Genomic DNA, 143,497 nt, shown 5'->3' on the forward strand with positions numbered 1-143,497 from the left:
TGGGGAGTCTTAGCCTATCCTAGTAAGTAATGCGCACAAGGCAGGGTACACACTGTATGGGACACGAGTACATCCCAGGGTGGACACATGGACACACACACACACCAGGGCCAATATTCCCAGAAGCAAGTTAACCTACCAGTTTTTTTAGACTGTGGGAGGAAACTCACACAAATATGGGGAGAATATACAACCTCCATGCAGAGAGCTCACCTGGTCCAGAATTGTACCCCAGCAATGTAAGGCAGCAATACTAACCACTGTGCCATCGTACCACCCCTTCCAGAAAATGTACAGCTGATATTAAATATTAGAGACTAAAGAATTAATTTAATGAGTTAAAGTGGTTGACAGAATATGAGCCTTGTTAGGCTTTATTAACACGGTTGTACGTCTACCACAGGATCGAATTTGAGATATTGACACAACATATGTAAATGTAGAAATGTTCTTATTCCTGTTTGTGGGACAGTTTGTATACTATGATATTTCAAAGCGCAATAACTGCGCAATATTGCCTATAGATTAATGTATAAGCTCTCAAAAAAGTGTTAACTTCATTTTATGAAAAGGAAAATCGAAGGAACTAAGGAGTAAACATTATAAGGACACGTTACTTTGTACAAAAAGCTCAGCACTAGGGAATACAATAAGTTATACAATAAGTTGCCATATTGCATGCTACAGTATATGTTAAATGTCCATGTGATAGCACTGTATAAGTTCAAATTTTACTTTATTTGATGTAATTAATATTTTAAAATTTTTGTGTAATATACAGTAGGTTAGGAGAACACCCAGATAAGAAGTTGTGCAGTTCTTATTTTCTTCTCTTTTATTAGCTTGTTGCTTCTCTCAGCCATTAAAATGTAATGATAGTATTTTAATCAGACCAGAATGCTTCCTTTATATAAAACAGGCATATTATAAAACAGGGCAAGCTAAAGAAAGATGTACTCTCACTTTCCTTTTCATTAATAACGTTAGAGCCACCAGGATACATTTCTAAAAGAAAGTGCAAATGAATTACCCAAAATGTGTCTTCTTCATCTTCTTCACCTCTGTTAATCAATTGGTTGTATTGACTCAAATCAAATCTTTCTTTGTCAAATAACGGTTTTTGTGTTTGCTGTGTTTCCTTTTCTTATATGGGAAGTGCTTTAGTCGGATAAATAAATAGTAATTGGTTCAAAAGATATTCAATTTTTAAAAATTTTAAAAAACTGGAATGCTGGTGAGAAATACAGTGCTCTTGATAAGTATTGAGACGGTGAAGTCAAAATTGCTATGTTTGCTGTATACTCAAGCAATTTGTCTTTGAGATGAAAAGATGAATATGAGGTAGAAGTACAGAATGTGATGCTTTATTTCCAGTTATTTCTGTGCTTATATGTTGTACAGTGGTAGAATAATGGCACTGTTTGTGTTCAATCCCCCTATTTCAGATGAGCATAAGTATTGGGACAGTTGGCTGCCAGGTGTTTCTTATTGGTCAAGTGTTTCCTGTTGCATTGATTATAAATGTGTAGTGTTGGAGTTGGCCTCTGCTCTCCTCTTAAGTGTCGGCCTTTGGAGTCAGGAGGCCTTTACCAACATGAAGACTAGAGAAATGACTATGAAAGAAAAGAAAGTCATTTGGATGCTGAAGGGAAAGAAAAATTCAATCAGAACCATAGCACAGAAACTGGGCATAGCGAAATCACTACTTTGGATGATGCTGAAAGAGAAAAAAACCACTGGTGCACTGAGCAGTTGTTCGAGGAAAACAACTGCAGTTGATGATAGAAAAATTATCAGCTGTGAAGAAAAAGTAACTGTTGCTGATATCACCAACAACCTCTACAGTACAGGGGTGGAGGTATCACAATCTACTCTTCTCAGAAGACTTTGACAGCAGAATTATAAACATGACACCGCAAGATACAAACCTCTCATCAGCACCAAAAATAGAAAGTCCATGTTACTATTTTCTAAAAAGTACTGAGATGAGCCAGTAGAGTCCTGGAACAAAGTGTTATGGATAGATGAGACAGAGTGATGATTAGGTGAAAGTGTGAATAAAGAACTGAACTGCAGATAATCCAAAGCATACCACTGCATCTGTGAAAGGCAGTGTCATAGCCCGCTTCTGGAACTGGCTCTCTCATCTTTAATAATAATAATAATAATAATAATAATTGCTTACACTTATATAGCTCTTTTCTGGACAGTCCACTCAAAGCGCTTTACAATTAATGGGGACTCCCCTCCACCACCACCAATATGCAGCATTCACCTGGATGATGCGACAGCAGCCATAGTGCACCAGTACTCTCACCACACATCAGCTATCAGTGGGGAGGAGAACAGAGTGATGAAGCCAATTCATAGATGGGGATTATTAGGAGGACATGATTGATAGGGGCCAATGGGAAATTTGGCCAGGACACCGGGGTTACACCCCTACACTTTTCAAGAAACGCCCTGGGATTTTTAATGACCACAGAGAGTCAGGACCTCGGTTTTACGTCTCATCCGAAGGACGACATCAGTTTATAGTATAGTGTCCCTGTCACTATACTGGGGCATTAGGACCCACATGGACTGCAGGGTGAGCACCCCCTGCTGGCCCCACTAACACCTCTTCCAGCAGCAACCTTAGTGTTTCCCAAGAGGTCTCCCATCCAGGTACTGACCAGGCTCACACCTGCTGAGCTTCAGTGGGTTGCCAGTTGTGAGTTGCAGAGTAATATAGCTGCTGGCAATAATTTTTTTTTTTTTCACCATCAATTTTTATTGATGGTGTACAATAACTAATGACTATAGCAGCAGAATGACTTCAGAGTTGTATAGATACATATGCAGCAAGACAATGACTCAAAACACACTGCTGACACAAACAAGGAGTTCGGGGGAAAGTGGAAAGTCTTAGACGGCCCAAAGCAGTCTCCTGATTTAAATCCAGTTGAGTATGCATTTTCTGGAAAAGAGATGGAAGTCAGCAACTGAAAATGGTTGCAGCAAAGGCTTTGGAAAGCACTTCAAAAGAACAAACCAAGAGTTAGTGGGTTACAGTTATTTCATTCAAAATGTTTTAAATTACAATTTTTTTTAAAATATAAGAAAAAATATTTAAAGTTAATTTGTCCCAATATTTACACTCACCTAAAATGGGGGTTATAACAGACTAAGTGGTATTAGTCTAAAACATTAAAGCATATATTCACAGAAATACCCCAAAATAAAAGGTGACATTCTGTGTTTTGGCCTCAAATTCATCTTTTCATCTCAAATCTGAATTGCTTGAATATACAGAAAAAATAGCAATTTTGACTTCATTGTCCCAGTAGGGGAAAATATAACAAGAAACATCTTGTTCAAGTGCTGAAGGAGGAATAAATCCTACTTAAACAAGGCTGCTGTTGTGGGCTGTTGTGTTATTAAATATTAATATAATATTAAATCCTAACTTGCTACTTCCTTTTCAGTGGCAGGATAACATTGTTCTAAAATTTCCTAAGTCGACCATCCTATCCCAATTTTAGGTAGAAGATCTTGGCCTCGACTTATGCTAAATAAGTCTGTTAACAACTGATTGATTCTGAATCCAGAGTTTTGCTTTCTAGCTCATACTCAACTGTTCTGTGTATGCTCCTACGTCACAGGTAACCAAGTTTTAACAATGTATCATTTTTGCATATTTCAATTACTGTATGGCATTATTTGCAAAAACAAACTTGAGTGGCAAAGTAGTGAAGGGCTTTGAAGTTTGCATGAGTGATACTATGGTTTTGGAAATGGAAGGAGAAATAAAGGAGGAGGCTGGGGTGGATGTAACCTTGGCTGCTTCACTGTTTGTAGTGGACCATAGTATACTTGAAAAATACTGGGCACTAGTTTCTCACTTTATACTGAAGATACTCTCCAAAGAAGTACATCAAACCCCATTCACCCTAAAGTAATTCTTGTATTTTCTGTATCCATTCATTTTCACAACTGCTGTATCTTAAAAGAGTGACAGTGACCTGGGGCCTCACCGGGCAGGAAGAGGGTACAAGTTTCTCCTTGTGTGGGACCCCTGTGTATTTTGATACATTGTACACCACACCCACTACACCACAATGCTGTGCTATATTTTCAATACCATTTTAAAGATGCAGGTTAGTTAGTGATGTACTCACAGCAATTCCCTATTAATACGTCATTACATGCTGTATAATAAAAACATTAATAATAAAATATACTTCTTGCATGTAGAATGCCATCCAAAAGAGTTTAGACAGTGAAGACACTTTTGACTGTAATCATATCTCATCAAACTTCTCTAAGTATAATATAATACAAATATAGCTCCTTAGTATTTTATTTTTAAACTCAATTCACTTTTACCCTCTTGGATCAAGTAAACAAACGAATAATGCTGAAACTCTTCAAAATTATTGGGACAGTTGGCTGATAGGTGTCTCTTGATTGTCAGGTTTTTGTTGTTGGGTAATTAGGTAAGAGGTTTGGCAGTTAGGCACTCATAAAAGAGAGTGTGAACATCCTGTCAGTCTGTCTTGCTTTTACTTCAGTGTCTGGAAGTCTATAGTTGAAGTCAAAGAAATGAAAAACAATCAGAACCACAGCACAGAGATTGGGTGTACCAAAATCAACAGTTAGGAATGCCCTGAAAACAAAAGAAACTGCAGATTTAATACCAGTCAACAACGAGTGGTAGAAATCTGTAGCTCCCATTGAGAATCCTAACATATTTGTTGTTTTGAAACCACTGCACAGGAGATCTTACATCCATCCATAATATTATGAGAAATGCTTAGAAGTGCGTTCTGTAATACACCCCCAATACAATTATTCCCTACCATTAGACAAGATAATTATTACAATAAATATTATATGTAAAGTTAGTTTTCTTAAATGTATCCGAAGGCAGTCCCATCTTATCTCTAAAGATAAAAGATAAGATGAGACTGACAGTGGGGATCTTTCTATATTATGGCCCCTGGTGACGTGCTGGGAAGGCTGGCTTGTGTAGGTAAGACTGGAGCAGTGCAGAAAATTAGAGAATAAACCAGACTGCAGCTTTAAGGCTCCTGCAGCGAATGTCACACTCCACAGCACACAGCACCAGTCTTGGGTCAGCTGCTTTGATGGGGAGGCCTCCGGAGGGGGAGCAGGGCTTAGCCACAGAGTGTTCTTGAAGGCTCCCAAACAGCTTTCGTCTTTCTCCTCATTATTATTAAGCTCTGTTTTCAGCGCAGACCTCTCGATGACTGGACTGTAAATGCCCACTCACAAATGAAAGCAGGAACAGTAGGTGCTAAAGGTGCCTCGATTTAAAACGCAGAGAAAGGGTTCTCTGTCCTTTGAACTGCAACCCATAGGTACTCTCAGAGGAACGAAACGCCGAGCTCTTTGTGAAAGTAAGGCATCAGCGCCGCACTTTGAGACTGAGCCCTTTCCAGGCTACTTGACTCACATCAAGTAACAGCTTTAAAGCTATTCCTGGTAAAAGCTGCTCTTTTGATTGCTCAGCTGCCACATGTTTTCAAAATCTCCAAATCTGTGATGCGTGCAATCCACAGTTTCAACTGGAATGCACTGCCAGTGTGAAATAAAGATCTTAATCACAACTGAATTGCCGTGCTGGACTATGCAGATATTGTGTACTGAGAAGAAGCAGAGTTTGTTGAAACATTAAATGAGAGAAGGTTTTTAGCTTTTAGCAAGTGCCTGAGAGCAAGGGATTTAAACTTTTTGGGAGGAAGTGTCTGTTTCCTGATGTTGCTGTTCCAGCGGCCTAGGAGTGTGCCTTTCTGTGACCTGAGACTTTGCTCAGTGTGGTGTTCCCACCTGTCTGGTGTTTCTTATCTTCTGGTTACAAAGAAAAGTTGAGCGAGTGTTGAGAACCAACCGATAAAAGGCAGCTGCTATGTGCTGAAGTGTTGAGGGGTTTTCTGTGGAGCCACCACAGGGTTTTGGATTTGGTTACTGTTTGTGCTGAATGGCAGGAGAGGACAGTAGCTCACATGGCAAAGCTGGTTTGGTTTTTTAAATAAATGAACTGGTCATATATACACATGAACAGTTGTCCATACAGAGCTTTGGGAAAGTATTTACCCTCTTCCACTTTTCTGAGTTTTGTTTAATTACAAATGATGTATGTATTTTTTTTCCAAAGTGAATTTTTTCACTTTCTGGGTGAAAGAAGTTACATGCTAGCAAGACCTGCAAAAAAAAAATCAAAAGTTAAATATGTTGATTGTTTATTTTTAGAGTCTTGTGCACGTGAGACTCTACATGGCTTGGCACCTCAGCACCTGTCTGACTTACTATCATTCTACTCCCTAAGTCATAACTTGCGTTCATCTAATTCTGGTCATCTTCTATATGTCCCCCAAGCTCATTTACATTCTATGGGTGATAGGGCCTTCTCTTGCTCTCTAAGCTCTGGAATTGTATCTCCAAGGATATCAGACAGTCGCCTTCCCTGAGCACTTTCAAATCAAGACTGAAAATCTCCTAGAAAATTATGGGGGCTTTTATTTAACTGGTTCTGTGTTTGCCCATTTGTTTTCCTGCTATATACTCTTATGGGGTGCTTTTTTCTTACTGTGAAACACTTTGAGAAGCTACTTTTAAAGTTGCTATATAAAATAAAGTTTATTATTATATTAATATTATGTATTCACCCCCTTTACTGTGGTAAACCTAAATAAATAAGACCAAACTTATTGTGTCAAGTCCTACACAATATGTTGAATGGCTTCTGTGAGTAAAAATAGTGGTTCAAATAATTTCAGAATTAATACACAAGGTATTAAGATCTTGATTAAGATCTGAGTATTAACTCAGGATAGAATATAATGGCATTAAAATCTTCCATGGAAAAGGACATCTGTACAGACTTGATTGATTACATGTAAGTGATATGAGCATCAGCTGTCTTTGCACAAGAATCCACAGAGAAAACCAGAAACATCTAAATTAGAATGGAAAGTGTGGGGGGAGAAACCAAAGATAATCAAAAAGGAAGTTACATGGGGAACAAAGATAAAGGGAGAACAAAAGGACAAAATTAAACAAATGCTCAGGTGATTAAGTGCTTATACCTAAGTGCTAGGACCATCAGAAACAAATATGATGAGATAAAAGCTACTACATTAGCAGGCAATTATGACGTTACTGGAATCACAGAAACCTGGCTAACTAAAAATGATGGCGGGAGTGTAATATGAGTGGATACACTCTGCTCCACAGAGACAGGAAGAATAGAAGAGGGGGAGGTGTAGCATTATATATTAACAGAGAATTCAGATTAAGGAACTAAGTCAGAGGAATCAATTTAGCTCTGAATCTATCTGGGTGAGACACCAGCTCATGATTAGAGCATAAACTACTATTATCAGGTCCCACCCCAAATGTATTGTAATTTAGAACAATTAAAAATATATATTTTAGAAGTAGAAAAAAAACAGTTAACCAGCTTTGAAGACACATGATAAATAACTTTCAAACAAGAACAAGAAACACATATTTTACAAAGATAAGATGTAGTTTAACATTGAAAGTAATAAAGAGAAACGTGAATCTGTCCACTTCTAGTAAGACACTTCAAATAGTGTATGTGTCTAGCTAGAAAATGTGGCTGATTTGGCATACCTCTCTGGAGATCGCTTATCCCGCTCTTCTTTTCTGTGCTTCCTTCTCTCAGTGAAAGATTGTAATCTTTCATTAGATGTAATAAAAGATTAATAAAATTGATCATTTACTAGTTTCTGAAACTAAAAGAGCAGCATTCAGTGTACCAGCAGCTAAAACTGCACGGATACTGTCATTTTACAGCAAAGATAAGAGCCATTTACTATACTGACAGTGAAATAAATACTACACTTACATTAACAAAAATATTATATTTTATAACTAATAAATATTAACAGGTGAGATTAGCACAGCATAAACAGAAAGAGCCAATAGAGCTAATTTTTTACTCACATTTGGACTAAAAAAACATGTTGTGTTGCACATTGAGTCCCCCTGGTGACTTCAAGGCTCTAGGCAGTCCCCTAGTTTGCCTAAACCAAGGCCTAGCCCTGTTTTAGGAGTATGCTTTAGGTGACAAAATGCTAATTAAACACTGTATAATCACATTAAGAATTTATTTGCAAAAGAAGAAGTAGTTTTAATGGGAGACTTGAACTTTCTGCACATAGGCTGGGAGAAACCTATAAAAATGTCACCTGTGGAAAACAAATAGACATGAAAAATGCACAACATTTCTTAGCCAGTTTGACAGAGCACCTACAAGACTGCCTGTCATAGATCTTGTCTTTTCAAGCACTCATGACAAATCAAGTGAGACAAATGAAAGTGAGAGAACCATTGTGATTGTTATGTGCTTTGAGGCATATTATGAAACTACAGGTTGAGTGCAAAGCAAATGTTCACAGTTTCTGTTAAGCACTTTGAAGAAATGAGACAGAGTTTAAGGAAGAAGTCAAAATATACCTCTGGAATGAGAAGGACAGAATTCTGAATTGAACAATGATAGCATAAAAATGGCAGAAGTGCACTCAAGACTAATAAATCCCCAGAGCCTGATTGTCACGATCGCAAACCCCTCCTCTTAAGGGCGCACCAGCCCTTCCTTGTTTTCTCCCATTACCTGCACCTGTTCCCTATTTCCGTTCCCCCTTAAAAGTCAGATGCGGACTTTACTCCTGGCTTCTCATTGAATCCCGTTTCATGAGAACCCGGGGTCCTGCTGCGTCTGGCTCCGTTATGCTTTTAACTGTCTGTTCCTGATTCCCATCGCCGGTTCCGACCCGGTTCCTGTTCCCCCTGGATGGATCGCCTGGCCATGGACTTCTGCCTTTGTTTCTGATTACCCGTTTGGATTTCCTATATGGATTGTTTGCCCCGGACTCACTTCCCCTGGACACCTGCTCACCTTGGACACGCCCCCCTGTCTCCTGACCCACTCCTGCATGATATTTTTCCCTATTGTTTCTTCACCTTCCGGATCGTGTCGTCCGCATAGGGCCCGGAAAGAACTGTTCCTGACACTGATGGTATCTCACCATACATCATTGTATGGTACCAACAATTCACAAGGAAACAAGATATGTTATTCAGAACACATTAACACAGCTCTTCCAACAATCGCTCAAGACAAGGGACTAGAGGATTTGTAATGTAGCGCTGACATAAAAAAAGGTGACAAAACTGATACAAGTGATGATAAACCAATAAGTCTAACTTCTATGACATGCAAAGTTATAGAAACAATTAGAACCAAAATAGAGTACATTCCTTTGAGCTCAGGTATCTGTCTGGTTACTCTTATCTGGACTAATTCCTGAACAGAAGCATCCTTCTTGTATATTCTTATACACAATATTCAAAATGATGACTAGTGTATTGTATAATTTTAACACAACATCCCTTGTTTTAAAATATTTGCTTTTCACTTTATACAGTAAAAATGATGTGTATACAGAATATATAAACACCTGAGTCTTTTTCCCAGTTCTTTTAGCTTGGTATTGCCTATGTACTTAATTACTTTGCACGCTAAATCGTTTATGTAAATTAGGAAGAGCAATAGTCCTCTCAGATCATTGAGGTACTCCACTAGCTACATCACTTAGTTTGAGCATTCCCTAATGAGTCATGTTTCAACATGGCATTATGAAGTATAGTAGAAAAGCTTAAATAATTAATCCTATAGTGTATGTGTTTAAAAAATAATATACAGTGCATGTGAACTAAAACAAAATACGGGACAATATAGCAAAGTACTTAAGTTTGGGTGTCAGACTCAGATTCTTAAAGAATGTTGAGGCATGAGGCATGAGTATTAGGTATATTAGGTAAACTGCAATTCTCCATCCAACATAAAGACTATATGCTAGTGCTGTTTTCATTTCTAGGTTTAGTTTGGTGTTATTGTTTACATTCAACAAACAAGGGTTGTCATGCCTGATCGCTAATGGTAAGCAGTCGAGGTCAATGAGATGTCATGACCTGAATGGACTTGCCAGGGTCATGCTACAGCCTATTCTATGTAAGACAGGACTATGCAGGAGTTCCAGATTGGCCTTATCTAATGCCCGGCTCCCTCAGAGTGTGACATACAGTATGTCTCTGATTCTGACATACAGAAATTAAAAGGAATGTGTAGGATTGTTCTGGAAGGGTAAGTGTAGAATTCTAGCCAGTGTGATTCACAGAGGGGTATATGATTTTTTTTTATTCTGAAAGATACCCGTTCTTTCTATCCTTCAAATACACTCAACAGCTCAACGATTTCCAGGAACGGGAAATGAAAAAAATCATGTTGCCATGGATACTGCAAACAGGAAATGCCTTCTAGGCTAACTTTTCTAACATTCCTGTCTCTCAATGGAGTCAAGCCAGCTACTTAACCCATTGTGAACATTCTCAGTAACTGCTAACTCAACAATAACTCCACTCAGTGGAAAAGGAATATATTGAAGGATCAGCCAAGGATTTGAATATTAAATTTACACTTTGTCCCACCATCTCCTTCAGTATTACACTAAATGCCTTATTCTGCTACACAGCATTCTGCAACCAGATCTAGAAAAACAGAATCGCCAGTTATAATCTATAGTCTACTTTTTGGAAATGATATCCAAAACATAAGATGCTTAACTTAATATAATGTAAAATTGAACAAGTTTAGAATCTTTTTAAAACTTAATTTATAGCAAACAAATTATTGGTGTATTTGCCGTTTCCTAATCTATAATATCTGATTCTACCTCAACCTGAATTCTTAATATTTCGATGTTTCAGTCAAATAAACAAAGTGAACTGTGTAATTTCCAGAGCTCAAAATAAAAGGTATATTTTTTTGAAAAGGTGGAATCTAAAAATTCTCCCACTCACCTATTTTTATTCAAAATTGTGGGAGCATGTCAGCCTGTGTATTATAACAGATTATAAACATATTATATATGCTGTTAATTTTACAATACTTTATTATGTTAATTTTCTTATGTTTTTTATTTGTACATCTTCACTCAGTGACAAACAAGATGATTTCATGTGTAAATTCCTTTAAATTTGTTTATCACAGGAGCCTGATCTGTGGGACGACCAAAGTCTGTGTCCTTTTGGAAAGTGATGACTTTGTTGTTTATGTAGCATCACCTTGTTTACTGGGACTTGTCATTGTTTAATTACCAAGTCAATAAGGGGAATGTTTCCAAAACTTTCTCATTTAAAATGATTTTTAGTGGAAGGCACCAGTACAAGTAACAAGTAACGTATGGCTTGGACAATCCAAGGAGACGTCTAACCAAGCTAATGTTTAAGGAGGACTCAATGTCCTGTCATGCTAATGTCACACCAGGTCTTTGGTTAATATAAAAAGTGAAAGAATTATGAAAGTGCCAAAAATGCAGAATGCTTTCCTTTTATATTCTCCGTTGGGGTTGACTGACTCACCGAAAAAAAAAAGACACTAATTGGGATCTGTATTCAGAATGAATTATCTCATTGATCTTTTTGTAGCTGGGAAGGGTGGAAAATGCAGTTTCACTTCTTCATGTGTCAATCTAACATTTTTCAAGAGCAATTTCCCAGCAACTCCAGCTGTAGCTGTGGCTTTAGTTAAAGGTCATGCCTCCCTTCCTCACGTGAATCAAAGTTATTCTTGAGTCAGGAAAGCTTGATCGTCTTGTGCTGCTGATATTTTTAAAGAACTTCTTCTGTTAAAAAGGTACTTTAACTTTTTAGTTAAAGTAAATGACCTTTTCAGTCGATTTTCTTGTTTTAGGCTCTTCTGTCGGTATGGGTCCTGTCTGAAAGTGCTGTAGCAGCACTTTCTCATCTTAAAACAAGGCAGTGTTTGACATTCCCGATGAAAGTTTTGTTAGCAGCTATCTGAGTAAATATAATACTGAGGGGCCCATGGTTAGGAGCAATTTTAGGCTCTTTTCTGTGTATAGCCTTTCCCTTTTGTAGTTAAGAAATTCTTGTAACGAATCTCAAAGTGAAACTAAAGATGTGAACTGTCTGGCAAGCAGCCTTCTTCAGAATTTAGTGTTAAGATTTAGTCTGTTAGATGATTTTGCTGCTTGTACTACTGATGTCTGTGTTTTGTGGGGGTTGAGACACAAGTAGAAACCGCATTCATTCTCCAGGTGCCCCATGATTCTTAAGGCCTTATCAGGAAAAAGGTTTAATCAAGGCATTGTGCCATCAAGGTGCTCTGGCATTAGTACAGGAATCATTTTACCCTTAACCAGACCTCTCTCTGTGTTTGGATTTGAGGGAGCTATTTGCACACTGGGCTGATCAATCAGTGTCAGACGTCCAACCAGAAGTGGAATCTGAAAGCTCTTGTAGTGGTGGTTGCAGTAGCAAAGTCGAGCGGGCTGTTCAAAAACGTCCATCTTAGGGAGTGTCATGGCACAGTCAGCAAAAAAAGGGAAGACATCCCTTGTACTGAACATTATGGAATACGTTTGGAGAGAAAACACATAAAGCATAAAAATATTGTGAAGCTGTTCATTAGCAGCTCATTCAGAGCCATGTGAAATAAATTTGGCTCTGTGTAGTATGAGGCGCGATGTGCCGATACGGTAAGCCTGTTGACCTTCCTGAAACAGAAATTTTTAGTTTTAGATGATGCACAGTTGATTTAAGGAGTTTTTTTTAAAATTTCTGACTGCTAGGCTCCAAATGGGGCTGTTTTTATGTCTAGAAAGTCCTGTTGTGAAGTTTTTTTCTACTGAGCCTTTCCAAAAATATAATAAGAAATTGGGGTCCACCCAAAACATAGTTTTAAATTATTTTACATTTTAAAGTCGTTTAAATTCTTCTTGTAAATGTTGTGTGTATATCTGGAGGACCAAAATCAGTGCCCCGGTGTTTATTCAAATCTTCTACCACTTCATAAAATTCCAGCAGCCCTTCAAGGGAATCAGAGGATAATCTTTACCGCCACCCTCACTCACAGCTTCCTTTTAAAACTAACCAATCATGATGTCTCCAAACATTTCACAATCAACACTTGAACACAATCACAACACAATCACCTGTTGAAACAGGAGTAATGCCTGTCTTGTCAGTTTGGTAATGTCTGTGTATAAAAAGGGAGATACAACCTAGGGAGATAAGCCTTTATTGATCCTGAAGGGAAATTGATGTGTTACAGCAGTCCAGCCCAAGACAAGCAAAAAAAAAAACAGACATCAGAATAGATGAAAAATTAGAATACATACAGTAATACAAAATAAATATTAAATAAATACATAGGTGTGTGCACAATATGCTCATAGTCACTGTAAAAACAATAAAATATGTGCAAAATGTGCATAGGTATATACAGAGTGAGTGTCCAAAAAAAAGTACAATGGAGCAACATGCTGTCCATAGACAAGCAAATGAAGGGCTATCAGTCCTAGCCTAGGGCAGCGTTATACACCCTGACAGCCGCCGGCAGGAAAGACCTGCGGAAACGTTCCCTTGAACACCGTAGCTGGAGCAGTCTGTTGCTAAAAGTGCTCCGCTGCCCAGTAACAGTCCCATGAAGCGGATGAGAGGCGTTGTTCATGATGGCTGTGAGTTTGGTCAGCATTCTCCTCTCAGCCACCACCTCCAGGGGGTCAAGGCTCAGCCCCAACACAGAGCCAGCCTTCTTGATAAGTTTATTGAGCCTATTTGCATCTCTTGTCGTGATGCTGCTGCCCCAGAACACAACAGCATAGAAGATGGCTGCTGCCACCACTGATTGAAATGGTTGCCCCCCTTGATTAACACAGCATACACCAACCATTTAAACCACTGTCAACCAATTGAACTGACCACAGGTGGACTCCATTCAAGTTTAAGAGTGATCGTACTAGGATGCTAGGTGCTCCTGGGCTCAATTTAATGTATCATAGTAAAGGGAGGGCATACTCCATTTGTGAAAAGGGGGGGCAGATTTAAAGGGGAAAAATATTTTTGTGTAACAAAATTCACGAAAAAGGCAAATATCTTTTTTTATAAAGTATTCACCCTCCTAGGTCAAATACTTTGTAGAAACAGGAATTGGAGCTTCTTCTTCTCTGTCTTCTTTGGTAAGTGTGTATCAACTTTGCACATCTGGATGTGGGGATTTTCGCCCATTGATTTACTCAAGTCTGTCAAGTTGAATGGGGAGCATCGGTGACCCTCAGTCTTCAAGTCTTTCCACTGCATTTCAATGGGATTCAAATCTGGGATTTGCCTGGGCCACTCAGGGACATTCTCCTTGTTCAGAAACAATCCAATGTCTCGGTTTGAAGTCCTGTTACAACATTAATCGTTCAAATATTTTGCTGACTGAAACAGATTCTCCTCAAGAATTTGCCTGTCTTTGGCTCCATTCATTGTTCCCACAATCCTGGAAAGAGCCCCAGTCCCTGAAACTGGAAAGCACCTCCAAAGGTGATGCTGCCACCACCCTGCTTCATGGTAGGGATGGTGCTGGACACGTTATGAGCTGTGTTCTGTTTGCGTCAGGCAGAGCGCTTTGCATTCAGGTGAAAGTGATCAATTTTTGTTTCATTAGACCAGAGGGTTTTTTGCCACATGGTCTCAGGTGTGCCATATGCTTGTTTGAAATCACAAGACACGCTGTTAGCTTCTTCTCCCATAAGTCTGTGTAGAGCTGCAGAGATTGTTGTCCTTGGACAGGTTCTCCCATCACAGCCATGGAGCTTTCTAGTTCTGGGTGGTCATTGAGTTCTTGGTCACTTCCCTGACCAAGGTCTTTTTTCCCTAGTTGCTCTTAGAAGAGTCTGGGTGGTTTTATTTTCTCCCTAAAATATGTAATTGACTGTGCTTCTGGGGACTTTCTACATCCTACACCTCCACAGATCTATACCTTCTCATGACTCCATCACAGAGTTGTACGGACAGTTTCTTCATCTCCATGGTAGAGTTTCTGCTTTGACATGCACTGTCAACTGAGGAGCCCTACAGTATATAGACTAAAATCATATTAACCAATTGAACTGACCTTAGGTGGATTCCATTCAAGTTTTAGATTGATCTCACTAGGAAGTCAGAGGCACCTTGGCTCAATTTAGTGTCATAGCAAAAGGAGTGAATACTTATCATATTAAGATATTTAATTGAAATTACACATAAAAAATCCATCATTTTCATTCCACTTTTAAATTAGAGAATAATTTCTATAATCACATAATCACTGAAGATCAGTGACAAAAAATCCCATACAGTTACATATTCATATATTTCAATTTGAATTTGCAGCATAACAAATTGTGTGAAAAAATCCAAAGGGGGTAAATACTTTCTGCAGGCACTGTATAGACATATAAGTCTCACCTTTTTTACACATAAGGTTATGGGAATGAAAACAAGAACTAATGGATCCCCTTCATAGGAAAAAGATTCTGTCTTCAGCCCAGGAGTGAAGGTTTTATTGGCTGGATGTGTTTAGTAGTGCGGCAGGCTGTTTGTGAATGGCAGCAGGGTGAAGTACAGACCTTGGAGAGATGGTACCGTAAGACACATGGCTGATTGTCCCCCAGTTGTCTCAGTGCTGCCCTCTGGGGGTAAGCTCTGTAAGTAGGTAGGTTAGGTCACCTTTTCAGGCCATAAAGGCCCATGGGGAATGGGGAGCAAGGGCCACCATTTTTCTCAACCATCCGACACTGGAAGTGGAGGTGATGTGGTCAGCATCACGCTCCGGAAGCTCTGTGAGTACTATACTCAATTCAGCTTTGTTTTAACCCACCTACTTTTCAGTTCTTATCATCCTAGAAAAAAAAATGCTCAACTGGGGCAGTTTTAATGAATAAAGCAATGACATTTTTAATTCATGACTATGAAGAGCTGACCAGTGTGACATGTTGTAAAATGGCCCTCACCAGGGACAAGAGGTTTCCTGATTATGGACAATCAAGTAACCAACAAGTTTAAAAAAATGAAGTAAAACATTTTAATTTTTCGGAAATGACATGCTGCAAGTCAGGTATTGCGAACCAGATCCGGATCTTTACCTGTAGGCAGGGTAAGTGCGTCACATTATGAGGTAAAATAATTCACACCTGAAGGTGATACATAAATTACTTTAGTACCTTGCAGTTTGTGTTTGTAATTGCAAGTTGCTGAATGGAATGGAGAGACAGATACTAACTAGATGTTTGGCAAGCAAATTCACAGATTGTATAGTTGTTGCTAAATACCATTTAGGGTTAATAACTGACAAATATTGATTTTGTAAGACAAATGTTGATATGATTCTTACTTTCTGTGTGTATTGTTCATATTGATCAGTTTGTCCCATTACTTAGGAGTTCTTAAAAAAATGTTAGTGGCTGTGGTTTACAGTATGTCATCATAGGTTTGGATTACCAGCGGGGAGGCATGGTGACGCAGTGGCTTAGCATTGCTGGGGCCCTGGGTTCCGTCCACAACTTGTCCGCAAACTTAATGATGGAGTTTGAGTTATGCCTGGCAACACAATCATGGGTAAATAAGGAGTAGAGGACAGGACTAAGCACACAGCCTTGGGGGGCTCCAGTGTTTAGAGTCAGGGTAGAGGATATGTTGGTGCCCACCCTCACCACCTGCGGACGTTCTGTCAAGAAGTACAGGATCCAGTTACAGAGGAAGGTGTTCAGTCCCAGGTCCTGGAGCTTGATGACAAGCTTTGAGGGCACTATGGTATTGAATGCTGAGCTGTATTCAATAAACAGCATTCTCACATATGTTTCTTTCTTATCCAGATGTGAGAGGGCAGTATGGAGGGCAGTGGCAGTAGCATCTTCTGTTGACCTGTTCTGGCGATACGCAAATTGCAGTGGGTCTAGGATGTCAGGCAGTGAGGAGGTGATGTATGCTTTGACCAACAGCTCAAAGCACTTCATGATAACTGATGTGAGTGCAACAGAGCAGTAGTCATTTAGTCATTCATGTGTGCCCTGTGATGGACTGGCATCCTGTCAAGGGTGTACCTACCTTGTGCCCATTGCTTGCTGGGATAGGCTCCAGCTCCCCGCCACCCTGAATTGGATGAAGCGGTTAGAAATTGGATGGATGGATTATCAGCAGCAGCATGGTGTACTGCTCAGGGCTCAAAATTCAGACCCGCCAGCTTGTGGGTTTCAATCCAATTTTAGGGGCACAGGGGCTTTAGGGGCTTCTGTAAGATGCCTGATTGGATAAGTGGATACAGTTGTAAGTAGTATAAAATCATCATCCCAATAATGACTAAATCATTCCTAAAACTGTTTTCGACTGCCCAGTATCCACTCGTATCCTGTACTCTAGGCTTTTTTGCTGGCATTGCTTATTAAACACACAGAGCTCAATGCAAAAGCATACTAAAGGTACCTTAGATTAACAGCTCCTCTGGGAGAATATACTGTACAATACATAAGGATTGAAGTTAACATGTAACTTTTATGTTAAGCAGTCATGTCATATTGAAGATATTGTCCAGAGACCTGAGCATACACACAGTAATAGGGATATTCTTAAAACATAATTCTTTTATTGTACTTATTTTTTCACGTCACATTTTGTCAGTGCCACCCATGAGCTGTGGGGCTCAGTGAGAGTTGTTGCTCTCCTCCCATCCACAATTGCTTCTGTTAGGCACAAGAGGGCGCTCTAATCAATTCTAATGGACTTTGCTCTCCTTCCAGCTTGATTCGCCCACGTTCCATTCCTTGTTATAATGCTCTCATATAATAAATCTACAAAAGTGATTGTAAGGAAACAGAAAACTCAGGCTTACACTATATACAATACATATTTTCATATGACTCTATCTTAAAGAGTACACTGTGGGTTACTGTGGGACTAAGAAGACTCACATGGAATTCCACTGAAAGAACCAGTTTTGGCTGTTTGAATAATTAAACAATTATAAGCACTTTGCTAATTAAGGACTTACATTACAGAAGCTATCCCAGAATAATCAGTTCTTTAACCAGATGAGTCCGTGAGAACAGAGTCTCATTTAAAAAAAATGACCTGGCAAAGAGGGTTAAAGCAGTGTTCTGCTGCAGACCAAGCATAGAAAGAGAGGAAAACCAGGACAGTCAGAAACAAATCACATAAAAAGGCAAAGGAAAATAAGCCATGGCAGTTTTAACATGTGCGAGTGTTAGGCAGAGAAGACCACACAACAGAATACTCCCTGAGATAAAAGGTGAATCAGTTTCAGCTCACACTGCAGTTTGGTCCATGCATTTGTTTGCTTTGCAGAGAAGAATAAAAATCATGCAGATGAGCACAGAAGGGGGCTTGGTGATTAACCTTAGGGCTGAACAGTGTAAGACCTCACGTAGCGTAGCTTTAGAAGTCATTCTGTTAACCACATGAGCACTGTGCAGGATGGGGAGTTCAGACATCCAAAGTAGTGTGTGTCTGGAGGAACACGTAAAACAAGACTTGTCAACGAGATATTGGTCTAGAACAATAGCTCGACTCAGCGTCTTCAAGGAGCCAGAGGAGCTGCAATGGTTTCCTGCCTCATTCAGTGGTCATGATTCTGGATTCCCTTATTTATGAAAACATACGCCATCTTCCTGTTGGTACTGTACGTGAGCAAATATTTAATCTGATGGACATCTTGATGGAATGAAAACTTAGGGGATTCGCCCCCCCCCCCCATCCTCCCCCTGGAGGAAACTGTTTTTCAGCAGGTCTTTTGAGGATCTTTTGTTGTCCAGAGTGGAGCCGTAATATTACTTTCGAAAGGAATATTAATAAAAGTGGAATTAATCAAATAAAAACATTACTTTTTTAAATAATTGAGTGTTCCCTTTCTGCTAATAGGAAGAGGATATGGAAGATCTTAATCATAAAAATGTAATATGCAGATCATAGTTCTTTTGATTCACAGAAGGAATAGTCTCTCATTTCAATTTAAACAGATAAGCACTTATTAAGCTCTCAAAAGCACTGCTCCTCTGATATGATCTAAGAGACATTATTAGGTAGTAGATTTTTGCTTCATCTAAGACCTTAAAGAGAGGCTTCTGTTGCAGGAGAATACAAATAGATCATATCAGTCGTGAATTTGTCGGTCTGCCTCAGGGAGGCCAAGTGCAGTCATTTCAGATAAAGTTTTCTTTGTAATGTGCTGTAATTGTCTTCATCTTAAAGCAACTTCACTTTTGGGCTTCCTAGATCAAAAAGCAGTTTGCTGAACTAATTAAAATTTGTTATATGACGATAACAATGGGAACTTAAAGAGGTAGTAATTGTGATACCGATGGCTTTTTTATGAGCCACTACAGACTGATTTTACTGTCAGGACTTCACCGCGGAAATGACGCTAAGTCTTGACTGTACTCTTGTGGGTGTTTTGTCGTGTCGTTCAGCTGGGAGCTTCTGTCATCAGAAAGGACAAAGTTTCCCACAAGACTGCAATCATGTGAAAAAGTAAAGCTCAATTTCACACTGAAGAGCAGAAAGAAGAAACACCTTGTTTCGGTTGCCACCTGAAGAAAGCTTGAGAGCCGCAATGTTTTGTTTTTTCACTATTTTTAAGTGTGAAATGAACTTTTGCTTGTTCTTTTGTGGCCAACACACTGACGCAACTCTTCACTCTGACCTCAATAAACGTATAATTCACTGTATTGTGACATAACCCTGTCACTAAGTTTTCGTAGGATGTGTTACTGTTTCCTTCACTCACTTTTAGTTTTTCTTATACTTTTCTTATACTGTCTCAGGACAGTGACATGAAATTAAGTTGATACTGGAGCTTTTCACGGTAATTGTTATGATCTAGTAAAACCATATGACACTTTTATCTTTGTCTCACACAGAGAAACATACTGTATGTCTCTGCAGCGTATTATCAGTTTGGCTCTTTAGATTTAGTCTTGAATGGCTTGAAATATCTTCCCAGTAGACATTCAGTTCTCAGAGGGATGGACAGTTTTTATTACCCAGTGATCCATAACAGAAGTAAATCCTCAGCCTGTCAGATTCTGTTACTGACATCCTGACAGTATCCTGTCTTGGCAACATGTGGGTGAATCACAGAGTAGCAAACTGTGATTCTGCCACAGGCAGCCAGGACAGGGTACTGTCAGGATGTCAGGAACTGCCCCAGCTGAGCTGGAGAAAAGGAAATCATTAGGAGTTCTTGCACCCAACAATCTGTTAGTACAATAAAAATACATTATCACTTAAAAATAAACGACTTTATGGGATCATCATATTTATACCTCTGACACCAAATTCCCTTACCACTTTTTAGTTTTTATTACACAGGCGGAGCTAAGCTTTTGTTGTGTTTGTTAGTAGCATGCGTGTGGAGACACAAAGAAGCAACGCCCTTGATTTGGACTGTTTCAGTTTGAATGCCTCTTTATTGTGCCACTGAAGCTGTGGTATGAATGACATCTCTGAGTGTGATCTGTAAAAGGAGACAAGGTACAAATGTACAAGCAAAGCCCATTTCCTTTCACGTGACATGTAGCACAAGAAAAATTGAACAAGAGGCAGAAATGTTAAAACTATTGCAGGTTTTGTCCGCTGAGCTTGGCTATCGGTGAGCATTTGTACTTCTGCGTGTCTGAAGTCATTTCACCTGGGTAATTAATAACTTGTTCCTGTTTTGTCTCATGCTTCTAATAAATAAAGGCCCCAAAGGCAATAAAGAAGGAAGCTAGATATTGTCTAATGATAAGATAAATTTGAAGTAGAAAGTCAGAGAACTCGGCAACACCACTAACTCTCCCACATAAGCAAACCCTCCCATCGTCTCAAACACCCCCAAAATGCAGTGAAACCCAACCAGGACACGACCTTCATCACACTGACCCAAACCTGCTCTTTGCAAACATGCACAGATGAACACAGAGACAAGGAGGGCACTGCATGAAGGATACCCCCAAGGATTTGACCAGTATGCAGACGGTACACACACAAGAGCTAAGTGCTGTGTCCTGCTGGGATGGAATGTGCAGATGAGGACCAGGCTCCTTTCCCCAAGCAGGCCCTAAAGTCGCCAGATAGCTGATTACAGCTGCCTTTGACCGCTAGTCCCTTTGAAGCCTTCCTTTTTTTCTCCCCTCACTGAGTGGGACATTACCATTTGGTGCAGTTGCTTGGTTGAGAGAGGGGTGCCAACAAGGGGGTTTCCGACACACTGCACGTTTGCTCATTCACACCAGCTGTATCTTTTGTCAGAGCTAGACTACAGCAGACTCGTTTGATAAAAGGGAATGCGGTCTGTTTCTAATTATTTGTCTATGGATGGGTATCACTTGTATATTAAATTTGCATTATGAACACTTAGTGCAGGTGGATGTAAAATGTTATCGAAAAGCTACAGTAATAATCCTTAGTTTTTGCATTTTACTTTTGCTTTTTGTTTAGAGACATATGAATGCAAAAAGGATAAAAAAGAGAGAAGCCCATCCCTCCTGTCTGGCTGGTTTGGTAGTAGTTAATTGATCCCAGGATCTTGTCCTACCACTTCTTGTAAGAAATAAAGAAGAATTGACTTCTACAATATGACTGGACAGCTTGTTCCATACTCCCACATCCATTTGTGTAAGAAAATGTGACCTATTGTTGTCAACTAAAGAAATAATTCTAATAATACACCATTTGCATGCCCATGCCCATGCCCGTGGATGGGATGGCCAGACTCATACTGTATCAACGGGTTTCTCTTTTTTAAGATGCACACCATTTCTTTTATTGATCCCAAAATAAAAGGGGCTACCAGAATTTCAAAAGGTGTGCAAAAAGGTTAAAAAGCTTAATGTGAGAGAATGTTCTCAACTTGAAAGCATTCTTACAGTATACAGAGGCCTCTTTTTGAGTGTGATGAGCCTCTTCAAAGAGAAGTGCGAGGTGGAAAAGTACTGTCTTTAGACAAAAGTTCTATGCCTCCAGCTTCTACCCACTTTACTTGATTTTGTCCTGTTTGGATGAATTTTCACTGTGAAATTGTATAAAACAAGCCATCTCCTGTTCCACGCTCTCTCCTGATGTATTTGAGACTTAAAGAATGGGCCATGTACAGTTTTAAAATACACACAGCTGTGCAAATTAATTTACTTTCTAATGTCTGTTGATCATGGACTACAGCCTTAATCCTCAGGAAGAGTGAAGGCCCTGCACATGTTCTTTAGATCTGTTTCCAGCTAGGCTTCTCAAAGCTGTATCTGAGCGCAGATTTGTGCTCTGAGATATGGGCTCATACATTAGTTAGATAAGCACTATATAAAGTAAATTATTTGCTGATGGCACTGATAGGAGTGAATTCCAGCATAAGCATGCATTTCTCAAATGGCTCTTACTTCTGTGAATGCGCGGCAATGCAATGCTTGCCTCCCACTCCTGTATCCTACTTATCATCTCTCTGGAGTGAAACAGAAACGTTGAAGGTTGTCTCTTGTCATGTGCAGCAGGCAGCTGCCCGGCGTGGCTGTAGTTGGTCAGGCAAGGTGAAAAGGAAGTAGTTATTAACCTCAGGAGCAGTCTGTGCCTGCTTCAACTGCTCCTGCAGGCACCTGGAATAAGAAATCATCCTGCTGGGCAACACTGCTGACACTGTAGAACAGTGGAGGATGAAGTCAGTCTGACCTGCGGTTTGTTTGAGTTTCCGTGATAATTTCCAGTAAGGCCTCCAAGTCGTATTTAGGCTTTATTTGTTCTCTGCCTTTTTATTATGACTTCAGTAAAATTACTCAAGAAAAAAAAAGACACAGCATGCGCACAAACATCTTTGTCTTGAGCCGTTCAAGTGCTGAATAGGGAGAGAGGCTTTCTGGAGCTGTCTGGTTCAGATCCAAGACGGTCTTGTTGAGTACCTGTGTCTGTTAGTGCACAGAGCTGATACTAAGGATTTAAAACCTCTGCCCGACACTGGCCCATTCCCCACAGGGCAACACTTCAGCTCCTACTGTCAGAACAGAGGAAATAAAAACTGAGTTCTTGCTCTAATAAACTTTTCTTCACGGTGGTCTGTATATACCCACATTCAAAAAAACCTGTAGAAAGTGTCTGAAGGAAACATGTAGGGTTGGGGAGAATATTATTACACCACAGCCTTTGCTTGCTAGACCACTCATTTAGTATTATTTGGTAATATGGAGGTGTGACAAAGGGAGGCCATTCTGATGATCTAGCTCATTTGGTTTTTAGTAGTTAATTGATATTTGGATCACATCCAGGCGTATCTTGAAGGAAAACAGGGTATTGGCTTTGAAAATAAGTCTGGATAGCTTCTTCCAGACTCCCACAACCCTTTGTGCAAAGTAGTACAGTAGTGCGTTTTGAGGCTATTTATAGTACAAACATTTCAAGACGAAAAAAAATGAGGGGAGGAGGGAAATGCTACCTAACACCTGATGTCTCTGTCAGTACTACTAATTCCTTAGTTAGCTAAGAAGGAAATGTCAGCTCCTAACTGAAGGACCTATGTCTGCATCTAAAAATCCTATGAATACCACACCCAGTGAACTCATGAGCTAATTTCATGGTCTACTGAGCAGACAAAACCCTTGACTAGGCAGAAACTTGCACTTTTTCTGCAACTGGAAAGAGAAAAAGCAGAGGATTCAACAAATGCTGACTTTTGCCATTTGCAAGGGACAGTAGAATTACAGGCCACTGTAAGTGTGGTAAAGCCCTATGGGGAAACAGGAGGAACTTTCTCTGTAAGCTGTCAAACAGCACATATCGTACTTGAGGAATGCAAGGGAAGGTCATTGCCAAGTGCAGAAGAGAACTAGCAGAAAATTAACTTTCTTGGCTTAGCTGGTGAAAATATCAAACACATCAAAAGAGCCAGAACATTCAGAGGAAGAAAAATATACAGAAATCTCCTAATTTAGTTTGTCCCGGTGCTTGGCCAGATGGCAAGGAATTGGACCAGTACCACTAGTCCAGGAGAGCAGTGCTGTCTAATTGTCAAAGAAGAATGATCGAATGTTAAAAAAGACCCCCCAGAAATCAAGTCAAAACGTCATTACTGTAATTCCCAACATTAAAAAATAATAAATTATCAAAGATTTATTCAAACCTTGAAGAAATTATCTTTTTGCGACTTTCCTCCTCTACACAATGTGAAGAATTCATAACAAAGGATAACGGAATGTTAGGAAATACAGATAAAAGTGTATAACTTAAATCAGGGGAATGGTCGTTAAGATTGCACAATGTACTAGTATTCATCTAGAATGCTGTATATAATTTTGGTCTTCATGTAACAAGGAAGAAGATTGCTGATCTGGAACGATTCCAGAGAAGAGCAACCAGGCACATTCCTGGGTTCGAAAGAATGTGCTACTCTGACAGACTTACAGCACTGAAACCTTTCAGTCCTGAGCAGAGACGACTATGAGGGGATCTCTTTCAGATTTTCAAAGTCGTTGACATTGACGTTGTCAAGCTATTGCATGTCTGCCGAATCCACAATGAAACATGAACCAAGACACAACCTCACCCCCTGCCCGAGTGTAGCCCCCCCTGGATGATGCTCCACAGCCCCACTGCACAGCTGTTTAGGCAATGATGTGAAACTCAGGGGGAATTTAGATAGAATGTTGGCTTTTGGAGCAGCTTCCTTTATTGTTAGTAGATAGGACATTTGCTTTGCAGGCAGGTAAAAGACAACACAATACACAATACATTTAACATATGAACCCACAACATGAACCCACTACCAGATAATAAACATACAAGCATATTGTGGTTAACAAGTTCAAGCTGATAGCTCTGTCAGCATGTGTAGGCTGCAAAACACCTGAAGAAGGCTCCACAGCCGAAACGTTGTGTTTCTTTTCCTCTCTTTTCAGCTTGGAATAAACCTTTACTTTCTCCATACTCTGGTTTAGCCTTTGAACTCATGACTAACAGGTTGTGGGTTCAGGTTCCTGCTGAAATTACTGTTGTAACTTGAGTGAGGTACTTTATCCCAGTCCACCCAGCTATATAAGTGAGCACCAGCATTATTGTGGGGTGATTCTTGTGATGGGCTGGTTTTCTTTCCTGGAGGGATAGTGCTCTCTAGACAGAAACCAGGGTGAACTCTGCCCCTGATTTTTTTAAGGTAGCTCAGATGGCAAGGGCGTCTAGCTCCCTACTGGAAGGTCCCGGGTTCAATCCTAGGTAGGGGCAAATGATGTAGCTTTCTCTAATTCCTTCCAGATGGCTCCCAGGTCCACTCCGCCTGCTTTCCAAATGAGTACCGGGGGTTAATCCTTCTGGTGGTAATAGGCTGGCCGGAGTGTGATGCCGACCACCTCACCTCCATTTCCAATTTCAGGTGGTCAAGAAAAATGGTGGCCCTTGCCCAACGTTCCCCATGGGCCTTTACGGCCTGAAAAGGGACCTACCTACCTTAGATTATTGGGGCTCAGAGTGGAATTCAGCCAGGACACCTGGGCTAACACCCCAGTTATTTTAAAAAATGTGACATGCGGTTTTTAACAACCAAGTAGTCAGGACCCGGGTTTTACATGTCATCTAAAGGACAGCAGCTCCTACAGCACAGTGTCACTTTGCACAATACAAGAGCAGGACTGCTGTTTGTTGTTGTAGTGAGGGCCAGGAGCTGTGGCTTTGTCTTGTGGCGCACACAACAGGAAGAGAGAGAGAGTTCACTCTTGAGTTGCTAGAAAGAAGACCTTCATGTGCTTAAACAACAAGAGCAGTGCTTTTGTCACAAGATGCTCTTCAGGCTTTTTGAACTTGAACTTTATTGCCATATTTAACCAATACATGTACTGGTACAATGGAATTCTTACAGAAAGTCTCGAGTGTAAAAACACAAAGTGCAGACAGTGCATCAAGACAATATACAAAAAAACAGTAGACAATGTACAAGTTAACAGTTTGAATGTAAACAATGCAGATGTGTAAACAATGACTGGAGATGTGCAATAAATAAGAAATCATAATGAGGTAGATGGCTATAGGTGTGGTGCGAGGGGCATGGCTAAATGTGTTCGCCAGTCACACTGCTTGTGGATAGAAGCTATTGAAGAATCATAGTGTCCGTATGCTCTTGTATCTCTTGCCTGAGGGCAGTGGGGTAAAGAGCTCATGCCCGGAGTGGTGACTGTCCTCTGTGATGGCCAGAATTCTACCATGGCGGCGGTCCTCATAGAGCTGTTTAATCTCTGTGAGACCACTGCCGATGATCTTCTGGGCCATATTGACCATTCTCTGCAGTGCCTTTCTTTCTCGAGAAGAGGTGTTGCCATACCACATGGTGATCCTGTTGGTGAGGATGCTCTCAATGGGGCAGCGGTAGAAGTTCACCAACACAGGTACTGGCGTTCCCCATCGCTTGAGGCACCTCAAGAATAAAGGCGCTGCTGAGCCTTCGTCAAGATAGAGTCAGTGTTCACAGTCCAGGTTAGATCTTAAGAAATGTGAATTCCCAAAAACCTAAAGCTGGTGACTGTTTCCACTTCTGTTCCATCAATACTGAGTGGGCTGTGAGTGTGTGGCCTGTGTCTCTGAAAGTCCACTATTAGCTCTTCGTTTTATTTACGTTCAAGTCAAGGTTATTGCTATGACACCACCTAAGCAGCTGTACGACTTCATCCCTGTAAGTGGACTCGTCATCATCACTGATCAGGCTATTATAGTGGTGTCATCCGCAAACTTAATGATGCGGTTGTTGCTACAGTATGTCTTGCTGTGCAGTCATGAGTGAACAGGGAGTACAACCTTGGACTCAGACAGCAGCCTTGTGGGGTTCCAGTGCTCAGGGTGAGTGGTGTTGATGTTTTATTACCTATCTGCACCACCTGTGGTCTCGCGATTAGGAAGTCCAGCAGCCAGTTGCAGACAGAGTTCCACAGACCTACTGTAATCCCCTGAGCTTTGTCACCAGTTAACTGGGTATGATGGAATTGAATGCTGAACTGTAGTCCAAAAACAGCATTTTAACATATGAGTTCTTAGTGTCCAGGTGTTCCAAGGCGGTATGTAGAGCCAGGGAGACAGCGTCATCAACTGATCTGTTGTTCTGGTAGGCGAACTGCAAGGGGTCCAGGGACTCCTTGATGGGGGAGTTGATGTGTGACAACACCAGCTTCTCCAGGCATTTCATCACCACAGATGTTAATGCTACTGGGCGGTAATCGTTCACAGATTACAAACAGATTTTGTTTTATCACAGATAAACAAAAGAAAACCATGGAAGGCTGAAAACAGCTGAATAAAATCACCTTTTCCTGAGACTTTATGGAGATCTTGTCTCTCGCACACCCACACCAGCATTTCTCCAGCTCCTCTCTGAAGTGCAGAAAAGATCTAATTTGCACACTAAAGCTTTTATATAGTTACACATTATGTCATTTCCAAGTAGTTAATTTGTAATCTGGGTCCCCAGTGGAATTTCCTGTGCCAGCTGTGACACCTGTTTTTTTCTTTTTTACTTATGGTGAAGTTTGTATTGTGTTATGAGCTTGTAAACCAAAAAATGTATACGGTACAAACTATCGCTGCCATCTGGAGGCCAGATCCTGGTACTGTAGAACGTGAACCTCCTGTCCCAAGGTGACTTGCAGTGACAACCTCCTAATTCCACCCACCAGGGGTCTTCAGTTATTCTCTCTGGATGCTCTTTTTTAAGTCACTGGGAGATCTTCAGGCAATTGCATGGTTCTTGCTGTGTATGCATTATTTCATTTGTCAGGCAATGAATACACTTTATTAGTTTGTGTGGTGGGATTCTGAAAGAATATTGATCTGCTCTAATTAAAAGTAGTCTTAAGTATTTGTTGGATATGAGGACATCAGATGTGATTCTTATGTTCTGACCATCAAGTAACACAGTTGCTTGGGTCTGCCTTCAGAATTATGATTGACTTCACTTAGACATACAGCTCGGCAAGGGGAAGTTTTCTTTTTACACAGACTGGGGAGATTTGTCAGTCTCAAAGCTAGAGAGGAGTTTCTCAGTGTTTGCGTGGAAAACTATCAGTGAACCGACAGTACCGAGTTCCTTTCCCAAGACACGGGGTCACCCGCAGCCCCGAGACTCCTGAGGAGCCTGGGCATGACCATTGTGAGAACAACTGTTGTATGTGAAACAAAGAGACTTCAGATGAGGAAGTGTTCACAGGCATTCCAGCCAGCTGTGGGCTCAACATGCAGTCCACAGGGGACGCAGACTGTGATCATGTGCTCTTTTTTAGTCTGTGTACATCTCTATACGTCTGTGTGCATCTTTGTGCCTCTGGTAGCTGTGTACATTTGTGCTTGTGTGTTTTGTTTGTATACAGTATGTGAATGTCTGTGTGCTCAGTCTTGGTGTGTGTATGTGAAAATAGTAACCTTTTCTTGAATTGGATATTCCTGGAAATGTTCCATGTTGTAATTATCCCATGACAGAAAACTTTCTTTTCCCAGATTGGACACTTGGCAGACATACGGTATGTAGTTACAGTATAGTACCCCTGAGTAGCAGTCTGTCAGCCAACACACTGTGCTACTCTTTTGTCACGAGGAGCTCAATATTATTTTCCATGAAATACTCAGTGTCTGGTGTGCATATATCACTGTATTAATTAAACATGTATTTGATAACATACTACAGTTGGTATAGCCCATTACAGTTCTCATCTGCAAATTGTTTTTCTTGCCTCTCTTATGAAGTAATATGAAAGTAAAGGGAACCTGTGTACAGTTACGTCTTATTTGCAGAATAAGGAGAAAGACAATAAGGAAAGAGCAGTAGACTCTCATGCCAGTCCTGTGTAAAGCCAGCAGACAAACTGAGAGTGGGAAAAAATAGCTTGGGATCAACTGACAGTGAGTACCTGTCACAGAGGAATGTATTATTCCACAAAACTGTGGTGGTTTTAACAGGCTGCTGTCTTCACTGGTGTGAATTAAATTTATTGATAAGGAATGTATTTCCTGATGTCAAGCTCTTTAATGTATTGTAAAGAGTTAGAAAATAATCTACAGAAGAGTTGTACAGTATAACTGTGAGGCTGCCTTTCTAGTAAAATGTCTTACTACAACTGTTTAAGGGGAGACGGATCACAGATGTTAAAGTATTCAGGAAGTCAAGCATCGTGGGACTGAACAAGGAGGAAGAAAATGTGGGAAATATAGACAAACCATAGATTGGGGGTTTGGGGAGGAGGAGAGTCAAACAACCTCTTACTTACAAACCATTTTTAGTACGGGTAGATTACCTGTTTAAAATTTGCTGAAAGGCTTCAGCTCACTCGACCGAAACCTGAATCAGAGTTCTACGCTGCGGGAAGTGTATAGGAGCTTTTCTGAAACCATGCAGGAAAAAATGAGCCTGGCTCCAACACTAAGAACTGCAGTTTAAACAGGGAAGTGACTGTCTGCGAGTGGAGCCTTGGAAATACAGTTGTCAATTTATTCAAGGGGAGATTATCCCCGGAATGAGTGGTAAGACGTCCCTCAGACATCAGCGTGGGCCACAGTTAATGGGTCCTGACAGCTGTTCCCCAGAATTGGAAATAGACAATGAGTTAGAAAATAGGTACTGCCAGTGAAGACAGCATATACTGAAGTAATTGTGGTCAGGCTGTTGCAGGGATTTAAAAGCATCTGTCATAATGTACTCTAATAACTTTAAAGCATATTGTAGCCAAATGTTCAATGTAAATTAAAAAATTCTGTAGATCCACAAATTTTATGTATGTCTGTTGTGCTGGCGATGATTCCTAAGATCTTTGATGTTGGTGTTGTGCCCTCTATTAGGTCTATTAGGTTTCAATTCAGATATGGGATAAGTGTGAGAGAATGCAGGCTTCATGAACATTATACTTAAACCTTAGGCTATTAATGTAACCTGAAATGGTTAAGGGATACATTGTAAACTTAAATTGCTTAATTTGCGATAACCGATTTCTTAACCATAAGAAATCATTGCCTCTGAACAGTTTACTGTGTATAAAGAACAATTTGTTATTCAGCAGCGTCTGGTGAAGTTCAACTGTGTTGCAATCTTCTCGTTTCGCTGAAACTGTATTCGAGGTCTGAAGTTATTAATGCTACAGTATATCCTGTTCTGACCTGCTTGCTCCAGTACATCCCTTGGGGTTTTCTGAAAGGCTCAGCATCACTGTTATTGCCACACTTTAACAACTAAGCACTAGTACTGGACTCTGGCTCATACCAAATGCTGCTTAGTAAATATTTCTGATTGTCATGGTTTTGTAGTATGTTTTTAATGTTCCCTTTCACTTACACTCACCTGTGCTCAGCTGTACCATTTGAGTATGCTCAAATCTTTTTTCTTAAATATTGTTCTTACTATAGTTTACTGCCCTCTCAGCTTGAAGTCACCATTTGGTTACTCAATTGGCTTGCCAGTATGACCCCTGCACCCTCATAGGACTGCGGATGGTCACCTCTAATGCTCACTTGTAAGCCATGTGCCAAGCCAGTGAGTCACAACGCTTCGAGAGGCAGTTGGCACCGGTTGGCTGTCAGCACTGCAAACTCACAGGCAGGTCCCAGAGGCGGCTGCTGTTGACTTATCATTGGCTCAAGACCATCCAGCAGTTGGAGTCTGACCAGTCGTGAGCTGGTGCCGAGAAAATCCCAGTCCCGTTCGGCTGGTTCTGGGCTTAATCCAGTGCTGTCTTGATGACTGGACTCAGACGTCGCATCGAACTCATGGGTGTGAATCTTTCTGCAGGGGAGCATTTGAAGTACAGAAACTGCCAAACAGCCCTAAGGTGGTTCTTCGGCTCCCCTTTTTCCTGTAAGGTCCCAGCAGATCTGACACTTCTGGAAAACTGGAGATGGGTTTTCCAGCAGCATGCAAGTGAAACTGTTCTAATTTAATTTGAAAATAAGACACTGAGAGGTAGCGAACTGTACAGGATTGATTTGTCTATGTGGACATAAGAGCTTTATAAGACCTGGCTTTCTATGTTAAGTTCTTTGGACATGGCCGTACAGGGAATAGGAGTCCACATTTTTGTCCTGTGATAATGAGGTTAAATGAAGTTTTCTTGGTTAAAAGCACATCCCTTGCTAGCAGCTGAAACCCATGCTTAAGGTTTTGTTTCTTTGTTTCAAAATTTTTTAAATAGCTTCACTTCCATGTTTGATTTAAAGCAATCTGCTCCATTTGGTTTGCTTTGTGGTTCAAGACACACAAACTGAACATTTGGAAAGAGCTTTTAAAGCGGTTGAAAAGTCGAGATGCAAAATGAAAGCTGGGCCCTTTAAGCCTTCTTTCTCCTTTTTGAGAATGAAACCTTTCTCTTTGGTCAAGCTGCAGCTCTGCGCATTTGTCATCAGTGATTGGCAAGGGGAATGGGTAACTGTAAAGCAAACTTTTCCAGCTAGTGCATAAACACCAGAGTGCAGCAGCCAGTCACACAGCATGCCCTTATCTACCAATGGAATGCAACAGCTGCGTGGGGGGCCCTGAGGGTGGGCCTGCCGGAACCCCCCTGTCAGACCCCCGCCCTCCCTCCACGGGCTTCTGAAATGCTGCTCAACTAAAAAGTGTGAGAGCCAGAGAGAGGGACTTGGCTTGGCTACACACTTAAAACACAGAGAACAAGAGAGGGAGAGAGGGGGAAAGAGAGAGAGAGGGAGTGGGAGAGAGTGCTCTGAAAGGCAGGAATAAAAAGGAAGAAAGTGAAGTAGGGGGGGTTGAGCTGGAAGGGAAAGAAAGAGAGCAAGAATAAGGAGGAAAACAAAAGAAAAAGGGGGCTACCAAATGGCTACAGAGGAGACTGCCGGGGGAGCCCGCAAAGCTACGAAAAGCAAACTGTTTGAGTTCCTCGTCCACGGTGTGGTGAGTAGGTGCTGGCTGGCTGGGGTAAGAGCTGGGTTGCTCTGTGTGTGCAAAGCTTGGCAGTCTGCATGCGTGAGATAGCTGGGAAAGCCGTGTGAAGGTTATTTCCAGCCTTGAGTCGCGTACCGTTTCTTTTTAAAGAAGAGAGGGGAGGGAGGGAGCTGTGGGGAAGCAGGGGAGGTGGGTTTTGTAGTCATTAAAAAGAGAAAGAGACGCTGCTCCTTGGTCGCTTCCAGAAGAGCATGTGGAGTGCCTACTGCGACTGGCCTCCACAACTTGAGTTCTGCTGCTGCACGCAGCACACCTGGACAACTGGGGACCCCCCCCCACCTTTTAACCAGTTTAGATGAGACCAGTTCAAGCTCCCTTAATGGTTCAGTCTGGGAAGTGTAGAGGAAGGTTTAGTGCCTTGAGAGGCTTATCAGAGCAACAGAAGTGCACACAAAAGCCTTGTGCTTTGTAAAGAGTAGGAAAGTTTAGGAACAATGCAAGTGGAGTGCTGGAACAAATGGACGTCAGCTCTTAAGATCTGGCAGTCTGGCATATTGTCTTTTTGTTTGTTTTTAAGAGAAAAAATAATAAACTGCGTGGGAGAAGGTCAGTATATGGTGTATGCTGTAGTGTGCTACTGTGTACATACTGTGTCAGGATTCAGTAGCCATGTCTTCTAAGAAAACATGCCATGTATGTTTCAGATTGCCTGACTCATTTTGTACAAGATGAAAACTCTTTTGCTACAGTAAGAGGAACCTGCTTAGTGCAAACACTCATCCAGCAAGCCCAGCAAACAATATTGAGAGCACATTGACTTTATGTGTGGGCCACCTTGGTGCTTGTCTTAATTAATAATGATAAACAAAGTCTTGCAAAAATAAACGTTGGTTTCCACCATGCTGGACCTGAAAAGCAGGGCATCCCTGGAGCCAAAAAGATTTAGAGAATCTCTGAGTTTCTTACACCCAGATGTCTCCTGAATAACAAATCTGTTCTGCTGCAATAGAAGCAAATGAAATACAAACCGTCTGGCTGGCTGGTTAGAAGAATTTAGAGACAAATTAGAAATTAGAGGTGTATGTCTACAACTTGCTATTGGTTTCTGATGCAGTTCTTTGTTTGTTCTCCTTAGATTGTTCTGTGCTGTCATAAATATTTCATTACAAACAGGGTAACACCTGAAAGAGAAAATGAGGAGAGGAGGTACAGCATGTTAGGCTTACCCTAGATATAGACCACCTCATAGACTTCTCAGCTTTGTGTGACACTAATCAGCCTCCTCTGTGCATATTCCCTGACACTGTAGTTTGAGAAGTCTCTTCAGAAGCTATTTTTGCTAGAATAAGTAGTCAGTATGACACATGGTGTGTAACTTTTACTTTTTTTATTTTGGAATCTCCAATTATTTTTTTATTTATATTCTCCTATGTGAAATTGACAGAAACCAATATCCATTGCCCTGGTTCAGCAGATCTTGACAGGTACATTGGTTTCACTGAAAATGTCCTTAGGAGAAAGTAAGTGGATGCTTTTGACATCCAAGTGACAAACAGGAGACCCTTGTCAGGATCTTGCCATCCCACTGTTTCAGGTCGTAATGCGTAATCCGAAACGCCACATGTAAATCACACGGGAGATGATTAGTCATCTCTGCGCCAGTCTCAATTTGTGCTCTATCTCATTGATGCTGAGCCTTGGCAATACCAGTTACTCTGAAAAGATCAGGTTAGTTTTTTTCATTTTTGCCTATGTAGGTCGTTTAACTCAGGCGTTGGCCTTCCAATCAATGTCACCCGCTGCTTCTCTGGAAAACCCCCTTTGAGTTTGAGAAAAGCTTTTTTGGGATATAATGTTAACTATTTTCAGTATGCTAGGGAATCAGTTTGCTAGTTCGGCGTAGTTAGCTAAATTGCTTGTTTAGAAATGGTTACACCAATGACACGTCACTAAGGGCAAGGAAGGTCAGTGCCTTTCCTTCAGCTTTCCCCATGGCATGCTTTCAGCCAGTATGCATGAGTAAATATGACCTGTGCACAGAAATGAGTGAAGTCAGGTGAACCACTGAAGGCATTGATGCCCCGTTCTTCTTTCTCACCTTTCACTGAGTGTATATGTTTGGAAAACGCTTGTGCGACTCAATAAAGCGTTGAAGTTCAATGGTAAGGAAAGAGAGAGCACATCGCTGCTCCTTGTCTTTTCATTGTGCTATAAAGATTAGAGAAACAAAGTTTCAGCTGTGGAGCCCTCTTCAGGTTACAGCATTTCTTTTCCTTTCAGCACAGAATAAACCTTTACCTATTCCTTTGCAGCCTACGCATGCTATTCATAGCTGAGCTATCCATATTTTGCTTTGACTGCATTGACACACAGGTTGTTTATTTTAAAGTGTCACAGGGTCAATAGTGGGACTGCGTGTCACAAACGGCATGCAGGCATGCAGACACCGTTGCATTCCCACAAGCACCCGATCACTCACTAATAAACTTCACTCACCTTGTCTATTTAAACTTCCACTCTGCAACTTGTCTTCGCTCACTATTGAGGTTTCCTCATTCTGAGCTACGTATTCCGTGAGCGACTTACTCCGACTTCTCGTTCGTTCTTGTGACCCCCCTGAATTTCTGACCCACCGCTTCTGATTGCCGACCTTTCTCTAGCCTCACGATTTGGATTACGTTCGCCTTATGAATTCAGTTTTCTCTCTCTGACTCAGCACAGAGTCCTTTCCCTACCTTTTCCCTCGGCGTACGTGACATTGTGCCATTTTTTATAATGGCTTCCATCCGCAAAGCCAAATAAAAGAGAAACTCTGACATGACTACAAGATGACCACGGAGCAGTGGGTCAGTGTGGAGTTGGGTACGATCGCCCTGTTATTTGGTGGATGTCCTGGTTCTGACTCGTTCAAAATTTCACAATATCTCTTCCTGTGCAGGGTGTCTACAATCCTGCTACTCTACCCCCTACTGGACACAAAACACACTTAAACAGAAGGGCACAACTGGGGCCTCAGTTACATGCAGCTGTGGCCCCTCCAGTGGGTGTGATAGCGGCAGCCTGCCACATAGTTACAAATATTACGAGTTGGTCATCTTGTGTGTGACACCATGTACATTCAGTTGACCTTGTGAACTTCAAAGATGAAACTTTTGAATCCAGACCCCTGTATTCATAACTTTTATCTTTGTTAAATTAAGCAAATCAAAGAAAAGACCAAAGTTAAAAAAAACAAAAAACAAAATAAAATCCCTTCTCTGTTCTGTACATCATCATTGCCATCTCTGCCAACCACATGAAGACTAACTATCCTAAATGTTTTGGGGAATACAAAGTCAGGATTTCAATAACCAAGTCAGCCTGTGATATAATTATCCCCAACAATGCAAAATCTAGAACTCAGGTTTTATTAACAGTCATAATAACTGTTAGTGGAGTGATGTTTTTATCATATTCTTCTATGTTTACAGTAACTGTAGCATGAAAACCAAAACTTCCATGGAGAACAATCTGGTTGTTCTTAGTTAAAGTGTTCTTCTGCAAGAGTTCATCAGTGGTTCATGAAGAATTAGTTAAGAATTCGAACACAGCTGTGTAAGCCATTAAGTATGGGATTTTCCTCTTGTGGAGGATCTTCTTTGTATTTATGAAAGATCTCTTTGCAGTTGAGGTTTCTTTGGAAAGGTCCAAAATAAACAGCGTTCTGCATTGCTCCCTGTTGATAAACTTGGCCTCTCTCCTGGCTTTTCATACTTGCTCTCATCTCTGAAAACTAAGAAACATAATAGTAGATTGAGGGTGTTCCCCTTGTTGTGGCCTTGGCTAGGTAGTGCTATGTGCTTGTTGTGTGGTCAAGTTGGCGTTGCTCTCTAGATTTTCCTTGTGCCAGACATAGAAGGCATATGTTTTTTGGTCTGGAGTGTTCCTCCAAATCCATGATCCTTTGCTTAGTCTGTGTGAGTTTTTTGATGCATGTCTTTGACAGTTTAGTTATGTGTGTGTTGGAGTTGCTCTTTTTTGGGGGGGTTTCTTTGTCTTCAACTTATTATTGTATTTTCAGCTTATGTCAACCATTTCTGTTTTAATGACCCAACATGTCAGATGTGATGTTGGTCCGGCTGTAGGAAGCAGTAGTTAGTTCAGAGAAGTTATCTTAGTCATAGGTTGTGTGTTACTAAGATGTTCATGCTCATATGAGGAGGGCATAGTGGCACAGTGGTTAGCATTGGTGCCTGACAGTGCTGGGCTGCTATCTGTGTGAGGTTTGTAATATATGTTCTCCCCATGTTCACGTGGGTTTCTTCCTCATGCTCTGGTCTCCTCTCATAGTCTAAAGACATACCGTAGTAGGTTAATTGACTTCTGGGAAAACTGGGTTTAGTTTAAAGTTTAAGTGTGTATGTCTGTGTGTGTTTAGTGTTAGTTTAGTGTTTTCCATCCATCCATTCCCAAAAAGCAGCTTAATTCCTGGTAAGGAATCCTGCATTCGTTATTATTTTTTAATCACAACTACATACAGTAGGATAAGTCATTAGAAGTATAAACTGGAGGGAGGGAGACATTTCCCAGATGTCTTACTTCTGATGTCCGATCAGATGACGTCTTTTTGCTATTGTGCTGTCTCTCTGTCTAAACTCAGGTTTATGTCACATCCATAATGTACACTGTAAGAAGCTGCCACTTTGTTAAGGACATTGTAAAGTGCTGCCATTTTAAGATGCATTGTCTTGACGTGGAGATACTGCAGCCACAAGACCAAGCAGAAACCAGAGCAAACACAAACATCAGTGTCTGGTAGCATGCATATGCAATGGGTTGATAATTGTATCATGAGCTTAGAAGTACTTTAGGAAATTTGTACAATTCCTCTGATTTAGAGGTGAGTTTTTAACGTGACGTTGCCCAGTAAAATCAAATCAGCATCAATGATGTTTAGGCAGATCATAAATTTTTGCCATATTACTGTTTACTGTTTGTCTGTAATGATTCTTTTAAAAATGATACCTTTTTAATCAACATAATGAACTCTTGTGAAATTTTCAGGCTTTTAAATTAGCACAGAACTTTAACTGGTCTTCATTTACTAGCCACTTATTGCTTTGTACTTTTTACAACACACATCTGTACCATAATAAGAAGTGCTGTCATTTCAGCAGCACTTTTTTTTATTGAGAAGGATCCTGATTTTTTCCTCCGTTCTGAATTAGGGCACCCACCTGGGTGATGCTTAACTGTCATTTAGTGCCAACAACTCAGTGCACAACAGTTCAGATGGAGAAGTGAGGCAATTGATTCACTGTTTGAAATAAGAGGCAACTTTGCTTTAAGCAAGCCTGAACTGCAATTTTGCCAATAAAGGGCTTGGGGTATAACATGTAATAAAGACTTCAGTTTAATGGCCCATCTAAGGGAGCTCACATCATACAGCACTGTACTTCCTGGCTTGGGTTTAGTCCAGCAGCACCACTCCAATCTGATTTTCCTTGATTTCCCATCCCAGTCTCATGATTTTCCATCTCATACAAGATATGAGGTTCATAGAGGAGTTATATAATCCACTTTGTTGGTTAGGGGCTGATATATATATATACTGTATATACATGGTGGTCAAAAGTGGCTATCCTTAGACTGTATAATATCTGGATGGCTCTTTATAAGATCTATAGTGCCAAATACAGAGGACAGCACATCTCTGGGGACATGTGTAGGTGTTGGTTTGCGCAAGTGTGTGGGCCTGCAGTTTTCATAGATCAGTGAAGGAACACAGTGGAAAGTCAAGTTGAGCAGCGATTGCCTGTCCTGTAGAATAACAGAGAGGAAACACTGGCCAGACTAAAGTAAGAAATTAAAGCATTTTCTTTTTGCAAAGGGCTATTTCTAAATGTATGATTCACGTAACAATTTGTGATGATGATGTGAGATGTGAGAAATAGTAAATCTTCCAGTTACCCATTTAATAGGATAGAGAGCTGCTGTAGCTAGCATTGAGTTACAGCCTCTGCTCATTACTTTCCATCCCTCTCAAAATGTAGCACGCCGACTAATGCATTTTAAAATTGTAGAAAGACAATATGGAACACCAGGCCAGCAGCTCCAGATGAAGATAGCTGCCGACCCTCTCCGTCACAACAGTGCTCAAAGAGGACCCAGTACTTTCCTACGCATTTTTTTTTGAGTGTCCTGTAATAGGAGGCTTTTGAGCACGCGTGAGTAATGTGCTTTCAAAGGCGAATGGTGAGATTGAGCCACTCAGCCTTTAAATACCCCCGCCCAGTGACGATTCCCAAGTAGCTATCAACCTTCTGGCATCACATATTTTGTGTGCGTGCCTATATACAACCAAAAAAGACTGTTTAACAAAGCTGGATGGAGGCCGGGGTACCCTTAAATTGTGCTTGGTTGCATTTGTTTCTAGAATTTACTCTTCTGGAAAAAAATCAATTTTACTGCTGCAAAAACCATGGTATTTCTTTTTGGATTGTACAAATTGTGTTTTAATATCCCCCTTTTATCTGTTTCTTGTGTGAGTTCCCAAGGTTGTACGCTGTTTTCATTATTTATTAGTTGTGTTTTTGTGGTTTGGTTTGCTTGTGTTTTTCTAAAGTTAATAAAAAATGCCCAAAATCAACATGGTAAGATAAGATGCATTTTTGCGTCATTTCATATCACGATGTAACCAATGCACCTTTGACTATACACTGATAATCCTGTTTACTTGACTTTGAAGGCACAGATTTCCCACCTGTGGAACTCATTCATTATGGGTTTCCAAACTGAGTACCAGTCTGCCCAATCATGGGACCTCCTTTCTCACAAGTGGTTTCGGCCTGCGGCTTCTCCACCACCTCAAGACTCTGGGTTGCGTCTTGCCTCCCTCACACATCTTCCTCAAACACCAGCTCTTCTCCACCCAGCTAGGCAATCCGCATTGTGTTTGTGAGACTACAAAGCTCTCTTACCTGTATTAATTTCTTTTTTTGGTATTTGTGCTATTAAAGTTAAATTACAGTTTATTATATCTATTTCAAACGTTGACTTGTCCATCCATCCATTTTCTAACCGTTTTATCTAATACAGGGTCGCAGTTATGTCATCATTAAAAAGGCACCGTCCTTCGGATGAGACGCTAAACTGAGGTCCTGACTCTCTGTGGTTATTAAAAATCCCAGGGCGTTTCTCGAAAAGAGTAGTGGTGTTACCCCAGCATCCTGGCCAAATTTCCCATTGGCCTTTACCAATCAGGACCTCCCCTTTACCAATCAGGGCCTCCTAATAATCCCCATCTCTGAACTGGTTTCATTATTCTGCTCTCCTCCCCACTGATAGCTGGTGTGTGGTGAGAGTACTGGTTACTGTGGCTGCTGTCGCATCATCCAGGTGGGGCTGCACATTGGTGGTGGTAGTGAAGAGCCCCCATTACCATTAAAGCGCTTTGAGTGTAAAGTGCAGAGAAAGTGCTATTATTATTTTTATTGTTGTTATATCGTTAAAAGGATTTTAAAAATAATTTTAGCATTGAAAAAAGCTCTTACTTAGTGCACTAAAGAACACAACGTTGACTTATTTTTAATCATCGAGTGTCAAGCAGAAGTTTCATGTCTCTGTAAACACTGTAGGTGGTTGGGACATGTTCGGTTGGACAGGCTGGTGGTTGTACACAAGGTGGATCTTAACATTTTCCTTTTTAAATTTATGCGGTGGTTCTCTAAATAGGGGCAGTGATAACTGCAATGCTGTAATAGCTCTGTTCTCAGGAGGGTTGGTCCTGGAGCTGCCCTCATGACTGTAAATTCTCAGACAGTGAGGTTGTGCCCTTGGTGCTTTACTATTGCATGTGTTTCCTTTTATTACACATTACATGATATGCAATCAAAAGAAAATACTTACTAAGGAACTACTTACTGTAAATCATGGCAGACGAAATCCTAATGTTGTCATTATTCACCAAGCAGAGACTAAGATAGGATGCTCTGTACTTTTGTGACAAGAAATCATCTAACCTCATCGAGGAAAAAATGAAGCAGCAGACCCTGTGCAGCCTAAATAATACTGTGAAGGGGTGGTGATGCAGTGAAAGAAAGCACTGTTTTCTTATCAGCCAAATCGAAATTGTTTACCATCTCGTATTTTGTTTTTGATTTTCCTATTCCTTTACCCTCCCTGTCATATGGAATGGCATATCGTAATCATCTCAGAGACTGAATAAAAACACGTGTACTCCCATTTTAATGTTAATACAGATCCTTATTTCACCCTGTGGTATTTGGACAATATAGCTGTGGTTTTAAGGTTTACAGGCTTACTAGGAAGAACTTAGTCTGGTTGATCTCTTGTCCTTGAACCAGACTGCTGCGGAACAGCAAGGAAAATCAACTGTCCAGTATGGTCAATCTTTCATAGTTCCTAAGCTCTCCGTCAATACACACAAATCCTGTATTCTGTTTGTTTTTTTCCTGAGACGTGAGTTTGTACAACTATTCAGAGAAAAAGAAAGGTTTTTGCTGGAAATCTATATAAGGAAATAGCCACCTTGTGACATGCACAGATTGCCAGGTGTGTTGAGCGAGTCGAACGTTATTTTGCTTTGTGAAAAGAAAATAGAAATGTGTCGGAATCTGACCTTGAATGGCCTCATTTTCTCCTAATGAGCTCTTCCAAATGTTACTACTCCAACCTTGTGTGAATGCCCTAGGCTGGGAGATATCTCAGAGACGGATAGCGTCTTATGCTGAGAGCTCAGTGTGTCCACATGTTCCAAGTCAAGGCTCAGTGGCCTGGTGATTGGAACAGAGCTGATCATCCTGGGGGCTGCTCTACTTTTTGGGGGTCAAAGGGGTTGTGAAACTGCAAGTTCCCAGCCAGCTGAAAACAGACACATGTGCAAAAAGTTTGCTGTGGATTGTTAGCTGAGTAAACCTGCAGTTTGCCTTGATTTCTCTGTATGTCCTGTACTTATGCTTGTTTTATAATGACTTTCTTTTCTTTCATCTCGTTCTCCCTGTACTTTACTTGTTTGTCTATGTTATTCCAATGGTTTTGAGCTTTGTCTGTGATTGCCACAGCAGCGTTCTGTGTGGTAGTTCTTTACAGAAAAGTTTGTCCTTACAGAAACATTAAGGGCAGTTTACTTTGCTAGTATCAGTCGCTAAAAGGAACTGCTTTGGGGACTGAAATCTTAGTACTTCAGTGAAACTCTGAAAGATTAATTCTTATGAGCTGCTTCCATATTAAATTGTTTAACATCTGATTCTTTTAGTAGATTGCAGAAATCTAGGGCATCCTGTACAAATAAATCATGCCTTTTGAAGAAGCACTTAAACCTGAAAATGACAATGAGAGAAAGATCAAGGAAACCAGCTGATAAAAAATGTTTCTATTTACTTATAGTTTTCAGCCACCTACTATTACCCTTCCTTCACTCTCTAATGTATCGTGCTAACTTAAGCTGCAAAAATATGCAATTTGGGGAAATATGAGTGTCCTATGCATGGAGGAGTAGACATATCAGGTGACTGTAATTGCCACAACAGGAGTACCAAATTGTACTTTCTCATCACATCCATTTAGTCATGCAAAGATATAATGGGGCTACAGTTAGCTTCAAGAGTTGCTCCAAGGCAGGGAATAACATTGCAGAACACAACATGAAGAACAGTAATAGCAGGTGAATATCATGCAGTAAAGGTACAGAGCTTATTGTAAGCTTTAATGTACTTGCATGTACGACTGTACCAAAGGGAGCTGGTAGACCTAACTGACCCCAGTTTAAAGGTGGGGTGGGAGATGTTTCTAGGGGAGTATGTGCAAGAAATGTGTTAGGATGAGAGGATTACACAGGGTCTTTCTTTCAGGGAGCTCTTGCAAGATGTGTTTTCCTGCAGCTTTTGAGTTCCGCCTGGAAATCCAGACATAGTTCGCATTATTTTTAGTGTTTTACTGGGACATGGTGAGGTACTTCCTGATAATAACGTGTTGAATATGGTCTTAGCACAAGGAGGATGAAGCATTGGCTATTTTAAAGTACACTTATTTCTCAATGGAACACTCTCACTTCAGATCTTTAACTCCACAGTCATCTTGAGTTTTGAGGCTTGCAGTGTGAGAGGTAGACATTGTACAAACATGACAGTTCCTGATATCCTATCAGTTTCTGCACTGTGCTCATGACAGAGAGGGGGAATCACTAAGAAAGTACTACTGAAACTGTGGTCAGGTGGGAACACAATGTTTAGTTCTTACCAAGACCTAGAAAATTTTTAAAAATCTGGAAAAACACCTGGCAAATGACGTTTAATGTAGAGAACATAAGTGTACAGTGTTACCTGTATAGGTAGGGAGCACAAACATGAACCATAACTGTGTAAGATGGGAAACAGTGTGCAAAGGAGATAAAGAAGTTGCCTATGAATAATATTAGGTGTTTGTGTTGCCACAAACATCATTTTCATCTTCTAGCCAATGTGAATAAGCAATAAAAATGGCAAACTTAATATTAGGATATATAGAGAAAAGTATTGAATTAAGTATTAAGTAGTGAATCTTAAAAATGATTGTTTTTAGGGAAGTTATCTTACTTTGTACAATGCACAAGAATAACCACATTTAGAATGTTGTGTACTGTATGTAAAATAAATTACTGCTCTTGAGTCAGAGAAAAGGGATATATTACCAAATGTAGGTTCAAAGAAATGTCCTACAATGACAGGCTAAATTGAATCATTTTCGTTTTCTACCAAGAATACAAGTAGATCTAGCTCAAGTATTGAAATTTCTCAATGGAATTGACAAACTCAATCCAATGGACCTCTTTAAGGTCAACAGTGTAACATATTTAAAACTCAGAACAGGAGATTCACAAAGGTGCACTTCTTTCATGACCGAAGTGCAGCACCCAGCCCATTATGGGTTACACACAGCAACCATTATGTGCCAGCAGTCACAGTTCACAACAGATCAGGTCGAGCAGTGAGAAATTATTTTAGCAATTGAGTTAAGTGGGTGTGTAAAGTTGACTATATTATACAAGCCTAGATAAACTCAACCAGGACACTAAGTGGAGCTAACACCTCTGGTCTTTTGAAAAGTTTCTTGCTGTCTTTAATGATTAAGCACAGGGCCCCAGTTTAACATTGCATCTAAAGGACAGCACCTTTCTACAGCGCAGTGGCCCTAGCCACCATACTGGAGAATTGGTTTGGAAAATTTGGTCCAGAGGGAACAGAGTTACCTGCTGGTCCTCCGGCACTATTTGCTGGAGGTCTCCCATTCCTGTACTGACAAGGCCCAGTCTTGCTCAGCTCCTGAGACCTGATAAGATGAGGCTACAAGATGGCAATGTTGCTGTTTTGTAAAGAGAGAGTATGTGTCACATATACTGTATATATATATTAAACCATTATACAAGGAAAGCCGAAAGTTTACATTTTAAACACATATTATTTTTGCTTGAAACATATATTTTTAATCTAAAGTAATTTTTCTTGCAGATGAGGAATTGTTGTCATATATTTCTCAGAACTGGCAAACAGTAACCTCTGTAGCACTGCCCAGTACTGGTGCTGCGTAAAGCCTTTTGGTCTTGCCTGGTAATGCCTGGTAATTTCTCACACGCAGTACAAGGTAGAGTAAAGTCACCAAGCCACATGTGGTCGACTTCTCACTGTTTGGAAGGAGACTTGTTCTCATGTATCCCTGGTGAAACTGTTCTGTGTCATTCAGGGGCCTGTCTCTCAAGGCTCTGATTTCCACTTGTCAGTCCTGATGACAGGTTGTGACCCTTGGGTATGCACAATGGGGAAACTCAGCCTTGATTCCGGTTTGTTAATGTTTGTTCTCCAGTCCAACGATCACACATTGAAAAGTTGGGCTGCGCTCTCTTGGGCACATCCAGTCTGCAGTGTGCCAATAGCCATCCATCTGCCTCTCTGTGATAAATGCCTCGCAGGTGCTGCATAAAAGCTGTCCAAACGCACTGTGTCTGTCTAGTTGAAATTCTTGCTGTCTGTAAAGTCATTGCACACTTTTCTCTACACAAAAAAAACTGGCATAATCAGCATGTGACATCACCAACGGATTCATGAATGACCTGCTGTTCAGGAGACACACAATACAATGAGTTGATGTGGAACTTTTGGTAAAATTCATATGAAATCAAAATTGCCATCTCCACAAATAAAAAAAGAATGTTCACTAAGACTTCCGTATAGGGGCTACAAATATTTTGTGCTCTCCATTTTTTTTTCTTAGCCACAATAAAACAGGAAGAAAAACATTGTATAATCAAAAAGTTACAGATGCATGTCTTGCTTAATAAAATTCTATGAAACACAAGGGTCACATTTATTTACAACTGTAAGTATTCCTTTAAATAAAAGCATCTGGAACTACACAGTGGCCTCTGAAGGTCTCCTGTTTCCCTTGGTTATAAAAGGAGGTAACACAGGAAGGCATTCTGTAGTAGCATATGTCTTCATGGTTAAGGTCAGAGAGCTTGCTGAAGACTGCAGGCATATGGTTGTTGAAAATGACAAAATAGGGGGTTGGAATTAAAGTAATCTATAAAAACCATAATCTACCACTTTCAATTGCAGTGTTCATTATTAATTTTATTTAATGCCATTTAAGGCTGCTGGTTTAATGACAACCCAGCCTGGAAGAGGGTAAAATTGTATCTTGTCACCACAGGCTGTGAGACAAGTGGTTCAGGAGGAAACCATGAGTGCAAAGGCAACTGCTGGAAATCCCAAACACAAATCTTCAGATTGCAAAGTGTTGAAAACTACCATTCGATAGTGTCTGCAACCCAGGTTGCAAAGAAGAAGCGTCATCTGAGAGAAAACCACAACAAAGAAACTGAGATTTTTCGGACTGCATTTGCATGACAATGAAATTATGTCTTGTGGTCTGATGAAATGAGATTCGCTCTATTTCTATGTTTTGTGAGCTCTAAGTGCTTACTTTATATATGAATTAACAGATGCTAGATTGTGAAACGTCAAAAAGTGGCCGAAAAATTTTGGAACGTTAAAAAGTGCTCTGAAACAAAATCCCACAAGTCTTTGTGAAGCATGTCACGTAAACTGATAGTGATATTTCAGTACAGAAGAGGGCATCTTTACAAGATCATTGTTGATTACTTAATCTGTCCAGCCATTTTATAACAAAGAGGGAGCAAGGGTCTATTCTGGCAGGCCAGATACAACCAGGACAGGATGCTAGTCCATTGCAGGGCACCCAGAGAAACACACATACTCACACTAGGGCCTGAGAACATACAAACTCTAAGCAGATAGCAGTCCAGGATTTGAACTCAGAGTCGCCACACTGTGTGGCTACAACGCTAACCACTGTGCCACCATGCCACCCTCTGATCTTTTCATATGAATATTAACTACAATGAGGAGTAATGTGCTGAATGTAAACTCTTGCTGGAAATTGAAGTCCTGTATCAAATATGCAAAGCAGCACCAACAGAGGCTAAAATACAGGAGCCCCATTAGATAAACTGTCCACTTAACTGCACATATTCGGGCAAACTACTATCAATTAACCACTTCCCCTGAAGATAGCTGAAGAAGATAGCTGTGGTATGTATAAGACAAGCCACATAAGAAAAATGTCCTTTTCCAGCGAGTGTGAGGAAGTAGAATAGTTTCCCAGTGGCACCGGCTCTTTCTGCCTGGCCATTATCTTGAGAAACCAAATTGGAAAATCATGCGTGACCTGTAAAACAGGCTAAACGTTTAATAAATCAAATACTAGGCTTTAAAATCTACCTCACAGGAAGTCCATATGTGTGGTTGAAGTACTGAAGAGTTTCAGACCAGAGACTTGCTCCAAATATATAAAGGTGTTGTTAGAAGAATGAATCTATGGCATCTATTTTCGCTGACTCTGATTGTCTGTCTCATCCTGCCAGAGTAAAGCAGGTCACATTGCTTTCTAAGAGCAAGCAATTAACATAGCTACTAAAACACTTCACAATTATCTATGCACCCAGTTACTCTTTTTGAATTAAACCTGTAGGTGATTATCTACACCCCAGACCCCCTACCAAACAGCAGTACTGCAACAAACTGCATCTCAGCCACGCTGTTGGTCTGGAAGGGTTTCTCACCTGCCATTGCAAGCTACGCTTGCAGTCTTGAGGCCATGGTGTAGAAGATGATGTACCCTGGCAGGTTTCCCAGTCCATATGCATTTCAGACTCGAAACAGACAAAACTGGGGTAAAAGCCAGAACCTTTTCAAGGTAAAAACATCAGGCCAACCCCCCCCCCCCAGCCACTGTGGTTTTATCAAGTTCTTCCTGAGAGCTAAGACTGATATTCAGTTGCGACCCAGCAGCTGCTGTGTAATATAAAGACAAAGATATGACTACGCACACTATATTGCTGATTGGTGGACTTTTTTCCTGCAATTGCATTGTAGCTAGAACTGCTTTCTGTGGTGTGTTACTCGTGCATCACAATGGTCTCTGCCCATTTAAACACTTAATGACACACTCTTAAAGTATTGTAGAACTGGAGTTTTGTCATAATGTTAGAGCTTCCGCCTCTTTGGTATTTCAGTGTACAAGAAACATTCAGCTTAACATTCAAATAATTTCAATGTTGTCCCAGTGTGGGTGAATTGCATGAGTAATTCTAGTGAGAATTTAATCTAGGCGGCATGGTGGGGTATTGGTTAGCATTGCTGCCTGACGGCACTGGAGCCCTGGGTACAATTCTGGACTTGGAGTGCTGTCTGCTTGGAGTTTGCATGGGTTTCCTCTGGGTGCTCTGGTTTCCTCTCTCAGTCCAAAGACATACAGGTCGGTTAATTGGTTTGTGGGAAAATTGGCCCTGGTGCGAGCCATGTACCTGTTGCTTGCCAGGATGGGCTCTGGCTCCCCTGTGATCCTGTACTGGATAAAATGGTTAGAAAATGGATGGATGGATTTAGTTTATCTTTGTCTATCCAATCAAGGAATAAACTGACTAAGCCTGTCAATAATACTGATTAGTTTGGTAGACTGTCCTTTCCTTTTGTGGCTGGTGTGACATTTGTTTGGTATCTTACCAACCCTGTGACTTGAGCTGCTGTGGCCAGGTGCCTGTCCAGTCTGTCCCAGTCACAGCTGTGTAAGGGAATCCCAGTTGTCACTGGGCTCATGCCAAAATCTGTTTTAATGGCTTCTCATTCCCGTTAACCGACTAACTAAAGAGGTTTGAGGGTTTTACTCCAAAAATGGAGCAAATCCATTTTTAAGCCAGTGGAAAAAGTGTTATGAGTGAAGTTTATTTTTAGTTTCAAAACAGGATTGTTCTACGTTTGTAATGGCACTTATTGTCTTTCCAATTTAGTGTTTGTTCACAACCAGATTTCACAAGAGTTTAGAGTCCAGCTGAAGACAGCACTGTTCCTCTATAAATGAGATGACAGGCTTCTGTATTAGAAAGTGAGGATTTTCAGCCCTGTTGCAGTAACATATATTTAAGCAGCCTTTGCCTTCTGACTTTCACAAACAGCTTTCCCCAAGTCAGTATCTGGGTAACTCAGCATACCAGATTTCACCACAGTTTTGAGTATTTTTATAGACTGATTTTTTCTATAGGCTTCTCTAGGCTTGATACTGTGACACTGGATTGTACTGTATGTTTCTGGATTTTAATCATCTTCATGACACATGCTTTAAAAATGATTTCATTTACTTGGAGTCTTACAGCATACCAAATACCTTCTGTAATAATAATAAATAAATGAATAAATGCTATGACTGGTATGAAATGGTGTGCCTGTTATGAATATATTCACTTCCTGCTTGTGTTTTCTATAAACCTCATTTTACTCTATTAATAGATGTTTATGCTGCATGCTGCTATAGAAGACCATGGGCAAGTGTTTCCTGGAGCGTAATGTTCAAGAGTTCTTGTAACAGAGATCTGAGGTTCTTCAGCTTTCAGTCCACTCTGATCTTAATGTTTTTTTATCATAAGAAGTTGGATAAAGGCATGTCCCCTGTGTTCTTTAGGTCAAAATAAAGTTAATTGATATAAGGAATGTTTTTTTATATCATGTCCTCTATTATATTGTATGTTCCTAGCAGTTGGTTACACTCAGGTTATTTTTAAAGCTTTTGAAGCTTCTTTTAGAGAACCTAACCTATTTAGCTATGCGTAACTAATCAAATGTTTTAGTACCTTGTTCTCTCTTTCTTTTTCACCTTTAAATACTTTGAATGACTCCTAAAACTGAACAGTGAAATGCAAAGCCTGGAAAAAGGCTATCTGTGTTTCACAGGGAAGAATGAATTGTTGTAATATCATATTATGTGTGTGGCTAAATAGGAAAAATTGACAGTCTTGCACCCTCATAGTTGCTCTGTTCAAGAAATGTTGCTCGTGACTCTTTTAATCATGTTTTCCTAATAACATGCTCTGTGAAATTAAGTGTAACTTAAATCTTTCTACATGATGCTGTCTTAAGAGTTCCTATAGGTATTTGGACCATTTCTATAGATTTGGAACATTTCTATAGTGTTTTGTGAGCTGTGGTTTTACAGAAGCTTATTAACACTAATCTTTGACTGCTCAGTGTTATTTTAGATCAAAGGGTATAGGCGTACAGTGGATTGTGCTGTCAGTCTAGCCCTGAGAGTTTATTCTTATGGGTGTAGGGCGGAATGTGCTTAAAGAAAGAGACTGGCCCTCTCAAGGCTGGGAGGGGAGTGCAGGAGCCTCTTTCTTCTGCGGGTTAGTGCAGCTGCTTGCGCTGGAGTGGCAGAGGCAGGTGTCAGACAGGCTTCCCAGCAGCTCCCCACTCACCCCCAGCAGACAGGTGGTGGAGGGAGAGCGAGGAGGCTTGGGGCCCAGCACTTGTGACAAAACTGTAAATATCTTGAGCAGTGTTGTAAAGTAAAAAACATAAAGAAGAGTTACGAATGAGAGGACACCATTCAGCCCATCTGGCTCATTTGGTAGTTAGTAGCTACAGTAATTAAACCTAGGACCTCATCCAGCTATTTCTTGAAAGAAGCCAGGGTATGTGCCTCTTCAGCACGGCTGGGCAACTTGTTCCATACTTCCACAACTCTTTGTGCCTCCTGCTTTTGGTTTTAAATGCACTTTCACCTGTGCCCTCTAAGAAGATTCCTGGTCTGCCATTAGTCTGAAGGAGGGCACTTTTATTCAAAGCAACTTACATTTGCACCCATTTTAATAGCTGGGTGTTTGAAATATCTTGCTCAAGAGTTCAACAGCAATGTCTCACCCAGGATTGGAACCCTCTCCCCTCCAGAGTCCAGAACCCTGTTCACTGTATTCACTGTACCACTTTGCTGAAGGAATTCTTATTAAAACCAAATGAATAACTCCAAAGCCAATCAATGCTGCTGCTGGACAGTGCATTTCCTTTCTGTCTGTTTGGAAAAGGTACTTATTGAACTGGGCTTTGAGCAGTAACAAAATCATCTCAGGGATTATTGCCTTATTAGGCTATTGCTAAAAGCAATATACTGTGGAAACAAATGCCCCCCTGCTCTGCCACCACTCATGTTTGTGAAAATACCTACCTCAGGGGTGTGTGTCCAAACTTGGTTCCAGATTGCTGATGTCTCTAAAGGTTTTCAAGGGCTACGTGAAGCAGGTGCACCTGCAGAGTGGGGTGACTCTGTAAACTATCCAGTTAAGCCAGTAACCAGCAGGTTTAGCTCATTAATACCTGTTTAGGAATCAAACCCTGCAGCCATAGCACCCCTCCAGGGTGTTCATTATTGTAAGTGTTAATTATGAGGTATTAAGACAGAGTACATGTACAACAGACATTACATGTGGGGAGATTTGATCAAATGTATTCACATTCTTGAATACACAGGATTTTTCTCTATCATTGATTTTAGACTTCGTTCGGTTTAGCATAACGTGAGGATGAGTACATAGGAAGATCTGAGAAAGCATTTCTCTCACGTGGTGGTTAGAGCTTGGAATGGCTTGACAAATTGAGATAAATCCTCTGTGTTTTTATTTCATGCTGATGAGATTGGTTTCTCTCCTCTACTTCCTGCAGCGTCCAGGAATGCCATCTGGAGCCCGGATGCCCCATCAGGGAGCCCCTATGGGTCCTCCTGGCCCTCCGTATGGGGGCAGCCCCTCAGTCCGTCCCGGAATGCCAAATGCTGTTATGGAGCCCTCCCGAAAACGGCCTGCCGCCTCCCAGCAGGTCCAGCAGCAGCAGCAGGCTGCCCAGAACCGAGCTAGAAAGTGAGTTCAGTCAATTTTTCCCTTCTCTCTTGTCTGCTTGGATGCTTGCATAGGTACCTACAGCTGTTCCAGTCTGGAGCCTGTGTGTTTTACGCCTCCACTCACCTTGTTTGTTGCAGGACTGTTAATGCTTTTCTTTGAATTAAACTGTTCTTACCCATCCTTCGTTTGCTCTACCTGCCTGTCAGCCCGTTCCTCTGCCCGTGTGCTGTTAGCCTGTTCATCATCATCGTCTGCAATTCGGAAGCACATCTGTCCACCTGCATACGGTTGTTTGCCCGCTCTTTTAGTCTCTTTCACCCATACAGACTCACCCACTCTCTGTATGTCTGTTGGTGTCAAGTGTTGATCTAGAGAAGAAGACTGCAGCATGAGGCCCAAAGCTGAATAAGACCCTTCTGATGTAGGCCCACCTACTCCCTTCCCTGTGCACCTATGCACACACGTGCACACACAGTCTGACTGTGTTATTTGGCCCCTGCTTGCCCCCGGCGTGTTGAAGTAATTCTAATCGGAGAACTTCAAATCCCATCAACCCTTAGGAAACCAGTGGGATTCCCTGGAGCCAATGAGATCGCAGCGAGGCAGATGGACATGAGAGAAGCCCAATCAGATCCCACGCTTGGATCAAAGTAGGAGTTTATTGTGATGCATGTTAGTTTTATCACATATTTTTATTTTTAATTCCCCCCCCCCCCCCGTTTACCAGCTAGCCACTACCAACATACCTGAAAAAACCCAGCCACTGAACACTCTGAATAACAACTTTCTAGCTTATTTTCAGCTGGTGGTTTTGTTGTTCTTTTTGGACTGAGTAGGTACAATACTTAAATACATTTTAAAGTTGTCAATTAAAGCACCAAATAATGGCATTTTCTTATAAATAATATAGACACTTAGGATGATTTAAATTTGCAGAAAAAATGTATATTATAAGCCTGACCTAATGCTTTACAATTATGGCACTCCTGAAGGATCTTTCACTCCAATCCTTTCAATTTCTATCCTGCATCAAAAGTCACATGTTAAGTACAGTATATAAAAGTATTTGTTTGATATACAGTATATCATTCAATTCCATGATGCAGTCCTGAGCAGCACATCTATTATGAGGAAGCCATGTGCAGTGTATAGGATCTTTGCTTTACCTTCTCAGCTTTGGTATCAAGATTCAAAACCAATCTTAACAATATTGACAGAGTTAAAACTGGAATTTAAAGAGAGGCATGCATGTCTAGCCCGTTTGATAGTTAGATGTTAATTAATCCAAGGATCTAATACAGCTATTTTTCCAAAGAAGCCAGAGTATTGGTTTCAACAACAAGGCAGGGTAGCTTGTTCCATACTCTCGCAGCCCTTTGAGTAAAGAAGAATCCACTGTTCTCAGCTTTACATGCACTTCCCATGTAGTTTCCACTTGTACCCTATATTGCACTATATTGCAGTGTACATAGTAGTATAAGAGTCCTGATCAGTTGGCCCTCTGTTTCCAGAGAAGAGCTCTGTGCCTTTGCAATCATGTCAGAGATTAGTCCATCCCCATAATTTTATAAAGTTATAAGATTACATTCAAGATTAGAATTTTGTAAGGTGAACAATATGTCATAGGTCATGAAGGTTCAAATAGAAGGGTTTTGTTTCACTTATTTTCTTTTTATACAAGGCTCGTTCTATACAAATGGCTTCTTTTTTTAATACTTTTTTAAATTTTGCCTTGTGGTTTATAATCAAAGACATATGTGCCAGGTTAACTTCAAATGACAAAAGCCATCAGAAAACATGGTTACCATGCATGCCACCCATATAATATCAAGAAGACACTACGTCTAGCTTGCAGCTGTTCTTAATTAACATTGTATCCTCAATGTGCTCACTGCTTTGCTGAGAAAACCTGGGCATGTTTACCAATGTGATTGGAAATGTCTAAAATTAAAAAATGTTTCCTTGGTAACAGGTTTTTGTAGCCTTGGCCAGCAGGTGCCACATTCTTCCTCTTGACCAGGAAGTAAAAAGTTGAAATATAGCACTGGATAATGTATTCTGTCAAATGTCCAGTTAGTCACAGGCACTTAGTGAAACTAGCGAACACCCTGAGGAGCTGAACATGTTGCTGGCAGGAGAGCTGCCTCAGCTTAGTTGGCATTAACAATGCAACTCCTTTCTTTTAAATTGTCCTTGAAGTCTTTACCTAATCTACCTTGGTCTTATTAAGTATTTTAACTTAAACAGTTCTTCCTTCATTATCAATTTTTCATAAACCATGGTATTTTGTATTTTAACAACATCTACAATTATTAGTATTTTTGTTAACTGGCCCAATTTGGAATCACCAGTTGTGTATTTTTTACGTCTTGGTTCACAGCTATGAACACTGTAACCTGGCAGGGGAATAGGAACTTCAGTGATTATTGGAATCGGACTGTTGGGAATCAGATTAATTCTTTTGGATTTGTCAGTGTTTGGACATTATTTTAAGTGCTGACACATCCTCACTTGCAAAAACAGCACCACAAGATCTTTGAAAATCTTATGGGGATCTAGAACAACAGCACATTCTCATCTGAAAAAGATTCTACCGAAAGCAGAGTTCTCATGTCCTGAGCTGGAAGAATTGTTATTTTCTGGTTCTGGAGGAAGAGTGCCACCTTCTGGTGAGCCAATGCCACTTCCAGCTATGACCTAGTCTGTCTGTCCCTGTACTGTCAGGGCTCAGCTTTGCTTAACAAGACAATAACATATTTAAAAAAGAGCAAAACTGTGATATTAAATGACAGTACTTAACCTCGCATATGTTAGACTTTTGGTTGATAAATACTTATTAGCATTTTAACACATAAAAAAGGTTAAATGAATTATTGAGTATTATTATTAGTTTAAATGCATGATTCCTTTATCTTACATGGAATGTGTGGTATGATTTAATAATAAGTGCCTGATGCTGACATTTTAAAGCTGCATGTAAATTTCAGTGTTTTGTGGAAACCTTCTGTCTTCTTCTTTTTTATCCATATGACAAGATGTCTTTCATAACTTGTAGAAAAGCTGAGACTGAAACTTGTTCGGGAGAAAGATATTTTGTTAGTCAGAGGATGTAATGTGGTGTGTTCCTGTGGCATCAGATTCCATTGTTTCTCCAATGTAACTCAGCCACAACATGTTTAATGATACTTTCACAATTCTGAAATTGCCCGAAGTAGGAATGAGCTCCTGTTTATTATACAAGGGCAGCACAAAAAAAAACACATAACAGCCTCAGTTTGGAAGTAAGGAGATTGAGATATCACATCATTTCAAGCGTAGAATTCTCTGACTTCAAAATACTGAGTCAAACCAGAAAAACCTAGACCATCACTGCCAGGTAAAAACATGCTTTTAAGTTGTTAATAAGAACAAGCATTTGTTTGCTTTAAAGAGCCTCATGATACCCCATTAAAAGGTATTACCAAACGTATTTTGGCTGGAAGATTTTCACTATACTGAAAATCTATGCATGAAAGAATGTGACATGATGTAGAAATGATTTATTTCTTTACATAATTGTTCAAGTGGAGTTTCTTCATGAATTTGTAGCATTATTTTACTCATGGTCTCAACTCGCATTCTTGGAAAGACTCTCAAATACATGGTTTTATGACACACATAGATATATGTTCAGTTAGATATATTAACTGTGAGGCTCCATCATCCTTTCCAGTAATGTACTGCTACTGCTAGGAAGAACTGCTAGGTTCTGTTCTTCCTGTTTCCACTCGGGCTTGACCTGTAGAAACTCCTAACTATAAAACTGGAAAATTTGCTGCAACATAAAAGGTATCAAGGACAAGGATTTTATTTGGCATCAAGATTCTTCCTAATGGACACTACAACCATTCAGGAAAGCTCACTTTGCACAAATCAAAATGCCTTGAGATTGTGGGGATTGAGAGAGGCTCCAGAATGGAGAAAACAGGGAGGTAGTCAAGGTTGTACCAGCCCAGAAGAGAAAATGTTGTTTCTGATTCAGTATTCTCCAAAAAATTTCTTGTTAAAAATTGTTTTATGCAATGGCACTGCAATGTGATTGTGAAAGAACGCTGTGCCATCACTATACTGCGATGTTGTAGCCTTAAAAACCTTCGTATGCAAAACACATCACATCAGCCCTCAACAGACATGTCTCACGTATGCTTTCAGCTCTCTCTTTCCCCTCGCTGTTCATGTGCAGGTGATCTGGCTTCAAATACACCTCTGTACCCCAGTCACCTCTTCAGTCTTCTCCTTGTCTCTCATTTTGCTGCTTCCTCTCCCTCGTTCTGCCTCTGGCAGTTTTCCAGACGTTGTCACAGTACAGCGGGGCTGTGTTTAGTCTGGAGGCAGATATCCAGGTTCGCAGTCCAGAGAATCGCAGCAGCCCTTGAAATCCTTGGTGGGATTCACGCACTACAGACATAGCCAGCAAGGACCAGCATTCCCTTCCTACAAGTTAATTAGATATTAATCATATGTGGTTTTACAGGCGTAATAAGTCAGGTAATTGAGATATACAAAGTAAGTGATGATTTGTGCAGATGTGCCAGATATCTCTCCCCACTATATATATATAACTATATAACTCCAATCCCTGTTCTATGTGTCAAGAAAAATAATCCACCAGCAGGTCCCAATTACAGCACTATACAGTGCTGTTGAAATATACAAAGTCTGTTGCAAAGTGGTGATCTACTGAGTCTATGACTCAGTACATCAAATATATATTTCCAGTGATTGTATTCCATCCTGCGATAACAAGTTTCAAAGGAGAGGAGGCCGTTTAGACAGCTTTGACATGATTTAATGTGTAGGTGGCTTTTTGGGGTGTGAATAATGGCTGACTGAGGGCGTGAGGAACTAACCTGTCTTCCTCATCTGACTGTTCACAGTTTATTGACCAAAGAACCACTCTTGAGTTTGCCGCCAGACTTGTGTGCACTCTAGCTTTCAAAACCCCATGGTGTTAAACAATTGCCCCTTCATTTAAAATTTACAAAATGATCCCCAGAACCGAAATGTAAATGATCAAAGGGCTATCTCTTGTAATATTCCCAGCAGCGAAATTAGAATTAAATCTATAAAGTCTAAGAGTAGTTTGATAATTACATCCAATAATATAGCCTAAGTGCATTAACTAATATTGATGCAGTTCCCTTACATTATCAGGACTTTTATAAGACTATAACTATAACTATAAATATGGCCATGACACAATTAATTCCTTATATTATTTTGTTTATTGAAGCAATGAGATTATCATCATAGGCATTGAATTCTGTTTTTTTCTTCCAGCCTTGGTTTAAATAGGGCCAAAACAACTATGGCTCATTACAATCCTCTAAACTGCTTCCCTCGTGAAATAACAAAAAAATAAATAAATTAATAAATTAATTTCATTTTTGTAGATCCTGATGGCTGAAACTGGAGTGCTGTGTGGAGCAGGGAAGCACACAGACACACACACAAAAATCTATCAATTTTAAAAAGCAACATGCTGAAGTGAGAGTAAATTGGCTGTGCTTCAGCCTGTCTCAGACACACAGCACCACAGTGTGACAGCGTGGGTCCACTGCCTCCCTTCCCTCTCTCTTCAAATCCAAAAGCCTCGGCTGCCTTCAGTGGAGTCTTACAAACAGCTGGGAACAATGTCTGGATGTGTCCCAGTAATTTAGCAGATGGCCTGTGTACTCCGCTATCTGTCACCATAGTAACATGCTCTTTTTTTATTTCTTTCTTTCTTTTTTTCCTCCGTAGTGCCAAGAGAAGGAAAATGGCAGACAAGATTCTCCCTCAGAGGGTGAGCTATTTTTTTTTTTTACGAAAAGCACTAATTCTGGGGTTTCTGGTTTTAATTGTAGGGGTTCGAAAGGGGGTGGGAAGTAAGAGGGAGGACGGTGGGGGGGTTAAAGGGGGTGGGAATTGGTGGGTATTTAAATGTAATGGGTTGAGACTGGGGTTGGTGGGTTGGGAGGTTCGGGCGGTGGCGGGAGGGGGGTGCGGCAATGGTTAAGGGTCTGCTAAATGAAATCTTTAGTGGTAGACTGATGACTGCATTTTAGATTCTTAAGAGTCTGTCGTTTCAGATTCCAGGAGATGGCAGAAGGCACAGGGTGTTTTCCAAGGTATAGACATGCCTAATTTGTCCTAGCCGTAGCAAAGCCTCCTCTAAACGCTGTAGGATGTAACGCAACCTCTTTGAAAGTTGTTTGCACTGTTGAATTTCCCTTTCTTCAACGATTTCTGAGGTCGTAATTTGTCCCCGTCGGTTTTTGGCTGTAGTCGTTATAACCCTGTGTTCCTTCACTATGGGCGTTCGTATTTGCTCGCGTCTGGTTGTGCGCTGCGACCTGGAGATGGCAAGGCAAAGCCCAGTGGATTACAAAGCAAGGAGACGGGCTGTCCTGGGCTCCGTCAACAGGCATGCAGGGAGAGATGCGCAAGGGTGTTGTGTGAAAATCCCTGGGTGTGAGCCCAGTTTAGAAACTGACACGCCACAGTAGGCAGCGGTCGGGTCTCATTTATAGATGCGTATATGAATCTGGGCACAATGTCTGGCATTGACGGGCAGCTGCCTTTATTTTAGTGTGCAGAATGTTTTAAACCATGCAGACCACACCAAAAGGGAGGGTTTGAGGTGCTGGTACAGTATGCTGTAGTTATTACTGTGTATGACATAAGTGATGAACAGTGAAGAACAGCATTGCATTATCATCCACATAACATGTGGCAAAGTAGTTAGGGGCAAATTCTAACAATAGATGCGGCTTTGTTTTTGAATCTTCCTTGGCTACCATGCGAATTGATTTGACTGTTGATTCTTCTTCATTTTAATGCCTTAATCTTGGAGTCTGCTGTGTACAAGAATATGGCATTCTTTCTCCTGATCCGCCCTGTCATGTTCTGTCTTTTAAGCAATGCTGAGTTCTTTGGGGGGAAAAAAGTGCGGTTTCACAGTGGCAGGGCTATTTCTGGCTGTTCCCAGCTGCAATTCCATACTCGAAGCTGTTTCCATCAGTGTTGAAGGAAGTCCAGATGTGGAGTTAGCTCTTACTCCTTCTTTGGAAACCTGGGTAGCTCACTAAACAAGAGTATTTCACATTTCCTAATAGTCTTGACTAAAGTGAGAGTGCAAACATTATCCTGGCTTGGCTGTACAATAGGTACAATACCTAGTTCAAGAGTACACACCTGAGTCTTGAACTCGCAACCCTCCAGTGCTTCCACCTCAACTTCATGTTAACTCTGCCTCCTCATAACCAAAAGAGTTCTACCGATCCCAAGTTATTATGCTTAGGATTTTAAAGTACAGAGGTCTGAGCTGGTTTAGATCCATATTCAAGTGCCCCTTTTCCTAGCTCAGAAAGTTCTTTTTGTTTTTCATGCCAGCTCATTAATGACCAATGTCAAACTTGTCAAACTTCACCAGCACACCCCACACATGAAGACAAGAGACTGAAGTCAGTGTGTTATTGTCTGATCCTACTGCCCTGTCATAAAGAGGCACAAACATAGCAGATCGAAGCAGTGTGCAGCCAGAGAACCATTGGACTTTATAGTTTAGCTCATTTAAGTTGACCTAGGTAAATATCTTCCACAAAATTAACCATACAAGCTGATAAACCTGACATCATGTATGCCAACATAAATAAGTTGCTGAATAAAAGAACAATGCTTTTTAAGTGTTATTTTTGTTTAAAAACTGGTTTTTACTGTACATTGTCCTTCAAGTCCAATGGTGTCTAATTACCTGTAAAGCGCTTTGAGTGGAGTGTCCAGAAATGCGCTATATAAGTGTAAGCAATTATTATTATTATTATTATTATTATTATTAATGTCAGTGCAGTGAGGTTAAAGGAACTCTAGTGTTTTTCATTATACCTAATATACTTCAAAGTAAGGGCCTTAGGTTTTAAAATAAAAACAAGAAAATGTGTGTGTGCTACCTGTAAAAGGCATAGTAGTAAAATTAAACCGTAGTTTGCTGGAGAAACTAAGTAATTTCAGTATGAATCACACGGGCACGAGAGTCACTGGGGCTTTGCATTTCTTTATCGCTAACTGGCAGGGTGTTCATTTTCCAATTAGATTTTTCAAACAGGCAAATCAGCACACAGGAATAGTTCTTCACACAGCAGCAGGAAAAGAGAAAACAGACTTGAGACTGAATCCATTTATATGCTTTAATAGCTTTTCTCAGTTTGCTTGCTTTATTCACGCTAGAAGTTTGGGCTGAATGAAAGGAGCCTCTTGCAGGGAGGGACACAAGATGAGACTCTTCCAGGTGTTGCTTGTGACCAAGAAAACCCTAAAGTGGATTCTGCTCCCCTTCTACAGTAGTTATTGCTGAGCCTGTGATTCAACTCTCCAGCTCCTAACTCCATTCCAAGACGCCTCGTTAGCAGTCCAGATTTTTGATACAGCTATTACTTAGTCTTTTATTTCTAAAACCTTCATCAGCTGGCTTCTGAAACCGTCTTGTGTTCTGGGACCTAAACTGAGTGTGGGAATTATTCATTGTGCACCACCAGTCTAACACACACAAAAAGATACAAAATCCTGAGTTGTTAGTGGGACTTAAGGACAAGCATATAGGAACATCACATGGAATCAGAACGCACTGTCCTCTATGCTCTTTTCCAGGTCAATACAAACTTGTGTCCCCAGCTGGGACCAGGTTTCTCATGTAAACAAGAGAAGGCAATTGAGAAGGTGAGGGCAGAGGTACTTTATACAAGAAAATGACATACAATACCCCACAGAAATACTGAGGACAGCAAAGTCAAAACTGTTTTATTTTAGTTTACAGTACAGCAATTTGTATTTTTGATGAGCCAACTTTGTATGCTAAATGATATGATATGCACTTTATTTGGAATGATTCCATGTATACACTTATTAGTCATATTAGAACACAAACATATTTTGTGTTCAACCCAAAAGTGTCAAGTGATCATATGTGTTGGGACACATTCACTTTAAGTAATATCAGTAATGGGCTGCATATCCCTTTTGAGGCAATAATTACAGTACAAGACGTCTCTAACCCGTTAAACTCGCCGTACTGTAGTCTTTGTGTATGAAAACAAATGCTGACTTTTACATTATGAAATGTAAATGCTTCCTTAAACATATACTCACCTGAAAAGCAAAAATAAGTTGTTTTTTGACTTTGCTATCACAATGCTTTTGGAGGGCACTGTGTAACATGGGTAAAACACAACCACATTCCAAAATATTAATGGGTTTCTAATGCAACGGCCTTGGTAGCATAAATATTAGACATCTTGCACAAACATCTACAATCCTGTCTCTTTGCTCTTTGTAACCATGGTGATCTGCAGTACCTGGGCTGGACAGTGGCGGTCTTGTCTTAGTTGTTGATGTGTTGGGAAGCATGATGGAGTGGCATTTAGCACCGCTGCCTCACATTTCCACTTTCAGGACAGGTCTCCATCCTCCATCTCTGTGGAGTCTGCATGTTCCCTTCATATTAGCATGGGCTCTTCTTGGGGTGCTCTGGTTTCTTTCCACTTTCCAAAGACACACTGTCTAGGATCATGTGAATGTTCTAGATGGTCCATTTCTACCCTGTGTTGGCATCCCATCCAGTTGGAGTGCAGTGATACCTACCTTCAGGTCTGCCTTGATCCCTACATTTCTGGGACAGGCCCTGACTTGCTGTAAGCCTCATCAAGATTTATGTTTTGCTGTCTATCCTGGTCTGGCTTAATACATACTGAAAAAAGTACCATATACCTAGGCAGGGTTACATATACTGTTGTATTAACGTCTATTGACATTCGTTGCTTCTGAATCCCAATTATGTATAAAGACCATTTTGCTTTTAAACAGTTCCTATCATACAAAATGCCATTTGACCACCATGAATGTGCTGTTGAGATTCTCTGCTAAAAATCCTTTGCAACACATTTTCAGAATGCTTCTGAAAAAAACAGCACAAGAAGAAGCCTTCCCATGGCTCATTTGAATTTCCACCTCATGTTCTCCCTCCATTTGCCTGCCCTCAGGTGAAAATAGGGTCTTCCAGTGCAGAATAGATTGAGCTCTCGAAACCGCAGATGAAAGAGGAAAATTCTTTCATCCTTCTTTAGCAAAATGACTCAAACAGAATAAAAAAAACATCACATGGAAACTCTGTATGGGTTCCTCCATACAAATACAATAATGGTTTGCTTTTTTACCTTTTACATATTTTAAACTTGGGATTTCTTCACAAAAAAGAAATAGTTTTTTGAGGTGCAGATTTTGTTCTGTTCTTTGTGTGGACAGTACGTTTAGTCGAGGGTTAGCATTACATTATACATTAGCTACCAAAGCTACAGTAGCCTCAGATACAAAAGCAACATCTTCATTGAAGAATATGAAGCTTTCTGAACTCAATTTTCTCAGATTTTTACCACCATTCATAGGCCTCAAAAGATATAATAAAATTAAAATATAATCAGCTTTACAATAACTTAATTAAGCCAGATTGAATAAATAAATGGATTTTTGAATTTACAGAAAGAAATGAAATCTTGGTTGTCTTCTTTTGCAGCATGAGCACATTTAAAACTCGACCTTGAAAGCTTCTTAACACATGTATATTAAATTAAAGCTGAAAACGATTTCAATTCACAAATCTATCCACTCCATGTCATTGCTTTCAAGTAAAAAGTTATTTCCACAGCCAAAGAAAGATGGAATCTCTTTTCAGACTTTCTAAAGGACATTGAACAATGGAGCAACTATTTTGTAAACAAACAAAAGCCAAGTAAGGGTAATTTACCAATAGGGACTTGGATTATAGGGTGTTTATATTGCATACAGCAATATACCATGTTGCTGCTTTGCATTTAATGAGCTTTTCTGCAAAATACAATTTTATTGATATGTCACTAAAGAATTTCAGAATCACAAAAATAACACCATCAATCTTATCATAATCTAAAGTATATTTTTATCATATTGCCTTAGTTCCATAGAATTTTCTGGATGCCTGAATAACTAAAATTAGAATGCTTTGTTATTATTTCAGGGACAGCAGAGAGGAGTAGTGGTAAGGGCTCTAGATACAGAAGTGGAGGGTCATAGATTCATGATTGGGTAGCTCCATTTATAGCCTTACTCAGTGTACTTCACACACAATCACAATAAATGCCATGCTGTATTAATGGCAATCATTTGTAAATGAGAATTTATTCTCAAACAGACTATCCGGTTGAAAAACAAGATGTAAAATAAAAATAACTATTGTGCAGGTAATCATAATTACAAATGCTAGAGCTGTGCATGTGATAAGGCACGTAGAATGGTGGCACTTTAGTCAGGGAGATGAGACCTGTGTTCAAGAATTCCTGTGTTCTGTTCACCACTGGAAGAGTTATCGCAGCGGAATGTTGGACTCACTCAGTGTAGAACCCCTATGTGTATTTGAACCCTGTGCCTTTCCTGGTGTGCATATACAGTGCTGTGAAAAGGTAAGTACACCCCATGAAAAGGTGTGTGTTTTTCAACATATTTGCATGTATGGATATGTGATCTTCATTTCAACAATATTGATAGATAAAGGTGTAACTTAACTTAACAAATAACAATGAAAATTATTCTTTGCAATCATTTATTCAACAAAAAAAATGCAATTGCTTCAGCAGCTGGTGTTTAGCAGAAATCACTTGTGTTTCTTGTAATTGTCTATTAGTCTCCTTCATTGACTTGGAGAAATGTTTGCCCACTCCTCCTTACAGAACTCCTTCAACAGTTTGAAGTTTCGCTTCAAGCCAACCCACAGTATTTCTATGGGGTTAAGATCTGGGCTTTGACTTGGCCATTCCATAACCCTCCATTTCTTCTTTTTGAGCCATTCTTTTGTGGATTTGCTTGAGTGTTTTGGGTCATTGTCTTGTTGCAAGGTCCACTTACAGTTCAGCTTCAGCTTTTTGACAGATGGCCTCACATTCTCCTCAAGTACTCTCTGGTACAATGTGGAATTCCTGGTTGACTCTATGATGGCAAGCTGGCCAGGCCCTGAGGCAACCCCAAACCATAATGCTTCCACCACCATGCTTTACAGGTCGTATGAGGTTCTTTTGTTCAAAGGCAGTTTTTGGTTTTCACCAGACGTGACGTCTGGCCAAACAGCTCTACCTTTGTCTCATCCATCCAGAGCACATTGTTCTAATAGTCCTGATCTTCACCTAGGTGTTGTCTGGCTAACTTCAGTTGTGCATCTTTATTCTTTTTTGAGACCTCTCATTTAGGGCAAACTTGCGCTGTCTCTTTCGGATGGTTGCCTCATGCACTTTGACATTGACTGAGGCAAGACTTGCCTGTGAATCCCTTGATGTTATCCTGGGGTTCTTGGAGACTTCCTCCAGCATCTTTTGTTTGTTCAGCTCTTGGGCTGCATTTGGTGAGACAATTTGGCCTGGATAGATTGCCAGTGGTTTGAAATTTTCTCCATTTGTAGATGATCTTTCGGACAATGGAGTGATTGACTACATATTGCTTCCTCTTAAGGGTGCTCCGACCCTTTCCTATTTTAGTTCATTATGTGCACCTGTCCCTTGTTTTCCTTGTTATTATTTAAAGACTAGCGCTCCCACTATTCCCTGCTCCGCATTGGAAGATGGACGCCCAGAAGCCCACCTGCTAGCGGGTCCTGGGAAGACCCAACGGCATAGGCTTCATCATGGCGTCCTGACCTGCTGAGTCCGGGGCTCGGAGCGCCTGGCCTCGTTACTGTTTTTATCCTCCTGGTTCCCTGTCCCTGTTCCTGTTCCGGATCCCGTTCCAGTTTTAAACTTGTTTGTCTCGGATTGGATCTCCCGGCTCCTGGACCCTGGACTGCGCCCCAGTTTCCCCTTTGGACTAACTTAGGACTTATTCACCTGCGCCACCCCCCGAGCACCCGATCACAGCCGTCACGCCCCCCTGTCTGTCATCCCGTCCTGCTCCTGCTGTGTTTCCCTTGAAGTCTTATTCCAGTCACTTCTGGATTATATCGTCTGCGTAGGGTCCAAAATACGCACTACTCGGTAGTCAGGACCAGCTCCTGTGACAGAAATAGGCATCAACAATCTTTCTGAGGCCCTCAGAGAGCTGTTTGCTGTTTGTGGCATGATGTAGCCACACACCTCAATTGCTAAGACCAAACCAGACCACAGGTTTCTGATGTTTATATAAGGCAGTGCCCTCAAGTTACTCTCTATTGATGTTCTAATCATTTACACCTGTTTTGGTGCACCTGATTCTAATTTTAGGCATTTGATGCAATGATTAAGGAAATTGGATTTCTGTTGATTTAAATAGTACTAATGAGTGCAAAATGGGATTTTTCAATGTTATTTTTTTTAATTAGATCACCTTTATCTATCAGTATTGTTGAAATGACAATCAAATATCCTTTTGTCCAAAAATGTAAAAAGACTATCCTTTTCATGGGGTGTACTTACTTTTTCACACCACTGTATGTCAAGATGTTTCATGTCCGCAGTGACTGATGATTTTTTAAAGCAATTCTTAAGTTAAAGACCACTTGAGAAGTTGTTTGTGAAGGTGGCTTCTGAATGCCTTGACCGGTAAGGACACTTATTTGTAGTCAGGTTCAAGTCTGGATCATGTAATTATCTGACTATGACTGGGAGGCCCCTGACAGCACCAGGTACCTTCAGAGTACCTGCAGCCTGCTCTGAGCTTGCAGTGGTATCAGTGAGAGTGCACCTGTCTTTGTGTTGTTGCTAACTCTGCTATGGGAAGTATGGAACTCACTGTGCGAAGGATGGCAGATGGCTCTGGGAGTGCACCGTTCAGAGGAGAATGTACACAGTCCTCATCTCTGCAGGTGGTACAAAGGTCGTGGCAGCAGAACAGAACTGAGCAACAAATGCCATATTGTATGGGTGTATAAAATGGAAAGTAGTTGGCGAATCCCTTTTTTTTTGTTACATGAACTATGAAATCTTTTTTTATGAAATGAAATGCTGTGTACTCTCTCATCCAAAATCAACCATCACTTACCTCTCTCCACCCCCAGATCCGTGAGTTGGTCCCAGAGTCCCAGGCCTATATGGACCTCCTGGCATTTGAGCGCAAACTGGACCAAACCATCATGCGGAAGCGGGTGGATATTCAGGAAGCTCTGAAGAGACCTATGAAGGTACAGCTCCTGTTTCCCTCCATCTCATCCTCTTCTGGCCAGTCACTGGTAAAAGCAGGTCAGGTCTACTTGACGAGTTCCTCATTAGTTTCCAAGTGAAATGCAGGGAGAGTTATGAAGCCTGGGGACAGCAAATGAGAATGCTGCTTGTCAATGAGGGATGTACTGCTGTGCTCCCTGTGCCAAAGTAATCAAATCAATCATTTCAGGCATGGCAATCAAGTCCACATTAAGCACCACTAATACAGATGCACACTTCAAAAAGGAGAAGCCAGACTCCAGAGCTGTAAACAGACTGGATGGCTAAATATATTTTAAAAATCATTGTATAAAGACAGTTTTTAATTAACTTTGTGTTTTTGTGCTTTACCTACAGTATCACCAGTTTGTACAAGGATGTATTGCTATATTCAGAATTTTGAGAATCTTGGCAGTGTTAAGGGTTCTAAATGTCAGTCAGAGCTAAGGTTTCTTTTTTAGGGAGTTACCAAAGAGTGCTTTCCTGTACCTCCTGTGGTTTTGCAGGCAACAGCAGCTCTAGGTATCATCAGTGAGAGCTGCGTCTAACTACAGGTTGGCACAGACATGTGGTTCAAGGCAGGAAAATGGGAGAGCAGACTTGTATTACACTGTAGATGAAGAAGTCCCTGTCTTTATTCCCAGCAAAAGCGCAAGCTGAGACTGTACATCTCAAACACCTTCAACCCTGCCAAGCCAGATGCTGATGACTCTGATGGCAGCATTGCATCGTGGGAGCTGCGAGTGGAGGGGAAGTTACTTGATGATGTGAGCTGCTTATCCTGTTAGCCTGGCTGTCTTTCCATCTTTCTTTCCTGTTTATCGGTTTTTCTGTCTTTTAATGTGTCTGTGAGTCTTTTTAACATACAGTCTTTCTTCTGCATGCAAATGTACTTTTTTCTTTTCTTTTAAATTCACTCTTTTAGCTATCTTTGTGTATCTTTGTGAATGTTTTTCTTTTTTTAGTCTGTAGCTCTATGAGGTCTTTCGGGTATACTGCTGTTGTATATTGACTTATTCCATAACTATTTACATTTGATTAGAAAGTCATCAGGGAAAGAAGTCCATATGCTTCTTCTATAAATCATTATAGCTGAATCACGTGTGACAAAGTGAGACATCACATAGAAAGCAAACCACTTAGAAAATGCATAACTAAAAATATATGTTCTGTGCTTCTAAAAATGACATGCAGGAGTTGAGTGACTTCATTAGTTATCTACAGTGTTGATTAAAAAAACTTTAACTGTGGTAGAGGTCAGATCTGACAGCTGAGTAAGATGAGAAGAAAATAATTTCTTAACAAGACTGTTGCAACATCTGCTTTAAATATGCTACAATATTATTAGAAGTAATATCCTTTACGTTTAATTGCACAGTGAAGTGCATACTCTCTTAGATATGTCTTTTTGAAATGTAAAGACAGAATGTGTTGAAAAATACCTTAAGCTACCTATTTATGTAAATAGATATTATTCCAGTAAAAAAAATATGTTTTTAATCTTGTGTCAAATTATACGTTTATGGTTTCTAAACTCTTCCATCTGACCACAGAGGTAGCTTCATTTCAGTTTCAGACTGTGCTTCTGTGAAACTCGTTGAAGATATTTTAGATGTGACAAAGACCTCCAAAGTACACACAGCACTGTGAATGTGGTGCTGTTCACAGGTCTGATATAAGCAGTGAAAGAGCCAACAGTAGTGTCTAAGGGAAAGAAAATGAAAGGGCTTTGGTCATTTGCTTGTTCACCACATAGTTTTGGCACCACACCATGTTGGCATGGCGATGATAGATGCGATTCTCCTTGGGGTATTTTGCTGTAGATGTGCGCAACTTGTTTGTCCTACTGAATATTCACTTCTGCCAGCTCTTCTGGCTTCATGTGAAGGCATTTCAAGATATGTTCTTTAAGCAAATGTAAAAGCAAACTAGAATCAACTTAAAAACACACACAAGGTTGATTCTAAAATGTAACAGTTGCGATTCTAACTCATTTTCTCTGTTTGCTTTATGTTACTAATGGCTACTTGAGCATACAGTATTCATTTTATTCCAACTATGACCCAACAGATTTTAAATCAATTTTCCAAACATTGTTTGTAGTCATAAAACTGGGTTGGTTTTTGATGGTTATCTGATTAACTAGCAGTTAGCTATCCTAAGCAAATAAGGTTATTTTATAATTAAAATGTGGGGTTCCCTATTATTGACGTTGTGATTGGCATCACAGTAAGTAAATGGTGTTTCTGAGCCATTTAGTGGTTTAGTGCTTTATTACCTAAAAGATCAATTTAAAAATTTGCCAGTATTTGCCATTGCCAGCATGTGCAGGGAGTGAGGCTGAGCAGCCTGAGGACATGTTTGATAAAAATGTCCTTGAGCTGCATGTCAGACATATAACAGCATTGCTAGAGCTTGTCTTACCAGCTTTTCTTAACCACAGAGTTACATGATCTGCTGCAGATCCAGTTGAGTCTTCACTGAAGATCAAATAAGAGAATGAAACTGAGGATGAGTTGATGTTCTGCAGTGGAATATAACAGAAATGCCTAGACTGTCTAGACCCTGTATAAGATGAGTAAAAGAATCCAAGAAATCATTTTACCAAGTTTCTAACCTGGTTAGATGGGCAGCCCTGTTTAGCCTCCTCTTTCCAACATGAATAACCAAATAGAAGCCTGCTGGGATTAGGCACTGAATACATACATTCAGGTCCCTGCTTCAGGGTTCATTAAAGCAAAATAGCCAGTTCGAAGGAGGCTCTGAATAGACATGATACAGGGCAGTAGGACTGTGACTGGCTGCTTGGTAGGTATGGAGCAGTTTCTGGGGCAGATAGTGTGTTGAGCTGTTTGATGGGCAAAGCGAGTATATGGAGATGTTGGTTGGGTCACAGGTATGTAAGATTATAATCAGGAGAATTAACACTGGGGATATGTGGAGAGGATTTGTAGTTGCATGTGGACTTGTTGGAGTGTGACATTTCACTGTGGTTGCGGTGTGAAGGTCTGTCAATAGCTTCAGTAAAACCAAGGTCTCTGGGGTGTAATAGTAGGTTGCTGGTCTGTGTCAGGGCTATAGGGGATCATAGGGCTTGGTGAGGTGTATTTGGAGTATTTGTTATATGTTAGAGGATGTACAGTTCTATTTGTGTTCTATAGAGAGCACCAGTGTAGTATTCAGCTCACTGTGCCTCTTGTGATTCCCCAGCCTGGTAAACAGAAGAGGAAGTTCTCATCCTTCTTTAAGAGCCTGGTGATTGAGCTCGACAAGGACTTGTATGGACCAGACAACCACCTGGTGGAGGTGAGACTCACAACCATCTTTGGCAGCCTGCCCTTTTCATGTCTCCATCTGTCTTTGTATCCATACGTCTCCATCTGTCTTTGTATCCATTCCTCCAGATGTTTGTCTCAGTGAAAAAGTTCAGTTTCTGTCCACTAAAATTATTTATGTTTACACTTGCATTCTGATATTGTTCCATTAAGAGTCAGATACATGCTTCCCTGTAACAGTACAATTACAGCTGTGAAATGGTAGGTGGTGTATCTGTTGGGAGAAGAGCCTTCTGACACACATTGTGCCATTTAAAGACTCTTTGATGTTTTATGCATCATGGTGTGTGATGCCTCCAACTTGTAGAAAACATAAATCTCACTAGTTATCACAAAAGCATCTAATAGAAAATACTGGTAGAAAACCTAAAAGTTAAACTTAACTCTATGCTACAACATAGAGTAAAAACATATTTTTTAAGTGCTTCAATGAAAGTGAAGGCAGCAATGTGTTGATGTTGCTTCTTGGCCTTCAGTGCCTCTTGGGAATTTTCTCCTCTGGTACCAGAATGTGTCCTGAGCATTTCCATTGCAAATATGCCAGCTGTGCCAGCCACATGTTCTCAAATTTTGAGTAGAGGATGTATTCCAAAATGCATTAGGTTGCTGAATTGTAGTGTAAACTATGAGAATATCAAGATAGACCTCCTTTCTGTCTGTTCTACAATATTTGTGCTTGTGTCAACACACCTATATAAGATCATTTAAATTCTGTTACACCAACATGGATGGTTTCTGGAGTATTAAGGGACACTTGGACCTGGACCACAGATTTGGAAAATTGGCTTCATCACTTCTGCAGTATTAAAAGGGTTGTATCTGACCTGGTTTTAGTATATTTTGTAAGGGAGAACAAGATCTGATGTAAGTTACATAGTACCACTGAATCTTAATATATCAGGGCAGTTAAGGTGATAGACTGAGTTCTTCATAACAATTTTAAACAGATTAGGCATAATTAAGGAAATGAGTTCTGCCTTTCCTATTGGTTGACTTCAGGGTTTATTTACTTGTGCAATATATATTACCACTTATAGCTTGTCCATAAAACATTTTCCTAAATGTTAAATATACTGCACAAGGAATCAATTATAGAAACCAAAGCTACAAGCTGCACTACATGAGGGTTTAATGCAAGAGCTCTATTCTCACATAAGTACATGATTTTCTTCCTCATAAACTTTAAAAAAAATAAAAACAGCAAAATTAGTTTTACCCATGTAGTGAAATATCTCTTAAAAAGAGAGAGGCTTCATACACAGAGCTTCCACACCCAGACCTAGAGCCCAGGGAGAAAGGCAGAGTATCGCTGCTCTGACAAAGGCCCCAGTGGTTGACTGGAGGTAATATCTGTGTGTCTGAGCAGGGCTGAGTGTACTTACCCACACAGACATCATGTCTGTTTGGGGTTTGGTTGGTGCTATTATAGCACACTGGTCTGTAATAATCACTGGTAAACTAATGACCCATCATCCTGAGGCAGTGTTTAAGGATTTCTGTACAAAAGACACAGCACAATTATGTATATTCTCAGTATTCTGAGAAGAAAAAAAAAACACAACAAACTATAGAGAGGCCAGACTTTGCAAAGAAGAGTTTCAGTTTTGCTTCAGTGCAGTAGCAGTGTAATGGTATGATGGGCACAGAATTAAGCTTTACTTAAGCTTTTACTTTCCTTGTTCAGTTTTACTAGACTAACATAATGGTAACCTACAGTATGAGTGAGGATTCAGTATTAAATTTTGTACAGCAGGTGCTGCTAGCATGTAGAAGAAGAGAAAAGAGTACTAATGAAAGACTGTATTCGTATCTCAGACATGCCATGCAGGACATATGAACAGCACCAGCCTTTCTAACCAAAATCATCAGTTGACACCTCATATGTCATCATTTCCTTCATAGAACATTATTAAACTAATAGAGTGCAAAACGGAATTTGAAGTAGGTAGCTGCATCAGCATGCATAGGCTGCAAAGGAGGAGGTAAAGGTTTATTCCGTGCTGAAGGGAATAAAAGAATAAAGTAAAAGAAAAGGAATCTGGAATCCTTTCAGCATGGAATAAACCCTTACCTGTTCCAAATCAGAATTTGTCCAGTCTTAGAATTCTGTACAGGTAGTAAAGCATGTTTTTTTTTTTATTTGACTTGCCTAAAGACAGTAGCTCCATGTTAAACTGAATTTTAAGATCATTAGATAATGTTGCTTTCCAAAAACTGACTTCTGGCTAGCTTGTGACTTTACAGATGTATGGAATGACGATGTTAAAATCAAGTTAAAAGTCTCTGCTGTCTCAGACTTTAAACTAATAAATGACTTAGCAATTTTATAGTTAACCAGAAATGGTGCCAAATTAAACCGTTGATCAAGCTTTCTTTTTTAATCAATAGCATCTTCAGATAAAACACAATCTTCTAAACAAGTGATTTCTTCACTGTTGTAAATGGACAATGTTTTTCATACCACTGTTTTCCTCACCCTACTATCTGTAAAGAATGTACTGTTTGAGGGATATGTTACTGAACACAGTATATATCAACGATGTCTATTGTAATAGGATTTGTGGCTTGTAGATATTAACCCACTGTACAAGGGAATCATTTTTTAATTTATCCTAAAGAACCATTAGTCTCTAGAAAGTCAGTGACAGACATTGCATGATGTTTGCAAGAGAAGCAGCTGTTAAGCTTTTAAGCTTAGGCTTTTTTTTTCTTTTAAAAGTCATGTGTAACCGAGTGAAATCCATTAGAAAGAACTTCGGTTTTTCTTTTCAGTTGCTGAGCCGCAACAAAAAGGTAAGACTCAATCTCACAAACTGTTCACAAGCTGCTTCTTAAAGGTGTGTGTGTGTTGAGGGAGTGTGGGCATTTTCAGGTCTTACGGGCAGCTGGATCCTTTGTAAAAGACTGATAGAGGCTTCGAACAAACAGACTCGGAGCTCGAACATTACATGAAAAATATTATATCAGTTCTACAGTGCCTTTGGTGGCCCTGAGTGGTCCTGGATGGACTATTTCTGGGTTTTGAAAATATGTTACACCTGTAACAGGAAGGAGCAGACTCAGCATTAAAACATACAAAGAATGTGTCACAGTCTGTACTGGTTTCTTTACAGTATGTTGATTCATTTTTAGTACACATGCATTAAAATGCTTTTGCTTAAGACTTTAGAATAATTGGGTATATTTAACTGACTTTACTTTTTTGATTTTCCACATTAATTTATATTCAATTTTTTTGTTATTCTGAGTGCACCATGTTACCAGGGTACATCAACAAGGTCTCTCACAATTGGAAATATGGTATCCTAGTAGGTTCGCTTGGGTAGGACACTGTAACAGCATTACCTGATTCATCATGAGCACACAGGAGTGCTCCACCTGTCTGTAGCAACATGAAGTGTCAGTCTAAAGAAGACAGGCCTTGTACAAACGTAGTCAAACATAGAACTGCTGTCACACAGGATCAGTTGCAGGAGGACATTTATGGAAAAAGTTGCTCCTCTAGACCATCTTGTCTGCTGCATGATAATGACAGGCCTCAAGTGTTGTGGAAACTACTTTGGAAATGCTGCCAGCTAAAGCTACAAGCAAAACCATAAAAAATGCAGTTAGTTACATAGAAAATGTTGTAACTGAAAAAAGTAACTAGCTATACGTAAAGCTATTTTAGAAAACATATTTTAAACATAGCTAATTTTGAATTATGTTAAATTTAAAGAAAATGCAGTATTTATATTCTAAGCATTGTATTTTATATACTTTATAACATACAGTATGTTGATGTGTCCTGAAAGTAAGATTTCAAAATGGGAAATTGAGGACTTATTTCATCTGGTATGAAAGATGCCATCAACACTGAAGAGATTTACAATCTGTACTGGTAGACAGGCTTCATAAAATAAAAACCTGCTTAAGCACTGGTCAGGGCATATTATCTGAAAAAGATTAGAGTCTGTCGGTTTCCTCAAGGCAAAAAATTAAGGTCTTACAGTTAAAACTATTTTGTTGTTCTTTTTGATTTCAGTGTGGCATTCATCCTTCGCAACTCACACACTGATGCAGCTTCCCACTGAAACCACAAATTAAATTGAACTTTTTCTAGGTGCAAAGTGATTCACGCAGGAAGTAGGAACACACATTGAGCATATCACACTGGTGACTTTGAGCTGCAGAAAGCTACAAATGAAAGTAACCTGGGTATTTAATTAGATTTTTCTTTGTCCTCCTCAAGACAATGTGGGAAAAAATTAGAAATGGTAAAAAATAATGTTTAGCAAAAGGTGTGGAATTTAAATCAAGGGAAGTTAAGCTGAAGTTTTAGAATTCACTATTAAGAACACATTTAGAATATTGATTTTAGTTTTGGTCACCACAAAAAGGATATTCTTGACAAGAATGATTCCTGACTTGGAGGGTTGCTGTATGATGAATTAAAGAGATCAATATCTTCAGTCTGGAGCAAAGGAAATTTATTCAAAGGGTATGCAAATTAAGGGTGTCATTTAGAAATTAGTCTAAACTCTAGGCACCCTCAAAAAAAGGATAACATTTTAGAATCATTTATTAAACAACCAACAATACAAATGGCTGCCTCCTCTCATTTGCAAAATGTATGGTCTAAAATGACTTTCCCTGTGGTTTCTCTACAGAAACTTTTCACGCAGTCTCTGCCAACATCAGTATGAACATACTGTATTTTTATACTACAGTTTGTGTTAATATATGTGTGTAAAACACTTGTTCGTTTTAGGAGAAGTTTTACATTTCTGATTTTTTAACTGACCTTTGAAATGTCAGTTTGATCAATTATTTCATTTCAAATGTTTCTGATCTCCAAATTGCTAATTCTACATTAAACAACCCATATAACCTTTTCATTAAAATAGAAAAAAATAAGAGAAACTAGGGCTGTAGCTAGAGCTAAAGCATGCACACTGATCAATATTGCGTTCTTACCCTGATGTCATTAGAAGAGCAGCAGAATACCCTGAGTAGATATGATTTGGAATTTGTGCCCAAATATTACATACTGCACACGTTTCTCAACTTGACCATGAAATGTGCTGCAGGAATATAAGTGTTAGAAAATTTTAAGAAAATAATAAATTCAACCTATACCAAATGTGTCGCAACTCTTCCAGCTCATTATTTGAGCTGTTTCTCCCATAATTGGTATTGTTTCTATCAGTGATTCACACTTTTCATATAGATGGGAGATATCCTACAAAGTTACCAAATTAAAGAATTCAAGATTTCTGATTCTGAAGCAGTACCAGATTATGTGATTGATGTGCAGAAAAAAACACATTTCAGTAAAATGCATTTCTGTCGGAAGTAAAAAGACAAATGGAGACTTCTGGATTTAGATTAAAATGGACTGTAATGGATAAATAATAACATTCCTGCTTATAAATTGCCTTGGCCTAGTAGTATAATAGTAATTCCGTCACTTATAAAACACTTTTCTGGACACTCCACCACCACCAATGTGCAGTACCCACCTAGATGATGGAATGGCTGCCAAAGTACACCAGAACATTCACCACACATCAGCTATTAGTGGGGAGGAAAACAGAGTGATCATCTATGTGGCCATAACTGGTAAAGGCCAGGGGGGAAATTTAACCAGGTTACCAGGGTAACACCCTTTTATATGTACCTTACATTACATATATACTGTATGTGTGCCTTTCTCCCTAAGTATGGAGAAAACCCTAAAACAATGTACAAATAAGACTGGGAGATTTCATTATGAATCTGGTATACTTCGTTTTGGATTGATGTAGCTGTATTGAAGAAGGAGTGGGAGTTCAGTGCACGCTTAATGTGATCTGGGTTGAATGATGAGGTTTGTGCGGAAAATAACACAGTTGAATTGCACTGCAACTACAAAAATATATCTGGTAAAATAGCGGTAGCAGGTGCTAACTCGAAAGTTGTAGTTCTCTACTTTGAAATTAAAATAGTTTGCTAGAGCAAAGCTACTGAAAAAAGCAGCTCACTCTGTTCGTGTCGCTGCGTTTAGCAGGTTACAACCCAGCACTGCAGAGCACACAGTGCCACCTGCACCAATGAGTATTTAAAGTGCTACCGGTGTGGTAGGGATGTGTGAGTCCCCACAGCCCTAAACTGGCAATAAATAATTTCCTTAGAGTCACAGCTGTCTGGCAGCTGATTCAAATGTGGTGTTTCTTTGTCATGGTGAGACAAGTAAGTGAGCAGGTTGGGAGCCAATATAGAGAATTGTACAGTATGTGCCATATCATTGGTAAAAGATTCCATGGCACTTTTTTTAAAAAGAGTAAGAATGCTAATCCCGGTTAATTGTCGTAATTCCGCTCTGAGCTTCTTCAAACCGGCCTTCCTAAAGTTTCCCCTTCATTTAAATTACACTAGTGAAGCAATGTGCCATTAATCATTTCTCCACCTGATCTGCTGTGTAGTAGGGCTGGCTGGCACATGATGGCAGCTGTGTGTCACCCTTATGGCTGTTGTAGCTGAGTGATAGATAAAGTGGGTCCCCTACAATATAAAAGCAAGGAATTATTATTCCTTTATCTATATATAAATAAATGCCTTGCTGTGAGAACCCATTATTACCAAGTTAATTGAGACAATCTTATATTGCTTATGATTAAGTGGTACATTTCCCGATCTCATCCTTAAAACCTGTCTGCGTGGTAAGGGTTGAAAGATCATGAATTCCATCAAAACAAAGATTCAAGGTACAAATCTGAGAGAAGTAAACCATTACAGTACTGTCCAGACACTGACAAAAACAAAGGTCTAATGAATAATAGGAAACACAAACTAAGCAGGAGCTCCTCTGGCCTTACTGTCAGGATACCATCTTTTAAGCAACAAAATGAAGTTGGGCAAGTGGTGGTGAGGATCTTGTCTGTGGGCAAAAAACATATTACTGCAGTATTACTGTCCCAAATTATAATAATATCAATAAGTATGATAGGGTAGGGATGGAATATATTTTAATTGCCTTGGCATTTTCAAATTGCTTAGCTACAGAATAATTTGAAACATCTCATAGTCCTTTTCAAATAAATGAATATAAATAGTTCTATTTAATGGCATATCTTTAAAGTCTCTCAGAACCCTCCCTAATTATCTGATTCATTATTTTGTTTGACTCTTTTGGTTTTCCAAGGTTCTAAAAGGGCAGTTTCAGCCATTGTGCAGCAGTCCCATGGTGCACTAGAGAAAGTCATGAATGTCATGTTAAAATCTGCCCCCAGGTTTACCCTAATCTGAATTTCCCTTTCTCTCACTTAAATACACCGGATTGCTGCTGGTTTCCTGCTGGGATGGTCTATATAACAGTATGGCAAGGTTTGTTGGTGTTATGATTACCTTTCACCTCACTGCCTCGACTGCAAAACTGATCGCTTTCTGAGATCTTCATTTTTAACCAAGATGTAGTTAATTAAGTGTGATAAAGCGACATCATATTAACTGTTGGAAGGAATGTACAGAGGCTGTTACTGATGAAGCTGTCTTTGAATCAAGAACTGATAATGTGCTTTCCTCGAGAGCAATTCAAAGGGCGAAAAAATGGTTTTGAAGGTCTCTGCCTGTTAATGGATATTCATTTCATTACATGGCAAAGCGGTCTGAACAATGTCATCTCTCAGTATGTGAAAAAACGTAGCAGGAGAACATACAGTACCTGTTTCCCCAGCTTATTCCACCAAATCCTTTCCGAATGAGGTTCAGTCTCAGCCTCACCCAGGGCCTGTTCTCAGAGATCATATAGTTCAGTTTCACAAACACAAGAGGGGCTTGAAAGTAAGATGTGTGCTCTGTCTGCAAAAAAAAAGATTTAAGGAGCACACTTTACTAAGACAATTACGGCAGTTACCTTTCCAGTCTGACCTGTGACTGATTGAAGAAGAATGTTGTGTTCTTTGAAGAATGAATGACGATTTTTTTTATTTTATTTCTTGTGAGAAAGAATATGCCACAGTACTTTTGTTGCCACCAGCCTGATTTCTCAAGGCATGCTGGGAAGAACGCAGGTGCTTTGCAGACACACTTGTGCGTGAAGCGAATGGGTGATGCTGGGTAAGGAAAGAGATCGGGAAGAGTGAGGATGACCCAGGGAATGAAGGCTCCAGAGTAACAGGCTCCAATGCAGTTTCCCTTTAAGGCACGGATGTGTCTGTGTGTTGTCTTGGCAGTGGCACCGCACCCCTACCACGCAGGAGACAGATGGCTTCCAGGTGAAGCGGCCGGGAGATGTGAGCGTGCGCTGCACTCTGCTGCTGATGCTTGACTACCAGGTGAGGGCGCTGTTGAGCTACACAGGCTGGTGGGCAGCTGAGCTTCAATAGGTAATACGTTAATAGAGGGAAAGTGAGGCTCCCGATGAGCAGTAAAAATCAGGCTTTCCAAGATACCACAACTGCCTGTCAGCTGACTGTATCACATGAAGCAGCTGTTGCTTTTGAGGTTTTATTGTTTATCATAGAGATGCACAGTTATAATGTGACTTTTCATCAGAATTCTTAGTAACCAGAGAAATAGTTGTCTGGCACTGCAGCTAGTAGTTTAGCCTGTATTGGTAAATTCAAGACAAGCTCAGGTGGGATGAAGTGGTGCACCTTGAGAGCAGTGCTCTCAGTTCACAGCAAATAGTAGTCCAAAAATGTTATCCTTGCCCTGTCTTGCCGTCCGTCAGCTTGAGCTGAATGTTTTTTTTGCAATCCAAACAGAAAATTATAATCCCTCAAGTGTTTTGGAGTGGTTCGATTTCCCCCTGGTTCAGAATAAAGATTTATCTTTGTTTTAGTAAGTACTGCTGTGGGGAGCTAACCTGTTCCTTCCCCTAGCCCCCCCAGTTCAAACTGGACCCCAGGTTGGCACGGTTACTGGGCATCCACACACAGACCCGCTCTGCCATCATCCAGGCACTCTGGCAGTATGTCAAGACCAACAAGCTGCAGGATGCCCACGACAAGGAGTACATCAACTGTGACAAGTACTTCCAGCAGGTATTCCTCTTCTTTTTCTTCTTCTTTCTCTTCCTGTCCTACTCTTCATTGTCACTCATCTGGCTGAAGACTTTATCCAAGCTGAGGTACAAGGTAACTGTCCCTCCTCCCCCATTCAAGTGCCCTTATTTCACCCAGGGGAGATAATGTGCACAATGCGGCCTTTTCTAATCAAATTTACTTTTGCTTGTTTCGAAAAGTCTTCCGATCTGTATGTTTTTTCCCTGTTGTCTGCATATTCTCAATAGCTACCTGAATGTACTCAAACATTTAAACATTTGGACTCTATATCAGCTTGTCATTGGTGAACTCTTCTGCCGTCTGCTTTTTTCCCCAGTTTGTTTTCTGATGGTATGTTTCGGGTGTGCCTCTTTCATCAGCCATTTGTTTTATAGCCTTCAATACCTCAACTCTCTGACCCATCACCTAATTCCTGCAAACTGTGTTTTGAGTCTTTGGTTTTTTTTCTCTTCCTTTTTCTGAGATAACCTTTTGTCACGATTTTACTTATGCTTCCATTTTGTGTTTTGACCTGTCTTCAGAGTAAAGACCATTCCCCTCACATTATACCCATGCTGTCTTTGATGCTGCGCCACCTCAAATTTCACACTATGCTGACTTTTTATTCTAAGGCATTTCTGCTATTTAGAAGGAAAGCTTTTACAGCTTTGTGCTCGTGTTTCAATTCCAATCAGTTATCAAATTACCTTATATCTGTAATACCAGAAAATGTACCAGCTTAACCTTTCAGTAGGAGAGTGTCAAGAGTTAGTTCATACAACTGTAATTCAGTGAGCTGCATTTCAAAATCCTCAACACTCATCCACTGGAACAGTGTCAAATCCATTTTGCTGGTATCAGAGTTGTCTGGTTTTATCAGAAAAGGTAAGCATCAGGCCAAAATTTTAGTTTGGATGGATCTTCTATGGAAACAAAGTGTTGTCTTTTATGTTAAAGATCATTTATAATATTCACTTGTTTTATCTGAATCAATTCTTAAACAACTTCATTCACTCATAAAAAATACAGTTCTCAGGTTATAAACCATCCACCTCTTCTACTGCAACATTAACTTTATTTGGTGAACTTAGTACTCCTTATTTGAGCTTTGAGATTATTTTACTGATATATTTACATTTAGATATGAAACAAATCTAAGAGCATTTAAAATAGTTAAAAAGGCAGTATGATTCATTCAAATTATAATTGAATTACCAGAATTGGTTCACCAGATACAGTAAGTCTTGTTTGACATCACACTCACTTTGCTACTGACAAATACCACCTGATTGTATTTCGTAAGGATCTTAGCGATCATTGTTTTACAGCCTGTGTTAGAAGGTTGAAAGAGAATCCTCCCCTCTGGTTTTATCGAAAAAGAATTTTTAACTGCCTTTTCTGCATGATCTGGTTTTAATGGTTTTTTTTCAATATCCATCACCTGAAAATGACATTTTTAAAAGACTATTTTAGCACTTCTGCACTTCTGTATCACTATAAATAACTGGAAATTGCTCAGGCAGCAGTCATAGTCACCTTTACCCCCAACAACACATCTAGACCCACTTTGCCATCTGTAATGGTCTTCTGCTAAACAATTAAAAAATATTTTTTTAAAAATAATAAAATAATTTAAAATACATTTTTACAGTATACATATACATACATAAATGCTTTTCAATTTTTAAAAAAATAATTCCAAAGGCTCTTTTCATACAACAGTTACAGCTATTCATAGTTAATAAATACCTAGGCATTTAGCTGGCGGGTCTTTAACTTTAACTCATATTAATACATTATAAGCTAATATCAAGTCTAAGCTTGGTTTCCTTTACTGCAACAAGTGTTGTTTTACACATTTTTCTAGACAGATACTAGTTCTGATGTCCAAACTCCCCATACTGGACAGTGGTCGTGTGGCTTACAGAATGACTTCTAAAGCTGCTGTACTTCATATCTTACACCTTTCTGCCATGAGGTTTACAGGTGCCCTCTATGGTACTCATCACTGTGATCTTTAGTCATTGATTGACAGTCCCTCTTTACATACAGTGCCAGACAAATGCTTCACTGGCTCACAATTAATTTACACATTGATTGTTGTGAAATCACCATTGCCACTGATTACAAAAAGCAGTACTTTTATACAAGGGTAACTGCCAACTCTGGGGCCAGTTATTTAAATTTGCCACAGCTGAAGACTGGAATAATCTAGACGAGTCGGTTGAAATTATCCACTTGTTAACAGTGTAACATGGCGTCAATGTCTGTCCCATTTAGTTTTATTGGCTGTTCTTCTCTTTTTTATTCTCTTCTGTGCAACAGTGGTGGAAGCCTCTTGGCTAGGTTGTCAGTGGAAGTGAAGATGTATTCTTAACCAATTCTAGTTCAATAAAGGTTTATGAACAAATATAGGTACCTTTTCATAGCATTTCCCAACACAAAAAAACAGCTAAAATAAAACTTGTTAATAATGAGCACAAAACATCAGCAGCAAAAGTTATTAGCCGTGTGCAGTGTTGTAGTACTCTATGCACAGTTTTTAATTTTCAACCAAAATGTCCAACATTTCTCTTTTTATACAAAACACCATGAACACAGTCTTACTGTTCTTTTACATATTTCTGAATTACTATGCAAAGGAAAGCTCATTGCATTAGACACGTTCCCCCCGTATCTCACACACCCTGGAAAGCTCTAAGCTGAAATTTCAGGCCTGGAATGCCCATGGAGAAAAATAGGGAATTTTCTATTAATAAAATGACTAAGATGCCGAGCCACTGGGTGTTCATAATATTTCAAAAACAAACATTAAAAGAAAATGGAGGTGAGGATGAAATGGTTGTGAGGGGTGATGATAAATCATTATTTAGAGTTTAGTCTATACTTATTAACAAGATACCATGATATAATACATTGACCAATTCACCAATTTTCAATTGAGGATTGATGGCACCCTAACTAAATATTGTTAATTCCTACTGAAGTTGAGGTCATTGTGAAAGTGCAAGATGCAATTTCCTATATGTGCTATTCTGAGAAAGGTCTTTGGAAAGCTTTTACAAGGCTTCAGTTATCTCTGCTGTCACCCCTCTTAACAAAGTTTTCAGACACAGCTTATCCATTTTCTGGTGTGGGGCCTGACAGTGATGAGGCCAGGGCGGTACAATTGTACGGGTATAAGCTGAATCTGTGTGGATGTGAGTTTGCGTGATGGACCTGTACTTGACTGCCAAATGTAGTATTGTCCCTCAAATAGAAGACTGTATTCATAGACACTGAAATCACTTTGAAAAACTTTATCTGGATTATTGGCTTCTTTCTGTAAGGCTATTTTGAAATGAGCAGTTGTGGCTATTATTTCAGTAATCCTTTAACATTCTAGCTGCAGAAAAGATTAATTCTAGATGCTGATATTTCATAGGTAAAGCAGAAAAATGTTTTGCTTTCTTTTTTCCTATACAAAATATTGACAGCCAGTTCTTTTGAATGGAGTACATCCAAGCCAGTGCTTTGTAAGTTTGAAGCAGTGACACCTATGAATTGCACTGTGTAAGACATGGTGGTGACGGAGCTGGTTGACATGTTGTCTCTTTCCCTGGACAGATCTTTGACTGCCCCCGGTTGAAGTTCTCAGAGATCCCCCAGCGGCTCACCAACCTCCTGCTGCCTCCCGACCCCATCGTCATCAACCATGTTATCAGGTCAGATAGGCGCAGCTGGGGGGCAGGGTGGGATCAGTGCTGCTAGGGCTGAGCTGGGCTTCACTCCCTCGAGCCCCCCAGCACACCAGAACCACACTAACCGAACTGTGCTGAATCACATCAATACATTATCTGACCAATCCAATTGCTGCATATCTATGATGACTGGAGGATTAAAAGATATTAGCGACTGTAATTATTCAGCTGGCTAAACTCAACCCTTACACATTGATCAGTGATAGCCTTTTGCTTGCATTTCGCCCAAGCATGTAGTGTATTTTTAGGTGATAGAGTGACATACAAAATTTCGATGCCACCTGAGACTGATCTGAAACACTTCTGTCTGCCTAGTTACAGTAAATTCTTGATAAAATGCATTCAGGCAAAATCCTTGCAGGTTACTGTTTTAATTATTAAATGTGTATGGTCATATAAAGTTCTATAGATAGATACTTTATTGATCCCGTGAGGGAAATTGCAGATAACATGTCAAACAAAATAAATTAATTATGTTTGAATTGCTGAATATACATATAATATATTGGTCAGATTTCTATTACAATTGTCAATGTAACAGAGATGGGATCTTGAGGCAGGCAAGTGTCCTTGAACTCGACACAAGAATAATACCAACACCAGAACTGACTAGATGCCCACGCAGCACAGTACACTGCTCCTGCAGATGTACCTTATTACAGGCCCAGTTCAGCCGGGCTGACTCCCTGTCCATTCTCTTTGCAGTGTGGACCCCAATGACCAGAAGAAGACAGCCTGCTATGACATCGATGTGGAGGTAGAAGACCCATTGAAAGGCCAAATGAGCAGCTTCCTGCTCTCTACAGCCAATCAGCAGGAGATTGCCTCCCTGGACAACAAGGTCAGCCAATCAGAGATTTCACTAAACCAAATAAGGCCTGTTATGCTCAATGTTAACCTACTTATTGGGACCTCCACATTTCTACAGGCATTACAGATACTGTACAGACACAGGTCATTCTTAGATATACAGATAATCCTGGCTAAAAAAAATCATTTTAGGAGCTCAGAAATTCTTTGCATTCCAAAACTGTATCGTAAAGCACTCATCTGTCATTAACATTTCCAAAAGAGAGATGTCAAATATTCAAAGGTTATTAAAGGGTTAGAATTGTATTGGAGTCCATTTAATGTGTGCATTATAAGATTTTAATCTTGTTTAGCTTATAGTTGTAAAAAAAAAACATTAAAAACAGATAAAGATTGAGAGAACAAGTATGACATTGTACATTAACTATTTTTTGGGAAGATTCTTACATGTGTTGGCATTATCTATGCTATCAATGAAATGACACATATACATATGCAAAATACCTGTAATGACACTAGAAAGTTAATGAGACTAAAGACATTGTAACCCTGGGGGTCCAAGTTTTATCAAACAGATGTGAACTGACTCATCTTATCCCAGGGTATGCAGTCATTCAATCCATGTATCTACTGAGATACTGTAATTGGATGTTCCTGAATTCATTCAAATGTTATACATCTATTGGCAGAAATCAGAACTTAATTTAAAAAAATCAAGTCTAGCAGTAGAAAGATGAAAAATTTAGCATCTCCAGAAATGAAAGGAAAAAAAAGTTTAAGAAAGAAAAAAGCATACACAACTTACTTTTTAAATTGTTTTCCACCCACATACATACTTCTCTAAATGGCTTTTAAACAAACATCTTTGATCGTTTTCTCTCCTTTACAGTCACCTTAAACTAATTATTTTCTGTCACCCTCTTTATATCGCCTCTAGATAATATTTTGAGAAGGTGTGGTTATAATTCACACACACCTCTAGCCCTCAAGATTTTAAGTTATCTGCATAAATTGATCTTCTTTTTCATTCTCCACTTGGCTCCTTGTAATGGAAACTATCTTCAGAGGTTTCTGTGATGTAAACTGCAGCCGTAGTGAATCCTAGAGGTCACTCTTCATGACTGAAGAACGCTGGTTCTTCTGTGACAGGCACTACCCAACTTAAAACTAGAGCTCGGAATCGTTTACAAAAAGTGGTTAGTGTCGCAAATCCGTATTTTAGTGAAGTTCTGTTTACGAAAGGATTGGACACTATCCAAAAGAGGAATGTAATGTTACCTCACCTTCGGTATTAGTTTAGCCTTGGTTTTGAAGCTTGCTTCTCCCTCTGCTGTACCTTTCCCAGATTCATGAGACCATTGAGTCTATTAACCAGCTGAAGATCCAGAGGGATTTCATGCTCAGCTTCTCCAAGGATCCCAAAGGCTACATCCAGGACTGGCTCAAATCCCAGAGTCGAGACCTCAAGGTAAGTAATGGATGTGCACAAGAAGTTTATTTTAGTGAGATTGCTTTAGTACAGAGAGGAAGCAAAGTGTAATGGTTAAGCCTTTGGACTCATGACTGATAGGCTTAGGTTTAAGTCCCTGCTGCAGACACTACTGTTGTAGCCTTCAGACAGATACTTCATCCCAGTTGCTGCAGTACACCCAGCTGCAGGCACCAGTATTGTTTGGAGCAATCCCATCCAAGGCAGGAATCATGTGCTCTTTAGTTTGCTTAACACAACAGAAACACCTAGTAGCCTCTTTGACTCTGGAGGGAATTTTCTTGTAGGAAAAAACAAATGGCTTTTTGGTAGACCATACGTGAGCAGCAGTTTAATGAGCGCTTGAAGGTCTGACTCTACGTGAATTAAATACATGATGTATTTGATGACGATAATAATAATAGTAGTAGTAGTAATAATAATAATAATATAAATAAATTGCCATTACTAGATTGTAATAACCACAGTTGTACAACCACTGTTGCATGATACCTGTTATACTTAAGCATGGAAATATATTCAGAGTACCACAGTAAAGACAGTAAAAACAGACCAGAAACCAGCATGATATTGTGAAGATGCCTACTTGTTGCATTGGATACAATCCAATTGTGTTTCTACTAACGACTCTCAGAAGGCTAAGAAAGGGGTGATTCTGAAACTGAGGAGTGTGCTGCTCTGAGTGCTGTCCTGTGATTGGCTGTAGGTGATGACAGATGTGGTGGGCAACCCTGAAGAGGAGAGGAGGGCAGAGTTTTACCACGAGCCCTGGTCCCAGGAGGCAGTGAGCCGCTACTTTTATTGCAAGGTATCTCAGAACAAGGCACAGCATCATTTGACACTGCAGGGATATAGATCCCCTCTGTGTCTCAGGGGATCCACACCCATTTGTGTATGTATTTCCCCCCGCAGGGCTGATGAGGGGGGAATAATGGGGGAGCAGCTGTACTGATATCATGATCTCAAGAGTTTCCACCCAGAAACTCTGGGTGGAAACTCTTGAGACTCTTCCACTTTAGCCACCCAGAGGTTTTACAGGACCAAAGACAGAGTAAAATAGCAAAAGCTTTACCTTTTTATATCAATTAAGTAATGGTAAATAGCAGTTGGTTTTGTAGTTTTGTAAATTCAAGACTAATAAATTAATGATGTATCAGTGCTTCAGATTTCTCTTGGCTCCAAACACCAAGAGGAGTGGGCATTCATTCATTCATTTCCGTTACAATTTTTTCATCTGACATATTTCAGTGACCACCAGCGGGGTGCAATATGTAAGCATCTGTGATTATGCAATGTAAGTTTTGGTGGAGGGTGGCATGGTTGCACAGTGGTTAGCATCGTGGCCTCGCAGAGCTCAGACCTGGATTCAGTTCCTGGGGTGCTATCTGTGATATGCCCTGCGATGGAGTGCTGTCCCTATCAAATCCAGAGTCTGTCCCGCCTTGCACCCAATGCTTCCTGCAATAGGCTTTGGACCACCATGACCCTGACTTGAATAGGCAGTCCCTGAAAGTGCTGAGATGATGTGATGCAAATGTTTCATGGAATCAAATGAAGGGCTGTGAAAGTCAATTAAACAGCTTTTACTGATTGTACAGTCCCTGGGTCATTTGGGTCACAACTCTACAATTTCCCATATCAGGGACAGAGGACGGGTACTGATCTTTCTTCCTTTTCTACAGATCCAACAGCGGAGACAAGAGCTAGAACAAGCCTTGGCCGTGCGCAACACTTAAACCCTTTCCCCAGGGAAACAACGGTGTGTCTCCCCTAGCCCCTCTCATCTCTTGTGCCCAGTTCCTGCCAGAGAAAATCTCCCTTTTTTGTGTAGTGACCTGCTGTGACCTATGATCAGTGACAGGTTTTGTGTGTCCTCTGTGCCTGTTTGTCCTCTTGCCACACTAGGATAGGACTGTGCCAGGTCTCCCTAAACCCTCTGTCCTCTCTCAGACTTTGCACCCTATCGCCTGACCCCCAATATAATGGACTGCTACTGAACAGGAACAGGCCTTACCTCCTTTGATTTGAGTTACAGTTAATATGTGTTTTTTAAAACTGCCAGCCTACAGTAGGGGCTATGCTTTAGCCATAAAGCTGATGGGAAGTGAAAGCAGTGTCTGTATATACTGTACAGTTAATTACTTGACAGGTTCAAAACACCGTTCTTTTTAAATACACTTCCTGAAGCATTCTGGCCAAAATTCTACTGGATGAAAAATTATCTCAGCTCCTCAAGAAGTCTGTACAGAGACTGGGTTATAGTGGCTACAAAACATTTTATGGAAGCTGTTGTGTGCTTCACACCAGAGAGCCAAGGTCGCCAGACTCCTTTTACAACATTCATGCCTGTGAGTCTTATACTTTCAGTATTAACTTCTCAAAGTAGCCTTGCTGTCCTGTACTGCACCCTTAACAAAGTCTTCTCACTCCCTCGGTTTCACATAGACGGCGTCACTTACAGTCAGTAATTAGCTAAATGAAACTGGTGTTGAGTACTTCTGACAGCCTTCTCCAGTGTTATGAAGTAATTTCTTTCTGATTTTCACTGTTTGGAACTGAACTGTGAGCAGGACCACAAAACCTTTGATTTTACATTTTTATTTTTTTTATTTTTCAAAGTTATTCTTTGGTTTAAGGACATACCTCAGCCCATATATTTTGCTCCAGTTTGGAGAGAAACATATATTAAATTATTACACTAAATTTTGTTTGCTAAACTAATGTTTAGTTTGTGAACTGCTGTTGCTTATATTTTTGGCATTTCTCTTTGTGTGTAGACAAAGAAAATGTTTTCCGAGTTTTAATTACTACATAAGGAAAGTTAAAGCTATGAACACAGGTACTGTTGTTTTAGGTATTGCTGCATTAAGGTGTCTAGTGATTCTGGAATCAGAATTCCAGCCTGCATGACTCATTTGCTATTATTGTGGTAGGACCACCCAGCTCTCACTGTTAGAATCAGGACACATGCTCCCTTTTCACACATGGCACTGAGTCACCCTTCATGTTTTTTTTCAGTTCTCTGCAGCAACAAAAGTGCCAAATTGGCCCAGAGATAAAGACTTTGAGTCTTTTCATCTGCAGTAACAGGGTGAGGGGTAGTTAGATCTAATATGTCTTTCAATCAGAAGCACAGGTTTGCTTTTAGTTACCAATTAAAAAAACAGGTTTGGTTTGCAGTTTTTTAATATGTTCTCTTGTATTACAAAGGGCAGAGAATGTTCAGTTTTTGCAGTTGGACACTTCAGATGATATTTAGCTTTTCCCTTTTAATCATGAATCTGTGAAAACAAGGGGACACTGGTAGCCTGAGTCGATGTTCTTTCCAGAGAAGGCCTGGTTGGAATGTGTTTTCACATATCTATGAACTGCTTGGGGAATTCTCTTCCATCGTTGACCTCACACTCTCAGTTCATGGAAAACGTGGTACACCCACACATCTAATACATGTCCAATGGTTTCATTAACAATCAATACTAATTACAAAATACAGTAATACATCTGTATATATGAGTACTTCAGTTATACCCGAGTATAGCTGTGCTATTTATGAAAAGTCCTCTTCTTGCCTTTAATATTCGGTTATGCTAAGAACAGTTGTGTAACAGTTTTATTTAAAGTACCAAAAAACACATTCCATTAAATCAGCAGCCCTGTTGTAGTTGCTTTTTACTATGTAGAAGTCTTTTTAAAAAAGTGGGAACCAGAGGCTCTTTTATGCAAAAGATTGTGGGAGTTGGGAATGTCTTTCGAGAAACAGCTGGAGATATTCGTGGATTCTTCCAAGCAGTAAATGTGCCAAATGGCCTCCTTCTGTTTGTAGACATTCTTATATTTTCTCACATTATTTTTTAAATTCTGCAATGTACCATTATGCATAAAAGATAGTTACGCAATGTATTGTAATTGTGCTCAGATTAAGTGTTTAAATATTAGTTTTACCATTTAAATATACAATATACAATATTTCTTAGCATTACTGAAAACTTCAGCTGTGGAGAAGAGTCTTACTCGATTACAAAGATTTCATAAGGGGAAACAAAGCCAGCCTGGATTAAAAGGTGTTTGCAAAGAAAAGATTTGTGAGTCTGGAAACCTTTATCTACAACTCCTAAAACATTTCAATACAGGAAAAAAAAACATAAGTCTCTTGTTATTCTGTGTGAAGAGGAAAAGTGTAATGATGCTCACTGGGAAGGAGCAGAGGTTCAGTTACTGTAATTGAACCTTGACAGTTGTTTTAATTCTGATTTCCCTATATATAGCCAAGCTTATAGCTCATCTACACAGAGATGAAACGCACAGTTATACATAGTCAATAAAAAAATCAATATTTGTATCAATATAAGGTATCAATACCTTTCTAAAGATTCTCAACTTTATCATATTTTATGTTGATCTGGTTTCTGAGACACTTCAAGGTTTCAGATGACATACATGATATACTGTGAGGCCAAGTGCTCATCTTGAAAATTGTTTTACATTTTCAATGGCTCAAGGCAGCACATTCAGACCTGCAGGGCTGTCTGTCATGGAGGTGCTGTAATTACTGTTGACCACAAGGTGGAGGCAATGACATCAGCTGGCCTTGATTCCTAGCACACCATTTTCAAAGGCATGCTCATGTCCTTGCACCAGCGAGCCAGCCCATTTCTGTCAGGAGCGGGTGCTATTCTTCCAGCTTACTGCTTAAAACGGTGTTTTGGCAGTGGCCATTTTACCCCATCTCACATTTAGAAAGGGGAGAGGATTCTTCTGATTTTATCAAAGGGAAAAAATCAAATAAAAAATATATCCTGGGAGAAAACAGAACTACATTTTGTATTTGGAGATGTGATGCCAGGTTTATTCAACAGTGTACTAGCCAATAGAGCCTGTAGACCTGGGAACAAAACCTGCCAAGGTCACTAGGTCTCATTCTCAATAGTCCGTATCAAAGTAACACATTAAAAACAAATGCCTTACAAGGGGTTGGGTATTAAATGAGAGGCCTAGACACTATTTGTCACCCTGAGGGCACTGGGGAAGTAGGTCAACTGAAGAATGAGAGTCAAAAAGGACTGGCTTACATTTAGCTTCAGGGCTCTGGAGCAGACTGATTTTTCTGTGGAATGAAGTGATTTTGTGCTTGTGATAGTTTATTAACACGGACACAGGCATAAGCTTTTGTCCTATTGGTGCCTGTGACTTGATTCTGGAAGTGTTAATTCAGTAGGTGTTTGATTTAGTAATGACTTTGCCTGAACTGGAGACTACATGAACATAATTGAAGGAGACACTGTTTTTTTTAAGTAGCAATTTCTACTTAGAATTTACCTCTTCCAGAAATTGCTCCTGGAGAAAGGTCTGAAAGTAGTTCATAGTTTCATTGAGGCTTATTTTTTGTGTGCCTTTAAAATACTTTTACTGACTTGGTTTTGTTCATTGTAAGCTCCCTTTCCCTTATAATCAAAGACCATTTTGTAAAATTCACCAAACTCCATGGCCTAATATTAATTCAGTCCCATTCTCAACCTGACAGTGTCTTAACATGCCGACTTTATTTCTGCAAACCCCTTTTCTTTCTGAACACCTAGAACAGAGCCCAGAAGGGACTCCTGTGGTACAGAGTTAAAGAATGTGCAGCTGTCCAGGTACACAGTGGGGAGTAGTTGCAGTTAACACAGACACTTGGAATATTTGGGGTTAATTCTGCCTTTCTAAAGGAGGACAGAATACCTCAAAAGCCAAAAAGAGGACTCATCTGGCTTTTCATTTTCTTTTTGTTTTTGTTTTTTTGTCACTGTCTGCCTTGCTGAAGAATTCCCCATCCGTTCCACTAAAAAACAGATGTGGTCATCAGTGTTAGAACATATACAGCCTCTGTAAGCTGGCAGAGATAAATCAGTCTGACGTGACCCCCCACTGTTCTTGTGTCAGGGTTTGGCCTCTTGATTTTTGAAGTTTTGGTACGTGTCACTGCGTGGAGCCTCCAAGCATCACAAGACGTGTAATCTGTTCATCTTCATGTGGCTTTAGCGCAATAAGGACCAAACCAAAGACTGTTGCTGGTGGTTGAAAAGTCATGCTGCCTAAGAGAAAAGCATGTATGATCATGACACTGTAAAACTGAGCCTCTATGTTTTTTGTACTTTTTGTATATTTACCCATACTAGGTTGTGTTATGTGCATTTGCTTTAAGAAAAGGGAACTGGCATCGATCTTGCCTCTTTTGGTGTGACTGCACTATACAGTAGGCATTGCTATCTGATCACATCTGAAGTTACCATCTGCACTTCATTGCTGTACATTTTGAGATAGACAGTAGTTTTGCATTCACAAGGTGTATGTTGGTGCTTCAACAGAGAAGGAAAAGGCTGTATGACATGTCATGGCCTAAAAACAACTGTTAACACTTTTGTTTTCTTGTCATTTTGTCACTCGACTTTTTGAAGTGCAACACACAGAGAAAAAATAATTTCCAGTGTCACTGTGAAGGGTGTTAATGAAAAATAACACAAGTGTTTCTTCCTGACTATGTCTTGTTATTGGCTACAAACTACTAGCTTCCACTCTATGGGTCAGTTTCAACAGCTTAGAGTCTGTCTTGTAAAACATGTCCTAATGGGAATTTCTATCAGTCTATCATAATGTTGAACTACTGAAAATGGCAGAAAATATAGCTTGTCCATTGTAATTCAATATAAGTATGAGGGAGTTATTCCTGCATAACAGTACTATTTGGATGTACATTACTGCCACGCTGGCAGTCTAATAGAACAATTTCACCCACTCCATCCCTCAGACATATGAGGCAATAAGGTGCCTATGAATGCATCAAGGAGAAGAATAGCAATCTAGCCCACACTGTGCTTAAAACAGCTCCGGCACAATAACACCAAATACACCCTTAAAATGCACTCAGCCTTCAATAAACACAGAGTGCATTCGTGGTCTGCAATGACAACGGACCATTTTAATTATCACGTGAAATCTTTAAAAAGTTGTTTGTCATTCGAACCTAGGTGCCAATTTGTAAATTCCTGTGTACATTGATGTTATTCAAATTGTGAAAGTGGGTTTGGCCTTCATTCTGATGTTCTAGAAGTGCTGAGCAAAACTGACCGTTTTATTTTTTTTAATTCATACAATATAATCTATAGAGAAAATACAATTGTTCTTGCCAATTAGCCTTGGAGGCATTTTTAATATGGAGAGTGGGATGCAAAGAACTGAACTCTCGTAAGCTGGCCCCCTGAGACCTTACAGAGCTGCTGTTGTTGTTTTCAACACCAGATGTGGGCATTGAGAATTAAAGAAATCTTCATTGGAAAACTGCGAAGCAAAACGTCAGCTTGCTAAAATTTCAAATCAATTCATAGAGAAAGGAAAAAAAATGTTATATTTGAAAAGAAGTATTTTAGGTGTAGAGGAAAGACGTCGGGAAGGAGCTTGTGTTTTTTACAGAAAGCTGCGCACCAGAGTGCACATGACACTGAGGGGTGGTGGCACAATAGTGGCAGGAGTCATCCCCTGGGGAAATACGTCAAGGTACTGCTTTGGGACACCAAGGTAATCTACAATTATCAGTAAGAGGAGGACATCTGGGTAAAGTTGGACTGGCACTGGCCTTTGCCAGTTACCAAAGCGGAACAGTGTCATAGCGTCTGAAGAAGATTGCCTTGTTTTGTGTTTCTTCTGTTTTGTCTTTTGTTATCCTTATGCGCACAAATGTGTTCAAGAGGGAGGTGCCTCGACTGCTGCTGGTGCCTGATTGTATTTCATAGTCTCTGTGTGCGTGCTTGTTTACGCTGTTTTCATGTAACGGTATCCACGTAGAGACGTAGAATCGTTTTCTAAAACGTAAAAATGTCTGTGAAATGCGACTTTTAAAACAAGAAAACCCAAAGCTGGTACTGTAAATGGTGGAAGATTTTCTTTTGTAACTATGCATGCCGCATGGACATGTTTTTTTTATAAAAACTAAAACAAAATACTTGTTTTCATCAAATGAAGGAAAGAATGAAGGGAGAATGATAGTGGTCGTCGCTATGACAAGGAGCCTGGTGGAATGGACATCTATTGGACTTTGCGACTTGCAAGCCAATGGGTAGTGTGTTGTTGCTGTAAAATGTAATGTTTTGAAAGAAAGTCAGCTTTAATCCAGCTAAGAGGCCTGTTTTTAATTAAGTCCATACCAGCTGGCAATCCAGAATATGCATCAACAATTGTGGAGCACACCACACTAATTACTTTTGAACACTCAACTTTTGAGTTAAAAAGTTAAACTCCTGATTCACAGGAGGGAAAGAATGCCTTTGGAAAGACCTGCGTTATACTTTCATTTGCTGGATGAGGCCATGACTTTGTCTTTGGTTCTGTGAAGGTCATAGTTTTGTTTGTACTGAGACAATTTTGTTGTACTTGACCAGCAGTGGCTCATCTGTGACAAGGCTGCAACCAAGGAACTTATGTTGGCCTCATGGTACTGATCCAGTGCGGTCAACTTTACTACCAGCTACTGGCACTACTAAAACATACTGTGCACTGTTAGTTATGAAAAAGTAAAGCAACATATCTCTCACTAAGTACAGATGCAAGGCTTGACTTTCAGCTGTAAATTATTCTTGACCAGAAAGATGAAAGCCAGCTGCCATGAACACCAGGTTAAATCTTCCCTTCATCACAGTGGCTGTTTATCAAGGCGGTCTAACAGTCCTGTTCTGTCTGCCTGGGAGATAACACTGAAAGAATTTCCTGAACCCCAGCTACTGGACAGTACCCGTCTTTTTATTGTGGGACTCCTGAAATGGAGAAACAAGGGAATCTGATTCCCTCCGACAGCTTCCCCCACCCCCAAGAACCCAGGACTCTAATCATGTACAGCGCCTTTCTGTGCAAAGAAAGAGTTAAAGGCGCTATATAAATCTTAACTGTATTATAATTTAATTGTACTAGGACACTGTGGGGATCAAGAAACGTTGTGGCTGTGACTTGCTGAGACAGTATGGATGTAAATGAAAGTAGCGTTTGCCAAAGCTTGTACCTGCAAGACTGTCTAGGTTTTTTTTTAATGTGTGTAACCCTCTGGCTTCATCTGAAGTGGTCTGAGAGCCTGGTTGACTTCAGTGAAAATTACTTAACCTGCCTCCTCTTTTGCATCATGGTTTTGAGATCAGTTGATCACTGATTTCACGTTGGTGAGTTCACTGAGTTCTTCCTTGCTTTCCTGTCCACCTCTGCCAACTTCAAAGTTCATTAAAAGTGACTAAAATGCTAGACTAGTCCTAATTCTTCCTTTGTTGACTAATCTAGTGTAAATTGGTCTGTTGCATAAAACTACAGACATTTAATGTGTAACCAAAAATGTTAATGTCTCCTCTAGGCTGATGTGTTTACTTGTGTCTATTGTAGCAGTTCTGAAAAACAAAACACTAGTCTAATCATGATCTCAGCATCCAGTGACTTTGGATGGCTCCACTCTTAGCTGAAGGATGCCCATATGAAAACAAGAAAACTCTTCAATTTACTATAAGCAGCAGTGGTAAAAAATTCTGGTTCTCGAAAGAAACCAGTGTGTGGTTTGCAGGGTCTGTTAAAATAACATTGGTCCCTATTGGAAAGACATACTGTATGTTTGGTGTAAATTAGACAATGTGGTTACATTCAGAATGGAAGACAGAATGAAAATAAGGTAGCAGTCTAATTTGGGACTTAAAATTGTGAGTGCTGTTTGTTTTCTGGGCCTCCCTCAGGTTTAGTGTGATTTAGAAGGGAAATCTGTAACAAGACCAAAAAACATTTTTAAAGTAGGAGACGTCATCTCCTGTCCTTGATAGCTATGACAAGTATTATTAGTGCATAAAAACTCAGCTTAATTCAACTAGTATTTTTTCCAGCACATGAGTCCTGTGTATTGTATACAATTTTTCATCACAGATTAAATTTCATTCATGTGCTGTGTAACACGTGGGAGGAAATAGGTTGTCTATATCCACATATCCACGCAGTATTTCAGTTATGCAACTGAGACCATATGGCCATCAAGGACTGGAGCTGAGCCATCACAACATTTCCAATCAGTGTTAAGAAAGAAACATGTCCTTAATCTTGCAGGAGTGTGTTTTGTTTCATGCGAAATGTACTGGTGATCCAGAACTGATAATGTCCTGCTGGTTGTAAAAAAATAATTAAAATAAACCGTTTCTAGGCATCCATTACCTGTTTTCTTTTTCTACTATCATCCTTTTCTGAAGGCACTCCATAACATTTTTTTTAATGACAAGCAAAAGACAGTTTGTATACACATTTTTTCATGACAAACAGCCATAGTAGTGTACAGGTACCTGTTGTTACAGAGCTTAAGAACTACTCAAGGTCTGTTTTTTTTAAATGGTTTTATAATGCTATTGTGATAAAGATTTAATGGATATTTAGAACCATATAATGAAGTAATTATGATATGGGACTTTCGAGTTCAATTTTGAGTTGACAATCGACACACTCCCAAGATGTCCTTGTTTTTTAAAACGTTTGGTAACTTAGTAAAACATTTATATGTTAATATAGTCATTTTTATAATTCAGGGGGTTGTCAATTTAGGAAAGCAGGTGATACCTTTTTCCAGTGGGATAATTCAGAAAAAATCCTGCCAAAACATGGAATTACTTGCTCAGAGTGACTCCTTTCATGGACAGTACAGTGGTGAAGCGGTTAACATTGGTACTTCGCAGCACGGAGGCCCGCGGGTTCAAGTCCAGACCTGGGGTACTATCTGCGTGGAGTTTGTATGGTTTCCCCGTGTTCCCTCCCAGGTAAGCCTTCCTCCCATAAGACATACTGGTAGCTTCACTGACTTCTAGGAAAATTGGACATGGTGTGAGTGCATTTGAATTTGTGTCTGCGTCTGCCGTCTGATGGATTGGCATCCTGGCCAGGGGGCACCCTGTCTTCCATCTGTTGTTTGCCAAGACAGCGAGCACATGGTTCCTCCATGACCCTGAATCCAAAGAAGCAGCTAGAAAATGGATGGATGCACGTTTTTATCCCCAAATTGAAACTTGCCTACCTGCTGAGACCATGGATGAGTTTCATGACCTTTTTCCTGCATCCTAAGGAACTATGAGCCTGGTTAAGAATTTTGTGAGCTAGCCAAATGAACATGATGGTCTGAACATGCGGTCTTTAATAATATAAAAGGCTAAGGATGTAAATAACTGAAAAGGGCAAGTTAAAATGAAAAGGTTAATGAAAACGTTAAAAGGGTTCTGTCAACAACGTTAGACAAACCCTTTTACTGATAAGGAATAATGTATAGAACCCTCAAAGAAATGTGATTTCTTTGTTCCCCCGCACAGTGAGGTAACAATGTCATAAATTGGGTAGCACATTTTAAAAAGACATACATTTACAATAATGTACAAACAAATTTAATGACGTCATTCAGGTGGGTAGCTGTGTCAGCATGCGGCAGACAGCAAAGATTAAATAGCACAGAAGAACAAAGCTGGGAGAGGGGAGGAGGCAGGAGGGGCAGAGAGGCCACTCAGGAAGTGCAAAGTGCAGAAGGGTGAAGAAAGGTGTGAAATCAAAACCTGCATGAGAACAGAGATTACACGAAAACAAATCTGTCATTGAGAGAAGGGGGATGGTGTGTTTCGGGTCTGTTGTTTTTCTGCTATGGGAGTTGAGAAACAATTCTTCGAGAACAGAGACAGATCAGTGTGATCATGGCCGGCTGAGGTGAAATGAGAAACTATGGGCTTGGAGAAATCTTGAATCTTCACAGCCCGAACATGTTCTCTGAAGTGGTCTCCTAGTCTCTTCTTCCGGTTTCCCCATTGTAGATAGTTGGGCATTTTTTGTAGGAGATACAGTAAATGTGGTTGCTGGAGGTACAGGATGTCGTCTGGATGATCCGGAATTGACCTGAGGGGCCCTGAATGAGCATGTTGTTAGATATGTATTTGCAAGTGATGCAGTGAGTTCTGTTGCAGGGGAAGGTGCCTGGTGGGGATGATTGCCAACTGCGGTCAAGGGAGCTGTGAACCAGAAGTTTACGTAGATTGGGTGGTTAGAAAAAAGAGTACCGATGGAGGGATCGCCCTGTAAAATGGAGTAGTTGTTAATAATGGTCCTGGGGATAGAAAGTGTGTTAGAGTGGTAGGGAAGCACCAAAGGAATGCGGTTGTGAGACCGGGAGTTCCTGGTCGAGTTGAGGAGCTGAGGGCTGTTTTTGGCCCAGGTGTGGGCCCTATTGATAACATGGGTGGGGTATCCTCTGCTGGTGAAAAAAGCATACATTTTGAGTGCTTGGTTCTGGAAATTAATGTCGTCACTGGAGAGTCGACAAATTTAATGACTACTCCTGTTAAGTACAGAGATACAAGACGCAGGGTATCAGGGCCCTGCCTTCTATAGAAACAGGAAATATATCTCAAACCTGCTACCGCGCCAAAAACACAAAGTAGGCAAAATATTCCCCTATTCCAAATAATGTATCAAATTTTTGTATTGGGTATCACAAATAGGAAATAAATATTTTCACAACTAAAAGCCAACAGTCCTTTTATTAAAGCATAGAATTCCACCCTTTAGTTCTCAACTTACCTGGACATTATTTGCAAGCGTATATTTCTGTTTATCTAGATCTAATATTTATGCATTTTTATCGTTATATGATGAAAGAACATGTAAGAAACATTATAAAACATGGGAAGGCAATTTGGCTAATCTAACCCATTTAGTTCCTACTAGCAAACTGATCTGAGAGTCTTATGCAGCTGTTATTTGAAAGAATTCATCTTCAACAACACAGCCTGATTTCTTCTTCCATATTCCCACAGCTCTATGGGTAAAAAGTCTCTCCTGCTTTCAGGTTTAGATACTCTCCCACACAGTTTCCACTTGTCCTCTGGTTTGTGTCTCACTGTTGATTCTAAAGAATTCTACTATATTGAATTTTGTTAATGTCATAGAGAGTTATGAATACTTGTATCAGGCCCCTCTGTTTAAGGTTTAATTTTTTTCAACTTGTTAGGTACAGAAAATTCCTTTAAGCATGGGAAGGTATAATTTCTTCCAGATTCCAAAACATTTTTTTGTAAAGTGGTGACTAAATTATGCACAGTATTTTAACGAGTTCTTATTAGTGCACTGTACATGACATCCCTTAAATCCTACGCTTTGAACTATAGAGCCTAACATTTTGTCTCTTTGATTACTTCCACCACATTGTCTAGAAGATGTAAATGTCAATAAAAATACATTCATAAGTAGCCCCTTCATAATCAGTGTTTACCATTTTATACTGATAGTTTTGTTTTAACCACCTGCATGTACTAATCTATACTTGTCTACATTATCTTGTTGGTTCAGTCTTGAGTGTAAAATATTTTCAAATTTCCTTTCAGCCTCTTTGCGAATCCTTCTAATTTAGTACAATTTGCACTAATTGACTAATTATAACAAAATCTAGTTCACGGATTTAAATTAGGAAGAGCAGTGGTACTCCACACCAATTAGGGCACTAACACCTTATTTATACTCTCTTTTCTATTAACCAGTTCTCAATCTAAATACACATTAACTTGAATGAGAACTAACTGCAATTTGAGAATAAGCTGAGGAAAAAAGCCTTCTAAAGATGTAAATAAATCATGTGCTTTGTGTGTCACAATACTGTTATTACTGCAATTTCATAAGACCTAGCTAATCTAAAACTATACCGACTGTCCCATCCATCCATTTTCTAGCCGGTTTAATAATAATAATAATAATAATAATAAATGCTTACGCTTATATAGCACTTTTCTGGATACTCCACTCAAAGCGCTTTACAGGTAATGTGGACTCTCCTCCACCACCACCATATGGGCAGCCAAAGTGTGCCAGAACGCTCACCACACACCAGCTATCAGTGGGGAGGAGAACAGAGTGATGAAGTGAAGGAGGCCATGATTGGTAAAGGCCAATTGAAATTTGGGTTTGAAACAGGGGTTACACCCCTACTCTTTTTGAGGAAAGCCCTGGGATTTTTAATGACCACAGAGAGGACATCGGTTTTACGTCTCATCTTAAGGATAGCGCCTTTTTACAGTATAGTGTCCCCATCACTATACTGGGACATTAGGACCCACATAGACCACAGGGTGAGCGCCCCCTGCTGGCCCCACTAACACCTCTTCCAGCGGCAACCTTAGTTTTTCCCAGGAGGTCTCCCATCCAGGTACTGACTAGGCTCATACCTGCTTAGCCAGTGGTTGCTTTATCCAATACAGGGTCGTGGGGGAGCCAGAGCCTACGCTAGCAAGCAGCCAGTCCACTGCAGGGCAGACACAAACACAGACATGCACACCAGGCATTCATTTTCCAGAAGCCAATTAACCTACCAGTAAGTTTTTGGAACAAACATGGGGAGAACATGCAAGCTCCATGCAGATTGCACATTAGGAATTGAACCCAGGGCCCCAGTGCTGTGATGCAGCAAAGCTAACCACTGTACTCCTGTACTGCCCTCTTTCCATACAGACGATTTTCTTGTTTACAGTAGTTTTGTCATTTCGATACTCTTACATGTCATACAAATAAGACATTGGTCAATAATTTCTAATTATTAGTCAATAATTGTGTCACCATTTAATGGGTGAGCATCAGTAATTTTCCAGTCAATTGAGTATTATGTTCATGGACAATGAACAGCATCTGTTGTTTTCCTTAAGTACAATTGCCACAATATTCTCAGACTCAGGAAATGTATTTAAACAAAGCTAATTACATATAGAAATACACGATTGCCATGTGGTTAACAGGGGAATTCACAGTGTGCATTTTTCAGTGTTGTGTTTTAATGCATTGCTCTTTGGTACAAGTTTAAAAAACTGGGGGAATCTACTTTCTTATCCAGTGCTACCAGGTGAAAATATTCTGATAGTTTCAAAGAAGGCGAAGTTGTGGTGCAAAAGTTCAGAATCAATCAGGAGTAAGAGAAGGAACAGAAAATTACATAGTCAAACAGCAAACCTTGCTTTTCAAGAATAGTAATACTGGAAACATCTACATGTCATGCTGATGGATACAAACAATGGGAGGCATTTGTCTGCTCAACTGAAGCCCTTGATTTACATAAGGTGTAAAGCAATTTGAAATTAAAATGTAACATGACATGCACTTCTTTATTTATGTTTTTGGTGTTTTCATTTCTCACATTTGTTTCCAAAGATAATAAGACATTTTCTAACAGTCTGAATAAAACACCCCTCTCCCTTTACTTCGGCTGGTTTCCTTGATAATATTTGTAATAATGGTTTATTACTGTTACACATCACTACACCTCACACACTGCCACCATCCATCCTCTAGAATGGAGCGAGTTTGAAGTAACCCTTTTTAGCATTGCAAGGTGATTAGCAGCAAATACAGAACTTTTTAACATAACGTTTTACATAGAATAAACTCTATAGACACTATATTTACTCTGCCTTTATAAAACTATTCAGACATTTTGAGATTCATTACCCATAAAGTCAAAACTTTTTTGTAAAAAGAAAAAACCCTCTCATTTTCATTTTTGCCTGATCAGTTCTAACCCTTTAGTTCTCCATAGTAATTATCTTACATTAAGAGCAGATATCTCTTTAATCTCACTTAAGGAGATGAATGACTAATAGAGTATGCTCAGAAAATAATGGCTTCAGATAGCAGGACTTAAAATGAACTTTTAATCATCAGATATAATACAGAGGACTACAGTATAAGGTTAATTTCATGATTTAACCAGCAATCCCATTTTCTAAATACATTTTAACATTTAGATCTACACACTGCTTATCTGTAACTACTGTAATTTTAAGCCAATGCACTCCTGAGCATGCACTACATTGTACCTCACTGCAGTGCCCCTTAAAAATGTGGTTGTGGGCAGCAAGCCTGCATGGAAAACCACAAAAGGTCTTGACAGAAACTTAAAGGTGCAAAGAAAAAAAGACTTGATCCCAGGTGGGTCTGTTTTCTACTCTTATAAAGTATTTGACCAAACAAATGCAGCAGGATGTTCTCTCTTCGCTGTGCTCTGTGTTCCTATTCTCCTGCAAGGACTGCGTGCAAACAAATCTGTTGTCAGGGTCACGGCTGACCTTAACAGTGACGAAAATAGACCATTTATCACACTGCTGTTCTCGAAGGACAAGAACCATCCTTATAAGAATCTGGACTATATAATAAAGCGATGCTGTTCCCAGAAAAGGAGTACCTTTAACGGGGCTTACAAAGAAAGTTCGTAGGTTTCCTGCACTACCAACTCCCCCTGTCTTCATGGGGGTCCCAGCCTCCTCGTCCTACAGCTAGCACGTTGGCCCTCAGGCAAGCAGGCTGAGCCAAATCTATGAATAAAACAGCCAAGGACTTTGCAATACATTGAACTCTTGGGTGCTTATTCGTTGTTAACATTTGTTAATGAAAATAGTATGGTTCTACCTACAGTATTTATTGTAAGTTGCTAGCCATTTTGAATATATACAGTACATATATTGCTTGTTATCTAAATAAAAACTTTTACACAGCCCGTGTGGAAATGTATACTATTCTTGAGGCTCACTGATGGGGATATACAGGCCCCACTATGGCCTGCACTCACTCAGTGCTGATACCGCAGCATTATTCAGAGGAATTTTGTGTAACTGACCATCAACATTTAACAACAAACATATGAACAACTTGCTGTATATATCTTACAGCAGCTTAAGACATTCCATTACCATTGCATGTTAGGTGCGTAGACTGGGCTCAAGAAACAACTGTTTCTTCGAGATTTTTTTTACCCTGTGAGCAGATCCAGTCCTTAATTCAAATTATTTTGTCTTTCCAATGAATTCCACCTACAGTAGCTGCAACATACTGATTCATTTTCCTTTAGTCACTGGCATTGACAAGCTGAGCAAAGTCTTAAAAACAAGTTGTTTATTTGGCTGACATGTTTATACAAAGTGAACATGTATTTAAAACTTGAACATATGGGCATTGTTATTTATCTGAGTGAGAGAGGCTTGAATGACCTCCCAGTTATTAATCCAGAGCCCTAACCACTACTGCCAACACCGTTTAACACTTCTGTTTTTCTAATTCAAATTCCTTTGTATATTAAGTAAAAATAAAAAGAGTTCTTTCACCCATGAAGTGAAACACTCAATCCATGTCCCGTACAACAATCAGTTAGGCTATTATTTATTTAATAAAAGAAAAGTGGTCAAATCCCATTTGTTTGGATGAACCCACTGTGTCAGTCTAACACAGAGAAAAATATTTTAGGATTAATTTAAAATGCCGACCATGTTACCACTAAATTGCTCAAAAGGAAACCGTAGTACACAAAGGGAAATATAAAAAGATCCAAGTTGTGAATTATTCAGTTCCATGTGTTTTTATTAAGTTTATTCCATCTGTACATCTATAAAATCAAGAGCCAAATGTAAAGAAAAAAAACATTTTGAACCAACCTCTCTTGTTTTTCAAAGTTAAACCGCACAGAGACTTGCTGCGGTTTGTTTGTTTTTTCCTCTATGAACTCCTTCTAGGGAGACAGAAGACGAACACTGTCTCACAGTTTCTCCAACTCAAAATTCACAAGCATGGCAAGTTAATTGACCTGATTATTTAGGCTTTAACCTTATAAAAAGGGTCATTACCTACTCTGATCCTCCAGCCAGTCATTTTTTCCCAGTCAGAGACAGACCTGTAAGCGTCAAGTACTGTTGGCCTGTTCCTGCTCAAAGAGAGCCATGGCCAGGTGAGAGCGGGAGGCCAGACCCTCCAGGTTGCTCAGCACACACCGGTGATAGATGTCTTCACTGAAGCGGGGGTTGCAAACACGGCGCACGTACTTCTGCACCAGTGCGGGCTCAACAGCACGGAAGACGTGCAAGCTGGAGTAACGCACAAAGATCTCATACACATCCATGCTCTCCAGCATCTCGTCGTTGTCCAGGATGTCAGCTGCCATCTTGGTGCGGGCAGCCATGTAATCTGCATTGTAGAAGCAGGCCTCCTCGAAGACGTGCCGGTCGAAGCGCCCATCCTTCAGGGAATCAGCAGCAAAAGAGGACGTGGAGGAGGGCTGCTGATCACGGTACACGATGGCTGGGCTGTACTCCTGGAAGTGGATGGGGAAGAACACTTGCCAATTGCTGATGGCATTCATGCGGCAGCGGTTTAGGAAGTCAGCGTTGACCTCGGTCCACACACTAGCCAGGAAGAAAAGGGTATCCACGGGGTGTTTCTTCGAAATGATGTCCATCAGCTTGACCTGGGAGGGAACCTCTGTCTTCACACTGATCCAGGGGATCTTGACGTCAGCATAGCGCTTCTCCACCTCTCCAATCATGGACTTGACCCCCGCAAAGATGTCAGCCTGGCTGACCCTCTGGGCATCAAAGGGGTCATAGATGAAGAGGAAGGTGAGCAGCACATTGTCATGCGTGTCCAAAGCGTTCATCACATACATGTCCAGGAAGTTGCTCACATAGTCCTGCTCTCGGGCGGTGACAGGCAGGATGACTTGCACGCGTGTGGCTTCAGTCACATAGGGCATGGGGATGATCTCAATGGAGCTCAGGGGCCGCAGCAGCTCCACGCGCTTGGTAATCACCTGGCTGTGGCCCTTCCGGGTGAAGGCCTCCAGTGCCAGGTCCAAGGTATACTCCATGCCTCGCGTGGGGTCGAAACGCCGGTATCCGTTCAGCAAGCGGTGTTTGCGGAAGCGCACGAGAGGCTGGTAGCGCTCGTTCAGCTGCTCCACTGCCGTCTCCAAGACCGCGCTGACGTCTGCCCGGTCCGCCCCCCGCAGCTCGCACTTGGGCGACCCGTCGATGCACGAGTAGATGTGCTCCTCAGTGAAGTAGTCCCAGTTTATGACTTCAAAGCGCGTCTTGGGCTTGAAGGGGGGGTTGATCCCAACGGGCCATGTGGCACCAGCCTTTCCCTCTGGTGTCAGCTCACTCAGGTTGTTGATCTGGATCTGCCGAAAGAGAGAGCAGTTTAAAACACAGGCCTGATTGGTTTAGCATGGCAATCCACCTCTGGCTGCCTTTAATCCACTGTGCCCCGTGTGTTGCTCAGTTAAAATGTCTGCTTCCTAACAGCCATTCTGCATCTCAGGTACTTATGTCTAATGATTTCACCCTTTCACATTGTAAAAATGTTTACAGTATGTTTAAAAAGACAATGTTAATCTTAACAGCCTTTTTCAATAAAGTTTTTGTTACAACTGACAAATGCATTAAAGTTCAATTGGATTAAGTGCAATTTGTTTATTAGCAACATAGTAGGATGTTGGCAAATAAATGTTATATTTTCTTTCGGAGAGGATAAAGAGGCTGATATTTGAATTATACTCTTTAGGGACTCCTTTCTTAGTTTAAATATAACTTGCATAGGAACGTGGGAATCTTCTGGGTTTTGGGCTGTCTTCTGTGTCACTGTGTGTTTCTAAGTGTTATTTCTGAGTTATAGTGTATAAAATTTGAAGTAATTCACCACTGCCTTCAGTAATAAAGTCAAAGACAGTTTAACTAATGCCTAATGAAACTTCACAAGTATAAGCATGCACAACCTAAGCTTCATCAGAATCTACATTAATATGGTATACTACTGAGAAAGTGTATAATGTAACAAGCACAATCCCTGTTGTTTCAAATTTGGTTTAGAGCTTGTCGATGTGGCACACAAAGATCTGAATGCCATGGACACACGTGCCAGGCTCTTTAATGACATGGTCTGACCAATCTTTCTAAGGAACCTTAAGATTCTTTCACAAAACGTATTCTGAAAAGTGCAAAGGAACCATCCTTGTGTTAGTGAGGCTGCTGAGTATCCTGATGGTGGTTGTTTAGCTTGCCTTTTGCAGCCTGTTGAAAACAAGTACTTTATTACCAAAAGCCCTTTTGTCAGCCCTGAAAGCTTCTAACATAAAATACTTAATTTCCTTGATTATCCTAGATCCTGACCTCATAGCTGGTGAAAATGGCAAACCGTTCTGAATCAAGTGTTAATAATAACCTTTCCAGACACCAATGGCTTTCTGCTTCATAAGGACAACTTGTATAAAAATCTACACAAAACCAGAAATAGATCAGAATGCTGTACGATGCCAGTTAATACATTATAATTTGATTCCACTTCTCTTCAAAGAGATGTACCATCAAACCTGTAACAAGTTCCTTCAGACAACTTTTAGGATGGCAACGGCTAGATCTGTGTGTACACAGCAGTTTTACTGTGTGGTTTGTTTATTTTTAAACTAACATTTTGTAAACCTTCGTCTGTGAATTGTAGAAATCCCAGGTGTATGGAATTAACAGAACAGAGTGAGCAGAAGGAGTTTTTTTACAGCACTATTATGATTACTTATATTGTAAGGCGTTATATTACAGTAATAGTGTTTAAGACTATTGAAAGTGGCCACCAAGCACAGTGACTGTCCAGCTCTGCACAAAGAGCTCTATTGTTGTACCTTCAGCTCATTTGTGGAGTCTGCCGAGACCAGAATCTTCTGTTCAAGTCTTTCAGTTCTATTTACTTCTTAATCAGCTTTTTCCAAAATCCCTATTTTATTGAAGTGCAGTACATATCATAGAAGTAAAGAACTAGACTTCTTTCATTAATTTTGAACTGCTTTGGTGCCAGTTATATCTAAAAATGTACTTAATGCATATTAGCTTTTGGAGAAAATAATTTTTATGTAACACCCACCTACCAGACATCAGCTGCATTAAGTCATATACCTTGCTCACACTTGTGACTGCTCCTTTTAGGCATAATATCCTGCCAGCTCAAAGGGCACAAGAACCCACAAATCAACTATTCTGTACTATGTTAGAGGAACTAATGCTAAACAATACTTGGTACAAAATCTGGGAAGTGATCTCAGTACTGATGTCATGCAGAACAAATACTACCACTGTGAGGAGAAGGAACTGTAAGTGTTAAGTTCACATACAAGTATTAAGCATTAGAAGAAAAAAACTCCATATACTGTATGCTTATGTGTTGCGTGTTTATATAGTTGTGTAATTTATCATTAAAAAATATGGTCTACGTTTGTGGCTGATTATTACTCTATTACCAAGTTGCACAGGACTGCCCTGTATTTCCTGACTTTATGGGATGAAATAATTAATTTTAATCTTTATTATTTGCAAGCTGGTGTCAGAATCTGAGAGTTGTCTAACTGAATTTTAGTAATTTCAAGCCCCCCTCCTAATTTGTAAAACATATATTTATATTAGTCACTAATTAAAATCAAATTAACCGTGAGTGGCTGTTTTTGATTTCAGCGGTGAAATACTTCCCTATCCCTTCAGACCACTGAACTGGGAGCCTGGGCAAGGAAGAAGCACTAATTTGTCTGTAGAGCACAGCTTGTAGTCATTCCAAACGGAAACACAGAGAGCTCTGTGCGTCTCAAGATGCCCTGGTGACTGAATGAAATGAGGTTTTCATTGTGGATAGTTTAATGCTCCTTGTTTTAAAAGGAGCTGTAATAGTAAAATTTGCTAAATACACAAAACCAGTCAGGAGATGGAAATGATTTTCACGGGGATCAGCACTGTAAAATTTTAAAGGAACAAGTAATAGGTTTATTCCATGCTGAAGAGAGAAGAGGGAAACCACAACGTTTCGGCCGTGAAGCCTTCTCACACCTGAAGAAGGCTTCACAGCCGAAACGTTGTGTTTTCTCTCTTCTCTTTTCAGCATGGAATAAACCTATTACTTGTTTCTTTGCAGACTACGCATGCTGACGCAGCTACCCACCTGTAAAATTTTAATGTGCCCTTCAAGTACAGAGATGGCGGCAATTTCAGATCTCTCCAGATTTTTGAAAATATCAGAAAACAAAGATTTACTAAGATAAACTACATTTCAAAAGGATCCCCAACACATTGCACACTCTTGACAATATTGTACCTTGGACATGATGGCATTAAGCCACAGATCACTGGGTCTAACCCACTATTATCTAAAAAAATCCTTAAAATCTACTTCCTTGGAAGTAGCTCTAGAGTTGCTTAGCCCTTCTTCAGAGACCTTTTAAGCCATTAAATGTATTCGCTAAACTTAGTACACAGAACAATGAAAGAAGAGGAGAGTGGCCACGCGAAGCAGAGAGAGAAAGAGTGCCGACCTGCAGCTGCTGTATCTGCAGGTAGGTCATGTCCAGCTCTATCTGGCTGAAGCGCTTGTGAAGACGGTACATGAGGCCTGGCTCCGACACAGGATGCACGGTGAAGGCGTTTTTAAATTCCGGGCTCTCCTCACGCTCCGGGTCAGCATTCTTCCCCAATTCAAAGTAGCGGTACTGCATCTCCTGCAGAACAACACAGAGGGAGCACATCGCAGCTTGAGAGAGGCTTCCTGGCGAAACACTGCTCACCCAAAAAGAAACTGTTCTCCGTAATGGGTATTAAACCAGGTTTGTGAAGCTGTCCTCAAAGATCCATAATTCAGAATAAGTCAATTCCACTTCATTCTTACTTACATTCTACTTAATTTACAGCAGCTGGAAGTTCACGCTTAAAAAAAGATACCAGCCTATTACCTGAGCAGTATGTTCATTTTAGCTCCATAATTCTGACATTGCTGATAGGCTAGTAGTGTCAGCCGCCTACTTCTGTGAATACATATGTAATGCAGTACTAAAAATGGCATCACTCTCGTGAAATGTCAGTTTTGCACACATCACCATCCTGTTTCTAATATGAAACCTCCTCCATAACTGAACATATTCAGATATGCTGCCTGCCCTGTTGAACATACAAAACGGTTAACAATAAATAGACTTCAGTCTTCATTTAAAAGGAGTCTTCTGCATTTAAAAAAAATGTTTTTTTCTCTCTGCATATGTGCTAACCATAAGCCCTATGTCTTCAGATAATTTTTGTCCAAACTCAGCAACAATTCAGAACACAACATGTTTAATTCAGATCGCATGGACCTGGTATTTGTCAAGAAGATTACATCTGACAGATCTTCTTTTTACATATACATTTAATCAGGAAGTGAGTTTGCAACGTCAAATTATTCTTGTCCTCCAGCTGTTTATCCTTGAGAGGGAAGATGCAGTCCAGGTGCACATTGCTACACCTACCCATACACACTCATCGGAAAGCTGACTAGTTTGAATTCTATTTATTCTTTTTTTTTCCTGAGAGCCCTGCCTCTGACACACAGTGTAAATGCAAGTTGACACCTCTGAATCACAAGAAAGGGTGTTATTATTAGTGCATTTAAATCCACAAAGCCAAGCTGTGGTTTCCAAACTTCTGTCATTTGTGCTTAATCTAACTATCAAGAGAGCAGCAAGATCAAGAACTAAATCTTTCAAAAACATAAGAAAGGTTACAACTGAGAGGAGGCCATTAGACCCATCTAACTTGTTCAGTAGTGAGTAGTAGTTTACAAATCAATATATATTAACTGTATGTAAGAGATTACGCACATAGAATCAACATAGAATTTGTTACAGTAAATATTATTGGTAGGGAGTAAATTCTATTTTCTCATTTTATTTTTTTTAACAGACCAGAACAGGATAACCTGAACAAAATCCTACGATTTTTAACCTTTCTTAAATTCTCATTTTAAAATCTTGTCATGTTTTGATATGTGGTTTGATGCACAGAAATGTCATTTTCTGCATACATTGTTATTGAAATAGTTCAGGTGGGTAGCTGCGTCAGCATGCGTAGGCTGCAAAGGAACAAGTAATAGGTTTATTCCATGCTGAAAAAAAGAAGAAAGAGAACACAACGTTTCGGCCGTGGAGCCTTCTTCAGGTGTGAGAGAGACAGGGCAGTAGGCAAAGGTAAAGTAGCGGGAGAACAAAGGTTGGGAGGGAGGAGGAGTGAGAGGCGGGAGCAGGGGACAGAAAGAGAGGCCAATCAAGAGGTGTGAAGTCAGAATGGGTGCAGAGAGGTGTGAAATGAAACTTCCAATGAATGGAGAAAATTTAAAAGAACATTAGTCTGTCGTTAAGGGAAGGGAGAAGGTGTGATCCTAGCTGCAGAATAATTTTAGTTTCGGTGGTCTTTCTGATGTATGAGTTTGGAAAACCGTCTTTGAGAACACAGACGGAGAGATTAGAGTGGTCGTGGCCGTCAGAGGTGAAATGAGAAACAATGGGCTTGGAGAGATCTTTAATCTTTACAGCCCTGACGTGTTCTCTGAAACGGTCTCCGAGTCTCCTTCCTGTTTCTCCAATGTAGATGGCTGGGCATTTACTGCAAGAGATACAGTAAACAAGGTTGCTGGAGGTACAAGATGCTGTCTGGGTGATCCGGAATTGTCCTGAGGGGCCTTGAATGAGTGTGGTGGTGGCTGTGTATTTGCAGGTGATACAGCGAGCTCTGTTGCAAGGGAAAGTGCCTGGTGTGGATGGTTGTTGAGGGCGGTCAAGGGAGCTGTGAACAAGGAGGTTACGCAGATTAGGTGGTCGGCGATATGAGATAATAGGGCGAAAAACTCTCTTCCTTTTTCACAGTTCCTTAGGTTACGACGATTATGCAGCGACGACATCGACTTCGAGAACCAAGCCCTCGAAATGTACTCATTTTTCATCAACAGAGGATACCCCAGCAGTGTGATTGACAGGGCCCTTGCCCGAGCCAAAAACACCCCCCGGACCATCAACCCGATCAGGAACTCCCGCCGTAACAACCGCATTCCTCTGGTGCTTCCTTACCACCCTAACACACTTCCTATCCCCAGGACCATTAACCACAACTTTTCCATCCTACAGGATGATCCCTCCATTGGGGCCCTCTTTTCTGATCGCCCTATTATCTCATATCGCCGACCACCTAATCTGCGTAACCTCCTTGTTCACAGCTCCCTTGACCGCCCTCAACAACCATTCACACCAGGCACTTTCCCTTGCAACAGAGCTCGCTGTATCACCTGCAAATACACAGCCACCACCACACTCATTCAAGGCCCCTCAGGACAATTCCGGATCACCCAGACAGCATCTTGTACCTCCAGCAACCTTGTTTACTGTATCTCTTGCAGTAAATGCCCAGCCATCTACATTGGAGAAACAGGAAGGAGACTCGGAGACCGTTTCAGAGAACACGTCAGGGCTGTAAAGATTAAAGATCTCTCCAAGCCCATTGTTTCTCATTTCACCTCTGACGGCCACGACCACTCTAATCTCTCCGTCTGTGTTCTCAAAGACGGTTTTCCAAACTCATACATCAGAAAGACCACCGAAACTAAAATTATTCTGCAGCTAGGATCACACCTTCTCCCTTCCCTTAACGACAGACTAATGTTCTTTTAAATTTTCTCCATTCATTGGAAGTTTCATTTCACACCTCTCTGCACCCATTCTGACTTCACACCTCTTGATTGGCCTCTCTTTCTGTCCCCTGCTCCCGCCTCTCACTCCTCCTCCCTCCCAACCTTTGTTCTCCCGCTACTTTACCTTTGCCTACTGCCCTGTCTCTCTCACACCTGAAGAAGGCTCCACGGCCGAAACGTTGTGTTCTCTTTCTTCTTTTTTTCAGCATGGAATAAACCTATTACTTGTTCCTTTGTTATTGAAATGCTGTGGAGGAAAAAGTCAGTTCTGGGTATTTTATCAAATCAAAAACAAATATTCATCTTCCTGTGATCTCTTTTTAAAGCAGATACTTAACGAGCAAACCTTTATCAGCTCAGCCATGACAATGGATTTCTTAACATTTTGATATGGTTCTCATAACACAAAATATGAGAACCTCTCCTGACATTTTCATGGTAATAAGTAAATCAACAGAAACCGTTAAAACAGTGTCCTATAATCAAATAAAAAAAAAGAAATTCTAGTATTTGCAATCACATACAAGCTCTGACACTTGAGTTACAAAGAGGTACAGTTTAAGCCTTGAGCTCAATGCAGAGCTGTTGGCGCTGAGAAGAGGTGAGGTCACATCCCTTCACTCTGCTCAATGACGTGTGTGTGGCCTCATTGTCTGCCCTTTTCTGCACAGGAAAGCATCACAACCGCAGTTTCAATATTAAGCAAAGCACTGTGGGCCATCAGGGAGTTTCCTAGAGAGCTTATTAATCTGTACTACTTCAATCATTACGTCTTCAAACGTTTTCATGAAGATATGGTGAATTTTTCATATGACTAGTTTTATCAGCCTTTGTTTCCAAGCTTCTTTAAAATGTGAATTCATTCTTTTCCAGAAGGTGGAACAAACACCACCCAGCAAACAAGCAGCTGAAGGCTTTTTCTTTTACCTCAGGAAGCTGCGAGACAAAGCTCTTTATCAAATTGTATTAGCATAGAAGGAAAAGAAGTGTTTCAAGTACTAAAATACAGTAACACAAGTTAATAAATCTCCAGAGCCCAGTGTACTTTACCAACTGCACTTAAGGAAACTGACATAACTCTTCCACCAGTCATTGAAGACAATGGTGGTACCTACTGTATGTACTGTACTAGAAAATTGCTATTGTATTGTTCAACCATAATGGTGACAAAACTGTCCCAAGTATGTACAGACCCAGACATCTCCAATAATTTACATAGAAAATGAAAAAGATACATTTCTGGGTAATTCAATATATATATAATTAATAATATAATTATTATATAATAATTTAACATATATATAATTTTTCTAATAAGCTGCCATTGCCTTTTGCTTTTTCTGCTCCAGACTTAGTATACTGCAAAGTATTCATCTAGCACGACTGCAGTAATGCCAATGAAAGAAAGTGATGTTATAGTAAAAGATTTGAAAAGCCTCTTTGAGTGATGCCCAGAACTGATCTGAATTATACTTGTATTCACCTCCAGAATTGAGCACTGATAACATGCATGAGCAAAATGAATTCTTAACTGGAACACAGACCATCATCAACACCTTTGAATGTGTTAAACTAGTATTTACAAATTAAATTGAACTTGATTGTACAACACACACACACAAACCTGAAAACCTGGTTTAAAACACTTCAGTAAACCCACATTCTCTTAAAACGTAAAAGTGGCAGGAGGAGAAGAATGGTGAAGTGTTAACCTTTGTCACCAGATCAGCATCCGACTCCAGCTGAGCTAACATATGGATTTGAAAGCAGTTTTCTAGCAGCCAGGGAGCTGAAGGAATTCCAACCCAATCCCCCACCATTTTAACTCTCTCTCTTTTCAGAAATTGTCTGTTTCATATAATCACTTTAGGGTCTCTCAAGCAGTTTTCATCTATTACATTTATTGAAAATAATTTAAATACTGTGGTAATTTAAAAAACTTCCAAGTCTGGCCAACAATCTATGGAGATAAGAGCAACTGAAGAAAAAAAAAGAGCCCCAGCAGAATGTAGATACGCGAGTATGAGCAATTCCGAAAATAAAAATAAATTTTCATTTAGGTGACCAGAGTGTTCATCCACATTCTCTAGAGGCAAATTAGCTATTTAGGCAGTTTTACAGCCTGAGCTCATTTTGTTTTTAATATGGGCCTGAGCTTTGGGACAACTCTGAAAACAGTGACCATTTCATAATCACCGAGAGCCAGGAGCACAATAAAAAGTAATTATGTGGGAGATAACTGGCTGGAGGTTTATAACCACCCATGTCCTGAAACAAAAAGCACTATGTAAAGACAATAAATTAAAAGGCCTCAGGAAAAGGCCCCTGTATCCAGCGTAAATCACTTGTACCTTGTAACTGAACCTTGTAAAACTGCATCACTGTTTCTGTGTAAGTGGGATCTTGTTAGTTCATTACCGAAGGTGACTGAAAACACAATGTTTATCGTAGTCTTCTAAATGTAGATCCCGAAATACCACCTCACTTGGTTTAAGACAGGCTCGGTTTTCCTGTAAATCCCTACAATGAACGGGAGCATGTGGGAGGATGCTGATTGGGAATATGGACCAAGACCCATGAAAGAAAGCTGGGTTGAACAATGTGGAACACCGGGAAGATATCTTTGGATCACTTAACAACCATACTGACCAAATGGCCTTCTCTCGTTTCTAACCTTTCTGATGAAGACGGACATTGAAAGAGATAAATGAGGGAATGGGACTGTTCGGTGTACCTGGTGCACCTCCACACAGCTGAGCCCCAGGTAGTCGATGATGCAGCGGCCTAGCCACTCGTCAGGCCTCACGCTCAGGATGTCGTTGCGGCAGGTGTCCAGGTGGGGCTGGAGGCGGGACAGCACGCTGCGGGACAGCAGGTAGCCATATCCACCGTGGCAGTACCGCGCACGCTCCTCCCCACCGATGAACTCCTCGGCCCGGCCCATGTACAGGTCCTGCCCGGCACTCAGGTGCCCCACCAGCTCGTTCAGCCGCTCGGCCTGGGTGTAAGTATCATCCTGGGCCAGGTAGAACCAGTCGTAGTCGGCACCGAAATGCTGGTGCAGGTGACGCACCGTCTCGTACATCAGCCAGACGGGCCGGTCGTCACCGTGAGCGACCACCGCCATGCCGTGGGGCAGCTTGGGGCTGCGCAGGCCCGTGAAGAAGAAGGTGCGGTGGAAGTGATGCGCCACCGTGCGGTTCACCGCCACTGCCAGCGTGTTCAGTGTGGCGCGCGAGGTCAGGATGCCCACCAGGAGGCGCTCTCGAATCCCCAGCTCCGTGTGGATGTACCGTGTTCTGAAGAAGGGGGGGGGGGGGATATAAAACATTAAAACATTAAAAAAAAAACATTTAAACTGAGCACTTTTCACTTTAATATGACTACACTCCCCCTCATTTCTCAATCTGAAGCAACCAGGACATTCCCAAGCCTGCACGGAACACCAACTAATGAAACACAACTAAACCTCTCAAGGCGGTGAAGCAGGCAAAGTAAGACTGAGGATTCTGATCTCTGAGGAACTCTAGAGACCAACAAGAAAGGGTCTAAAATGAAAAGCTAACTGCCATAAAATATTGGCGACTCACCATAAATCAAATATATATATACTGTACACATAGGGCCATAATGACCTCCATTCACTTTTTTTTCTGATGCTAACAGGATTAACACAACCACATTCCGTCATTTCCTCCCAGCAGAACAAAAAAGCTTCTATTTTTATGATACAAATAAAAACCAAACTGGAAATTTGTCATCCTATTGCTTTGAATGCACATCAGTCCCCGTAATCACACAGTAGAGCTTTGTCAAAATGATCTTGTTTCAAATACTCCATTTAGACAAAAACAACAGAAAAAATGCAGAACCAAGCTTTAGAAGAGAATATGTGTGTGGGCTTACTGCTATAATGAAAATCTACAAATGTTTCTTTGTTATGTTTGTGAGCTGAGGTAACTATCAAAATGATCTCACTGAATTTAATTTCAGTCTCAGGTGTCTACAAACCATACTTTGAGCTTCTAAACTACAGCTGGGTCACAAGTAAACCATTGCATTCATGAGCATACACATTAAAAGTTTAGTTGCTTTTTGTTCAAATTTACTGAGTGAGATTTAGTATTTCTTTCCCTTCAAAATATTTAGAGACTACGAAAACCTTTTCCTTGCTCAATGTACTGACCAAGTTTCTCTGCCATATCCAGTTTCAACATAGCTTGTCATACAACTAAATGTACAATGAGATTTTCCAGAATGGTTTAAACCAGAGGGAAAAAACCTTTCTTCAAATAAATATTCTGCAAATGATTTGTCATATGTTTCTCATATAGCAACACAATCTAGACTTTGACTTCTCCATTTCCATTAAAGAACTGTCATTTATTCCAAAAATAAGTGGGTTTATAAAGTAAAATGCAAGCTCTGTACCACAATAGCCCAAAAGAGATGTTAAAATCTTCCTCATCTACCCTGTCCACCACCATACAATGGATGCATTAATGAGAAAATTAATTTTCACAAAATTGTCCTGATATATGTTTTTACAGTAGTTTAAAAACTGTACAATGTGCACTTTCTCATACAATGTATTGAAAATACTCATCTAACAGGACTCTTTACTTCTTTGACTTGAGTTGATTTTTTAAAACATCTTTAAAGACTTATACATAATACATAAGTTTATTTTTTATGCACAGTAGCAGTAGCTGGCAAATAAGGCCTGTTGCAAGTTTGAACAGGATTCCCAATAAATAAAACATCTTAGAGCATGAGGTAAATCCTTATCTGAACTCAGTAATTTTATTCAGAGTCTGTACTACAACTCCGTAGAATCCATCAGTATTCGACGAACTGAAAATGTTAGTAGATGTGTATTGTTTAACCACAGTATATGTAGAAAACATTCCTTCAAATTCCCAATTTAAGTAAAAGCATCAGCACTTCACAAAACTAAACAAGCCGGGTGCTCCAATTTTCTCCCACAGTCCAAAAACTTTGTATTTGCTTAAGGGAATTCTGGCTTTGGGGATGAGTTTGTGCGTGTCTGTGTCTGTGTGTCAGTCCTGGACTGGTGTCCCGTCCAGGATGTACCCTGTCTTGTGCCTGCTGCTTGCCAGGACCGGCTCTGGCTCTCCCCTGTGACCCTAAATTTGAAGAAGCGGTTAGAAAATGGACAGATACTGTCATCACAAATAGCAAAAGACTAAAAAGACTAAGGAATTAAAAAATAAAGAATACAAAAAATCTTGATTATCTGAGCAAATAATCAGTTCAATTACGCAACTGAAAACTCAAAATGAAAAGCTGATGGCTGAGTCTAAAGGATCAATAATGCTCGAGCTGGCTATCTCTGAAATGAATCACTCACAAGCAGACAGTAGCTGCAGCCCTCTGCATTTCTATTGAAGTGTCAATATAGTGAGGCAGCATCCAAGTTCTGGTCTGTGTTTAAAAAGCAGTCATTCTAAATGCATTTTATACTGCACACTACATGGAAATTCTGTCTTAAAGTATTAGTACAAAGAGAAGATTAAGGATAAAAAAGACCAAAATGGCAAGACATGCTTATAGAATCTGTATTCTGGCTGAAAATCCAAAAGAATTCACTGAACACATGGAAAAATACACACAGCTCTACTGCTCCCTGATATAATAAATCCCTAACTGGAAACTCTTCCCCTAGGAGTTCCTCCAGAATTAATGTGGATTCCAAATGTTACAAATCAATGACGAACGTAGCCACAGGTGAGAAAAGCCAATGGGAAGAAAAACATATCAGTGAAATATTACTTCAAATTCAGGGATCAAACCCCAAAACATTCCGAATTATTTTTATTAAAAAAAAACAAGGCAACTAGCTTCAGCAGGTACTTCTACATACATCTTTTTAAAAGTCTACATACAAAAATCAGATTTTGACCTTTCCAGAACCGCACAAGTGAATAGGTCCAGTGAGTGAACACTGTAAATAAAGCCAGCTGTTGTTCCTGAAGAATGCTTAATTTACAACCCATCTGACACAACATAGCCCCTCAATTGAATGCTTGGTACGGACCCTTGAATGTTAATGTTGCTTCTGCATCACTGTTCAGTGTTTTCAGTGTTTCCAAACTACCATAAAAGTCACTCTTTCACTGCAATACGCAGGTGCACGACAGAAGAATAGCTAAGCTTACTGCTACATTTGTCATCAGGCCCTATAATTCCACTCTGAAACTATTCAAGTTTCATAGTTCACCTCAATATTAATTTGATTAATGAGCAAGATGTTTTTGGTACACAACGTAAATTATGTTGATGACAGATACAGTGCCTTGCAAAACTCATTTTACTGAATTAAAAATCCTAAGGTACTTTAAAATTTTGTTCTCTGTGATTTTTCTATTTAAAAGCACTGAAACTCAAAATTGATTATTTTATTGTGACATTGTTTTATGTCAGAAAATATTCTTTAAAAAATAAAAAATGAAATATGCGGTTTGCATAAGTAATCAATTCCTGTGTTGCGGAAGCTCTAAGTTTACACTGGTGAAAAACAATTGCCCTAACGAAGACACAGTTGCCTTACAATTGGCCTCTACCTATGAATCATTAAAATAACTGCCACATTTTCTGGATAAAAACCCCACAGTTAAGGGATCATTATTCAGGTTGTGAATCTGAAGGACAGATGTGAAAAGGAAGATTTTTTATAGTTATTTCTCTTACATGTAACTGAAAGGACAGTAAAAACATATTTTAGATAGACTGGATATATTGTAGATAGACTGAAAGAACAGTGCTTTATGCAAATACTGCAGCAACTGCAGTATTCTGTAAGGAAGGACAGGACACGTTGTGCTACATTTTTTATTTAAAGATGTTTTATGTCTTTAGACAACTTGAACTGTTTTGTTATGTGAAGTTTTGACTTGCCTCTTGACATGCAATGAACCTCGGTCTAACCATCACCAGATAGTAAAAACCAATTTTGACAAAAATTAAGAAAGAATTAATACCCCGAACAGTACTTGTATCGTCTACAAGAGTACTGTGCTGTCTCCTACTCAGAAAAATGAAGGCACAAGATTAATTTGCACATTTAACAAGAAGAACAATATAGTAATCCCTGTCACAGGAGCCAGTTGCTAATGGGTTTTAATTTATAATGTGGTAGCAATCATTTTGCTTTATAATGAAATTTGTAAAACAGAACAACCAAGATCTATATCCTAATATTCATACAGGAAGAAGACATTTTTGTTCTTTTTATAGAAGTTAAAATCTTTTATGGATTTCAATTTTTTATTTTTATGGAAGTAAAAACTTTTTTTTGGAACCAAATTAAGAGGTAACATAAACATCGGCATTCTCACGATTCAACAAAGATGCTAACCCTTCAGAGAACTGGGAAAGCCAAGTTTCATTCTGGACAAGTATACCAGTGTCTCCTTCAGTGCTATACTGGAGCTCTTGTGTTATTTGTTTCTAGCAGATGTGGCAGAGTCAACTGTAACGATTTAATGCCACACTTCAGGATTACTAGCAATTCCTAAGGCTTGAGCAAAAGAGGATGTGAAACATGAAAGGCAGGAGGACTTCATCTGACAAATTGTGTGTCATTTTGAAGTCAACGGTTATTACAGCACCGGACCTTGAAAGGAATGTGGTTGTGTTACTTGTGAAAATATGCAGCAGGACTCTGTATTACTAATTCTTGGTTATCTACATGCAAGAACCACAAGGATCCCTTATTAAGATAAAACAGAACTACAGCACGACATATTTAACAGTTCACTTGTGAAAACCTGAAAAAAAGTGAAGGCCTACAGTGCACATGATTTTAATGAGAAGTAGACACACTATATGCAGAGCTGCAAACAGCAGTGATGAGTGACCATAGCTGGCTGATGACATTTACAACTCTGTGAAGATCTGTGTGTTCAACAGTCTGTGGAAGATAAATAGTGTAATACAGGCAAACTACCCACTGCTGAACTCTGAGTGGCTCCTAGAAGCCATTTTTTATGTAACTCCTTGCCTCAAACATCCCTGATAGACAACCATGTCAAGGTTATGTGTGCAAAGTTTGGCTTTATTGACTATTAAGAAAAGAAGCTGTTTTTTTTACAAATCCTACCCAAAACCAACCAGTTTCTTGAACTTAATCTACAGTAGCTTGTAAGGTCCTGGATTAGTCCATCATCCAAGCTTCAAGTTTCTCTGCTACAAGAAGATTCAAGGACGACTTTTTAAAATTTGTTCAAATTTGAACCTTGAACCTAATACAGATTACCTGGAAAACAGAAAATCTCAGAGATTTCTTGGGGTCCTGGCACAAAGTAATTATTACAAATATTACAAAGTATTTATTTGTAATATTACAAAGTAATATTTGTACATAAAGCAAGATACATATTTTTGCTTCTATTTCTTGAGGAAGTTTTAGAAGGAATATTAAATATTTATACAGCCGTATCAGAATGCAACAAACCTAAATAATTAATTACATGGAAAGAGCTGGGTAATAATGGATTACATAAACAGGCAGCAACTCATCAACCTGATAACCAATACGCATCATGAGACAAACTGTCATAGCAATGTGCGGTGTTTTGGTTCTGTACTAAAACTGATGGACCTGCAAAATGATATAAAGTGGGACTTCACTATAATGAACTTCCTACAACTTACAAGACAGCATTAATGCTTTGTTACACCATTGCACAACCGTATTGCAAAGTATGTAACCTGTGACCTTTATATTTGTGCTGCATCAACTTCATATTGGCTTCTACAATCGTGTTACAATGTGCAATTTTCTGTCCAATAAGAAGGATTTTAGACATTTGAATTTTAGGTGGAATAAAGATAAGATAAGATATAACTTTATTGTTTGTCCAAAAGGGTGGACATTTGTCTTTGGCATCACTATGCAAAACTACAAAAAGACAAATAACACAACATAAATGAAATACACATTAAAAACAAACAATAGTCTTAGACATGAAGCAATACATACTGTATACACACATCTCGCTCTGCCCATAGTACGCTACCATTACACAATCCGAAAGCTCCATACAGGAAACAGTCACTTAGCTGTGTTTAATATACCAATTACACAGGGAACAGAGGATTTCTTGTACACATTTTTCCTAGCCACAGGCTTTTTAAAATGCCTCCCTTAGGGCAGCAGTTATGGGCAGCAGGAATGAAGAGGGGGGGAGGGGACAATAACAATAAACTGAGCTTTCTTTTGAACTACAATATAATACAGCTCTTATTAGCACACATTAACAACACTTCAAGGTATTAAGGCCAAGGTATAATATAACTCTGCATTTAAGAGAAGATTAGAATATTTCTCACCAGCCTGAGGGAAAAAGAGTATAGTTTTAGGTTTTCATTACAACTGTACTCTTAATGCTAAACCAGCTGGACAGAACTAACAGTTTCTCACAGGTCTAGATTCCAATTACTACAAAGAGACCTTGATAACCTGTAGACACACCAATCCTCCAGAATAAGAACAGGTCTACAGACATAAGACTGTTTGAAAGAGTGTATGATGAGAGAAGATGTATTTGTTAGTAAATCTGTACACTTTAGAAACACTGAGAGCCAATGCAGAGTTTGGTTTTTGCTGAAATTTGTGCTACCGAATTCTAAACATACTGCAATTTGTCAAAGGTTTATTTATTGGCGTTTTGAAAAAATATATAATACAGCAGTCTATTCAAGAAAGTCCAAAAGCATGATTTAGCTTGTCTGTATCCATTTGGGAAGGACAAGATGAGACACAAGCGGTACTACAGAGACACTTTAGTAACATTAAAAATACACTCAAAATTAGGGTCAAAACAACACTTTGTTTCTTTACATCTGTGCTATGCTAGATCTCTGTTAATGAACATTATGAAAACGGATCAGTAACAAAGCTCATACATGGAACATTTCCAGCATTACCTTAGTCAGATAACATTCTGTTGTATTTTGGGACCCTCGACATTTGCAATTCCAATTGATATCAAATCCACTTACTTTATATAAATCACCTGTTCAGCTGATCAGAGTTAAACTGTTTCAGGTCATTAGAAATTGATGATTTAATTGGGTGAGTGACAGCAAGTTCGGGCAAGATGACAGCTCTGACCTGAACTACATTCCCCAGAAAGCTGTGGGGAATGTCCTTCCTACTTTCTGTCACCTGCCCAATTGGGAGAAAGCAACTGGTCATGTGAAACCAGGAAGCTGAAGCTTCCAAAAGAGAGAACAACAGGAGCTGTGTGGAACCAAGTCTGTTTGATGGGTATTTTTTGAGAGGAGTCTCAGAAAGAGACTTAGTTTTGGAGAAGAATGCTTTGAGTAGTGTCTCAGTGAGGGACTCTGTGTGAAGCATCTTAACTGCCTGGTGACTATTAGAGAGAAAAGTTGACGTTGTTTAGCTCAAAGAGGATTATATTTTATTGTGTGAGTTGGTGTCATTTTCCTGAACTGCAAAATAAATGAGTGATTATTGTTGCATTTGTGTCTGTAAATTATGTAAAATAGCCTATTTAAAAGGGGTTAATGGCCACCCGTGAAGCCTGCTGGATAGCAATTCTCCAAGGGCAGCCCTTAAGTCTCCTGGTATACATTTAAGCCATAGCATAGCTACATAGGATTTAGCAATCAAGCATTGAGAACTTGTAATTATGTTTATGAATGTAGAATACTTACACCTACTGATCTACGAGCCTGTATGATGGTCACAGCCCAACAGTATAACCAATCATGGCCTCCTAATAATCCTGGTCTATGAATTGGCTTCATTACTCTGCTCTCCTCCCCACTAATAGCTGATGTGTGGTGAGCGTTCTGGCGCACTATGGCTGCCGTCGCATCATCCAGGTGGATGCTGCACATTGGTGGTGGTGGAAGGGAGTCCCCATTACCTGTAAAGCGCTTTGAGTGGAGTGTCCAGAAAAGCGCTATGTAAGTGTATATTATTATTATAAGAATTCCATTTTTCAACCATTGGACCATGCAACCTGCTTCTTGTTACGCACTGTCATAAGTACTGCTGCACAGTCCCAGCTAGAATAGGAATCCTAACGTGCTTGAACACGAGTTCTCTACCAAAGCCATTTCACAATTAAAAAGTTAAGCAGGCATCATTCAATTGATTATAATTTTGGGATTTTCTACAAACCTATCTTGAAACCCATTACTGTGAATACAACGTATTTTTAAAACTTCACTGAGCTATTGTTGCTGAGCACGGGGGGTCAGTATGAGCAGAAATGTGTGCTGAACTCCAAAGGAGTATCTATCAGGGAGTACTGGAATCTATATGCTGCAGGTTTAGATGAAAATGTGAATTATTCGTCCATTCATTACTAACCACTTCTTTCAATTAAGAGCTGAGGGTGAGCCAGAGCCTATCCCAGCAAGCAATGGGCACAAGGCCCCTGACAAGACACCTGTCACACATGAAAAAATAAAACAGAAATTGTGAAATGCCACCACCTCACCTGAGGACTTTCTTATGAGGTTTGTTGGGGTCTTTGTGGTACGGCACAATGCGTGGCTGGAAGTCTTCATTTCCAGCTTCGGCCCCGTTGATGCCTTTGGGGTTCCCTCTCTGGCTACCAGGAAACAGCCCACCGATTCTCATTTCTTCTCCACAAGGCTCGTCTGCATCGCCCTGGCTCCAGGACACCATGAGCAGGCTCAGGCTGCAGCCCAGGGAAAGCCCCAGGATCAAAGGTAGCGCAGGCCTGAATAAGGCAAGTAAGGAGGACAGACGCATGGCACACGCAGAGAAGGCTCTGAGATTGAGAGCAAACAAAAAAAGTAAAAAAAAAAGCCCTTTTTGATGTTTTCAAATAAGAGTGCTCATTAGAAAAGTCATTTAAGATGGGGAAAAAATGAAAAGTGGCAGAGGTTGACGCAATTTTTAAATATTAAAAAAATCATTTCAAGTAACAACGGTTTGTTCAGCTTCGTAATAATACGCGATTCAGTCAGAACATATCTTATTGTTTTGTAGCTGTTGTTTTTGTTTCTTTTTCCATCAAAACTCGTTTATTTTGCTGTTTTTTATTAAAGACAACCGTCAGTTTCAGAGTCTTAACTTGAAGCCAACGCACAGTCGTTCTCAGATCCAGAATTTGTTCTGGAATAATGTCGAGGGAAAAAAAGTTATTCGACTTCAATTATAAAGAAATCAAGTTTATTAAGTCTCTTACTTATACTGTATGATGTTTCGACATCTAAGTAAAAGAACCCGTTGCCTTGGGCACATTCTTACTGCCAAGAAGAAACTGCAGGAAACTGCCAAGAACTGAAGGCAGATGTTTGGATCTAAGATTGAAAAAGTTTAATCTTCTCAGTTTTATTTTACAGGTTTTATTATATTACTTTCTAGCAAAATCTTCGATCATTTATTATTAACACCAGAATGCAAATAGCAATTTGCCTTCCGAATTGAAAAAAAACTAATTTTCATAAGCGCACTAACGATTTTATGACTCAACAACACTGTAGGGTTAACTAAATACATAAAATAGCGAGGACTACAGCATCGTTTTGTGACATGTTACAATGTCAATAAAAACTACAGTAATAAACAGTGTCATCTGTTTTCAAGAAACGTCAACTATCGTTATCAGTATGTGATGCACACAAGTTCGCGACATCCGCAGTTATAATAAAATGACTAGTCGAGAATGAATCCAGTTAACGTTGAGCACCACCGATCATTTTTATTTTGCGGTTATAACCTGTCCACTCTAACAGCAATGGATACTTCGCAGAACACAACGAGTTTAACGTGTCTGCAGTAAAGCGTCTATCCATACAATCATTATCACCGAGAACAAAATGATTGTACATTTGCCAAGAAACGATACATACGCCATATATAAAACTCATCTTTTTCAGGACGATAAGCAAGAGTTATACTGTCCAACTTATTTGCATTATATTACTTAACGAAGTCAGTCAGCAACTGACAAACGAAATGCGGGAAATTGACACAATAACGAAATGGAAAAAAATCTTCATTGACGACAAATATTAAATGGCATTAAACTCCTAAAAATGGCGTGCAAAGCGTTCAAAATCCCCGTTGAAAATGATATTTATACCAGCTTTTCCGATATCCGTTAATTTGGTGTTATTGTTTAATTAATAATCCCAGCGACGAGCAGTTTCTCATCTTCCTGCCTGGGGAACGATGGTTTTCAACTAAATCCAGTATTTGGTGGATGAGACATTTTTTCCACCTTTACGCTGCTCCCCTCGATTGTCTATAGAAATCCCCTGCAGAGCTGAGCGCTGCGCCTTCGCTTTACTGTTGATGCCACCTCACAAGACTGACAGCCTCGTACGCTAGCCGGGTATGTCTCTCTCCCTCACATACTTTCTCCAGCAGTGTATTTTACATATGACAATAAATCCCTTTTTGCACTTCCTCCCTAAAACCAAATCTACAAATCAGACACTTGCACGGCCTCTTAATAAAGAAAAAAAAACGTGCAGTTAAAGACCCGGAGGAAACAAGCTGCACAGAGAAATCGGTTCCACTATGCGTAGTACATCTGCCAAACCTTCCTTAAAAAGTCTTTCGATTCTGAAACTGTTTAATCACACACAGAACTTCGTTGTTAGCATTTGTAATAAAGGAATAAAGGCATTAAAAGTGGTGAAACATTGTAAATTTCATATAATTAACATAGTTTCTAACTGGAGTTCTGAAAATATGTAAGTAAACAGATATTTACATTTTCTAGTTCGTTATTTGTAGATTTTTTTTCAAACGTTTTGCTGTAGGTCAGGGGAAAAGACCCCTATTCAATACGCACAAACATCTCCACCAAAGGTGGTGTCAGAGCAGGGTATGAATGTGCTTGAGAAGTTTTCCTTCGTCTCTGCAGTCTCCCTGGATAGCATATAGAACTATTGACCCTGTTGTGGACACTGGCTGTATATAACACAAACGTGCATTATAATTCTCCTAATGCAGGTAATTAAAATCCAGAGTTTTGAAAGAGCATACACTTATTACATAACCATAGCGCAAATATCACGATTGGCATCCCGCCCCTAGAGGGCGCTCAGCTGCCCTCTCCACATCCTAGAGTACCTAATTAGCTGGAATTCAAGCTGACACCTTTAGCCTATCTGGTATCTAACATGATTATCACATTGTTTTGGTTACCCGTCTATTAAGCCTAGTGCTCCCTATGCTCTAGGCTCAGCATTGTCAGATGCATGCCTGGGGGGGCAAGGCCTACTCCTAGGAGCCACCAGCCCCCTGATGTGAAGGATGGATCTCCTGGTTCCTTGGATTTTGGACTGTATCCTGGTTGTGCTTGTGGATCTGGTATGGACTGAGTATTCCTTTGAATCATTATTCACAGACTGTCACCTGTACACTGTGTCTGCATAAATAAACCCTCATGTCTGATTCAAGCCTGTTTCTGCCTAAGTTTGGTACTCCCGCCACACATAGTGTTCAACCTCCGATCACTCCATGATCTGAATTGTGACAGTAACATTCCAATTCTCCAGCGAATTTCCAAGAGCAGCAGATCAACATTGTGGGTTTTTGGGCAAAGCAATTTCATTTGTGGTAATGTAGGGAGTCCCAGTCCCTGGGGCATAGGGCAGTCGTGGATGTTATTGTTAGGTCACTGAGGGGACTGTGACCCCTAAACCTAGAGAAATTAAAACATTACTGTTCAAGGATGACTTTGATCTCTTCCGGGCATTGTGGTGCCATCATTTGGCCATGGCTCTGATGTAACACATCGACTGTAGTGTGCATGATCGACTTTCACTGCACTACATGGCTTATGAAGACACAAAAACTTCTGCTTAATAAATTAATTTTGGTCACTGGCCTGCCTTCACCTATGATTATCACTGAAGTGAAGTATGTTATATATGCAAGGAAACATATCACACCTGAAGAAGGCTCCATGGCCGAAACGTTGTGTTCTCTTTCTTCTTTTTTTCAGCATGGAATAAACCTATTACTTGTTCCTTTGCAGCCTACACATGCTGACGCAGCTACCCACCTGAACTACATATGCTATGTCACTGGTGCAACACTATGATAAAAACATTATGGGCAATCTATATATCTGTTCTCTCACCTAGTCAAACTCAAGCACAAATTTGTGGATTCAATTATGCTGGATACTCCTTCACTGTATCCTAAATCTCTGTCAATAAGTAACTGAAGCTAAAGTAAAGTCCAGTCCCCAAAGTTGTTAGGATTCTTCATTCAACATCTTTGCTGTCTGGTCCTAAATAAATATAAAAAGATTAAATTAGTTTAAATCTTAGCATATCTTCAAATATACATTTATACATTTTAATCAGAAAAAAAATACTGCTGCTGTAGGTAATAGTTTTAAGGTTCATTGTAAAGTTGGTGTTTTTTTTCACGTGTCTTCATAACTGTGTACTGCTGTCGGCTTGGTCAGGTGTCTTTTCTGGAAGGTTTAATTTGTTCAACTCAAGGAACTACCTGGCAGAACCAAAAAAACAACAAAAGTTTGACCAATTAACCACATAAAATTATCAGATTTGTTCATTAAGTCTTAAATTATGTTGCTATGTATCAACTCTATGCATCTTAAACAGTTTTGTTAACAGAACAGAAGGAAATTCTGAAGAAAAAACAAAATAATCTTTTATAATTTTTTTTTGTTTTGTACAATATGCTTATATAATACAAGAACAGCATTCTTGGTATTTATCTGAAATTATTTAGTTTAGTGTATAGTTATTTTAAAAAGGAATATTACCTTACAAGAACTAGTGGAATTTAAAGTAACTGATGTTCTTGATGTGGCTTTCTATTTGAAGATATTTAAATGAACAAATATTCTACCCACAACGTCTCTATATCACTTTTCTCTGCTATTTCACTTCTCCTTGGGACTATGCAAGTGCAGTACAGGTTCAGTCTGGTCTTCTAAATAAACCTTGCTTCAGGGTACAATCACAGAAGACTTCTGAAGCTGAGCTCTTAGGTTTCCATACAAGAAGCAGTAATTCTTGGACCAGTCTGCACTGCAAGTAGAGAAATGTAAACAGTACCGCATTTGTAAAAAATTAGTATTACCCACAGTGTTACCGATTCCTTTCCTGTTGATGCACATGGGATATGTTTAGTCAGTGTAATCTCAAAGTGAGCATAATTAAGAGTTAACAAAAGATTTGATTGTGAAATCACCATTTGTGTCAGCATGATTACATCAGCGTAATCATAAAAGAACAATAATTGCCTCTACTGAGGACACATTTAACTGCGACACACAACGCATGAATGCTAACCACTCAAAGCACGCTCCCCTAGAGAACCTAGTTAGCTCAATTTGCGCAACACTCAAAACTAACAGTGCCACCGATGTGGTTTTAGGGAATTGTAGTGAATGAATCCACTTTATCACGCCGGTTTGCCTTCGAGTAAAACTACAACTCCCAGCGTTCCTTGATCAGGGCGGTGCTTGGCTCCTAACCGCCCTTGTCCAAATAAGGTCCAGTGTCTGATTCGGCAGTGAGCCGGTGTTGTGGGGGCGCGCAGCACCGCCGGTTATCGGAGAGAAGGTAAGGAATGAAATGCGTTGCTTTTAAAAAGAGGGGTTTTTTTGTTTAAGCCCCGATGTTGGCTCGGTTGTGAGTGGAGAGCGGAGTTCGGCCGGTGGAAGTGGATGGCTTCGGTACTTATCCTGCGCGGATGACTAATCGGCGTCGCTCTGCTTGAGCACGATGCGGCGCTTGGACACGAGTTTGGCAATCACGGATAAACCGGGTTCCGGTGGATAAAAACGCGAGTTCGGTGATAACGGCTAATCCTGATTATGTGGATCGAAAACAGATCGGTGTCTTTACATCTGGCACCTTGACGCGTTGTTCGTTACGGCGAGGCAGGTTCGTGGCTTGAGATGTGATCCAGGGTTTAGTAACGAGGGCATCTTACTCTTGGGCCTAGTTTTCGGAATAACCGGCTTTTTGCGTGCTGGGTGTAAAGCGGGGATTCATGCTTTGCCAGGACTCTTTTAGTCGCAGATTTGTTTTATGACAACGGCGGGTTTTAAACGAGAATTTAAAAAGACGTATCTCTACCGACTGATAAACGCTATGCAAGCTTGAGGCCCAGGGAGCAGAAAACGGTGATTTTTCTTTCCGGCGCCGTGGGGGAAAAATGCAGGGGGGAGCCGCTCTCCGGCTTTGCAGGCGGCACGGATCTCGTGTCGGCTTGTTTCCCTCGGTCCTTTTTCTCTTGCCCTTTCCACTATCTGTGTTTTTTCCAATAAACAGTCAGATGCCGGTTGTGTGTGGTTGCAGTACTGGAGAAAGAGGAGTAACACGGGGTAGGGGTTATCTCCCGGCTCAGACAAGAGGGACCCCGGCAGGAGTGCGGGACCGGCCTTCTTGTCTGATGCCAGGGCAGACGAGAGACTACCTGGCGGCTCGTTAGTACAGCCAGTTTCATCGACTTTCTACCGTAGTGGATGTTGCGTTCCTCTCTTTTCTTTTCAACGTTCATATATTTGAGTCAGTGGAATATTTCGCGTCCAAGTCTTTGAGAAATGGGTAGGGGGGGGGGTGGCGAGCACGTGTTTGTGCCTTTGTCTGATGTCGTCATCATCAGGTTTTCTTTCACAGGCTCTCTGACGGCGAGGCCTGTGCTCGCTTGTGAACACGGAGCCTTGGATACGAGCAAATACGTATGATTGTGTTAGGTGTGTCTAAGATGCAGACTGGTACACTTCAAGCTTTCCAAGTTCAGTTCTCATGTTGCATATCAGTTCACACATCCTGGTGAAGTGGTACAGCGTATCCACACATGAGCCCCAAGCCTTTCTGGCTTCTGTTCAGTGTCATCTCTTTTGCAAACAGTCTGTTCAGTTTCCTGCATTTATAAAATGTTGAAGTATTTTTATTGGTACCTCAGATTTTCCACAATAGGTAGGAGTTTTGGCCCATGAAGCTCACTTTGGTTCCATAGATGTATAAGGAACAAACTTTGCTAGCATAAACACGATATAGAGTAGGCAGTCATACCTAATTAGTCTCCAAGGAAACCAGACAGAATACTCAGATCCATATGTAAGTGCAACATGCAAGCTCCACACAGTTCGGCACTCCAGTTGATAATAGCACCCTGGAGCTTTGAGGTAGTAGTGCTACACACAGTTCCCTAACTGTATTTTATGTTGTACATAAATCTAATGTCTAGTCTTGGATATGACAAGATTTTGCATTGTCCCTCAATGTCGTTCTAGGATCAGTTGAGAGAAATAACAAGATCACTTGAAGCTTGAGGATTCCTTTTAATTAACAAAAATGGCCTTGCAACGAATAAACAAGTGTTTTCGGTCCCATGTGGCTTATTTTAAAGTATTCATTTATATCGTATTGGTTGTATCAAGTTCCTTCATGACTTAAAAGTATTTCAAATCTTCTAAGGCACAGATAGTCAACCTAGTGTGTTTCTTTAAAACGAACAGTGCAACACAAACCGGAGAGAACAAATGGAAACTATGGAAGTGCATTTAAAACTGAGAAAATGAGGCGCATCTTTACCCAAAGGGTTGTGGGGGTATGGAACAAACTATGTAGCCAAGTGGTTGAGGTTGACACTATGGGTTCCTTTAAGAATGGTCTGTATGAGATCCTTGGATCAATTACCTACTGTCAGAAGTGCCAGATAATGGGATATATTACTCTTGCGTTAAATTCTGCTTTGTTGAGTGCGGGAGACCAGGTATTTACCCCCGTCCCCTGTAGTATTCCGTGTACTGACCAGGGACTGCTCCCGATGCACACACCAAATCCCAACAACAAACTTAGGTTCTCGCTCTGTCCAATAGGCCGCTTTCTTCCCAGTGGATTGTCCCTGAGGCCTGCAACCATGCCGTCCGATCTGGCCAAGAAGAAGGCAGCCAAGAAGAAGGAGGCAGCCAAGGCTCGGCAGCGTTCCAAGAAGGTGAACGAGGAGGAGAGTGAGGAGAGGCTGGAGAGCCAGGAGAGCCAGGAGAACGGGGCGGAAGACAACGGTGAGAAGCAGTGGGTGATGGTGCGCCTGTGATGGGTGCAGCTCTCTCCTCGCGCCTGTGGGGGTTTCAAACCCGGGCACTTGCAGGCTGCGAGCACGCCCTGCGCCACTCCCTACATGGCAGATAACTCCACCATGCATGAAGACCAGCTCCTCTGGCACAACAGAGTTCTGCACTGTCTAAATTGAGGATGCGAGGTGATGTCCCTGCTGTAACCTGCGCAGTGCTCTGAGCCCTGGTGCCCATTCGCAGCTTCCAGTTCTTGTAGATGCAGTGTTATTTACACAGAATCTTCCAGTTTTGGTCATGGAGCCATGACTGTTTTAGGAAATAGTCACAGCAGTGCAGTGTGCACCAGAGGCAAAGTCCACAGTCATGTGGGAATGCTATTTTAGTATAAGGCCTAAAGTGGAGGATTTGGTCTTACTGATTCTTTTTTTTTCCTTGTTTATTGTAATAACTCATTCACTATCAAACTACATTAATTTTTGTCATTTTTTTGTATGACTAAAATCTTACATGTGAGTTTAAGGCTTCTGTCGATCCCGGGTATCTAATCATTTCCGACTGGTGAATAAAACGTGAAGTGCAGAGGTGTTGTAAAATCCTGGGTTTTGGTTTAATACTTGAGGCTTTCATATGAAGCAAAACAGAGCTTTCACTGGCCAATTATCAAACTTTATTGGGAACCAAAGAAAAGACTAGAAGAAGAATAATGGACATAGCGCGAGCTTGTGTTCTCTTCTCAACCGTCCACACCGCACTTTCCCATGGGTCAGAGACCAAATGAAGGCTCTCACACTAAAGAAATTATCGCAGTCAAAATTAGCCCAAATAAGAACATGAACTACAAAGTACTGAATATGTTCACGCATTAAATGTCTCACAGTGGGGTTTTTTTCCCCCCCTTTGCTGTAGAAGTGGCACAGCTGACCAAGGAAATTGACGAGTTTGAGCTGAAGAAGACTGCGGCTCGAGCGGTGACTGGTGTGCTGGCTTCCCACCCCAACAGCACGGATGTGCATATCATCAACCTGTCCCTGACCTTCCACGGGCAGGAGCTGCTGAGCGACACCAGTCTCGAGCTGAACTCCGGCAGGCGTTACGGCCTCATCGGGCTTAACGGCACAGGTAGAGGGAGGGGTTGGGTTCCAGGATGTGGGGGTTTCAGATGAGTTTATGCCGAGGCAACGCGGTACCGGTCTCTTTATAACGTGTATTTTTTTAGTTATGGGGTAGTCAGTGCTGCTGTTTGGTTTTCAAAACTGGAGAACTGAGCTCAGAGCGTTCGTAGTTCTCCATAATTTCGCTTTAATCTCTGGTTGCAGTTGAGCAAATTGTAGTTTAGGTATACATAATTTGCTCTAGCTTTGTATATTTAATTTGGATTTACGAGCAGTGTTTTACTGTAGGCTACAGTCTCCATATAAAATATTGTCTATATCTTTCCTTCTGATATTTAATCTGGACTTTTCTGGAAAACAGCAGTTTACTAATGTTTACAGATTTTTTCCATGGAAACAAAAAGGGCTGTATTCCTTAGACCTCATTTATGGCTCCAAAGATGCCAAAATGAAAATTTTCAACCAAGACTGTTGTAAAAACATAGTTGACATTTAGTTACATAAAAAAATACTTAATTATGCTGGGTGTGATCCTTGAATCAAACTACCAGCTATCAGAGGGGTCCAACAGCCTCTTGTTTGTAACCTTTTTAGTGGGTGTGTTTCATAAGAACATTAGAAAGTGGGGAGACATTGAGGCAGAAACCCTTTTATACTCTTATTTATACAAGCTTAATGGGTTAAGAGATCTCCTATCTGGCTCTACTCAGTCTGCTTGTCTCTTCAGGCCACATACATCATTATGCATTTCTCAGTGTATGTTTCTCCTTGGTTGTTGATAATTTGCATAAATGTGAGACAGTTATGTAGAATATGTGAGAAAGGAGATTTTACCATATAATGATGAAATAAATTTGTCCACTGTACAGCTGTAATGTTGTAAACTTTGAGCTCTTGCACTTTCAGATTTTGTGTAACAGTGCACTGTACATGCTACTTATCATTTATAATAAGTGAAGGGGGGTTTTGTTGAAAAATATCTTCCTTTGGCAGGGAAGTCTATGCTACTGTCTGCAATTGGCCATCGTGAAGTACCGATCCCTGAGCACATCGATATTTACCATCTCACTCGCGAGATGGCTCCCAGTGACAAGACAGCACTGCAGTGTGTGATGGAGGTAGATGAAGAGAGGATTGCTTTGGAGAAAGAAGCAGAGAGGCTAGCACACGAAGATGGTGAGTTCCAGACACGACACTCTTCCTCCATCACGCATCATTCTCACTCTTGGACGTTCATGTTTCAGGAATTCTTAAGATGAAGTGTCTAGTTTGCCAATCCACTGTCTGTCAGTTAGTAGGTGTTAATTGGTTTGCTGGGCAGGTTAGACTTGGACAATGTTCATGTGATTAACTTGTAACATTCTGTTTAGGTAAAGGGGAAAAAAAACCTTTTGTATTATAGGTACCTTTGTGGGTCCTGTACTTGAAAATCAAATGTAGTTTCAGGTGTGCCTTTTCCCTTAGGGGGGTATCCTTACAGGGTCGTTTATAGTTATTGGTTAATTTTGCAAAATGTGGTTTTGAAAAGTTTCATACCTTGATTTTTTTTCGCCTGGTTTTGAGGTTAAAATCTAGGATTGTATAAGTGGCATGTCATGGACCCTGTGATTGAATTATGGGATTCTTTTTCACATAATGGAAAATCCCTTGTATTGTCTCAGAAAAAGGTTTATGCAGAACACGCCAGTGATGGTGTATACAAGATGTACAAGCGATCGGTGTCTCATCAGTCGAGTTGATATTTCCAAAGCCTGTGAAAGCTTATTGAGAACTTTCAAGCCCTGGATTTGTGGGATGGTGTTATTCCCAGTATTTTTTTTTTACCCTTTACCATATCTTATTTTAGGAAATTCATGCTCATCTTATCTGAAGCGTTCTTCCATCTAATTAGAAGGACCATGAGCTTATTTTGAATCTCACAAATAGAAATGTAAAACTCATAAATGCTTGATTGAAATATGTACTATGTGGACGTCTTTATACAGTGCCCTGAAGATGTATTCACAGCTGCAGTGATGTGTACAATTTTTAACTTATTGCCCACAAGCAGAAGCCATTCTACTAAGGTTACTTTAACATGTTTTGTGCTCCTGAACTAAATTTAATTTAGCCTTCCTGGGTTTAGTGAATAATTCTACAATTAACAGCTGTAGTTTTTCTGACCTTAAGCTTTACCCTTGAAAGTGTTTGGTTTAAGTATTAATTCATAATATTTGCTTAAAAAACTGGAGGTCCATTATATCAGTTACCCCTTTGGAGTTCACAAGATTCTGATGGATTTTGTCAGCCCTGTACGATGGATGTTCAGTGGGAGTCGCAGGATCAGGACTCTCCTGGGAAGCATCTTGCAAGACATTTCTGTAACTCGAGTAGGTAGCTGCGTCAGCATGCCTAGGCTGCAAAGGAACAAGTGGAGGTTTATTCCATGATGAAAAGAGAACGTTTGGCCTGTGGAGACTTCTTCAGGTATCGCAGCCAAAACATTGTTTCTTTTCTTCTCTTTTCAGCATGGATTGAATCTTTACTTGATCCTTTGCGTTTCTGTCAGTTGTTTTTGGCTGTGCCCCAGCGGACAGCTGATGGTGGCTTGCCGGATCGGACCCGGTTTTAATTCCTGGGCTGGTGTTGGTTAGCACTGCGGTGTGCAAACTTTGCTCACAGGTCTGTGCGTTCTTCCTCCAGCGGAGTGCGAGAAGCTGATGGAGCTGTACGAGCGGTTAGAAGAGCTGGATGCTGACAAGGCAGAGGTGAGGGCCTCCCGCATCCTCCACGGCCTGGGCTTTACCCCCGCCATGCAGAGGAAGAAGCTGAAGGACTTCAGCGGGGGGTGGCGGATGCGCGTTGCTCTGGCCAGGTAAGGGAAGGTGGGCTTTGCTCAGGTTTTTGTGTATAAATTGCAAAAACATTCATTATTGCAGTTTTTATGAGCACTAAAAATGTGCCAGCAGCTATGTCACCCCGCACCTCACAACTGGCAGCTCAGTGAAGCTCAGCAGGTGTGAGCCTGGTCAGTACCTGGATGGGAGACCTCCTGGGAAAAACTAAGGTTGCTGCTGGATGAGGTGTTAGTGGTGCCAGCAGGGCGCGCTCACCCTGTAGTCTGTGGGTCCTAATGCCCCAGTGTAGTGATGGGGACACTATACTGTAAAAAAAATAAAGGCACCATCCTTCATATGAGACCTAAAACCGAAGTCCTGAATCTCTGTGGTCAGGGTGTTTTTTTGAAAAGAGTAGAGTCCTGATGTCCTGACCAAATTTCCTATTGGCCTTTATAATCCCCATCTATGAATTGGGTGCATCACTCTGTTCTCCTCCACACTGATAGCTGATGTGTGGTGAGAGTACTGGTGCACTATGGCTGCTGTCGCATCATCCAGGTGGGGGGCTGCACATTGGTGAAGGAGAGAAGTCCCCATTACCTGCAGAGGATTTCGAGTGTTCAGAAAAGCATTATATAAATGTAAGGATATTATTCATATAAAAATCTGCACTCAGATAATTTCTGCAGTGCTTTGTAGAATACTAGAGCTATGTGAATGTCGTACAGATCTGCTGTGGGATGATGTTAACAAAAGGCCGAATGACAGTGCTGCTGCCCAGCAGTATGTTCACAGCGCAGCGGCACAATGACAAAAATGTACCGAAGCGTTCTATCTGATCCACTGGCAGGGTCTGTACAGATGCCTAGACTTAATGTGAATTTTTTCTGTACTGACAGCTCTAAACGTCACATGGCTCCACTGCCTCATTCTTTCATTTTGCCGAACCTTTTCAGCATGCATCCTGACAGGCCTCAGAACAGTGAGATTTCTAAACTAAGCTGCTGCTGCTTCTTCTTTCCCAGAGCTCTATTTATAAAACCGTTCATGTTGTTGCTGGATGAGCCCACAAACCATCTGGACCTGGATGCTTGTGTGTGGCTGGAGGAGGAGCTGAGATCGTAAGTGCCTATGTTCATTTTTTAGTAGGGGGGTTGTACTGCACTTTTTCCTTACAAGGTCTTTAAATACAGTTTGGGGACTCTGTATAGCCGAGTTTGTCCCTGTTGTACTAAAATGAGATGGTTTGGGTTACAACAACTGTGTTACCATGCTGTAGCCTGAGCAAGACTGGAACTGGTCAGTAGTATTAAGATGGGAGACCATTAAGCAAAGTCAGGCTGCTGCTTTGAATATATGTGGACCAGTAGATGGCACTCTTCTCCTCTGGTCCAGACTTTTCACATCTGCCCCATTACTGTGACAAGAGACGCTACTGAAGGTGCTATCCCTCAGCTGAGACACTAGACCAGGGTCCTGATGTCTCTTGTATGTGAGGTTGGGTATTAAGAGTGGTGTCCTGGTTTACTTCTACTCCGTTCTTAACCATAGTTCTGTCACCATTCAGCTATGTATTAGTTCGCTCTCCAACAGGTAGTGAAGGTACTGCAAAGGAGTTTTATGTATAATAAATTCCTTCTGCATGTCATTCAGATGGGTGCCACACATTACTGGGGATCTCCCCCATATCCCGTACTTAAAGGTCTTGGAATACAATGCTATATGAGTGGAGGACATTCAACATCTTTTTTGGGGGGGAAATTCATTAAAATTTAACACGTAATCAAACCTCAGAGTGGAATTCTCCCTTCTGTAACCTAGTCTTTAATTTTCAGTTTGAAATTGCTTTCTTCAATATTTAAAAATTCTGCAGCTGGTATCATACTTTTCTAATGTTTTCCATGTTAGAATATACACCTACTTAAAATACTTGGAAGTAAAGTTATAATTTCATATTGTTAACTTTGTTTCCCTACAGGTTTAAACGAATTCTAGTGCTGATTTCCCACTCACAGGACTTCCTTAATGGAGTGTGCACAAACATTATTCATCTGCATCAAAGAAAGCTCAAATACTACACGGTAGGCCTTTAGTTTGTCTATGGAAATCTGCTTAAAGACCTCATGATGTATACATGTTATTTTATTAATGCTTAAGTGTGCAAGACCTAACAGTTGGTTTTAACTAGAAATAGTACATTGTAACTTGTTTGACTGTCAGCAATATAACTGACACAAAATATTTCCTTATTTTATTTAAATATTTGGTCCTTTATTCCCATTTTATTTTTGTTTTAATATATAAGTGGAATATTCCATCTAAAATATTTAGTTTTTTGGAATTGATGGTTTTGTTTAAGAATCAAACAAATGTCTGGTTAATTCTTAATTTGGTACTAGACTCTTTGATGCCCCAAGCAGGTTTGTGTTACTAGGCTATTAATAACCATCTGTTTTTATTTTAGGGTAACTACGATCAGTATGTGAAGACCAGGCTGGAACTGGAAGAGAATCAGATGAAACGTTATAACTGGGAGCAAGACCAGATCGCACACATGAAGGTAAACACTACTGCAAATATCCACAAGATGGCACTTTCCCAGTGACCTGCTGTTGGAAGTGTGTGATTAATGAGACTGCCTGGGACTTGCACCAGAGATCTCTCTTCACAGTCAGAATAGGGTAACACTTTAGTTTGAGCAGCCCCAACCATGTTTACAGCTTTACACCATGTACATGTTGCACAATGTGTAATTTTGTTTGACAGTTGACTAATTAAAATGACCAGAGTCATTAAGTCCCCACCTTAGGTTTTGACCAGTGCAGAAATGAAACATGCTCATGTAAAGCTTAAACTCTCTTTGCAGCTACATCTATTTTATTGCAGTACCTTAAAATCTATGCATTTGTCAATGCATAATCGGTTAGAATTAAGTGAATTTTATATGTGAGATTTGGGAACGGGTATGGTCTTTGGGTCAGTCTTTATTGTAAGATTTTAAAGGCTTTGGTCATTTATTTGGGTTGTTGTCTTTGAACAGTCTCACCTACAACGTTTTTTCCCTATATTGTCCAGCTTTGGCCAGCACATCTTTATGATCTTAAGTGAGTCTTCTGTGCCCTTTGCAGAACTACATTGCACGGTTTGGTCATGGCTCTGCCAAGCTGGCTAGACAGGCCCAGAGTAAAGAGAAGACCCTGCAGAAGATGGTGGCGTCAGGACTGACGGAACGCGTAGTAAATGACAAGGTATTTCAGCAATGTACCTACAGACTTCAACACAATGTAAAGCTGGAGAATCCTGCGAGTTTATATTGAGAGATTTCGGTTATTTTAGGTTGAGTTTTTTTTTTCTTAACACTTGGTATAATACCCAACCCAGACATCTTTGGAAAGTGACTGTTTTAAACTTCATTTACATAAAAGTAAATATCCCATTGTTTCAAAGGATGAACCCCCTCCTCCTATGTTACCTTATAGGTAGTGCATGACCAAGGACACAGCAGTGACATGATGTTAACAAAAGGCCGAATTATAGCACTGCTGCCCAGCAGTTTGTTCTCAGTGCAGCAGTGCAGTGACAAAAAAATCGACCGAAGCGTTTTATCTGATCTGCTGACCTGTGTCCCTTGAGTCCTTTTTAAAACCCCCCAGGAAGAGAAGACAGTTTTGCATTTTTCTCCCGCTTGGTGTCCCATGTATTTTGTAATTGTTTTTATTATTTTTATTTTGTAGACCCTGTCATTTTATTTTCCTCCCTGTGGGAAGATTCCTCCTCCAGTTATTATGGTTCAGAATGTTAGCTTTAAATACTCGGATGATGGGGTAAGTTTTTCGTTTTTCTACGCAGCCTTACTTAAAAGGGCGATATTCGCAAATGAGCCTGGAGCCTTTAAATAAAAAGACAATGATTGTCTGTTTCCTGCAGTAACGTGCTCGAGCTCATCTTTAAGTCCCTTGTATATAAACGAATCCCTGTAGCAGGGGTGTCCAATCCAGGTCTCAGAAGGTCAGTGTTTGAAGGTTTTCTAGGTGTCTTCAAAGCATTGGAGCCTGAAGAGTTGAAGTAAGCTATTAAATTGGTCCCATTAAGCCAGTAATGGGCTGATTGAGCAACATTATAATGGAAAATGCAGACATACTGACCCTCCCGCACCATCTGTGGACACCCCTGTTTTTGGGGTTTCACAGTGCAAGGCAGGAGAAATACCCCCTGCATTTACGCATCATTAAAGTCTTCATTTTAGCTGCCTCTGCCAAAGTCGCACATAAGTGAATTATTTTGTCATTTATATGTATTTCCTGAAGCTCAGCTCCAGTTAACCAGCTGCTTACTTGGCATCATCGTTTTGGCCTGGCGCTTCAGAACTTGAATGGTTTCTTCCAAATGTTAAATTTTGGAACTGATTTAATGTTAAAGCTGTTTCTACACTTATTGTTGCAGCCACATATCTACAAGAACCTTGAGTTTGGTATTGACTTGGACACACGGGTTGCTCTGGTAGGGCCTAATGGAGCTGGAAAGTCTACACTGCTGAAGCTGCTAACAGGAGAGGTAGGTTAAGGTATTTTAAGGCACTTCTGTAAGAAAACGACAGAAATATAAAAGTTTTTTCTAGAATACATTTCTTAAAATGTGTTTTTGTATATGGTAATTGAGGTATTTTGTGTGGTTAACAAGCTCTTTCCCCGTTTATGAAAAGTTGTTTTTCATACAGAAGAATAAAAAACATTCTTTGTTTTTTCAAGGAATATAGCCTTGTTTACTTAAAGGTACAACAAACTTTTTTTGGATTGAATAAATTTTAATTTGGCTAATTTTGTTTTGCTTATTAGATGGTAGAGTGATAACACTGAACATTACCATAGATACATGTATGTTCTTGATTTAAGCCTCTTCTTCACTTAACTGTGAATGCCCCTTAGACTAAACGTTAATTTTTTCTTATACTTTGACTTCTGACAGTAAGCAAGGCTGAAAATTGGCCAGGAAGGCCAATAGGAAGGATCCTATATAGTATGTTAAGTGAAGATTTTTAAAGGGGAAAAGAAGTTAAGATGCATTCAAATTGTATTGCAAATGAAGAAATGTTACAACTTTTTGATTCTTTTTGCAGCTTCTTCCAACTGATGGCATGATCAGGAAACATTCTCATGTTAAGATTGGAAGATATCACCAGGTATGTTTCCCACAGCTGTATATAAATACAAATGCTGATTAGATAAGAACCTTATTATATGGGACTTGACGTTTTTCACAGGTTATGCAATTTTAAATGGATTTTATTGTGTATTTAGTTTTTGAGTAAATTAAAGTCACTTTTAACCTTGATGTAATTTTTTCCTTGAAGAGTAAGTTGTATTTATTTGTGGTATGTTTAGTAGTTTCAGGACTTGCATGTAGATTCAGTGCTGGTTTCTGTGTGTTCATAGCATTTAACAGAGCAGCTGGATCTTGACCTGTCTCCTCTGGAGTACATGATGAAATGCTACCCAGAGATCAAAGAGAAAGAGGAGATGAGAAAAATCATTGGTCGATACGGACTGACTGGTAAACAGCAGGTAAGTCTAGCATTATTCACAGAAGTCTACAAAGGATATTGCACTGAGCATACAAAATCATGTACTGCAGTAAAAAGGAGAACTAGTTGAGACATCTAGACTACATGTGCAGCTTTGTGAGGTGGATCTGCTTTCACATTGGACAAAACCACATATTGGGCCTATTAGTTTACTTCACAGAATTGTAAGGTTGGAATTGTGAATTTGACTAGCACTGAATATTTTTTAGCAGTTTTGATCATGTATCACAATGGTGGTATAAAGCTTGTTCTAACAAAGCACTGTTATGTGGAAAGTTTAAACCTTTCTGATTCTGATGTAAGGCCCTGTAGCTTTAACCAATGGTATTTTAAACACCTTTACGTGCAGTAACTTGCAGTATACAATGTGCGATGTTTGAATATCACAAACCTCATTAAAATGGTGTATCAAAACCTCTTAATACTTGTTAGATTTAATAAAATCACTAGCTAAACACTTCTGCATATACTTATTAGCTGTAGTATAATGATATACATATTCCTTGCCAGATAGAAGGTGCATAGGCACTGCCCAGTTTCAACACCTTTCTGAAGGAACATGATAAATGATGAAAATTGTAGGTAGAATGTTCAGTTTTATAGTTTGAAGCAGTGAACAGACTTCAGTTTTAATTCAGAAAACAGTTGACCAAGTAATCATAAATGTGAACATGTACTTCGTTGCAGAAGGACCCTTTTCATTCTGGGTCCTTGCTGTTACTGTATTCTGGCTACTTGTACTCCTATAGTTTTAGAAGTGGGAATAGGGCGCGCCAAGGGTTTTCACAATTTTCACATTAAGCCAGGCTCAAGTCAGGTGGAATGTGCACTCCATGCCCTTGCAGGCATTTGCATTCTGTTTAGTTTCTAATTCCTGTGGTTTGCTTTTCCTGCCACTTCATTCCACTACCACACTATAGCTGCCTCTCTTCACAGCAGGCAGTTCATCTCCTCAGATCCGGTCCTCAACTTTTGACTCGGATTCCACTTCTACACTACAAACCAGTAGTAGAACCTTCGCATCCCTTTCCCAGTTCTAAAGTATCCCTCTGCCTCCTGGGATTTTTCTATTAAAGCTATTTAACCAGTTGCATAAGTAAAACTTCACTTCTGTTGCTAATTCAGTTTGTCTTCAAATTATTTCTTTTCCAGTACTTTCTAACTGGCTACTGGTTTGTAATGTGTTGAAACGGGTGGGAGTGACCATCTCATAGTGATCATTTGCAGTGATGTTAATACTACCTGGTCATTTATATCTGTAATGGAGAATATTAGATGCTACATCTATTAGTATCTTGTAGCGTTAGTTAATAGTAAATTTGAACCCTGTCCTGCTGTATATGATCTGAAACTATTGCAGGTTTAATGAGCCTAAAAAGTGCCGAGATGATCTGTTTTTTTCTCATGTCAAAATTTTCATCTAGCAATATCATCTTTCTGAAAACAAACAAAAACAAATTGTGTGGGGTTTTGCACTGAAAAACAACACGGAGGTTTTTCTGTTCGAGGTTCAGAGCGGTACTTGAACAGCACTACAATCGCACTTAAAATCTGTAAAAATAGAAAAGAGCATTTTTGTAATGAATGACATTACATCGTTTTACATAGTATTGGAAGCATCAAAGGAGTATACTAGCTTCAAAAACTGCAAAAGCTTTCACAGTCCTGTACTAACATGTTTCACTGCATACTTGATGTACCAAGTAATTTCGTATGACCTGATCACCAGACAATGTAGTTAACCTCCAACAATGAGAAACATTTTAAAGCAGAGCTTTGGAAATAATAAATTAAAGAAAAAGGGTCATGGGTACTCACTAGATAAGGCTCTGTTCCCCTTTTTTTGCATGCACATTGGCTCCTTCCAGGACCTGCTCAGTGTGTTACCTTGACTGCAATGGTTTGTTTCAACTTTTAATAAAATGTTGAGTGTTCAGATACAAATGCCCTTTCTTGTTAAAACAATATCAGAACATTTATTTATGTAAAAAATAACAGAAAGGTCCCGAATGGGACATTTTATTCCATCATGCTTATTTTAGGTCAGTTTCTCTACAGTCTTGCGGTGGGCAACCTTTTAGAACTGGACAATGTAGAGAACCCAATCTAAGTTATAATGCTTTGGGAGAAGGGTGCAAATTGACACAAATGTCTGGGGAACATTTTGACCGATAGCCCTGGAAGTGAAAACAGAGCCCTGCTACTGTAAGACAGTGTAGTACTAGTAACCATGCCAGCCCCCTTTTTTTTTAGTATTACTGATGTCTATCGATTTGAGTAACATTCTGCATAGCAAAAGATCTTTGTATTTATTTTCCAACCAGTCAGATTTGTTTGCATTTTATAAAATATACAGATGACAAACTGGTGTTTCAACTAGTCGATTCGGTTTCTAACCCAAGACTCCACCAAGATGCCATGCTAGTTTATCACCTCCTGCCTGCATGACCTGACGTTTTTTTTCCTCCTTCCTTTGTCACCAGGTGAGCCCCATCAGAAATCTCTCCGATGGTCAGAAGTGTCGGGTTTGCTTTGCCTGGCTGGCCTGGCAAAACCCTCACATGCTCTTCCTTGACGAGCCTACCAATCACCTCGACATTGAGACGATTGACGCGCTGGCGGAGGCCATCAACGAATATGAAGGAGGAATGATGCTGGTTAGCCACGACTTCAGGCTGATACAGCAGGTGAGCAGCGCGACTGAATTTTCCCTGCACTGCAGGACCATCCAGACTTACAGAAAGAGCTGATAGCAGCCAGTAACTTGGGTTCCGTGCAAAGAGCTGAAAGTCATTTGCAGATTTAAATGCTACATTATCAAAAGAGGCACTACTTTCATCTGTGCCTCTAGGCCTTTTGTGGGCTTTTTATTCTGTCAGTTGCTGCGAATTATCGGTGTCGTTTCTTTATGAAATATACTAATTGCTATTTCAAAGTGTCATGACTGCAAGCATTAAAGCAACAAATTAAAAACTGCAGAAGGGTCAATACAGTTTTGCAAGGTATTGTAAATTTAGCTACCTTATATGAAAATCATTCCATTCTATTATGGACCTGCAGATATTCCCATATTCTCTCATAAACACTAGTGTTTGGAATCCTGTTACACTGCATTTAAACTTGGGATAACATCCATGAATCATTAACCAAATTGTATGAAATTAAAATGGTTTCTGTTCTCCACTAGGTGGCTCAGGAAATCTGGGTTTGTGAGAAGCAGACGATTACAAAATGGAACAGGGACATCTTGGCGTACAAGGAGCATTTGAAATCCAAAATAGACAAACAGACACATGACATCTAAGCACTTCCCAGAGGTGATCTCCTGGATTAATTGTGGATCCCATCTTTACCATGGCCATGTTTAAAAGCATGCTGAAACAGCACAAAGGCTCCCTCATTCTTCCTCTCCCAGTTCGTGCTGCTTTGAAAGTCCCTGGTAGTTTGAAAGGTCAGCCTACCAGCAGTAGTTGAGGACTGCATCCAGTGTACAGTCACAGTAGACATTAACTTGGCTTCCCAAATAAATTGTTTCAAAGTGGTAACAGTATGTGCACTTGAGAATTCTATTTTTTATTTCTTGTCCATATCTGCAGCAATACAGATTGGACGTTGTAACCTCTATTGAGATTGGCATTTTATGTTCCCTTTTATTTGTCGTTTATTTAACTCATCTGCAATAAAGGATTGTCTGAAGAAATCAATGAAAGTAATTTTTTTTTGGTGTAGATAAGTATGAGTGAGTGATAGTGTGGAGTGAAATCTGTTCTCCTTTATGAAGAATGTATAGTCATGGGGGGGAAAAAGAAATGCAACATTTTCTGGAATGAGAATACTATAATTATAGCTTATGTACTTACACAAAAAGTTGTCAATTTGTTTTAAGCCCTCTGACCAGCAATACAGCTTGTGCAGTGAGGCATTGCAACTTGCCAATCACACGTAAGATCATTAGGTGCACTTTAACCCAGGTGGAGCAATGCCTGATCAGGTCACCTTAAAAAAGCCTTAATTCAAAGCTTAGGTCACCGCAAGAAAAAGGCCACATTTACTCAGTTTTCTGTGCATTCCATAATGCCTTGAATGTCACCAGAAGCAAGGGAGAGGGCCATTGGCATGCTGCAGGCAGGCATGTCATGTGCCAGTGTTGCCAGACACTGGAATAAGGTGCTCCACTGTGTCCCAACTGCAGAAAAGGCCCTCTGCTTGTCAGCAGTGGCATCAGGTCCTCTTCACGGATAAGTCACTCTTCAGCCTGTTCCATGCAGACTCCAGAGTGTGGAGGAGGAGGTGTTGCGTTTCTTTTTCCATCAGTATATATATACCAAAGTAAACGTGAAAATATATCCTCATCTGGAAGTTCTGAATACAAATTAAGTAGTCTCCTTAGCTTGTTTTGAAATTCAATTCAATTTGTTTTTTTATAGTGCCTTTCACAACAAGGTTGCCCCAAGGCGCTTAACAAAGCAAGTGACCATACATGTTGTGAATACAGAAAAGACCAGAACACAAATGTAATCTTTAAAGGGTCTTCAGAATGCTGCAGAGCAATGCAGCAATTACAGCATCAATTTCCTGTGGCTTAACATTTAGATGTTATTTTTTATGGTGGTTTTAATGTCTTGCTGTAGAATATCTGCTAAATCTGTTTAAAGATTGTGAATTATTAATGTACGAATGCTACAATAAATTCTGGAAGTTACATTTTCATTGCGTAAAATGCTACAAAATGTAGAACTGCACAACCCCGAGGGAGCCTTGATTCCCATCGTCAGTAGATAACTTCTGTTACTTTATTTTAGCAAAGTTTTTTTGTTTTTACAGAGAATGCTAAAATGATCAGATTGCACAGGATGGTGAAAAACTTGTCTTAAACTTTAATTTTGTAATAGTGGAAGTCTTCAGTTTTTTGTGCTTCACTGTCCTGATAAATGTTCTGTGGTAGATAAAAGCTGAGCTGAAAGGTTTGGGGTGAAAACAGAATGGGGGTGGTAAAAGGCAGCAATATGGAGTAGTGGTCAGGTTTGTGGACTCTGATTCCGTAGAAAATACTGCAGTTGAGCCTGGCATCTGCTATAGATTACTTCAGTAAATGTCCTACTATAAAAACAGTTCACATTTTAAGTGTGAATTTGTCAGTTGACTTATCCAGGTTTGTGATTAATGCAGTGACCACATGTTTTTGTGATTCATGATTGAGCGTTTTTTTCCCTTGTGGAAGGAATGAGGAAGGGTAAGGACTGATATAATAGGTAAACCCCAGTGTTGCCAAGTTTGAAGACGTCATAAACAAGTGGAGGCTTATTACCATGAATTTGGTGGAAAGGTTTCGCTGATCCCTTGCCCTCCAACTTCTGCTCGTGCTATGAAAACAGTATCATGTTGGCGTCAGTGTGTTGGCTGCAAAGGAATAAGGAGTGGTTAATTTTACTTTTATCACGCTGAAAAAAACTATTGTGAAATGTCTGAATCAAGAGGTTTTTTATTTCTAATTTTCAGTCTGGAATTCATCATATTTGTTCCTATATAACATGGTAATGTCAAGTTGAAACAGCGGAAAACAAAGCACATGTTGAGCTCCACACAGAAGGTTTCCCAATTAGGAATCGAACCCAGGGCCCAGGAATAGCAAGGCATCTGCAGCTGGACCTTCAGTTACAGGTTGTGTACCCCTGTGCCTTGTTATTACACAAGTGACCAGAAGCTGTGTAAAGAGGGGAGGTGTCTGTCTGTACTTCCTCATTCTCTCCTGTTTGCAGTTGCAGGGTTGTCAGACACAAGAGTTGAGAAACACGCAATTGGTTATTTAAAATTGTGTAATAACTTAAAAATGTTGCCCATGTATGAGATCCTCAGCTTACAAAGGAGAGTAGGCTGTTCAGCCAATTTGGCCGATTTCGTAGTGAGTAGTTAACGATCCATGATCTTATCCAGATGTGTAGGGTTCAACTACATAGCCTTCAAACATCCCTTTGGGTTTGGACCTGCCTCCTATTCTAGGTTTTAAATGCCCTTCCAAATAGTTTCCACATGAATCCTGTTTGTAGAGATTCCCCTTTTCAGAATAACCATCCATCCAATTCTTAACCACATTAACCAGTATAAGTTTGCAGGGGAATGCCAGTCCATTGCAGGACACATAAGGACAAACACAGATGTGTACACTCACACCGGGGCCAATTTTGTCAGAAGCCAATTAGCCTACCAGTATTTCTGGGCTGTAGGAGGAAACCGAAGCACCTGGAAGAAACCCACATGACCACCGGGAGAAAATACAAACTCCATGTAAATATCACCCCAGGAACTGAAGACAGAGCTCCAGTGCTGCAAGCTAACAATGCTAGCGACCTTGCCACTGTGCCACATCCCTTTTGAAAAGAAAATATAAATTAATAAGACACCCCAGCATCCTTGTTAAATTCCATTGTGGGCTTATGCAATGTGAACAACCTAATATCTTGTTCACTCTTAATTCAGTTGGTGAAAGCACTGCAGAGATGCAGTAGTGGATGAAGCAGGTTCCTTCAAACATGTAATGCATTTTGGGATCCTTTGGGACTTAAAATGTGAAGAATTATTAATGATAAAAAAGGTTACAAATAAGTAGCCATTCAATCCATTTACATTGTTGCTCAGTAGCTGACCTGAGGATCTCAAACAACCATTTTTTGATAGAAGCCAGTACCAGCTTTGACAACAAGGCTAGTCTCTTTGCATTAGTGCCTCTTGTTCTCAGTTTTAAATGAACTGTCCCACAGTTTCCATCTAGGTGACTCGGTTTGTATTTGTTTGTTGATTCTGTCCATTGGATTGACATGAATACTTGAATCAGATCTACTTGGTAGTCCTCTCTGTTCAAGACTAAAGAGATTTAGTTCCTTTTGCCTATCAGTGTGAGGAATTTATGTGAACACCAGAATGTAACTGGTCACTCTTCTCTGAACTGATTCCTGAGCATGGTGACCAAAATTGTACACAACATTTTAAATGCTATCTTGGGACTACACTGTACAATTTTCATGTCAACATCCCTCGATTTAAGTCTATAGTGACT

General features: G+C 40.1%; 3 protein-coding genes across 6 annotated transcripts; 2 read left to right on the forward strand and 1 right to left on the reverse strand.

Moving 5' to 3' along the window:
* The first annotated feature begins 31,507 nt into the window (after positions 1–31,507).
* On the forward strand, positions 31,508–86,624 carry LOC148832775 (SWI/SNF-related matrix-associated actin-dependent regulator of chromatin subfamily D member 3). 3 transcript variants are annotated; one of them, XM_088918763.1, is made up of 15 exons: positions 31,508–31,753; positions 49,789–49,982; positions 50,525–50,614; positions 55,746–55,788; positions 56,075–56,113; positions 64,027–64,149; positions 64,813–64,935; positions 67,379–67,474; positions 75,696–75,797; positions 76,347–76,508; positions 80,115–80,212; positions 80,954–81,089; positions 82,404–82,526; positions 83,254–83,355; positions 84,230–86,624. In XM_088918763.1, exons 1-15 carry the CDS (start codon positions 31,676–31,678, stop codon positions 84,281–84,283), a joined length of 1,563 nt encoding a protein of 520 aa, XP_088774889.1. In that variant the 5' UTR covers positions 31,508–31,675; the 3' UTR covers positions 84,284–86,624. The 3 variants fall into 3 exon arrangements, with proteins under 3 accessions (XP_088774889.1, XP_088774890.1, XP_088774891.1); XM_088918764.1 differs by lacking the exon at positions 56,075–56,113 and having other exon boundaries at positions 31,555–31,753; XM_088918765.1 differs by lacking the exon at positions 56,075–56,113 and having other exon boundaries at positions 31,697–31,761.
* A 12,837-nt stretch (positions 86,625–99,461) lies between these two features.
* Positions 99,462–121,375, reverse strand: chpf2 (chondroitin polymerizing factor 2). Of its 2 annotated transcripts, XM_088919379.1 has the most exons (4): positions 119,372–121,375; positions 110,608–111,172; positions 104,701–104,883; positions 99,462–101,535 (listed from the first exon to the last, which is right to left on the reverse strand). In XM_088919379.1, exons 1-4 carry the CDS (start codon positions 119,647–119,649, stop codon positions 100,264–100,266), a joined length of 2,298 nt encoding a protein of 765 aa, XP_088775505.1. In that variant the 5' UTR covers positions 119,650–121,375; the 3' UTR covers positions 99,462–100,263. The 2 variants fall into 2 exon arrangements, with proteins under 2 accessions (XP_088775505.1, XP_088775506.1); XM_088919380.1 differs by lacking the exon at positions 104,701–104,883 and having other exon boundaries at positions 119,372–121,341.
* Positions 121,376–124,369: 2,994 nt separating this feature from the next.
* LOC148832777 (ATP-binding cassette sub-family F member 2) lies at positions 124,370–140,147 on the forward strand. The gene is made up of 15 exons (XM_088919787.1): positions 124,370–124,463; positions 126,734–126,919; positions 127,838–128,050; positions 129,037–129,219; positions 130,726–130,897; positions 131,888–131,983; positions 132,841–132,943; positions 133,327–133,422; positions 133,991–134,110; positions 134,597–134,686; positions 135,306–135,416; positions 135,979–136,041; positions 136,295–136,423; positions 138,927–139,130; positions 139,631–140,147. The coding sequence occupies exons 2-15, from the start codon at positions 126,775–126,777 to the stop codon at positions 139,745–139,747; spliced, it is 1,842 nt and encodes a 613-aa protein (XP_088775913.1). The 5' UTR covers positions 124,370–124,463; positions 126,734–126,774; the 3' UTR covers positions 139,748–140,147.
* The last annotated feature ends 3,350 nt before the right edge of the window (positions 140,148–143,497 follow it).

The sequence above is a fragment of the Atractosteus spatula genome, chromosome 6 (genome assembly GCF_055471065.1).
Source record: "Atractosteus spatula isolate fAtrSpa1 chromosome 6, fAtrSpa1.hap1, whole genome shotgun sequence".
NCBI lineage: Eukaryota > Metazoa > Chordata > Actinopteri > Semionotiformes > Lepisosteidae > Atractosteus > Atractosteus spatula.

Excerpts from the sequence above, each read along its gene's own strand:
- LOC148832775 (XM_088918763.1), top strand. The coding sequence starts at position 31,676 with ATGGCTACAGAGGAGACTGCCGGGGGAGCCCGCAAAGCTACGAAAAGC. Across the intron at positions 81,090-82,403 it reads TTGCCTCCCTGGACAACAAG|ATTCATGAGACCATTGAGTC; the intron begins GTCAGCCAATCA and ends TACCTTTCCCAG. Across the intron at positions 82,527-83,253 it reads CCCAGAGTCGAGACCTCAAG|GTGATGACAGATGTGGTGGG; the intron begins GTAAGTAATGGA and ends GATTGGCTGTAG.
- chpf2 (XM_088919379.1), bottom strand. The coding sequence starts at position 119,649 with ATGCGTCTGTCCTCCTTACTTGCCTTATTCAGGCCTGCGCTACCTTTG. Across the intron at positions 111,173-119,371 it reads CCTCATAAGAAAGTCCTCAG|AACACGGTACATCCACACGG; the intron begins GTGAGGTGGTGG and ends CCCCTTCTTCAG. Across the intron at positions 101,536-104,700 it reads TGCAGATACAGCAGCTGCAG|ATCCAGATCAACAACCTGAG; the intron begins GTCGGCACTCTT and ends CTCTTTCGGCAG.
- LOC148832777 (XM_088919787.1), top strand. The coding sequence starts at position 126,775 with ATGCCGTCCGATCTGGCCAAGAAGAAGGCAGCCAAGAAGAAGGAGGCA. Across the intron at positions 134,111-134,596 it reads AACGCGTAGTAAATGACAAG|ACCCTGTCATTTTATTTTCC; the intron begins GTATTTCAGCAA and ends TTTATTTTGTAG. Across the intron at positions 136,424-138,926 it reads GACTGACTGGTAAACAGCAG|GTGAGCCCCATCAGAAATCT; the intron begins GTAAGTCTAGCA and ends CTTTGTCACCAG.